We start from the raw sequence: 134,816 nt of genomic DNA, 5'->3' as shown, positions 1-134,816 counted from the left end.
GGTCAATTTTAACATTGAGCTCATTTTTTTGTACATTTGGAGTGCTGTCAATACAGAGAACAACGACAAAAATCGGTGTTTACATCCTGTTTTCGGGTGAAGTCCAAAGTAGTCGATTGCCGAGTTCACGCGCATAGGTTTAGTACCTATGATCACGCGCGTGAACTCGGCAATCGACTACTTTGGACTTCAACCGAAAAACAGGATGTAAACAAAGGTATTTGCGCTGGCTTAAATAACATCATTTTTATACATTTCTTTCACATCTACTGCAGTCAGATCCACTCGTGTTCACTCAGAAGGAATCACTCACATTTTCTGTGCACTTGTAATGACACATCAAGGATGTTAAGAGGCTAAAAGCAGGTTTAGTACTTGCCCTATTGAAGTCAACAGGGTGCAGATTTTAAAAATAGAATAACTCGGTGTAGGCAACACCGATTTTTGTCGTTGTTCTCTGTATTGACAGCACTCCAAATGTACAAAAAAATGAGCTGAATGTTAAAATTGACCGGAGTTCTCCTTTAAGACTTGATCTGCCTGTCGAACATGTTGTACACCTCTTTGACATTAGCCAACAAACCGCATCCAATCTGTTCATTGAGACCATCAGTGTACTGCATGCACACCTCAGCCCTTTGGTGTATTGGCCAAAGCGACATTGTATACAGGCAAGCATGCCACATCAGTATGTAGAGATGTTTGGGAATCGTGTTACTGTTATTATTGACTGCTTTGAGCTTTTCATTGAAAGGGCACAAAATCTATGTGCAAAGGTACAGACATATTCAAACTACAAAAGCAGGTACACAATGAAATATCTCATTGGCATAACACCACAAGGTACTATCTCTTTCATTTCCAAAGGGTGGGGGGTGGAGGGGGGGCATGCCAGTGATAAGCAGTGATAAGCAGATATGTTAACGGACCGTGGATTTGATATTAAAGAAAGTGTTGCCCTTGTGGGTGCTACACTGAAAATACCTGCCTTCACCAGGGGCCACAGCCAACTTAATGCAAAAGATGTGGAAGAGACCAGGAGGTTAGTCATGTCAGGATCCATGTGGAGCGAGTGATAGGGTTTAACATATTAAATGACACAACACGCCTAGGATTTGTGGTGCCTTGTGAGGGGGAGGATAAGACTTTGCTAGATAAAATTGTGGTTGTGTGCTGTGCTTTGACCAATATGTGTCCAAGTATTGTTGTGAAGCCTTCGGGTTAGAATTATACACCATGCTCACAACTAATATGTAAATATGTTTTTTTGTTTTCCAAAAGATTTTGTAATGTCACTTCTCACATGTGATGATTTTTAGCCATCTCTGTAAATAAAATACACAAAGACTGAATGAAATTCTGCCTCCTTTATCTGTATTAAGGAAGAATTGTGCAAAATCAGTGTTCTTTGGTTGCAAACACAATTACATAACTTAAATAGTAGTAACAACCAACTTAATTTCAGTTTCTTTACATATTTAACATGTAAATACATTTAGATGAAGGCATTTATAAAGAGTCCATAGAAAAGATAACTGTAAATGTATGAGGTAGGTTGTGGGTGATAAGTCACAGACATGTGCAAGCATCGCATTGCCATGCCTCTTCTCTGGCTGGTGCGCTGCTGAGTCCCACGCAACCTAAATGGAACCACTGTATAGGACAGTTCTAATTATCGCAAGCAACCATGTTATCAAGCTCTTCAGGCTGTCTGCAAAAGCACCACAACACAGCCTTTTCACATGCCCTTCTTTTGGGCTTGGGGGTGTTAACTGGCTGCAGTGTGGCCAATGGTGTTTTGATTGTGTTTTTTCGTGCTCGTTTTTTGTTTTTGTCTGTGGGCTGTGAATCAAATAATGGCACAGGTACTGTAGCTCAGCTGGAGGCACAGGTAGGTCAGCTGAAGGGGGGGTGCTGGTAGGGGCTGGTGGGACAGCCTTGTGCTTGGGTGTTTTTCCTGGCTGTAATGTGGCCAATGTTTTTCTGACTGTGTTCTGTGCTCGTTTTTTGGGTTTGTCTGTGGGCTGGGAATCGGCTGATGGCACAGGTAGCTCAGCTGAAGGCACAGGGGGTGGGGGCACTACTGAGTGTAGTGACGGGCTACAAGCTCAGGTAGGACAACCTTGTAAAAAAAAAATTGTGCGGTTGGCAAAATTGTCTCCCAAAGTTCTACGTCAGGCATGACACGCACAGAACTGTGACTCAGTGACAAAGATCTGAGTTTGTACCTGTTTGTAGTACTTGTGGGTCTGCCTTAACTCCATCCTTCCTTCTGTGAACTGCAGACAAAACTCCTTGTCAGTACATGCTTGCAGAATGTTATGGTCCTGGTGCTTAAAAGGGCATTTAATCTCCACACATCCTTTCCCGCAACATGCACAATGCACAAGTGCATCAGGAGTCGGGCCTATTTCAGGAAAATAAGGGTTGATTATGAATCCACAGTGTTCCACTTTCATGTCCCTGTGCCACAGCTCCATCTGTGTGAAGTAGGAGACCCTTGCCGTATCCTCTTTTTCTCTCCCCCATTTAATGGCCTCTGGGCCATTGTCAGTCTGTCTCAGTGAAGGTTTCTGTGGATAGCACACCTTCTCCACAGTTGACTTTGTTGGTCTGGTTATGGAGGTGGAGACAACAGCGTGTATGATGGATGGTTATCCTTCCAGCCCGTGTGCTGTGACTTTTGCTGCTGTCTTGTGTTCTTTTCAAGTGCAGCTGCCTCTGTGGCTGTCACTGCCACAAGGTGTGTCAGGCCCTCACTGTGTTGAAGCAGGACCGACAAGTCACAGCCATCCATTCGTGGGTCGCGAAGACGCAGCAGTGACTTGGGCAGGACACATGGCTGAATGGGGTCAGCATAGAGGTGGAAGAATTTCTCCATTACAGAGCACGGTCCGGACCTGTGTGCATGCATGAGTTCTGTGAGGGGTTTTAAATCAGCAAGTGTCTTCTGTGGTAAACATGTGCCACCTGAGCGGGTCCGGATCTTGGGTGCTGTGCTGGTGTCTCCACAGACTGACCGATCAAGTGCCTTTTTTCGGGCTGAGCTTGTTGTAAAGTAAAATAGTATGGCCAGGCACTCCCTGCACTTTGGTTATATTGGAGGGCATCACCCAGTACGCTTCAACATCTGTTGGAGTCACATTTCCCCACAGACGCACACCTGTATCGATCTTGTACAGGAGGGCTGCCACATGTGCGCACTTCTCTGCCACGCCAGCCATACAAGTGCAGTGAGCGCTCTCCACTTCCCCACATGCTGTAAATATGACCCATGGCTGTAGGGGCTTCTGGCTGAGTCGCATGGAGTGATTCACCTAAGACAATAAAAGCATTATTAATAGCTTGTAGAGAAATACAAAACAGTACTAGAAAGACACATTGAGCTATTTGATGCATGCAGCCAATCAGGGGTACAATGTGGTTGGAAGTGGGCTGGGGATGGATGGGCTTACCTGCATACTACACTGATTGTCCACAACACCAGTAAACTCACTCCCTTCATACATACGACACACTGCCCCCAGCCCCCACATGTAAACCATTCATCACCTTTACATCATTCATCCCTCCCCTCTATCTTAATGCAACCCTTAGCCACCCCCGACCCTTCCTGCCCCCCCCATGCTAACTATCTTTTATTTAACAGTTGCCCATACAGTCAGACACCCACCAAAAGGCTCATGCACCAGTAGCTCCAACAACAGTGTTTTACTAGAAAGCGCATTTAGTAAGAGCAGTAAACGAGTCAAATTTTTCACTATTTACCATTTAACATATGCATGATGTGTTTGTCTTACTAAGTTACGTTGGCTTGTTGAATTCTGACTGCATGCAGATAGATGAGAGAGAGCGAGGAGTGTGGTGCTTAAAACATAAGCATACCTTTGAACGGACGACAGTTTTCTGCCCCACTTTTACAATCTCCAGGTCCTGGACCCATCTATCTGTAAAAAAGACCTGGGCCTGCTGCAGCGACTTGAAGTTACTGAAAACTTTGTGTGTGTATGTACTAACACTTAATATCATGTAGTTGTATATATATGGGTGCTGGAAGTTGGGCAACAGGTTGACGTCCCCTGACCAGTCGCTATGCTCGTAAGGATCCAGTCCTTTGATTCCCTTTATTTTCTCGTCATATCTCGTCTTTGCATTAGGATTTAGTTTTAGGCGGTATGGTCCGGCAATGTTTTCTTTAGCCCGCTGCATTTTGTAGGATTATATTCTGTTTTTCACGTTAATTTTTCATTATTTTCATGCCAGAACACTAGCCTGCTATGCCAGCCCATGTAAACGGGCCAAACATACCCATAATTCTTTGCGTTCTGATGACGTTGCCGCCCAGTTGGTCACATGTCTTAGCAATCTCTATAGTGACGTGCCTCTAGGCCCGTACTACTATAGCGGGTTGTGGGGGGGACTTTGAGGTAATCATAATGTGAAACACCTGCAGAGAATTATAAAAGGTGATGGTTCTTTTATCAATTAATTATTTTATCAATTGTCAGGCTTTAACAATCAAAATAGTTTTTTTTCTATGAATGGCTCAGCAAAACAGGCCAATAAGGCCATTAACTACCATAATTCATTTTAATTATACTAATGTCTAATTAAAATGTCTACAAATGTATAAAACTGTCAGGAAACAGAAAGGTCCAGAGACGAAAAGCAGGTACAGTCTTTTAATAGAAATTAGGCAACGCCGTTCAGGCTGATAAACAGAAAGTCACTTCTCAAACAAACAACCAAGGTATCTTTCGCTGCTTTCTCAATATATATAGAAACTGAAGAGATAGCCGTAGATCTGGACGACTCTTGAGCAGTGAGGACTGGGAAGCAGGTGAGCAGTGGAACCCTCTGCTACTCTCCACGGAGAATACTGGATACAGCACAGAAGAGGTAAATCACAGCAGTAGATAACTGTAGCACATTAATCAGACAAAATAAGACAAGATACTACTTCAGAGAAGTAACAGCCGACGTGCATCACGGTCAAACAATAATCCGACAACACAGACACGAAAGAGAGAGCTAGATATAGCGTAGACAAAAGAGAAAGATAGAGAACAGGTGTGATGATGGGATGTGAATGAGAACCAGCTGATGGTGATGAGGTGAAGCGTTAATGGGTGTGTGCGTAAGAGTGTGAGAAAAGAGGTGGTAAGGCATAAAACAACCAGCAGAGGGAAAAAAAGGAAAGAAAAAGAGAAGGAAAGAGCCAGGATCATGACAGTACCCCCTCCTCAAAGTGCGCCCCCTGGCGCACATTAGGATGAGGACTGACGGGAGCGGAAAAAATCGTCGATGAGCGAGCGGTCCAGGACGTCCCGGGAGGGGATCCAGCATCTCTCCTCCGGCCCATAACCCTCCCAATCGACGAGAAATTGATGACCCCTCCCCCTGGGGCGCAAATCAAGTAATTTGCGAACTCGGTAGACGGGCGAACCCTCAACACGGACCGGGGACAAGACAGGACGAGGTGGTGCGCTAATAACGGGCTTCAAACCAGAAACATGAAAAACAGGGTGAACTCGACAGAGATTGGCTGGCAATCGGAGTCTGACTGAGACCGGACTAAGGACCTTAATGACGCGGAATGGTCCAATGAATTTGGGGGCCAGCTTACGCGAAGGATACTGAAGGGGAAGGTTAGCAGTAGAGAGCCAGACCTTCTGTCCGCGGACATAGCGGGGACTCTTGATACGACGCTTATTAGCGGATTGACGCGTAACAGAATGAGACTTACAAAGGGCGGACCTGACCGTTCTCCAAGTTCGTTTGCAACGTTGGATAAACGCCTTTACCGAAGGGACCTTAGACTCGGTGTCAGAAGCGGGGAAGAGGGAAGGTTGGTACCCTAAACAGCCCTGAAACGGCAACAGACCGGTGGCCGAGGCGGGAGCGGAATTATAGGCATATTCTGCCCACGGAAGCTGTTCAACCCAGGACGCGGGATTACGAAAAGCAAGGCTGCGTAACAAACAACCGATAGTTTGGTTAGCGCGTTCGGCCTGACCATTCGTCTGGGGATGAAACCCGGAGGAGAGGCTGACAGAGGCACCAATGAGGCGACAAAACTCCTTCCAAAAGAGGGAGGAGAACTGTGGACCTCAATCCGAGACAACATTCTCAGGAAGACCATGGATCTTAAACACGTGATCAACGACAGTCTGAGCGGTCTCTCTGGCAGACGTAAGTTTTGGCAACGGAATAAAATGGGCGGCTTTAGAAAAGCGATCTACGACCGTGAGAATTACGTGGTTACCCCTAGAAGAAGGGAGTCCTGTAATGAAATCAAGGGCAATCTGTGCCCACGGACGAGACGGAACGTGTAAGGGTCTTAGATACCCTGCCGGGGGTCTGTTACTGATCTTGGTCTGAGCGCAGATAGAACATGAAGCGATGAAGCGACGTATGTCTCGCTCACGGGAGGGCCACCAAAATCGTTGTCGAACGGCGGAAATAGTACCTCTTACCCCCGGGTGAGCGAATAATTTAGACGAGTGACCCCACTGAAGAACGGCGCGGCGGGCGGAGGGTGGCACAAACAAAAGCCCCTTAGGGCAGAGCCGCGGCGGCTGAGTACGAGAAAGAGCGCGCTTGACTAAATGTTCGATTCCCCAGATGGCCGCGCCAACTATCACCCCGTGAGGAAGAATCCCCTCATTAGTAGGCACGGTCTCTGAAGAAGGAAACTGGCGTGAGAGAGCGTCAGGCTTTAAATTCTTGGACCCCGGCTGATAAGAGATAGTAAAATCAAAACACGTAAAGAAAAGAGACCAGCGAGCCTGACGGGCGTTAAGTCTCTTGGCAGAACGGATGTATTCGAGATTCTTATGATCCGTCCAAACCACGAACGGAACCGCAGCCCCCTCTAGCCAGTGACGCCACTCCCCTAAAGCGAGACGAATGGCCAAAAGCTCTCGATTACCTACATCATAATTCGGCTCGGCAGGGGTAAGACGATGCGAAAAAAAAGCGCAGGGGTGAATCCGCTCATCAGCTGAAGCGCGCTGAGAGAGGATGGCCCCTACCCCGACCTCCGAGGCATCGACCTCGACAATAAACTGCTTCTCTAAATCAGGCGTGATAAGAATAGGAGCGGAAGAAAAACGCGACTTGAGAAGTTCAAAAGCTGCCTGGGCAGCTTCAGTCCAGGAGAATCGAATCTTAACAGACGTGAGCGCAGTGAGAGGGGCTGCAATCTGACAAAAATTCTGAATAAAGCGTCGATAAAAATTTGCAAACCCCAGAAAACGTTGGAAGACAACGCGGGATTCTGGTCTGGGCCAGTCAGTAACAGCACGAACTTTGGCAGGGACCATACTGATTCCCTGAGCGGAGATAAAAGAACCGAGAAACAAGACTGACTGGGAGTGAAACATGCATTTCTCGGCTTTGACAAAAAGACGGTTCTCTAGAAGTCTTTGAAGGACCTGTCTTACGTTTTGCACATGAACTTGGAGATTAGGAGAGAAAATCAAGATATCGTCAAGGTAAACGAACACGAAAAGATTTAACATGTCTCTGAGAACATCATTGAAAAGAGCTTGAAACACGGCGGGAGCGTTGACCAGCCCGAACGGGAGAACGCGATATTCAAAGTGCCCTAGGGGTGTGTTAAACACCGTTTTCCACTCATCACCTTCCTTGATGCGGACATGATGATAGGCATTGCGAAGTTCCAGTTTTGTGAAGTATTGAGTCCCTTGCAGGATTTCAAAGGCTGAAGACATGAGCGGCAGAGGATAACGGTTCTTAACAGTTATGTCATTCAGGCCTCTGTAATCAATGCAGGGGCGCAGCGAACCGTCTTTCTTCTTCACAAAAAAGAAACCAGCCCCCGCCGGAGAGGTGGAGGGAACAATCGTACCTGCGTCTAAAGAATCGGAAAGATACTTTTCAAGAGCCTTGCGCTCAGGAACCGAAAGGGAATAAAGCCTTCCGCGAGGAGGCGTGGTACCCGGGAGAAGCTCTATGCTGCAATCGTATGGCCGGTGAGGAGGGAGAGATGCGGCCCGGGAACGACTGAAGACCGCCCGCAAATCGAAGTACTCCTCAGGAACCCCGGACAAATCCCCTGGCTCCTCCTGAAAAACAGACACAGTAGACACGGGAGAAACAGCGGACACAAGACACTCTACATGACATGAAAGACCCCAGGAGAGTATGGAATTCTTAGCCCAATAAATATGAGGGTTATGTTGGGCCAACCATGGATGACCCAAAACTACAGGGGTATTAGGGGAATCCATCCATCCATCCATCCATCTTCCTCCGCTTATCCGGGGCCGGGTCGCGGGGGCAGCAGTCTAAGCAGAGATGCCCAGACTTCCCTCTCCCCGGACACTTTTACCAGCTCTTCCGGGGGGACACCGAGGCGTTCCAAGGCCAGCCGGGAGACATAGTCTCTCCAGCGTGACCTAGGTCTTCCCCGGGGTCTCCTCCCAGTGGGACGCGCCCGGAACACCTTCCCGGAAGGGCGTCCAGGAGGCATCCGAAACAGATGCCCGAGCCACCTCAGCTGACCCCTCTCGATGTGGAGGAGCAGCGGCTCTACTCTGAGCTCCTCCCGAGTGACCGAGCTTCTCACCCTATCTCTAAGGGATCGCCCAGCCACCCTGCGGAGAAAGCTCATTTCGGCCGCCTGTATCCGGGATCTTGTCCTTTCGGTAGTGACCCAAAGCTCATGACCATAGGTGAGAGTAGGAACGTGGATTGACCGGTAAATCGAGAGCTTCGCCTTGCGGCTCAGCTCTTTCTTCACCACGACAGACCGGTACATCGACCGCATTACTGCAGAAGCTGCACCGATCCGTCTGTCAATCTCCCGTTCCATCCTTCCCTCACTCGTGAACAAAACCCCAAGATACTTAAACTCCTCCACTTGAGGCAGGAACTCTCCACCAACCTGAAGTGAGCAAGCCACCCTTTTCCGACTGAGGACCATGGCCTCGGATTTGGAGGTGCTGATTCTCATCCCAGCCGCTTCACACTCAGCTGCAAACCGTCCCAGTGCATGCTGAAGGTCCTGATTTGATGAGGCCAACACGACAACATCATCTGCAAAGAGCAGAGATGAAATCGTGTTGTCACCAAACCTGACACCCTCCGGCCCCTGGCTGCGCCTAGAAATTCTGTCCATAAAAATTATGAACAGAACCGGCGACAAAGGGCAGCCCTGCCGGAGTCCAACATGCACCGGGAAGAAGTCTGACTTACTGCCGGCAATGCGAACCAAGCTCCTGCTTCGGTCGTACAGGGACCGGACAGCCCTTAGCAAAGGACCCCGGACCCCATACTCCCGGAGCACCCTCCACAGGCCGACGCGAGGGACACAGTCGAATGCCTTCTCCAAATCCACAAAACACATGTGGACTGGTTGGGCAAACTCCCATGAACCCTCCAGCACCCTGTAGAGGGTATAAAGCTGCTCCAGTGTTCCACGGCCCGGACGAAAACCACACTGTTCCTCCTGAATCCGAGGTTCTACTATCGGCCGTATTCTCCTCTCCAGTACCCTGGCATAGACTTTCCCAGGGAGGCTGAGAAGTGTGATCCCCCTATAGTTGGAACACACCCTCCGGTCCCCCTTCTTAAAAAGAGGGACCACCACCCCGGTCTGCCATCCCAGAGGCACTGTCCCCGACCGCCACGCGATGCTGCAGAGACGTGTAAGCCAAGACATCCCCACAACATCCAGAGACTTGAGGTACTCAGGGCGGATCTCATCCACCCCCGGTGCCTTGCCACCGAGGAGTTTCTTGACTACCTCGGTGACTTCAGCCGGGTGATGGACGAGTCCACCTCTGAGCCCTCAGCCTCTGCTTCCTCAATGGAAGACGTGACGGCGGGATTGAGGAGATCCTCGAAGTATTCCTTCCACCGTCCAAGGACATCCCCAGTTGAAGTCAACAGCTCCCCATCTCTACTGTAAACAGCGTTGGTAGGGCACTGCTTCCCTCTCCTGAGGCGCCGGACGGTTTGCCAGAATCTCTTCAAGGCCAGCCGATAGTCTTTCTCCATGGCCTCACCGAACTCCTCCCAGGCCCGAGTTTTTGCCTCCACAACCACCCGGGCTGCAGTTCGCTTGGCCTGCCGGTACCCGTCAGCTGCCTCAGGAGTCCCGCAAGCCAACCAGGCCCGATAGGACTCCTTCTTTAGCTTGACGGCATCCCTTACTTCCGGTGTCCACCACCGGGTTCGAGGATTGCCGCCTCGACAGGCACCAGAGACCTTACGGCCACAGCTCCGAGCGGCCGCTTCGACAATGGAGGTGGAGAACATGGTCCACTCGGACTCAATATCTCCAGCCTCCCTCGGGATCTGGTCGAAGCTCTGCCGGAGGTGGGAGTTGAAGATCTCTCTGACAGGAGACTCGGCCAAACGTTCCCAGCAGACCCTCACAGTACGCTTGGGTCTATCGAGTCTGTCCAGCTTCCTCCCCCGCCATCGGATCCAACTCACCACCAGGTGGTGATCAGTTGACAGCTCCGCCCCTCTCTTTACCCGAATGTCCAAGACATACGGCCGCAGGTCAGATGAAACGACCACAAAGTCGATCATCGACCTACGGCCTAGGGTGTCCTGGTGCCACGTGTACTGATGGACACCCTTATGCTTGAACATGGTGTTCGTTATGGACAAACTGTAACTAGCACAGAAGTCCAATAACTGAACACCACTCGGGTTCAGATCGGGGGGGGGCGTTCCTCCCAATCACGCCCCTCCAGGTGTCACTGTCATTGCCCACGTGTGCATTGAAGTCCCCAAGTAGAACGACGGAGTCCCCAGTTGGAGCACTTTCCAGCACCCCTCCCAGAGACCCCAAGAAGGCCGGGTACTCTGCGCTGCCGTTTGGCCCGTAGGCACACACGACAGTGAGAGACCTATCCCCGACCCGTAGGCGCAGGGAAACGACCGTCTCGTTCACTGGGGTGAACTCCAAGACATGGCGGCTGAGCTGGGGGGCTATAAGCAAACCCACACCAGCCCGCCGCCTCTCACCATGAGCAACTCCAGAGTAGTGAAGAGTCCATCCTCTCTCGAGGAGTGTGGTTCCAGTGCCCAAGCCGTGCGTAGAGGTGATCCCAACTATCTCTAGTCGGAACCTCTCAACCTCACGCACAATCTCAGGCTCCTTCCCCGCCAGCGAGGTGACGTTCCATGTCCCTAGAGCTAGCTTCCGTGTCCAGGGATCAGGTTGCCGAGGTCCCTGCCTTCGACTGCCGCCCGATCCTCTCAGCACCGGCCCCTTACGGTCCCTCCTGCAGGTGGTGAGCCCACGGAAAGGCGGCCCCACGTCGCTCCTTCGGGCTGAGCCCGGCCGGACCCCGTGGGGGGAGGCCTGGCCACCAGGCGCTCGCATACGAGCCCCAACCCCAGGCCTGGCTCCAGGGTGGGGCCCCGGCTGCGCCATACCGGGCGACGTCACGGTCCTCGATATAATTTTTCTCATAAAGGGCTTTTGAACCGCTCTTAGTCTGACACGTCACCTAGGACCTGTTTGCCTTGGGAGACCCTACCAGGGGCATATAGCCCCGGACAACATAGCTCCTAGGGTCATTCGGGTACTCAAACCCCTCCACCACGTTAAGGTGGCAGTTTAAGGAGGAGTACCGGTGCTGTGGAGCAGCTAACCTGGGCGAGAACGCGACCATCCAGGGCGAAGATGGAAGTGGGGTCTTGAAGATCTACGAGAGAAATACCCTGTTTAAGAGCCCAGTTCTTGTCCATAAAATTTCCCTCAGCTCCAGAGTCTATCAGAGCTGGACAGGTGGCAGATGAGTTGGCCCAGCGGAGGAGAACAGGAAAGGTGGTCGGGGAGCGCAGTAGAGGGTCCAGAGAAGATGCGCTCAAGATCCTCATAAGAGGGAGACTGGTGAGCTCTGGCTTTTACCGGGCACAGTGTAGCGAAGTGCTTATCCGAGCTGCAGTAAAGACAAAGACGGTTGAAGATCCGATGTTGGCGCTCAGCAGCCGAGATCCGTATCCCTCCCAACTGCATGGGTTTGTGGTTGGTAGAAGTAGCGGGTGAAGAGCTAGCAGTAGAAGAAAGAGTGGGCGTGGTCATCACACGGCGAGTCCGTTGGCGCAGCTCAAAGCGTTTCTCAATGCGCAAAGCAGAGTCTATCAGGAGGTCAAGACAAGTGGGGACTTCTCGGGCCAACACCTCGTCCTTAATCTCAGCATTGAGACCTTCAATAAAACGAGCCACCAGGGCAGGCTCATTCCAACCACAAGAGGTGACTAGAGTCCCGAACTCCACAGAAAAGTCGGAGACAGTGCGGCGTCCCTTCCGTAAACACGACAGCGTGCGAGAAGCCTCAGGACCATGGACAGAGCGGTCGAAAACTCGCAGCATCTCCTCTTTAAACAGTGAATATCGGATCAGACAATCAGCTTCAGCATTCCAGACAGCCGTTCCCCACTCGCGGGCTCTTCCCTTGAGAAGAGAGATTACGTAGGCTATAGAGCTGGTAAGTCCTGCCCATCCGTAAAACCCCAAGTGGACCTCTAGGTTGAAAAATCGTCAATGCAAGTGAATGGGAGAAAATAATTATTTTCTGATCCCGTTTGAATTGTTCCATGAATGTGAACATATGTTGTCTGTGAATTTTTTATATAACTTTTTGTGTAAAGAATGCTACAATTTAGCGGGTAGAAATTTGATATGGTTAGACTTTGTGTGAGAGCACTTTGTGGACTACAACTCTTCGCTGCTTTTGACGCGTTTGAAACGTCAACACCACTAGCACACGGACACTAGCTCACAGATTCCGCTAAACATGGCTGTGTCTTTGGTGCACTTCACCGCCTTCTTTCAGGGAGAGGACAAAATCGTTGAGGTTGGCGAAAACCACGGGTAAGTCAACTTTATGGGGTGACGTCACATAGGCGACATGTAGTCTTTCTCGTTATGTCTTTTCCACAATTGCTAGCCGAAGAATCATACCATATACTGTCAAACTCGTAACATGAAAAGTTATCTAAAAAAATTCACAGACAACATATGTTCACATTCATGGCACAATTCAAACGGGACCAGAAAATAATTATTTTCTCCCATTCACTTGCATTGACGATTTTTCAACCTAGAGGTCTGGGTTTTACGGATGGGCGGGACTTACCATCTTTATACGGGAACGCTCTCTTGTGTAGATAGATGGCTGGAGCGAGAAAACGACCTCACATTGGGTCAGGAAAGGCAGGCATTCCGTCGGTTCTCCAGAGTAACATGGGGGGTTGTTAACTCGCGGCTCAGGTGTATCCGGTGAGACAGGCTGGGAGGCGTCCATGCGAAGCAAGTGGAGCTGCTGAGAAAGATCGGCCACTTGAGCGGACAACGAGTCCACAACACGGCGGGCGGCGGAGAGTTCTTCATCGTGGCGACCCAGCAAAGCGCCCTGCATCTCCACAGCGGCCTGGATGGGGTGTTCACCAGCCTGCTCCATTTAGTGGTCGGATTATTCTGTCAGAAAACAGAAAGGTCCAGAGACGAAAAGCAGGTACAGTCTTTTAATAGAAATTAGACAACGCCGTTCAGGCTGATAAACAGAAAGTCACTTCTCAAACAAACAACCAAGGTATCTTTCGCTGCTTTCTCAATATATATAGAAACTGAAGAGATAGCCATAGATCTGGACGACTCTTGAGCAGTGAGGACTGGGAAGCAGGTGAGCAGTGGAACCCTCTGCTACTCTCCACGGAGAATACTGGATACAGCACAGAAGAGGTAAATCACAGCAGTAGATAACTGTAGCACATTAATCAGCAGGACCATACAGGACAGGATAAGACAAGATACTACTTCAGAGAAGTTACAGCCGGCATGCATCACAGTCAAACAATAATCCGACAAAACAGACACAAAAGAGAGAGCTAGATATAGCGTAGACAAAAGAGAAAGATAGAGAACAGGTGTGATGATGGGATGTGAATGAGAACCAGCTGATGGTGATGAGGTGAAGCGTTAATGGGTGTGTGCGTAAGAGTGTGAGAAAAGAGGTGGTAAGGCGTAAAACAACCAGCAGAGGGAGACAAAGGAAAGAAAAAGATAAGGAAAGAGCCAGGATCATGACAAAAACTTCTACAAAGGTAAAACCCACAGACACTTGTTCATTGGTTCTCAGTGACTCCTCATGATTTATGGGTTGACAGAGATCATCAAGTGTTTCATAACAGTTATGACGTAATGAAGCCTCGTTTACTGAAATCACGTGACTCTGGCAGTTTGATACACGCTCTGAACCATTGGTTAGGAACAAAAGATTTGTAAAGGCTTCAAAGCTTTTTGTTTTGAAATTGACATCACTAGGAATAAGGACATTTCACCTGTCTAATAAAGTACATGCAAGAGCGTCTTCTCTGTGAAGTCGAAGTAAGTAATCTCGAAAACGCCATGCCAATACTGATCCTCGTTTTATTTTTCCTTTTGTCCCAAAGTCTGCTAGCCATGATCCATAATGTTGGAATTAAACAACAACAGCGTGAGCGTGTCGCTAGACGTTATGCAGTTGTCCACGTCTGTTGCCATAGTTACTATGGCAGTACAAGCGGAAACCAGGGATAACGCGGATATTACGTCATTGACAGGCGACAAGTGACCAGGGACAGCCATTATTTAAAATTGGAATTTCTCTGAAATTAAAAATCTTTGGGAACTTTTGGGATATTGTGAGTACACAACTGCAGGAAATAAATTACACTGTGCAAGTGATTTTCGGATATTTTATTACAAAAATCTTACATATTGTACCTTTAACGGTCTTGATAGAGTTAGCCACGTTAACCCTTACGAAAATTAACCATGGTTTAACTACAAAGAAAAAAACACAACAAAAACATGGAAGGCCTATAATAAAACTGTGGTTATTAAAATGGTAATAAATCCGCCAAAAACGTGGTTACTACAATTTTACTATAATAAAACCAAGGATATTTTTTAAGAGAAGAGTTTTCAGCTTCCAGACAGTGTTTCAAAATGTCCTGCCATTTTAGAGATTGATTTACTGAGGGATACTATGTATTAACAAAGATTTTATACACAATTGAACGGACTTTGATATGAATAACAAGTCTACTAAAGCTTTTTTTTTTTTATGGAGGACCAAACCTGCAGAAATTAAAAATGAATAAATGAATGAATAAATAAATAAATAAATAAATAAATAAATAAATAGATAAATAAATAAATAGATAAATAGATAAATAGATAAATAGATAAATAAATGTGATAATAAGTTTGGAATGCCAAACCAGACTTAATAATAAATAAATAAATAAATAAATAAATACATAAATAAATATGCGAAGAAATGTAAAAAAAAAAAAAGACTATTTATACTTTTATTTCCTTATTTATGTATAATTATATTTTTTTTCCACATTTATTTTTATATTGACCAAGTTCAGAGGCTGTCATATGTGGATCAAATTACTTTGTGTATTTTTAACAGTTTCAATATGAAAAACACATTTTTACTCAAATTAATCAAAATGGATTTGTCATGTTTTCTTTTTCAGCTGTGAAAGATAACTTAAGACATAATCACTTGAGTTTCCTTGAATATTCTCCTGAAATACATTTTTGTGTATGCATGTTTATGCGAAAACGCGCACACTGAAATGCACTTTTTAATGTGTTTTTAATGCGCTTTTTAATGTGCTTTTAATAACACTGTTTAATATCAAACATATACCGCAGTTTAGTAAGATTAGACTACATTTTACAACACACACTTATTTGCCTAATTCGGATGTTAAGTTTGGGCTTTTAGAGAGAAACGCAAGTGCACCACAGTGAAGGATTTGGACTAGTTTAAATACAATCGGATTATTAGGGTCCATGTAAACGCAGCTTCTGTCTCCACCTTAAAAGGGATGATTATCAGCCCATGACCTAGACACACATGAAAGACAATATTCAATTCAATTCAGTTTATTTGCCTCATGTCCAAAAGCCACGCAAGACAGGACAGATAAAAAACAAACAAAACAAACAAACAACAACAATACTTATTAAAAATAAATAATAAAAAATACTTTTTACACTCAAGAGAACCGCCAAAGAGAAAGTCAACAAAACTACTACCATCCCTTGTATTTGCTCATAAATACTTTCCGTATACACAGTTACTCAACATTAAACTTCAGGTTAAATGATGAAACCTGGGGGTGTAAAAATAAATAACCTACAGTATATGTGGCACACATACTGTACGTGGGAAACAGCTGATAACACATTAAAGCAGAACACATACATTTTTTATTAGGTTAAAGGGAATACTATGGGTTAAAGCAGTCCAAAAGGACCATGTGTGTTTCACTGGCTGGAATAGAAATGGGATTTTCCAGCATCTAAACTCATGTTTCCATTTAAGAAAGTCCTAATAGAAAATAACTAAAAAGATATAAATACCAGATATAAATCTTAAGATGTGGAAAAGCATATTGAGGAGGCTGAAATTACAGCTTGGTTAACTGAAAGGTCAGGCTAAGGGGAATGACTCTGAGTATACTTGCATGAGGTAATCTTTCCAGCAGGATCAGGGGAAGGTATCTGTTGGTATAGAGTGTTATGAGTGTTATTTTTTTTATGTAAAAAAAAAAAAAAAAAAAAAAAAAGATAAATCTTGCATCACAATAAGTGTTGATCGTCAAAACATTGTAGTATCTAAAATGAATTTTATTATGTTTAGTGACAACATGTTACAATGTTTACCTGGTACAATTTCTGGAAAGCTCAGTTTTTATTATTATTGCTTGACACAAATTTCACAATTTCAATTCAATTCAATTCTTGTGATTTGATTTAATATCGACTCATTTGGATAAATATTAGGTAGGCTGTACAAGATAGGCGTTAATTTTTCTCAAGAAAAAAAAAAAAGAACTCACCTAATGCTGTAGTCATACAGAGAGCCCTATCAGCTAGTATTATTCAAGGTTAAAAATAATTATGACCGCCGCTAGCATAGCTAGCGAAAGCGGCCATATAGGGATTGTCAAAGTTTTTTTTTCTTTTTTTTTCGTGACCTTACTGAGTTTTTCGTCAACGATACCAGGGACACCGAAGCACCGGGGAACATGAAATTTGGTGGGCATGTAGCCCCACTAGACTTCTAAGGAAAAATTTTGTTTGGTCCCCGGGGGCCACTCCCCCCCCCCCCCCCCCCCCCCCGCGCTGGGCCCCCCCAAACCCAAAAAAATGCAGTTTTTCCTAAATAACTACCTGAACCGTGGCACCGAGGATAAAGAAATTTTTATGGTATGTTGGTCTACTAGACTTTTACGAAAAAATCTTGTTTGGTCCCCGGGGGCCACTCCCCCCCCCCCCCCCGCGCTGGGGCCCCCGTAAATTTTTCGTCAACGATACCAGGGACACCGAAGCACCGGGGAACATGAAATTTGGTGGGCATGTAGCCCCACTAGACTTCTAAGGAAAAATTTCGTTTGGTCCCCGGGGGCCACTCCCCCCCCGCGCTGGGCCCCCCCAAACCCAAAAAAATTCAGTTTTTCCTAAATAACTACCTGAACCGTGGCACCGAGGATGAAGACATTTTTATGGTATGTTGGTCTACAAGACTTTTACGGAAAAATTTTGTTTGGTCCCCGGGGGCCACTTCCCCCCCCCCCCGCGCTGGGGCCCCCGTAAATTTTTCGTCAACGATACCAGGGACACCGAAGCACCGGGGAACATGAAATTTGGTGGGCATGTAGCCCCACTAGACTTCTAAGGAAAAATTCCGTTTGGTCCCCGGGGGCCACTCCCCCCCCCCCGCGCTGGGCCCCCCCAAACCCCAAAAAATGCAGTTTTTCCTAAATAACTACCTGAACCGTGGCACCGAGGATGAAGACATTTTTATGGTATGTTGGTCTACAAGACTTTTACGGAAAAATTTTGTTTGGTCCCCGGGGGCCACTTCCCCCCCCCCCCCCCGCGCTGGGGCCCCCGTAAATTTTTCGTCAACGATACCAGGGACACCGAAGCACCGGGGAACATGAAATTTGGTGGGCATGTATCCCCACTACACTTCTACGGAAAAATTTCGTTTGGTCCCCGGGGGCCACTCCCCCCCCGCGCTGGGCCCCCCCCAAACCCAAAAAAAATCAGTTTTTCCTAAATAACTACCTGAACCATGGCACCGAGGATGAAGAAATTTTTATGGTATGTTGGTCTACTAGACTTTTACGGAAAAAATTCGTTTGGTCCCCGGGGGCCACTCCCCCCCCCCCTGCGCTGGGGCCCCCGTAAATTTTTCGTCAACGATACCAGGGACACCGAAACACCGGGGAACATGAAATTTGGTGGGCATGTAGCCCCACTAGACTTCTACGGAAAAATTTCGTTTGGTCCCCGGGGGCCACTCCCCCCCCCCCCCCCCCCCCGCGCTGGGCCCCCCCAAACCCAAAAAAATGCAGTTTTTCCTAAATAACTACCTGAACCGTGGCACCGAGGATAAAGACATTTTTATGGTATGTTGCTCTTAAGGGCCCACATCAACCTAGCCCATAATCACTCATTTGTGATTTACGCCCCTCCCATAAAAAATGAAAATGCAATATTATTCTGTTTTAATCGCCCCTATCTTCAGTGGAGATGTTCAGAACTGCACCATATTTCATGTGTATGATTAACTTGACATCCTCTGGGGGTATCCTCTGCTAGGTTTTGTAGAATTTCATCCATGGGGGGGTATAAAATAAATTCATTTATGTGCACATTTAGTGACTGTACACTCATCGGCCTGTAGATGGTGCTGTTGAGCGAAGGGTTGCTGGTTTAGGATGATACTGTCACACACACACATGCAGGAATACAAACAAACGCAAGCATGCACAAACACTGACATCCACACGCACAGAGACACACCCATACACACACATACAAATCCACATGCACAGACACACACACACAAACACACACGCGCACACATGTACGCACACATACATACACGCACAGACACACACACACACACACACACAGACACACACATACACAAACACACACACATACACACACACACACACACACACACACACACACACACACACACACACACACACACACACAGACAGACATGTACTTACTATTACTTTTTTTAGGTATATACATAAACACGCAATACAGCCAAATTACTCCACGTCATTTATTTTTGTGGAAAGCCAGTGCAGGCCTGAGCGGCGGTCATATTTTGTACCGCGATGCGGTACATCTAGTTAAAATTAAATATAATGCGTTTTTTATTATAATAACATTAACAACTTTATTTAATGATATAGGCTAAGTAAAAATATAATAAATAGGCCTATGTAATATAGTAGAATACACATATTTAGCTAAATACTCTCAGTAGTTATTTTTTTCTAGCCAACTAAGGTATATATATATATAGCTAGCCTATATTATGGTCATTAAATGGCTTTCCTGAAGTAAATGTTGTGACATAATTGTTCTCCAGCTGTATTATTGATCCCTTCCGTGGTTGAAAAACACTGATTGATCGATATTATGTATGAGGAATATACATTTCGGTAAGTTGTAGGCTACTGTATCTTTCAACATTGTTTATTTGTTTATTTAGTAGCTAGAGATGATCGGTTCACGTGCCGCTAGGGATCTGTCACGTCACATTTAACGTTACAAGCGCCAAAACGGTATTTATTGTTTGAATTTCGTAATAAAATTGACAGAGTCTGAGAGCTGAGATAGACCAAAGTCCTTTTAGGCAAGTCGTGCCACTCGGCCGCCATCTTGGCAACGCCTCCGGGCAGCTATTTCGGACTAACAAGACCAGGCTCCTATCTAAATGAATGGGCAGAGAGTCAGAACTGCACTTTGCACTGGTCACCGTGACATAAAAACTGCATGTATAGAAACAGCAGTAAAATATGATAAAAATCGCTGAAAAAGTTTGATGACTTTGCCACAAAATAAGGTTTAAAACGCTTTTTTCCCCACAGGTTATACTTTTACTACGCATGCGCAAGGGTTCACGTTCACGACACCAACTTAATTTACGTCTCTATCCAGAATGCCGGTGTTGTGCCAGCACTTAAACAATTACATGTATTTAAATGTCTGAAACCTAAAATAAACATTATGTGGTTAAAACACTGAACAGTTGTGATAGAGATGACAAGCGCTGAGCGCGTCCGTCTTTGGCTCAGCGCCAGCCACAGCACGAAAGCACAGGTTGAATATGGCAGTTATGTCACGTCACTCTACATTCGCTCCTTAGTGGTCAGCTGCTGACTGTTAAAAGCAGATGATTGGCTTTCCAGCGGGAGGGGCGGGACATGTGCATACAGCCGCCATCTTTGCCGTTACGGGTTTTCCTTATATAGTTGTATTGAGGATTGAGGAAGTGGCATGTCTCATATAAATTGTCTCTGGATAGACTTAGATTTTTTTTTCTATCATAAGTAACCTGCTCTGTCTAGTCTGTCGGTCTCCGTGTCCTCTTTGCTTCGCGATTTTTGAGTTTTGCAGTGAGATGGCAACGTTAGTTAGCATTATTGTTCACTTTAGCTAGGCTACTGTAGCCTTCATATGGTATGAGTCATATTAAGCATTTTATGATGCCACAGTCAAAACAATATTTAGCTTAGGCATACCTCTTCATGCATTTACTGAAAATTTGAGTAATAATTCATGGAAAGTTAATAAACTGAATATGATGCACTTTCTGGTTTGCTGACCATCACTTTTTTAATTTCCACTTGTTGTTATTAAGAAAATACTTCATTTTAGGAAAACCGAAAGTCCAATTGGTTAGAAAAGATATAGCAACCCAAGTCAGGGGTGCGTTTCCCGAAAGCATCGTTGGCCAACTATGGTCGCAAGTTCCGTCGTTACCAATAGAGTTCAATTGACATTGCGATGAACTTGCGACCATAGTTGGCCAACGATGCTTTCGGGAAACGCACCCCAGAACAGTCTGAAGGTCTGAGCCGAGTTTGGTGGATAGCCTATAGCTTTATACCTCTAGAAGGAAGCATTAAGGCCACGTACATACTGCAGCTAAATTTAGCTGTCAGTTCACCTTTTAGTGCTTAATCCTGTTCTGTACACACACAGTTTAGTAATTTAAGGTAGTGACAACTGTATTTACAAAAATTGTATAAAAACTGAACATCTAGTGACGTACAACGAGAGATATGAGAGAAGGCAGACGAGATATTCAGTTTACAGCATTGTAATTAGCATTGTTTGCTGGCTTTGACCACTCAAGGGTGAACATGTGGTTTTGAATCATTTTAGTCTCCATGTGGCTGAGGCTTAGACTGTAGCTGTTGAAGACCAAGAAATGTCTACAATCTTTGAATATTTGCAGAAATTATAACAAAGGGATTTTTGCAGGATGGGAATGTGCCATTTTATCACTACTGGCTTTCTTCTACAAAGAAAAACTGACACTTGTTGTGTGTTTTCAGTTTATTAGACATATTTAACAGTGGTTTTCTATATTCTTGAACAATATATCTTGTCAGATCTGTAACATATTTTATTGTTTATTGTGTCCCAATTGCTGCCATATTAGCCTTCAACAAGAACTTCCATGGGTGAAAAGGTGAAATGTTTTCCGATTCAAAAAAGGGGGAGGGGTAGGGGTGGCTGAATGTACCCCTCATCCCAAAAAAGGATTTATTTACTCCAGTGTGTGTCATATGTCAAAGTAAGATATTAATAGTCTAAAAATAAATAATTTTAATACACATGCACTTTGAGATGGAAGCTGTGACCTATATATTTTGAAGCAATAAAAGTTTCAAGAAAGCGCATCATATATCAAAATATATGAGGTTGCCCATGTATAGATTCTGCTTAGTGTGCATGATCAACTTCTATAAAAGCCAAGAGGGTAGACCAGAAGAGATGCAGAGAAGACCTCAGAAGTTCCATCAAGTGGTAAGAGCCTGTGCTGACTGTGACTGAAAGGAATTTAACATCATCACTTATGCGTCTGTACTCAAAGTAATTGTGTTTTTATTTATATTAATACATTTTAATATTTTTTTTTTTAATCCAAGGGTAGTGAACATTTCATCTGGTCTCAAGGACAAAAGACAAGTGAGTTTATGATTCAGTGTGTGGATTAGGGTAGAGGAAAACAGTTGTTATAGTCTGTATTATAGATGAAAACTGGTGAAGCATGCTGTTTTTAAAAACCTGTAATTTATTTACAAAGAAATGTGTTTAAAATGTATTAGTAAGATGAATTTAAGGAAGGGGTCCCATTGACCCTTCATTTTTGTGCCAAATATACCACCTATTGTATTCGCTTTTATTGTGTTGTATTGTATTCTGTTTTTCTTCCACTTTTGAGTCTATGAGAGCCCATAGAACCTCTTGTGGGAAAATTATATAAATTTGGCCCAAATGCAGAGGACATTTGACACATTTCTGTGCAGACTCAGTCTGAGGAAACAGAAAAAGAAGCGGGAAAGGGTCAATTGATGATGCTATAATAGAGCAAAACATGAAATTGGTTCAAACTACAGAACTGATTGTCTGGTTATATTCAAACTTGGGATGCAGTGTTGCTATCATAATCCATCATGAGATTTGCATAAATATAAATCATTAGAAAAGTTAATATAATGAAACCAAATCTGTCACAGAAATTTCTTAATATTTGTCAGGAAATATTTGTCTGTTTCATACATACTCGTAGCAGGAGGATGCACTCAGGCAGAGAGACCACAAGTGAGACTCATAGTCGGCAGTGAAAATCTCTGTATTGTCCTGAAACTTCATATATGCCACAATTCATATTGTACTGTATGTGCCATCCCCTAACACCAGCATTTCAATTTCATCACCAGAAAGACATATTCAATCGACATTTTTGCCATTAATGGGCCCCTTACGCTTCTTGCTTTCTATCTAAATGTTTATCTAGTATTGTTTTATGTGTCTGTATTCATGTGTAAGCCTACACTTAGAAATATGCCTCTCTCCTAACACAATTCATGTGTTTATACTTTGTGTCTTGCCTTTGTTGAATATTTATGAAATTTGTAATGGATAAGTCTCTCTTTAGTAAGCCGCCACCATGAGTACAGACGCGGAGATGGCCGCTTATGGCAAAGCTGCCATTTACCTTCGTAAGCCTGAGAGGGAGAGAATGGAGGCTCAGGCCAAACCGTTTGATGCCAAGGCTGCCTGCTATGTGGCTGATGTCAAAGAGTTGTACCTCAAGGGAACAATCAAGAGCAGAGACGGTGACAAAGTCACAGTTGTTTTGCTTGACACTCAGGAGGTAAATTTGAATTTCCATTTCATGTAGATACTCATTAAATTACTCATTACATTGTTTTCTTTTATATCTAATATCTAATTTATCAAATTTATAGGAGAGAGTTGCTAAGGAAGCAGATGTCTACCCAATGAATCCTCCCAAGTATGACAAGATTGAGGACATGGCCATGATGACCCATCTCAATGAAGCCTCTGTGCTGTATAACCTCAAAGAGCGTTATGCTGCATGGATGATCTACGTAAGTTCTGACATATAAAGCATTTAAGTTCATTTTTTCTGTGTTGTTGCAATCTGACCACGTCTCTGCTCATTTCAGACCTACTCTGGACTCTTCTGCGCAACTGTGAACCCCTACAAGTGGCTCCCAGTGTATGATGCAGAAGTGGTGTCTGCCTACAGAGGCAAAAAGCGTATGGAGGCCCCACCCCACATCTTCTCTGTCTCTGACAACGCATATCAGTTCATGCAGTGTGGTAAGATATTATGGAATTGTATGTTATAGAATTCAATAAGATGAATTAGATGTTGATGTTAATATAATAAATATTTACCAGATATTTTACAAATTTCAATCAACAGATAGAGAAAACCAGTCTGTCCTGATTACGTAAGTATTTTAATTTAATTTCAGACCATGACAAAAAAGAAAAGTATAACATAGATGGAAAATTTATGGAGATATTTACAAAATAGAATTTAAGACTGAACAAAGATTGAATATACATTGAAAAGTCTAAATGTCTTTCAATCTTCTGTCTTCTAATCTCTTACAAACCAGTGGAGAATCTGGTGCTGGAAAGACTGTGAACACCAAACGTGTCATCCAGTACTTTGCCACAGTTGCAGTGTCAGGTGTCAAGAAAGAGGCCAGTAAAATAAAGGTACGAGATACAAAACTATGTCATATATATTATTTTAAAAGATGATGATTTACACTCATCTCACAAACTATACGATATGTGAATTTGTGAAATGCCTATAAATTGTGTTTAGTCATGAAATAGAAAAACAATTGAAAATAAATGAAAACCCTTCAAACATCACAGGGCTCTCTTGAGGACCAGATCATTGCTGCCAACCCTCTGCTTGAGTCTTATGGTAATGCCAAGACTGTGAGAAATGACAACTCCTCTCGTTTTGTAAGTTAACCACCCACTGTTTATTTACAGTACAGATGGTCAGTTGTGTTAAATTTTACTGAACACAGTTTTCTATAAAGAGATTATAATAATTATTATTTATGTTTATTATTTATTATTTATATTTATGGTTTAAACAGGGTAAATTCATCAGAATTCACTTCGGCACCACTGGAAAACTGGCTAGTGCTGACATTGAGACATGTAGGTGGACATGATTTCATTGATCCATCCTGAACAGTTGTCTTTGTCTGTCACTCTTCAGATGATTGTGACTCAAGTACATTCTCTCAACAGATCTGCTGGAGAAGTCTAGAGTGTCATTCCAGCTTCCAGATGAGAGAGGCTACCACATCTTCTTCCAGATGATGACCAACCATAAGCCTGAGATTGTTGGTAGGTGCACATACAGTATTTCATTCATTCAATGTTTCAGATAATATTGTAAGATGCTCTTTCATTAATGCTGTGTATTTTACAGAAATGTGTCTCATCACCACCAACCCCTATGACTTCCCCATGTGCAGTCAAGGTCAGATCACAGTGGCCAGCATTGATGATAAAGCTGAGCTGGATGCTACTGATGTGAGTCATTGCTATTTGAATATTGACATATTCTATTTAAATATGGCAAATCATATATTTTATTATTCTCTGTAATTTACAGGAAGCTATTGACATTCTTGGTTTCACAAATGAGGAGAAAATGGGCATCTACAAGTTCACTGGAGCAGTAATTCATCATGGTAACATGAAGTTCAAGCAGAAGCAGCGTGAGGAGCAGGCTGAGCCTGATGGCAATGAGGGTGAGACTTGTGTTATCCTGGGCTTTAAAATAGTAACCATTGCACTGACTTTGCTGATAACAGAAACTGTGTATAAAATGTTTAGTGTAAATATAAACTAGAAGTTGCGTGCAAATCAATAAATCTAAAAATAAAAGGGAAAGTACCTAGTGCCTGATTTATTATAATTTTACACAAAAGACTTTAGAGCAAAGATAATTTATTTTAAAATGTATTTAACAGAGGCTGACAAAATCGCCTATCTTCTGGGTTTGAACTCTGCTGAAATGCTGAAGGGTTTGTGCTACCCCAGAGTCAAGGTCGGAAATGAGTATGTGACCAAAGGTCAGACCGTGCAACAGGTATAGTAACATTTCCAGCATGCCATGTGTTTAACCTCAAATTCTGGCTAATTATTGCAGAAGCAGAATGAAATATCCACTCTATTCTACTTACAGGTGTACAACTCTGTTAGCGCCTTGGCCAAATCTATCTATGAGAGGATGTTCTTGTGGATGGTCATTCGTATCAACCAGATGTTGGACACAAAACAACAAAGAAATTTCTACATTGGCGTGCTGGATATTGCTGGCTTTGAGATCTTTGATGTAAGAATGATTCTTTTATCTCTTTTTATGTCAAAATGAATGATATTCAGAAGGTAGTAAATGTTTCTGTCATTTTTTGTCCTCCAGTACAACAGCATGGAGCAGCTGTGTATCAACTTCACCAATGAGAAACTGCAACAGTTTTTCAACCACACCATGTTTGTGCTGGAGCAAGAGGAGTACAAGAAGGAGGGCATTGTTTGGGATTTCATTGACTTCGGCATGGACTTGGCTTCTTGCATTGAGCTCATTGAGAAGGTTATCAATGGTTTATGAATTTATTAATTTCCATTTATCCTATTCTCAAAATCTCCAATTTTTGACAATAAACAACATTCTTTTATAAACAGCCCATGGGTATCTTCTCCATCCTTGAAGAGGAGTGCATGTTCCCCAAGGCTTCAGACACTTCATTCAAGAACAAGCTATATGATCAGCATCTTGGCAAGAACAAAGCTTTCGAGAAACCAAAGCCTGCCAAAGGCAAGGCTGAAGCCCACTTCTCCCTGGTTCACTACGCTGGAACTGTGGACTACAATGTCACTGGCTGGCTGGACAAGAACAAGGATCCACTGAATGATTCTGTTCTGCTGCTGTACCAGAAGTCTTCTGTCAAACTGCTGGCTACTCTCTACCCACCTGTTGTTGAGGGTAAAGAAAAAATCTATTTAACAAAACTTGGATTCAGTTTTGAACTAACTTTCTTGTTTTTGCATTTATACATGTTCCTTTGTATTTTTATCTCAATAGATAATACTAAAAAGGGAGGCAAGAAGAAGGGTGGCTCCATGCAGACTGTGTCCTCCCAGTTCAGGGTATGTATAGAGATGACATAACAGCAATATTGCATTATTTTAGAAAAAAAAAAAGAAAATAAAGAAATACAAAGCATGCCAAACTTTTTCTATTCTCCACAGGAGAACTTGGGCAAACTCATGACCAACTTGAGGGCCACTCACCCTCACTTTGTGCGTTGCCTGATTCCCAATGAGTCCAAGACTCCAGGTAAAGTATATATATATAAAAAAAAAAAAAAACGTACAGATATTTTGGTTCTCAATATATATGATGAAGTTAATTTACCAAGTTCATGGTGTAAACTGTTCGTTTTAGGTCTCATGCAGAACTTTCTGGTTATCCACCAGCTGAGGTGTAACGGTGTTCTGGAGGGTATCAGAATCTGCACAAAGGGCTTCCCCAGCAGAATCCAATATGGTGACTTTAAGCAGAGGTAAATGGGACCACATGAAAACAACATTTCCTAGGAGGCTCCTAATTAAAAGATATGAAGTATTTTGATAAATTTTCCACAGATACAAGGTGCTGAATGCCGCTGTTATCCCAGAAGGACAGTTTATGGATAACAAGAAGGCCTGTGAGAAACTCCTGGGATCCATCGACATTAATCATGACGACTACAGATTTGGACATACAAAGGTTCTTTACAAATTTCAAAGATTCAGTGATCATGGTCATTTAGCTTATACAGTTTAAATCAATATATTTTGATTTACTGTTTTACATAAATTCAGGTGTTCTTCAAAGCTGGTCTTCTGGGTGTTCTTGAGGAGATGCGTGATGAGAAACTGGCTGCTCTGGTCACAATGACTCAGGCTCTCTGTCGTGGCTACGTGATGAGGAGGGAGTATGTGAAAATGACAGAGAGGAGGTGATTATTGTCATGAGTAAATATGACATCAATGATAACTGCAAACTTAATAATGATTATGCCATTTAATGATGAATTATTCACAGGGAGTCGATTTACACCATCCAATACAACATCCGTTCATTCATGAATGTCAAACACTGGCCATGGATGAAGGTTTACTACAAGATTAAGCCTCTGCTTCAGAGTGCCGAAACTGAGAAGGAGCTGGCAAACATGAAAGAGGACTATACAAAATGCAAAGAGGCTTTGGTTAAGGCTGAAGCCAAAAAGAAGGAGCTTGAAGAGAAGATGGTATCACTGTTGCAAGAGAAAAATGATCTGCAGCTGCAAGTAGCATCTGTGAGTATATTTTATGATTAACTGAATTTTGGCTACATTAAAAATGAGCAAGGTTGTTTCCAATGAAATAGCAATCTATTTTACTAACAGGAATCTGAGGGTCTCTCAGATGCTGAGGAGAGGTGTGAGGGTCTGATTAAAAGCAAAATCCAACTTGAAGCTAAACTCAAGGAGACAACTGAGAGACTGGAGGATGAGGAAGAAATCAATGCTGAACTGACGGCCAAGAAGAGGAAACTGGAGGATGAGTGCTCTGAGCTGAAGAAAGACATTGATGACCTGGAGCTCACCTTGGCTAAAGTGGAGAAGGAGAAACATGCCACTGAGAATAAGGTTAGAGATTGAGTTGGTTTAAGATTAGATTTAATCTCTATTTTATATATTGATTTAGAATATGAATTGTAATATTTAAGTTTACTTGGAACAAAAAATCCTACAGGTCAAGAACTTGACTGAGGAAATGGCAGCTCAGGATGAGAGCATTGCCAAGCTTACGAAGGAGAAGAAAGCCCTCCAAGAGTCACATCAGCAGACACTGGATGATCTTCAGGCCGAGGAGGACAAAGTCAACACCCTGACCAAAGCCAAGACAAAGCTTGAGCAGCAAGTTGATGATGTAAGTTGATTATGTAAATTAATTATATTAATTCATCAAATCAACTGTTTTCTGCTGTGAACATATTTTATATATCATTGTCCTGTAGCTTGAGGGTTCCCTTGAACAAGAGAAGAAGCTCCGCATGGACCTGGAGAGAACCAAGAGAAAGCTTGAAGGAGACCTGAAATTATCCCAAGAGTCTGTCATGGACCTGGAGAATGACAAGCAGCAATCTGATGAAAAAATTAAAAAGTAATTAAAGCAGGAAATCTTTGAAAACATTGAAAATTTTTATTGTTGTGTTATGTTTTTTTTTTTTTACAAGTACTTATTGTTGAACAGGAAAGACTTTGAAACAAGCCAGCTGCTCAGCAAGATTGAAGATGAACAATCTCTAGGTGCTCAACTCCAGAAGAAAATCAAGGAGCTTCAGGTATTTTGAGATTTTTTTCAAACATTACATCATTATGATCAAATACAGATAACCAAAAATCGAATGAACTACTTACCACCATAGGCCCGCATTGAGGAACTGGAGGAAGAGATCGAGGCTGAGCGCGCTGCTCGTGCCAAGATTGAGAAGCAGAGAGCTGATCTCTCCAGGGAACTTGAGGAGATCAGTGAGAGGCTTGAGGAGGCTGGAGGAGCCACTGCTGCTCAGATCGAGATGAATAAGAAGCGTGAAGCTGAATTCCAGAAGCTGCGTCGTGATCTTGAAGAGTCCACCCTCCAGCATGAAGCTACTGCTGGTGCCCTCCGCAAGAAGCAGGCAGACAGTGTGGCCGAGCTGGGAGAGCAAATCGACAACCTGCAGCGTGTCAAGCAGAAGCTTGAGAAAGAGAAGAGCGAATTCAAAATGGAGATTGATGATCTTTCCAGCAACATGGAAGCTGTTGCCAAAGCAAAGGTTGGGAAATATTCTAAAGAATATATGTGACCCATGCTGGCAAAATGTGTCGGAATACGCATGTTCTAATTACGAGCTACAGGAAAATGTAAATTTTGTTCGAATTTCATTTTCATTCACAAAAATTGGTTCATTAAGCCCTCTTCTAGCGATCCCAATGCTCCAAATAGCAATTAAACATCTAAAATGATCTTTATTTTTACTTTTTCTGAGAGGTGTACCTTCCTAAATCTTTCCTTTGTTCTAATAATCCATGACAAAATTTTCTTTACTCTCTTCTCAACGACTGGTGCTTCCCCTCAGCACAAGTTTTAATATTCATAGCGAATTCTCGATGGCTTAAGTCTGAACCAATGAAATATGATTTTTAAACTCATGCTGATATAAACAAAATGATCTTACTTGCACTGACTGACAGATCAACACAAAGCACAAAGACGCCTCTCAGACAGCACGCAATCCCAATATACACATGTCCACAGAATTGCAGTATTTCAAAATATCTGTCTTGGCGAATACTCACGTAAACCTTATCTGTTATGCCTTAAGTGAACGTTTGGTTAACTGTAGGGGAAAAACATCTGCTATGTAACATTATATTAGATACGTGCACTAAAGTAGGTCTCAATATACAGGCTGCTGTCTCATTAATGTTAATCAAACAATTGTGGTATCATGGAAAGATACCTATAGACATTTGGTTTTGATTTGGTGTGTGCCACATTTGGTGGTATTACCATGGATTTTAAGGTATGGTTGCTGGGTGATTTTGTTTTGGATCCTTCAGAAAACTTTAACTAGATTTTTCTCAAAATATACTTTGCTGACTCTATTGACTTCAAATAGGTGTAGCACAGTCCTTTTTTGTCTGATTCCAACTATTCATACATCTTCATACATGAAGGCTTTTTGATAAGAATAAAAGTAAATAACAATAACTCATTTTTTTAAAATGTGCTCATTGTGACTCATTTTGCCAGCACGGGTCACATACAACAAGTCTTGAAATTCTTTCAAATATCTAATGACTTTTGTATTTGCAGGGCAATCTTGAGAAGATGTGCCGCACACTTGAGGACCAACTTAGTGAAATTAAGTCCAAGAATGATGAGAACGTTCGTCAGTTAAATGATCTCAGTACTCAAAGTGCAAGATTTCAAACTGAAAATGGTAACTCATGAACAAATTCATATTATATCAAAAGTAATTAATGTCAATAATTAACAATAATTATCAACAATACTTAATCAAAAATTATAGTGTATTAAGATTGTTCAGCTGTAAATTTCTGACTGTAACACTGATACAATCTTACATCCATTTGTTTTTAAATAAACTGATAGAGACATAGAAAAGTCTGACACAGTGAATCTAAATCTATACAGGTGAGTTTGGCCGTCAGCTGGAGGAGAAGGAGGCTCTGGTTTCTCAGCTCACCAGAGGCAAACAAGCTTCCACTCAGCAAATCGAGGAGCTTAAGAGGCATATTGAAGAGGAGGTTAAGGTAATACAGCATAATCAATTCATGCACATACTTGTCAATTACTTTACTGTAGAGACAATAATACAATAATATTATGCGACTTTGTCCCTTAGGCTAAGAACGCACTGGCCCATGCTGTGCAATCTGCCCGTCATGACTGCGACCTGCTCCGTGAGCAGTTTGAGGAAGAGCAGGAGGCAAAGGCTGAGCTGCAGCGGGGAATGTCAAAGGCCAACAGTGAGGTTGCTCAGTGGAGAACCAAATATGAAACTGATGCCATCCAGCGCACTGAGGAGCTTGAAGAGTCCAAGTATGTATATCGCTGTATAATATTCCTAACTCTCACAGCTATTTTATAGATTAGAATTAAAAATAATGTGTATTACTTAACAGGAAGAAGCTTGCTCAGCGTCTCCAAGAGGCAGAGGAACAAGTTGAGGCCGTAAACTCCAAATGTGCATCTCTGGAGAAGACCAAACAGAGACTCCAGGGTGAGGTGGAGGACCTCATGATTGATGTGGAGAGAGCAAATGGTTTGGCTGCCAACCTTGACAAGAAGCAGAAGAACTTCGACAAGGTAAACAGTTGTAGTCATATTATATTCTCTTTGTAAAGTATTGCTGGAATTGGCTTTGTTCAACATTTTTTAAACAAACTCTATCCTAAAATATCTCCACCAAAGGTCCTGGCAGAATGGAAGCAGAAATATGAGGAAGGTCAGGCCGAGCTGGAAGGTGCCCAGAAAGAGGCTCGTTCACTCAGCACTGAACTGTTCAAGATGAAGAACTCCTATGAGGAGAGTCTGGATCATCTGGAGACCCTCAAGAGAGAGAACAAGAATCTGCAGCGTAAGAATGAAACCGTTAAATTCGAAAAAAAAAAATTAAAGGGATTGTTCATCCAAAATGAAAATTATTTTACTAATTACTGACCCTTATGTTGTTCCAAACTCGTGAGACTTTTGTTCATCTTCAGAACACAAATTAAGATCTTTTTGATTAAATCTGAGAGCTCAATTCATATGGATTAGTTTTATGATCTCTTTATAACCTTTTTGAAGTGTCAAAGAATCAATTATGTAGCGGTCTATGGAGGGACAGAAAACTTTCAAATTTCATCAAAAAGATCTTCATTTGCGTTCCAAAGATGAACGAAAATCTTACGGGTTTGTAATGACACGAGGGTGAGTAATTAATTAATGATAACATTTTCATTTTTGGGTGAACTATCCCTTTACATGTTCTAATTCTCAGTGAACATTAAAAAATAAGCACAAATGATTAATGCATGTGGATTATGATACATATTATATGTTTTTCTCTCTATAGAGGAAATTTCAGATCTGACAGAGCAGTTAGGTGAGACTGGTAAGAGCATCCATGAGCTGGAAAAGGCCAAGAAGACAGTGGAGACTGAGAAGTCAGAGATTCAGACGGCCCTGGAAGAGGCTGAAGTGAGTATCTGGAGATCAATATGGAATTCTTGCTAGAACCATCATACTGTGTTGTTGTATTCATCAACACACTGTGTATTTTCATTCTTATATTTAAATGTTGTTTTATTTTTCATAGGGTACACTGGAGCATGAGGAGTCCAAGATTCTTCGTGTCCAGCTTGAGCTAAACCAGATCAAGGGAGAGATTGACAGGAAGATTGCAGAGAAGGATGAGGAGATGGAGCAGATCAAGAGGAACAGCCAGAGAGTCATTGAATCCATGCAGGGCACTCTGGACTCTGAAGTCAGGAGCAGGAATGATGCCCTGAGAATCAAGAAGAAGATGGAGGGAGACCTTAATGAGATGGAGATTCAGCTGAGCCACTCCAATCGCCAGGCTGCTGAGGCCCAGAAACAGCTCAGGAACGTTCAGGGACAACTCAAGGTATGCATAGGAATTCTTCTTTTTGACTTTGGGATGCATTCATATTTTTTTTTTAAAATAATCTAACATATGGTAAGGACAGCCTAGCAGAAATCACATCGAAAGCTCATTCTAAAGCTATTGTTGTGTTCAGGATGCCCAACTGCACCTTGATGATGCCCAGAGAGGACAGGAAGACATGAAGGAGCAGGTGGCCATGGTGGAGCGCAGAAACACTCTGATGCAGTCTGAGATTGAGGAGCTTAGAGCTGCTCTGGAGCAGACAGAGAGAGGCCGCAAAGTGGCTGAACAAGAGCTGGTGGATATCAGTGAGCGTGTTGGGCTGCTGCACTCTCAGGTAAGGGCATATTGTTTCCCTGAAATTAAGGAAATTGAGAGCATCATTCAAAATGTTCAAACTGTTGCTTTCCATTTTGTAGAACACAAGTCTCATAAACACCAAAAAGAAGCTTGAGGCTGACCTTGTTCATGTCCAAAGTGAAGTTGATGACACTGTACAGGAAGCCAGAAATGCAGAGGAGAAGGCCAAGAAGGCCATTACTGATGTGAGAAACAGTAGCTGCCATAAGACGCTTACATACATTTTGCATAAAAAATGTGGATCTAATGACTTTCTGTATTAATGCAAAAGGCTGCAATGATGGCAGAAGAGCTGAAGAAGGAGCAGGACACCAGTTCTCACCTTGAGAGGATGAAGAAGAATCTGGAGGTCACAGTGAAGGACCTGCAGCACCGTCTGGATGAGGCTGAGAATCTGGCCATGAAAGGAGGAAAGAAACAACTCCAGAAGTTGGAGTCCAGAGTAAGCCTCTTTATAGTTATGATATGGGCAAGGTGAACTATGTTATATTATGATTTGTTTGAAAAAAAAAAAATGTTCTTTAGGTCCGTGAGCTTGAGGCTGAAGTTGAAGCTGAGCAGAGACGTGGAGCTGATGCTATTAAAGGTGTCCGCAAATATGAGAGGAGAGTGAAAGAGCTCTCTTATCAGGTATGACCATATTCCTCACAAGTTTGTTCAGACAAAAGAGTCTGTATAATAGTGTATGCACTGACAATGCCTATTTTTAGTAAAGGATCAATGCTTAATTTTGTAAATGTGTCTTTTTTGAAGACTGACGAGGACAAGAAGAACATCACCAGACTCCAGGATTTGGTTGACAAACTGCAGCTGAAGGTCAAAGTCTACAAGAGGCAGTCTGAAGAGGCGGTATGTAAAATCGAATTGAACATTTTGACACTGTAATTATTTATATTGGAATGCTAATTTGATGAAACGTGAAACGTGAACCATATTTAAAAAAAAAAACCTTTAGGAGGAGCAAGGCAATGTTCACCTGTCCAAGTTGAGGAAGGTGCAGCATGAGCTTGAGGAGGCTGAGGAGCGTGCTGACATTTCTGAGTCTCAGGTCAACAAGCTCAAAGTAAAGAGCCGTGATGCTGGAAAGGTTAGACTAAGTAGATTATGTATTCAACTTGTTTATCCAAATATATGAACTACCTCTTAGACGTAGTAGTGGAACTATAATAATTTTATTTTGCTGATGTTACATATCCTGTAAGACATTTGCACATCTGTATTCTCTTCATTATGTAAAGTGAAGAAAATTTTTGTTAATAAGACTAATGTTTAACTCTTCCTTCTTTCCCAGGTCAAAGAAGAATGAATCTTTCACACTTGAAAGGAGCATTAAAGTCATATAATATGAATGTTTAATGTAAAAGTACCTTTCTTAATAAAACTGTTTATTTCAGCAAATAATTAGCCTTTGTGTGATTTTTCAACAAGATACACTAGTACAACACTAATATCGGATCTATATGATTATTAAACCTTATTATTCACATTACAAGTTTGCTGAGTATCAAGAGTGTCTTGAAACCAAATTTGAACTAACAAATTTAGTTCAAAACCCCTTTAAAGGTTCCATAAAAGTTCAAAAGGTTTCATAAAATTTAATTCTCATGTTTACTGAATGCATTCGCTCAAACGTTTTCGCTATAAAGTTTCCACCCTGGACTGATGTTATTGACTATTGCAATATTCTGTGAACTAGCCTTCCAGTTAGCACAATTAATCCTCTACAGATGATCCAGAGATCTAAAAAGTAAATATAATACCTGGAAAAAGCTATCTGTAATCTATCACATTTATCATTTTCATTAAATTATATTATATTATAATATATATTTTATATATATATATATATATATATATATATATATATATATATATTATAATTATTATATTTCATATAATATAATTTAATTCATTTATAATATAATGCATGCATTTAAAATATAATAACCTATAATGAGCAAGCAACAAGGTGTTTTTCTGAAATACAAAAATATGAGTGAATGACACGTGTGGAGTACTATGATGTATCACACAACGCTCCCACACCAAGCACTGAATGAGCCAGAGATGGCTCAGTCACATCCAGTCTATAATATCTCTCAAATGTTTGCGGTGATGCCCAGCTCCAAATGTCCTAAATAGACACCCCTGAACAGTGCCCAAGAGGTAACCATTCCTGGAGTGAGCTCGAAGCCCTGATAAATATTGTAATTTTTTGCGTCTTTGTAACACATTACAATCGCGTTTACCATTCAGTGAGAGAGTGGTAAAACGAAATGGGTCCCCCCTTATAATTGTCAGCACAAGAGACGAAGACTGCTTTTTCGTAACAAACTCATCCTCTGCACGTATGTGCGGGCACAGATAGTTTAACCGCTCTTCTTCTGATGTAGAAAAAGGTGTGCTTCTGATGTCTCATTGACTTTAGGAATAAACTCTGGATTAGTTTTCAGTGTAACTTTCGATCCACCCACTGAAAACCGCATACAGTGAGAATGTACAGACAAAGCGTGTAATTCACTCACCCGCTTTGATGTAGTGAGAGCAAACAGTAAAGCTGACTTTAAAGAAAGACACTGTAAATCAGTGACCCGGAAGTAACCGTCGCACACCCTCATAAATCGTTATACTGTATTAAGGGGTGCTAGCTTATTGTTTCTGAATCCAGCCCCAAATGACAAGCTGAGATGAACTTTTACTGTTGAAAAGGCTCTACCTTTATCTAATAGTTCCTGCAGAAAGCAGAGAACATCTGATACAGCGCATGAGAACGAAAGGATTCATCTCTCTGCGCACAATCGTTCAAAAATGTCTCGGGTTATGACTGTAACTCTTGTTCCCTGAGAACAGGGAACGAGACACTATGTCCTGAGACACTTTGGGGAACGCCTCAGCATGACTAATGACTGAAGTTCAGTATAATCACTGCAATCGTATTGGCCGGCGACAACAATGACGTCACTACTAGTGTGACCAGGAATGTCATCCATTTCTTCGTCTGAAGGGACTGTGCAGGCAGCCTGGAGGCATGGCGATGAGATGCACTGTGTTTTCAGATCATCCCCGCTTCATCAGCTGTCTAGAGAGAGTGCGCGCGCATGGTTGCCAGATACTATTGAAAAGACCGGGTAAAAACGTGTTCTTTTAACAGAAAAGCTCTGACTGGGGGTTTAAATGATTGAAATCTGGCAACCGTAAGCATGAAGCTCGTAAAAACAGTCAATGGGCCCTATATTGAACCCAGCGCAATTGACTTTGTACACCGACGCATGTATCATTCCTATTTTGCAACCGCGCAAAGCGCGTTTTTCCCTCCACAGAAGCACGTCGATAAACTAGGGAATGAACTTGCGCTCCCTGGGCGGTTCAGCACAAAAAAGGAGGCGTGTTCCAGCGCAAACGTTCCTTCGTGCTATTTTGCAGGTTTAGAAAACAATTGCGCTACTAACCAGGAAAAAATAGTTTAAAGTCAGTGGCGCGTTGCGCATGTTATTCATATGCTATTTTAAGGGCGCATGCTTGGCCATAATAAATGTAGCGTGTGCACAACGCGCACTTTGATTCTCTCATCTACACAGAAGCAGCAGTTTTCATTTTTGCAAATCATTATTACGATAGATAGATAGATAGATAGATAGATAGATAGATAGATAGATAGATAGATAGATAGATAGATAGATAGATAGATAGATAGATAGATAGATAGATAGACAATTTATTATAAAAGCATACATCTAGCTTACACATTTACCCAAATTATCATACGCCTTTTTAACCGAAGTTAATTTGGGTGTGTTTCTCCATCCCCAACGTCCCTGACGAGAGCGTTGCTCTCCTTGGCTGTGAACCGCTCCTGGCGCGCGCCTGGCAAATCTGCCGTTATAATAGGAATCCGCTTTAGAACAAACGCGCCTGCTCTTAAAGGGAATGTGAGATGACGCTCTGATTGGTTTATTTCACATTACGCCCAAACCACACCTATGAGTAATGAAGCTACTTCAGACCAACCCATTTTAGATTTGCGCCTGGCGCAAGAGTCATTTACCCCGCCGGGAAAATAGCAATAGCGCCAAGACCCGCCCACAAAGTTACTTGCGCTTTGCGCTTTGACACTTGCGTTTCAGATCGTTAAAATAGGGCCCAATGTGTTGTCGTCTCCTTTATATGACAAAAACAAGTAGTTTTGGTCAAGTTTTTATTTTTTAAACACATTTCAGTCTCGTCTTTTTTCGTCATCGATATTGCATGTGTTGATATAGTCACAATTATCGTTTAATGACGTGGGTGTCGTCTCTCATCGTCTTGTCTTAGTCAAGGAAAAACAGGTCGTCAACGAACATTTTCCGTCATAGTTTTCGTTAACTATGCTCTCAGTGATATGTGTTGGGTCCCTGCTATGATAACACTAACTTTCTCAAATGTTTACAGAACAAGTGGGAACCCAGTGTGCCTGTATCTTTCTATATTGCTGTTCTATTACAAGATAGAAAGTCTAAGGCCTTCAATAGCCGTACAGCAAACCCAACTAATCTTGTGCCTATTACACGTCAAACTAATATTGATGTGGGGACAAAAAGTAAGACTGTTAAGTTAGCACTTTTAAACATCCGCTCACTTAATCTGCTCAATAAATCACTTCAAGTCAACAACTTAACCACAAACAACCTGGATTTTATGCTAAAGGAAACCTGGCTAGAAGACAGCTGCAGTGCAACAGTCCTCAATGAAATATCCCCTCCTAACTTTACTTTTATGAGTGTCTGCAGAGCGGGTAGGAGAGGTGGGGGTCTAGCTGCTCTTTTTAATTGATTGTTATTAAGGATGTAGCACTGTCCGGTCATTTCTGTATTTTCTTTGATATATTGATCTCTCCTGCCATTGAAGCTAGATCTGTGTCTGTCAAGAAGAGATGCTTAAATGAGAACACAAGTGTACTATTTATGAAGGCTATATCTTTAACACCAAGCATATCTGCTGACTCTGTTGATTTTCTCCTTGATTCTTTTAACTCAAAAGTCACTTTGAATTGCCTTTGTGTATGAAATGTGCTATATAAATAAACTTGCCTTGCCTTGCCTTAACAAAATTAACACTGCAGCTTAGCAATGAAAAAGTACATGCAGCACCTTGGGAAGAAAAACACCTTGGCAAGAATTCTAAAATTGTAAAATTAAAAAAATTCTGAGAACGCCAACTGTAGCTGCACAGTAAAAGGGAGAGAAGCTTAAAAGGCTGCTGGATCAACGATGGACTGGACACCTTGAGACGGTGTCTGTGGTGCTGAAATCGCACGACACACTTGTGGATTATCTGAATGAAATCACAACACAAGAAAAGGTGCTGGCGTAAAAATTGAACCTGTTGGACTTCACAAGGCCATCACAGAACCGACTTTCAAATTTCTTGCCTGTGTGATGTACAAAGTTTTGGGCCTGATGGATCCACCGAATAGGATGCATCAAGCTGAACAAATGGATATATTGACGGCAATTCGGCTCATTGGCAGCACTTCTTGCATTGAAAGTCTATGATCAGATGCAGAGTTTGCGAAACTGTAGGCTAAAAGTATAGCTGCAGATGATGTGGTTCCTGCCCCTCCGAAATGGCAGATACAGCCCAGTAAGACTCTGCAAGACTACATTGTGGATGAAAGGGTTGGTCAGTGTGAAGTGAACATTGAACAGGAGTGCAAGCGGCAGTTTTTTAGCATTATTGACTCCGTTTTGGGAGAAATGTCCGTGCGTTTCAGCGAATGTAATAGCAACTACATGACAGCTTTGGATGCACTGGACCCTGGTAGTGAGAACTTTTTGAATGCGGGGGAAAAAGTGCAACTACTACTGGATTTAACGAACACCAAAATGGTGGAGTCTCAGTTCACCGTTGCACGTCAGTGTTGGCAAACACTGTGCACAGGCCAGGACGAGAAAGTGACGTTGTTCAAACTTCTTTCAAATAACTCCAGCGTTTTCCAAGCCATGCCAGTGGTGCTGACTGCCTTAAAACGCACTAACATTTGGGGCCTCGACTGCTATGTGCGAGAACTCTCTCAACGTTGAAGAATGTATTTTCTGAGCGCAGACGCAGCATGTTGCATAGACGAAAAGCACATTTGATCCAGCTGGCATTTGAAAATGACCTAAGTAGAAAATTCAGAGACGAATTGAAAGAGTTACTGCTGAGGAGGTTTCACTCATCGAAGAGAAGATTGCAGCTCTACTGAGGCTAAAGGTACGATTAAATATTTTGCTTGTGATTTAAAATGTTTGATAATTAGTCACAGTTGTCAGCGTTATATTGTCTTTGTAGCGGTTCAGGTTGTTTTAATCATAATATTCCGTTAAACGGGTCGCAGTGAGCTGAGCATGTGGGTTAAGCAGGCATACATTGATTTTGGTGGTGTTGTCGTACCATGGTAACGTGATTGTGTAGGCCTTATATACACTGCATATCTGGTGATCGCCCCCTCATGGTATTTCACATACATTTTTGTATGTGATATAATCACTGTCTGTCTGCCTATTCATGTTATTATCCTGATTGTATATTTGTCACTGTCAATATTATGTAAAGCTCTGGGCCCCTTGTACTCATTCCCAACTTCCCCCTACAAGCAATGCCTCCGGCTGTGATGCTGGAAATGTAAGATTGAATAGATTAATTCAGTGTTTTTAATCAAATACAAGTGAGTCTTTAAAACCTTAAAATGAGCAATGATTTAAAAAAAAATCCTTTAGGTCCTTTTATTCATACACGACAATATCTTTGGCATTTGAGGTTAGACGTTCTTTACTGTTGTGATGACTAATTGCAACAATACTTTGTCATTTGTTCCCTGTTAACTTAAAATTCATGTAAAAGTATAAACTTTGAATGAGTCCAAATTATTGTACCACTTCTAATTAAGTTTAAAGATGTCTAACATTAAAATATGGAAACATTGCAATAAACAGAAATAAAAATGGAAACACAGCAGTGTTCACGACAAAGCAAATGGAAAAATCACTGAATCTTTCCCCTCATTGAGCAATATAGTCTACCCATCCCAATCATAAAAAACATTAGGTATAAATAGACACTAGACTCATACACTGGGAGGGAGCTTTTATGGTATTATTTAATGAGCCAGCTTGGATGGCGATCTTCCATGCAGTCAATCACTTATATGGCCATTTCTGTTATACGTGCTTGACTTTGTGAAAAATATTAGATATCAAATGTGTCTATATATGTTTGTTTTAATATTATTCCAATTTAAAATATATAATTCGCCACAAATTAAAATCAATATTTTTTTTCTTGTCAATCAATTAAAAATGAAATATTTATGAAGTATAAATGTAAAAAGATATTTAAAAATATGTAAATTAAAAAAATATATATGACTATGACTATGACTATCATGTAATTTATTTAAATTACGGACACATTATCAAACTATTGCATTGTCAAAGTTATGTGATACCTATAACTGATGTGTAAAATGATGTCATATCTGTTGACGACTGAGAATAGGTGTACCTTCTTACCATAAATTAGGACTCTAAAGCTTATCCATTTATAGCCTCTGCTTAGTGTGCAAATTGACCTCAATATAAGTTTTGAGGAGAGCACAGCCAGTCTCATAGGAGCCTAGAGGAGTTGCTGCTTGTGGTAAGAAGCTGAAATACTTTGCATTTGATGTTGTTATTAGTATGAGATTATACTGTGAATTGATATGACAGAAAAAGACTTTAAAAAGATATTATTTCTATATATGCCTAAATGTAGTTTTTTTTAAATGAATTCCTTTACAGGGTGTTAAAATTTCATCTGGTCTTCAAAAGGAGGAAGGTAGGTGGTAGCAACACATTGCATTACTGCATTAAAAAGACGTGGTTGAATATTAGCATGTTTTCAGATGCATGTAGACTCTAGTTTATCGTAGATGTGCTGGTTTTTTTTATTGATAAATTACTTAAGAATTTTATACTTGTCTATTGGCAGATTTTAAGTGGGACTCTTGACACTTTTTATAAATATGGACACTGTGGTATATAACTGATATAACATGTGGTACATAACTGAAACAAAAAAACAAGTGTTTAAAAAGTTTAGTTTCATTTGTTAATGCAGTTTTTTTTATGTATTATAATGTATCAACAAAATGCATATTGTGACAGATGATTTAATTAGAGACGCCATAAATTAAGGACTATTGTGTTCACACTTTTTACATTTGAATAGGCCTTTTCACTTTAATATTCTATAAAGACCTTAACTGCATGAGACCCTCTATAAATACTGTTTGTGGACAGTATGTTTGATTATCAATACTTATTTTTTTGATTCAAAAAGCATGTCAATGTTTCTTATCCAAATTTTAGTAAGCCGCCACCATGAGTACGGACGCTGAGATGGCCGTTTATGGCAAGGCTGCCGTTTACCTTCGTAAGCCTGAGAGGGAGAGAATTGAGGCTCAGAGCAAACCGTTTGATGCCAAGACTGCCTGCTATGTGGCTGATGCCAAAGAGTTGTACCTCAAGGGAACAATCAAGAGCAAAGACGGTGGCAAAGCCACAGTTATTTTGCTTGACACTAAGGAGGCGAGATATAATTTCTACTTAATGTAGAGGCTCATTAAATTACTTATTACATTGCTTTCTTTTATAACTAATATCTAATTTATCAAATTTAAAGGAGAGAACAGTAAAAGAAGATGACGTCTACCCAATGAATCCTCCCAAGTATGACAAGATTGAGGACATGGCCATGATGACCCATCTCAATGAAGCCTCTGTGCTGTATAACCTCAAAGAGCGTTATGCTGCATGGATGATCTACGTAAGTTATGAAACGACATATAAAGCATTTAAGTTCATTTTTTCTGTGTTGTTGCAATCTGACCATGTCTCTGCTCATTTCAGACCTACTCTGGACTCTTCTGTGCAACTGTGAACCCCTACAAGTGGCTCCCAGTGTATGATGCAGAAGTGGTGGCTGCCTACAGAGGCAAAAAGCGTATGGAGGCCCCACCCCACATCTTCTCTGTCTCTGACAACGCATATCAGTTCATGCTGACTGGTAAGACATTATGGAATTGAATGCTATAGAATTCATTAAGGTGAATTTGATGATGTTAATATAAGAAATATTTATCGGATATTTTACACATTACAATCAACAGATAGAGAAAACCAGTCTGTCCTGATTACGTAAGTATTTTCATTTAATCTCAGACCATGACAAAAATTAAAGTATAATGTAAATGGCAAATCTATGTACAAACCAGAATTTAAGAATGAACTTCTGAATATACTTTGAAAAGTCTACATGTCTTTTAAACTTCTGTTTTCTATCATCTCTCATAAACCAGTGGAGAATCTGGTGCTGGAAAGACTGTGAACACTAAACGTGTCATCCAGTACTTTGCCACAGTTGCAGTGGCAGGTGGTGAAAAGAAGAAAGATACTCCTGGCAAAATGCAGGTATGATATATAAAACTACATACATTTTATTTTGAATGATGGTGATTTACACTCATCTCACATGATATGTGAATTTGTGAAGTGCCTATAAATAGTGTTTAGTCATTACATAGAAAATAAATGAAAATAACTGAAAACCCTTCAAACATCACAGGGCTCTCTTGAGGACCAGATCATTGCTGCCAACCCTCTGCTTGAGGCTTATGGTAATGCCAAGACTGTGAGAAATGACAACTCCTCTCGTTTTGTAAGTAAACCACTCTTTATTTACAATAAAGTTAGTCAATTGTGTTGGATTTTTCTATACAGAGTTTTATATGAAGAGATTATTTATGTATTGTGCCATTTTGTTTCAAACAGGGTAAATTTATCAGAATTCACTTCGGCACCACTGGAAAACTGGCTAGTGCTGACATTGAGACATGTAGGTGGACATGATTTCATTGATCCATCCTGAACAGTTGTCTTTGTCCGTCACTCTTCAGATGATTATGACTCAAGTACATTCTCTCAACAGATCTGCTGGAGAAGTCTAGAGTGACATTCCAGCTTCCAGATGAGAGAGGCTACCACATCTTCTACCAGATGATGACCAACCATAAGCCTGAGCTGCTTGGTAGGTGCACACATTTCATTCAGTGTTAAATGCCAGATAATATTGTAAGACACTGTTTCTAAAAATCTGTGTGTTTTACAGAAATGACGCTAATCACCACCAACCCCTATGACTACCCTATGTGCAGTATGGGTCAGATCACAGTGGCCAGCATTGATGATAAAGAGGAGCTGGTTGCTACTGATGTGAGTCATTTGAATATTGACATACTGTATGTTTATATGGCAGAAATGATCCTAGAGTGCATTCTTCTCTGTAATTTTCAGACTGCTATTGACATTCTGGGCTTTACTAATGAGGAGAAAATGGGCATCTACAAGTTCACTGGAGCTGTGCTTCATCATGGCAACATGAAGTTCAAGCAGAAGCAGCGTGAGGAGCAGGCTGAGCCTGATGGCACAGAGGGTGAGACTAAATTGTACTAATATGTGTCATAACATGCAATGCTTTGAATGGAGAGATCCTTATTTCTATTTTCACAAAGAAAAGGGTGGTTTTCATTTAGTGTTCATGGCAAGAAAAGGGATGGATTTTTGTGCAACTTTTTTATTTGCAGAGGCTGACAAAGTTGCCTATCTTCTGGGTTTGAACTCTGCTGATATGCTGAAGGCTTTGTGCTACCCCAGAGTCAAGGTCGGAAATGAGTTTGTGACCAAAGGCCAGACCGTGCAACAGGTATAGTAACATTTCCAGCATGCCATGTGTTTAACCTCAAATTCTGGCTAATTATTGCAGAAGCAGAATGAAATATCCACTCTATTCTACTTACAGGTGTACAACTCTGTTAGCGCCTTGGCCAAATCTATCTATGAGAGGATGTTCTTGTGGATGGTCATTCGTATCAACCAGATGTTGGACACAAAACAACAAAGAAACTTCTTCATTGGTGTGCTGGATATTGCTGGCTTTGAGATCTTTGATGTAAGAATGATTCTTTTATCTCTTTTTTAATGGAACATTGAGTGATAGTCAGTAAATGGTTCTGTTTCTTCATCCAGTTCAACAGCATGGAGCAGCTGTGTATCAACTTCACCAATGAGAAACTGCAACAGTTTTTCAACCACCACATGTTTGTGCTGGAGCAAGAGGAGTACAAGAAGGAGGGCATTGTTTGGGAGTTCATTGACTTCGGCATGGACTTGGCTGCTTGCATTGAGCTCATTGAGAAGGTTTTTACTGGTTTATGAACTTATTCATTTCCCATTTCTATGCTTGAAATCTTAAAATTGTAATACTTAAACAACATTCTTTTATAAACAGCCCATGGGTATCTTCTCCATCCTTGAAGAGGAGTGCATGTTCCCCAAGGCTTCAGACACTTCCTTCAAGAACAAGTTATATGATCAGCATCTTGGCAAGAGCAATGCTTTCCAGAAACCAAAGCCTGTCAAAGGCAAGGCTGAAGCCCACTTCTCCCTGGTTCACTACGCTGGAACTGTCGACTACAACATTTCTGGCTGGCTGGACAAGAACAAGGATCCACTGAATGAGTCTGCTGTGCAGCTGTACCAGAAGTCTTCTGTCAAACTGCTGGCTACTCTCTACCCACCTGTTGTTGAGGGTAAAGAAAAAATCTATTTAACCAAACTTTGATTTAGCTTTGCACTTTCTTTCTTGTTTTTGCATTTATACATGTTCCTTTGTATTTGATCTCAATAGAGACTGGTAAAAAGGGAGGCAAGAAGAAGGGTGGCTCCATGCAGACTGTTTCCTCCCAGTTCAGGGTATGTATAGAGATGACATCACAGCAATATTTCTGTATTTGAAGAAAAAGAGAAATACAAAGCATGGCAACCTTTTTCTATTCTTCACAGGAGAACTTGGGCAAACTCATGACCAACTTGAGGAGCACTCACCCTCACTTTGTGCGTTGCCTGATTCCCAATGAGTCCAAGACTCCAGGTAAAGTATTAAAAAGTTTACAGATATTCTGCCACTCAATTTATATGATGGAATTAATTTACCAAGTTAATGGTGTAAACTTTGTTATAGGTCTCATGGAGAACTTCCTGGTTATCCACCAGCTGAGGTGTAACGGTGTTCTGGAGGGTATCAGAATCTGCAGAAAGGGCTTCCCCAGCAGAATCCTCTATGGTGACTTCAAACAGAGGTATAAATGACACCACATGAAAATACAATTTCCTGTTGGAGACTCTTTATTAGAAGATATAAATCATTTTGATAAATCGTCCCATCTTCCATAGATACAAGGTGCTGAATGCCAGTGTTATCCCAGAGGGACAGTTTATTGATAACAAGAAGGCCAGTGAGAAACTCCTGGGATCCATCGATGTTAATCATGATGAGTACAGATTTGGAACCACAAAGGTTCATATTTAGCTTTGCAAATTTCAAAGATTCGGTGACCATGGTCATTTAGCTTATACAGGTTAAATCAATATTTTTTGATTTACTGTTTTACATAAATTCAGGTGTTCTTCAAAGCTGGTCTTCTGGGTGTTCTTGAGGAGATGCGTGATGAGAAATTGGCTACTCTGGTCACAATGACTCAGGCTCTCTGCCGTGGCTACGTGATGAGGAGGGAATTTGTGAAGATGATGGAAAGGAGGTGAGTACTGTCATTAGTAAAGATGACATCAACAATAACTGTGGAAACAAATTATAATTTATATAATTATAATGATTATGGCATTTAATGATGAATTTTTCTCAGGGAGTCCATTTACACCATCCAATACAACATCCGTTCATTCATGAATGTCAAACACTGGCCATGGATGAAGGTTTACTACAAGGTTAAGCCTCTACTGAAGAGTGCCGAAACTGAGAAAGAGCTGGCAAACATGAAAGAGGACTATGTAAAATGCAAAGAAGATCTTGCCAAGGCTGAAGCCAAAAAGAAGGAACTTGAAGAGAAGATGGTAGCACTGCTGCAAGAGAAAAATGATCTACAGCTACAAGTAGCATCTGTGAGTATTTTTTGAGATGCACCGATAATAAATTTCTCTGCTGATACGATAGCTGATTAATCAGAATGATATTGGCCGATGCCAGTACTGGTACCAATAATTTGATTTTTCTTAAGGAAAAAAAATCTCTCCCAAATAATGCTGCAAACAGTACAGAGAATCTTCTCATTTGGTACACTATAATATTATAATTTTAAATTAACAACAGAGCTATTATATTCAACTGCTATTTATAAAATAGCACTTATATTGGCGAATTTTTCCAAACATACATATATAATTAACAGTAAATAAGCTCTTCTCTACTGTTTTTATAGCTAACTAACAAACTGTGAGTGACAACTTGATAACTTTCCTGAGGTAAATGTAACATTAAGTGATATTGTTCACAAGCTGTTTTATTGACATCTTTCTGCGGTTGAAACATTGAGTGATTATGAGTCATGATACGGATTTCAGTAAGTTGTATACTGTATCTTTTATACATATATGAAATCAGAATACCTTCTGAGATTCATGCATGTTTTTTGAGATATATTAAAGTGAAAGAATATACTTATTTTGTCTATTATTGGACGGGAGGAGCTACAAATAATGTTTGATGTAGGGAAAAAACGTAGATCTGGCAACCCTGGCTTGACGTACGGGTGATTCATAGCGTCAAATAAAGCCTACAGTACATTAACGTCACTATTTTTTTTTTGAACTGTTAAAGCATTATTGTCGCGTTAACTTGCCCTAAATTTAACGCAAGAGAGATTTTCTTCACACACAGTATGAGTTGCAGTCTGACACGTTAAAATGAGCAATGTGGTTTCCAATGATATAGCAACCAATTTTCTTAACAGGAATCTGAGAATCTCTCAGATGCTGAGGAGAGGTGTGAGGGTCTGATCAAAAGCAAAATCCAGCTTGAAGCTAAACTCAAAGAGACAACTGAGAGACTGGAGGATGAGGAAGAAATCAATGCTGAACTGACGGCCAAGAAGAGGAAACTGGAGGATGAGTGCTCTGAGCTGAAGAAAGACATTGATGACCTGGAGCTCACCTTGGCTAAAGTGGAGAAGGAGAAACATGCCACTGAGAATAAGGTTAGAGATTGAGTTGGTTTAAGATTAGATTTAATCTCTGTTTTATGTGTTGATATAGAAAATGAAGTGTAAAATATAAGCTTATTTGGAACAAAACTCACACAGGTGAAGAACTTGACAGAGGAAATGGCAGCTCAGGATGAGAGCATTGCCAAGCTTACGAAGGAGAAGAAAGCCCTCCAAGAGTCACATCAGCAGACACTGGATGATCTTCAGGCTGAGGAGGACAAAGTTAACACCCTGACCAAAGCCAAGACAAAGCTTGAGCAGCAAGTTGATGATGTGAGTTGATAATGTAAACATGTTATTAATACATCAAATTAGCTTTGTTTTGTTTTTTGCTGTGAACATATTTCATATATCATTGTCCTGTAGCTTGAGGGTTCCCTTGAACAAGAGAAGAAGCTCCGCATGGACCTGGAGAGAGCCAAGAGAAAGCTTGAAGGAGACCTGAAATTAGCCCAAGAGTCCATCATGGACCTGGAGAATGACAAGCAGCAATCAGAGGAGAAAATAAAAAAGTGATTAAAGCATAAAATCTTTGAAAACATCATTAAGTTTTGCTTTTGTTTTGCAAACCACTTATTGTTGAACACCCACAGGAAAGACTTTGAAACAAGCCAGCTGCTTAGCAAGATAGAAGATGAACAGTCTCTGGGTGCTCAACTCCAAAAGAAGATCAAGGAGCTTCAGGTATTTTGAGATTTTTTCCCACATTACGATCAATATAATTAAATGCTGAACAATAAAAATCAACTTAACTACTTTCCACCATAGGCCCGCATTGAGGAACTTGAGGAAGAGATCGAGGCTGAGCGCGCTGCTCGTGCCAAGGTTGAGAAGCAGAGAGCTGATCTCTCCAGGGAACTTGAGGAGATCAGTGAGAGGCTTGAGGAGGCTGGAGGAGCCACTGCTGCTCAGATCGAGATGAATAAGAAGCGTGAAGCTGAATTCCAGAAGCTGCGTCGTGATCTTGAAGAGTCCACCCTCCAGCATGAAGCTACTGCCGGTGCCCTCCGCAAGAAGCAGGCAGACAGTGTGGCCGAGCTGGGAGAGCAAATCGACAACCTGCAGCGTGTCAAGCAGAAGCTTGAGAAAGAGAAGAGTGAATTCAAAATGGAGATTGATGATCTTTCCAGCAACATGGAAGCTGTTGCCAAAGGAAAAGTAGGACATTTTATGTTTAAAGAATACATAACATGTTGAAGTTTTTCAATAATCTAATGACTTTTGTATTTGCAGGGCAATCTTGAGAAGATGTGCCGCACACTTGAGGACCAACTTAGTGAAATAAAATCCAAGAATGATGAGAATATTCGCCAGTTAAATGACCTCAGTGCTCATAGAGCAAGACTTCAAACTGAAAATGGTAACTAATGACAATCGTGAATAAATTAATAGTATTCCAACAGTAACTGAGTGTGGTGTATTAAGATTATATATAGCACTGAATTTCTGACAGTCTTATCAGAAGAAAACACACTTATTTACATTTTGCTTTCAAACAGTTTGTTTTGATAGTAACTGAGAGACAGCACAATCTGACACAGTGAATTTAAATCTACACAGGTGAGTTTGGCCGTCAGCTGGAGGAGAAGGAGGCTCTGGTTTCTCAGCTCACCAGAGGCAAACAAGCTTTCACTCAGCAAATCGAGGAGCTTAAGAGGCATATTGAAGAGGAGGTTAAGGTAATATAGCATAATGAAAACAAACACATAATTTCCACTTACTACACAACAAAGCTAATATAATGCAAAAAAATTGACACAACACTATACAACAAAGCTAATGTAATACAATAAAGCTATCACATTTTGTATTGCTAATTAGTAAGTCGCTTTGGATAAAAGTGTCTGCTAAATGAATTAATGTAAATATTATGTGACTTTGTCCTTTAGGCTAAGAACGCACTGGCCCATGCTGTGCAATCTGCCCGTCATGACTGCGACCTGCTCCGTGAGCAGTTTGAGGAAGAGCAGGAGGCAAAGGCTGAGCTGCAGCGGGGAATGTCAAAGGCCAACAGTGAGGTTGCTCAGTGGAGAACCAAATATGAAACTGATGCCATCCAGCGCACTGAGGAGCTTGAAGAGTCCAAGTATGAACATCAAAAGAAGTGATATGTGTTAATAATTTGTGCAATTGCATGCATCTTCTGACTAAATGTTACAAAAAATATAACAGAAAGAAGCTGGCTCAGCGTCTGCAAGAGGCAGAGGAACAAGTTGAGGCAGTAAACTCCAAATGTGCATCTCTGGAGAAGACCAAACAGAGACTCCAGGGTGAGGTGGAGGACCTCATGATTGATGTGGAGAGAGCCAATGGTTTGGCTGCCAACCTTGACAAGAAGCAGAGAAACTTTGACAAGGTAAAATCAATTTCTCTTTTAAAAGCATGGCCAGAATGGGCTTTGTTCAACATGTTACATATGAACCCTGACCCTGAAATATCTCCACCAAAGGTCCTGGCAGAATGGAAGCAGAAATATGAGGAAGGTCAGGCAGAGCTGGAAGGTGCACAGAAAGAGGCTCGTTCACTCAGCACTGAACTGTTCAAGATGAAGAACTCCTATGAGGAGAGTCTGGATCATCTGGAGACCCTCAAGAGAGAGAACAAGAATCTGCAGCGTAAGATTTGAGATATCCAAAGCGACTTACTAATTAAATGTAGTGATTCACAATTCAAATATATTTATGTTGATAATATTTTCTTTATAACTTGTAGAGGAGATTTCAGATCTGACAGAGCAGTTAGGTGAGACTGGTAAGAGCATCCATGAACTGGAAAAGGCCAAGAAGACAGTGGAGACTGAGAAGTCAGAGATTCAGACTGCCCTGGAAGAGGCCGAAGTGAGTATCTGGAGATTAATATGTCATTCTTGCTCAAACCATTTTACTGTGTTGTTAAATATTATTTTAATTCTGAAATTACATGTTGTTTTTATATTTCATAGGGCACCCTGGAACATGAGGAGTCCAAGATTCTTCGTGTCCAGCTTGAGCTAAATCAGGTCAAAAGTGAGATTGACAGGAAGATTGCAGAGAAGGATGAGGAGATGGAGCAGATCAAGAGGAACAGCCAGAGAGTCATTGAATCCATGCAGGGCACTCTGGACTCTGAAGTCAGGAGCAGGAATGATGCCCTGAGAATCAAGAAGAAGATGGAGGGAGACCTTAATGAGATGGAGATTCAGCTGAGCCACGCCAATCGCCAGGCTGCTGAGGCCCAGAAACAGCTCAGGAACGTTCAGGGACAACTCAAGGTATTTGACTTCTGTTCGACTTGTGATGTAGTGTGATGTAGTTGTGATGTGGGATGTAGTAATATGTTTGTATAATCTAACTTTTGTTAGGTTAAGGTCACCAGAAAGCACACTGAAAGCTCATTCTAAAGCTATTGTTATGTTCAGGATGCCCAACTGCACCTTGATGATGCCCAGAGAGGACAGGAAGACATGAAGGAGCAGGTGGCCATGGTGGAGCGCAGAAACACTCTGATGCAGTCTGAGATTGAGGAGCTGAGATCTGCTCTGGAGCAGACAGAGAGAGGCCGCAAAGTGGCTGAACAAGAGCTGGTGGACGCCAGTGAGCGTGTTGGGCTGCTGCACTCTCAGGTAAGGGCATTTTGTTTTTAGGGATGCATTGATCGGGTTGCATTAGGGATGCATTGATCGATCAGCCGCAAATTGGTATCGGTTGATAGTCTATCGGTAGCCAATTTCACAAACCGATCGCAATTTATTGACATAATACCATAAAAATGGTAAACAGTAATGTTGTAAACATGTAAACAGTATACAGATGAGGCTTTTGTGCCACGTTTTGTTTTGCAACTTCGCGAAACATCAGTAAAGCATAGTAAATCACACATCTTTATTGAGAGGCTGTCTCGATTCAAATGAGCCCACACAACATAACATGATGCGTAGCTCTTAAGAAAATCCTTATGGAGTAACATGATATGCTGCTTGGCTAAAGCTATAGGACTTCCAGGATCTGATCGTGTCGCGATAATGACGCAGTTTTTCCATTGTCATTTGAAAGTTAAAAAAATGGAAACTGGATCTTGGGTATGGTGGGTAGAGATGATGTGGAGCGCACTTTGATTGGTTTGATCGCTCAGATTGACAGGAGATTTACTGTGTGCCATAGAATTGGAGCACACAGCTGAAACAGCGCTGGAAAATCATCAATCATCATTCGGGATCTTATTGCTGGTTACTTATTCTATGTTATTATAAATATTTTTATGCTTTGTGGCATTTACACATGTAAGTAGTTCTTATGTTCAGTAAAACAACACTCAGATCACTTGTTTGGAGAGATTTTTGGACTTTTGATAAAAGGCTACCATGGTTCTAAATGCCATAACTTTTGATTGCTTTGAGATTTCAACACAGAATTTGGATCAGATGCAGTTGACATGACATTGTGAACAAGCTCAAACTTAATTTTATGACATGTCATGTATACTTTCTAATAATCATCATGTCAAGCATGAAAAAGTATGCCACTTAGATGTGAAATCATTAAAAATGCCTTTCAGGGTGAAAGGAGTCAACAGAGAGCTTACATTTTATGTAAAGCCTGAATGATCAGGATCTGCTGCAAAAATACTGATCGGAGAATCCCTACTTACAATGAAGGAAATTGAGAGCATCTTTCAAAATGTTTAAACTATTGCTTTTAATTTTGTAGAACACAAGTCTCATTAACACCAAGAAGAAGCTTGAGGCTGACCTTGTTCAGGTCCAGAGTGAAGTTGATGACACTGTACAGGAAGCCAGAAATGCAGAGGAGAAAGCCAAGAAGGCCATCACTGATGTGAGCAACAGTAGCTGCCAAATGTTTCAAAAGATGTTTCCGTACTTGAAAAATGTGGATCTAATGACTTTCTGTATAAATGCAAAAGGCTGCAATGATGGCAGAAGAGCTGAAGAAGGAGCAGGACACCAGTTCTCACCTTGAGAGGATGAAGAAGAATCTGGAGGTCACAGTGAAGGACCTGCAGCACCGTCTGGATGAGGCTGAGAGTCTGGCCATGAAAGGAGGAAAGAAACAACTCCAGAAGTTGGAGAGCAGGGTGAGAACTTTTAAGGGATCACAACAAACATTATTTTAAAATTAAAGCATTATTTCAGGTTCCCAATGACTACACTTGTACTTGTCTGAGAATTTGTATGTGCTATCAAAGGTCCGTGAGCTTGAGGCTGAAGTTGAAGCTGAGCAGAGACGTGGAGCTGATGCTGTTAAGGGTGTCCGCAAATATGAGAGGAGAGTGAAAGAGCTCTCTTATCAGGTATGACCATGTCTGACTAAATCCATTGAGTCATTCATACATGCATTTATAGTCAAATATTTAGAGTAAATCTATGCAATTGTTTTTAGACTGAGGAGGACAAGAAGAACATCAACAGACTTCAGGATCTGGTTGATAAGCTGCAGCTGAAGGTCAAAGTCTACAAGAGGCAGTCTGAGGAGGCGGTATGTATATATTTTTTTTTACACATTGATTATTCATTAATTAGTCATTTATTTACTGGTGAGATATCACTGCTGCTCCATAGCTTAGTTAACAAGCATGGTCAAATTTTTACTCTTTAGGAGGAACAAGCCAACACTCACCTGTCCAAGTTGAGGAAGGTGCAGCATGAGCTTGAGGAGGCTGAGGAGCGTGCTGACATTTCTGAGTCTCAGGTCAACAAGCTCAGAGCCAAGAGCCGTGATGCTGGAAAGGTCAGTTGCATAATTTCAGAGTCTGTAGGCCTACTCAGTAGATGCGTTCTCACATTTACAGAGTAGAAACATATGTAGTATTCAGCTTATTCTTGAAAATGTACTGATTACTTACATGACTTATGAATGTGCTTCATTTTGTTTTAGGCCAAAGAAGAGTGAAACCCCCAAACCCAAAGGGAGCCTCTACTGAAGTCATATAATATGATTGTTCTGTAGAATTACTTCTAAAATTCTTTTTGAAATAAATCTGTCCTTACCATGTGCAAACATTTGTTTTGGAGTGATTGATCAAAATAATGACATTATCACTTAAGTACTGAAATATTTCGAAAGTTATAAAAGTACATAATAGCTTTGTCAGGAATAACACGATATCTTCCGAACATTCACTTTTTTACTTAATATTGAAAGAAATATAGAACACTGCGCCTTTTTCATTTATCATAAAAAAAAAAGATTTTGGCTTGATATTTTACGTTCTGGGGTTGAAAACAATCAGCTTGAATATTCATCTCTACATTTGAGCGGGAATGAAACGTCCATTTTTCCGCTGATTGGTCAACCAGACATCAAACCGTGCCGTCAGTTGTTCATCAGTTCCTCTCTATGGTTCCTCTCAACAGAATAATAGTCCTCCTCCTCTGCAACAGCTGTTCGGATTCCTAACGCGTTTATTTCAACTACATTTTATCTCTTTCTCATCAAACAACCAGACTTGCGATTGCGATGGCTTAACACAAACTGTACTGGGGCAGGGGCTTCAGAGAAGTGTAGACATAAATTCACCTACATGTGGAGTCGGCGCTCCACCCACAACTACCCCCAGCTTACAACTTTGGCACACCACCTGTTTTATTTTCATTTTCATTTTTTTTCTCCCAGGTTTTTTTATTGATTATAAACACAAATAAGAGTGTAAACACGGACAAAAAGTATAGATAAACACAGTATGTACCAATATTAAAGGGTTAGTTCACCCAAAAATGAAAATTTTGTCAGTAATTACTCACCCTCATGTTGTTCCAACCGCGTAAGACCTTCGTTCATCTTCGGAACACAAATTAAGATATTTTTGATTGAGTTGTCTCACTCCTCCATAGGCTTTCAGAGGGACCGAAACTTGCTAGCCCAGAGAAGTTATTAAAGAGATCGTTAATATAGTCCAAGTGACTACAGTGGCTTAATCCTAAGTATATCAAGCGATGATAATACTTTTTGTGCGCAAAAACAAACAAAAATAACGACTTTATTCCACTATTCATTTCCTTCTCTCTGGGCCTCGTAGTGTTTTTGCGCTGCACGTCTGTGTTGCACGTCATCACGCATCACACACATGACCCGCTTCGGCCAATTGTGAGCCTACGTGGTGACGTGTAACACAGACGCGCTACGCAAAAACACTATGTGAACCAACTAGAGGTCCAGAGAGAAGGAATTGAATAGTGGAATAAAGTCGTTATTTTTGTTTGTTTTTGCGCACAAAAAGTATTCTCGTCGCTTGATAAACTTAAGATTGAGCTGTAGTCAATTGGACTATATTAACGATCTCTTTAATAACTTTTCTGGGCCAGCAAGTTTCGGTCCCTCTGAAAGCCTATGGAGGAGTGAGACAACTCTCAGATTTAATTAAAAATATCTTAATTTATGTTCCGAAGATGAACGAATGTCTTACGCGGTTGGAACAACATGAGGGTGAGTAATTACTGACAGAATTTTTGGGTGAACTAACCCTTTAATAAACAAAACAAAAACAGAAAAAAACAAAAACCACAGTCAGAATAAAAAGTCAGTTGTTCAAGCTGTTTCTGATGTAATGCAACCATTAGAAACCAAATCTTACTCCTTACCCATCAGGCCCAAATGTCTTAATTAGGACTGGTTAAGAAATTAGACTTTTTTAGATTAGACTTTTTCATGAATCACCAGCACGCCAAACTTTGACGCTCGTTTTCATTTATAGCGCTTTTAACAATGTAGATTGTTTCAAAGCAGCTTTACAGAGATAAACGTATAATATGGTAACAGAGATTGTTTTGGCTTTATAGCGGTTCTTTAATAAAGTTATTTTCCAGCTAAAGTTAGTTTTGATTGATTTGCTTCCGTCGCAACAATCATTTGTTATTAAATTAGGGGCCGCTAAGACGACACCATTCTCTCTACACAGACTTTAAACGCGAACCTGTGAGAAACGCTGATGGCAGTCACATGCTCATTAAGAATTGGTTCTATAGATATGTGCGTTTGAATATATGTGCGCAGGTTTGGAATTCCCTACAAACCAAGCCTAAACAAAGTACTGGTGTTTCCTTATAATTTTTTATACAGAATTTTATTTTATTTTATCAATTCGGGGGAAGATACGCGAATTGAGTTTCCCGACGACGCTTTATCTGTAGAGTGGTAAAGGGATCCTCCATAGGGAGAGACTAGATGGCACTTCAGCACTGCGTTGTCTTCGGGTCCAGGCGCAGGTCCTTCATCAGATCTGGATACGGCCTGGATCCGGCAGGCTGCGGGAAAACCTCGGGATAAACAAAAGACACTAAAATTAGCGTAGATGCCATTCTTCTCATGATGTAACGAGTACATCAGGATTTATGGGAAGTGTTCCCGGTTCCAGCTGACCTAATCTATGCAGCCTAACACTGAATTATAGAAGTATATAATGTATTATGTAAATGCTAGGTCAAAGAGATGTGTCTTTAATCTAGCTTTGAACTGACAGAGTGTGTCTGCTTCCCGGACAATGTTAGGAAGACTCTTCCAAAGTGTTGGTGCTAAATAGGAAAGTCACATCTCTAAGCACATCTCTAAGTTTAGAGATGTGCTTCAGAAAAAAAGTTCACGAGACCGAGAGGCAGAAAGCATACCCTGTTTATTCTCTTTATTTTACAAAAACACAATGTTTTGTTTCGATTGTAAGTGGACACATACAAAAGTAGACATTTTACAGTTTATTTTTTCATATTTCTTAAGTCTGTATGACCACAAATGACGGAGTAGGCCTATTCTAAGTCTATTTTGCTGCTATGTGAAAAAAAAATCCAGCAAAACGCGCTGACGCGTATGTCGACCCCATTTGGTTAAGCTGATAAAAAATATTTATGTAATGTTATCCGTGTTATTTCATCTGCAACAACAACGTGAACTTTTATAAAGATCCGTTATTTGGCCATTAACTTTTAAATGCATTGTTATGCATATGACTATGAGGAGAGTCTCCGCATGAAAGACCCACGACTGCAGATCAACGTGCTATTGCATTTCTCTCTGATACAGAAGGAAAATGTGGAGGATTTTATCTTTGACAATATGATTGACAGGTCAGTCTACGTGACAGGATGCGTGTAACTAAGTGACAGAGAGCAACTGTTAAAGACGCTATTTTATGACGTGATAGTCCCAAGCTTGTCTACTCTTCTGCTACACACTCAAAAGTAAGTACTTTTTTTTTAAACAAAATTAAAAATGAATAAATAAATGAATAAATTAATAAATAAATGAATAAATGAATAAATGAATAAATAAATGTGATAAGTATGGAATGCAAAAACTGACTTAATAATAAATAAATACATACATAAATAAATATGCGAAGAAATGTAAAAAAAATAAAAAATTAATGACTATTTATACTTTTATTTCCTTATTTATGTATAATTATATTTTTTTCCACATTTATTTATTTTTTCATTTATTTATTTAAGCATTTATTTATTTCCACGTTTATGTATTTTCACATTTATTTATGTAGGCTATAATATGTATTAATGTCTACATTTATTCATTGAATGAATGACCAAAGAGTTTCGATAATTTTCCCGTAATAATCAAGAAACTTTGCTGCCGTACCATGGGTCCAGCAGGCGTAATGATATGACGCAGCGCCTGAAAATAGTCCCCAGCTCAGTCGACTATTCATAGACAGTATATAAACTGGACACAGCGACCCCGTATAGGTTTCAACGGAGAAAAGTGAAAGGGTTACTTCAGGATTTAGCATTAAGCTTTGTATTAGTAGAAAACCTGTAGTATTTTCGAATTACCATGCTTTCCACCCTCATATGACCCTGAGACAAGAGATTTATGTATTTTTTGTCTGGAAAAAATCGTCATTTTGCGTCATCGGAGGATTTTCTGGACAGAGGCTAAAGACTACAGCCAGTAGAAGGCGTTGTTCCGCATGTTTTCAACCCGCCCATAGAGGGTGGGATCTCACTCACAGAATGTACACAGTGTCAGCCGTCTTTCTTTGGAAGCTAAGCTAACAGGCTCTTGTTCTGTGGAGAAAGCTGAATAGTAGGAGAAAGCTGAGTAAGTAACCATCCTCCTTTTCCCGGACTTGTCCGGCGGGCTAGATCGTTCAAAATGTACGGGATTCAGCTTTTGCTTTCTGCGGTCGCCATTCATTGTTTACATGCACACCTTTCAATCTAACTGAATTCATTCCGATTGGTGAATTTGAATGTAGTGTTTACATGAACGCTAAACAAGAGATCGGTTGATGTGCGTTTTACCATTGCTAAGAAAAATTCCCGCTCCTCCGTGAGAGATGCGAGACCCGGCGCGTCTCAGTAATCACGCCACCGGCCTCGCGCTGTTCTCCCGCGGCCGTCAGCCTCGTCCTGCTCAGTGTTGCCAACTAATTTTCAGGGGAAGTTGCTAAAGGTAGATCAATTTGTTGCTAAAAGTTGCTAAATGACGTTGTGACGTCATTGTGCTATGACGTCATTACGTAATCGCAACGCAACACTACGCCATTATGTAATACGTAGATATTATTTGAAATACTAATTAAGATTTGTTTGTAAAAAAATAAATAAATATATATATGTATACATATTACATACATACATACATACATACATAGGCTACAGTATTTGTAAAAGTAATACAAACAACACTTTTTCATGATCAGTTTTTTTTTTTACTTTTAAATACAACATTGAGATTGTACAGTTAAACACTTTACAATTACATTTAACGTAGGCTATTTTCTTATCAACCAGTGAAACATGAAATGTGTTTAAATTATTTTGCCAAAAATGTGAAATGCGTGCTACTGCTGCTGCTGCCGCCCGCAGCCTCTGTGCCTGGCTATAAGACCTGTAGCCCCGCCCCTGCGCTCGTTGTCTTTTGTTTTCCGGTTTTCACAGCGATTTCCACATTTCCGCAGCGATCTTCAGGAATTATGAATGAACCGCTCTGTCTATTTAGCTAGCTTGTACGTGTGTTGTTTGGATTAGAATCACTTTCCAAAAGTTGCTAAAAGTTGCCAAATAAATTAAAAAAATAGCTAAATTTGTTGCTAGGTGCTTTTTGAATAAAAAGTTGCTAGGGTAGTCTGAAAAGTTGCTAAATCTAGCAACAAAATTGCTAAGTTGGCAACACTGGTCCTGCTCGCCACAGTAAACATGATGAATGGCGACTGTAGAACGCAAAAGCTGAATCCCGGACATTTTGGACGATCTCTAAATCCCTCGCAAACTCATCACGTAGGCTAGCTTTGTTGTTTTCAACAACTGCGCACTCTTACCGATAGGCGTGGCCTCCTAAGGCAGCGAAACAAGTGCATTCTGGGAGTTGTTGTCTTTCATCCACATAAGCCAAAAATACATTTTCTGGCTTTTCTCAGTCTAGAAAGCTCCAAATTCAAAAATTTCTTCACATTTCATCTACTTAAATGACCTATTTTAAATACACATTCATCTTCCCAGAGGTGAAGTATCCCTTGAAGCAAATTAGGAGCACTCACTTCCTGATGGCTGACCGTACTGCACAGACTCAAACTGAGCTTGATGACGTGGATGTGATGTGAGCAACCTGTCTGACAGTTGTAAGCCTTCTAGTAGTTGTGCCAAGAGAAATCTGAATCATTCCCTTCCAAATCTTGCAGAGACGGAGAGTGTGAGTAGGAGCTGTCCATGAGCTAGGAGCAGGAACAACTTTATGACTCTCTATGGGCTTCTCCCTTGACTTTATCGGACTTTATGCCTCCACGTCCCCCCGATTGACTGCGAGCTTCTCCTCCTGTCTATACGGTAATTTCCAGAGAGTTACGTGGTTATGGCACAATCGTTAGCCTACTTTTACAAAAACTGCTTCTACGGGGCCATAACGTAAGATACAAGGCAATGGAGCCTTTTATACATTGTCGTGTTTCTTTAGAAATAAACAATGGACAAATGGAGTCCTTAAACGCCTCAGATGTAAAGTTATTCGCTGTCAAAGTGACGCCAAAATGAATGGGAGTCAATGGAATGCTAACAGCAGGTGATGGCTTGTTAGCCAATGGTGGCCCCTGGGGGTGGTACGCTATTCGAGAGCTCGATTATCCCCCTCTGACTATTTTCATGCGCTGCGTCATATCATTACGCCTGCTGGACCCATGGTACGGCAGCAAAGTTTCTTGATTATTACCAGAGCCCGTCTACGGAGAGCCTTGGCACTTCCTATTAGCCCCATTGTATCGATCTTGGTTGCAGTTCCATTAGAATTCCACTGGAGGTGATCGCGGGCGAGTGCAGACTGAATGGGAGTCTTTGGAGCTAGACGGCTAAATGTGTCTCTTTCACCTGATTGCCGTTGAGAAATCTCAGATTTTATTGTAGTTTTTGCAAGTTCAACATGGGTTATAGGTCGAAAGTTGAATGAACGAGTACTTATTTCTTTTCGATTTCTTACAGGTTGAGTTGTTGTTGCCCATAACACGCTAGCATTCTGACATCATTGACATTTTAAAAGACTTTTTAAACCAAATAAGTGACTCTAAAAAATCTAACACCCAGCAATGTGTAATTTCTTTGCATCTCCTTTCGAATACAACATTCAAATTACTAGACAAAAAATTATATCCTGAGAAAAGTGGATTTTGAGGGTTTTTCGCCATAGACCTCCATTCATTTTGCACTCGCCTGCGAGCGCCCCCGCATGGACAGAGACGTGTTACTGCAGCCAGTCCAGAAACCGGAAGTAAGCAGAGAGTGCCAATTATCTTCCTATTAGACATTCTCTGTTATTACGCAGGAATGAGAGTATAGTTCCTAGCCATATCAGACTAGAAAATCGCAACTTTTCATTTTCCGTCGGTCTTAGTACACGATGTAACTACAGAAGAGTCAAGTTTTAAATAGGAAAAATATCGAAACTCTTTGGTCATTTTTTTTGAGAGAGATGCTAATGGTCTTGTCCAATTCAATGATCTATGCTAAGCTATGCTAAAAGGGGTACCGTCAGATCCAGAGATTGGCTGAATGGATTCGAAACGGTAAAACTCAACTGTTTAACTCTGGGGGAGTTGTAAAATATATTTCCAAAAAAAGTGGAGTATCCCTTTAACATACAGAGCAATAAATGTATAAATAAATAACTATATAAATAAATAAATGTATAAATAAATAAATGTGGAAATGAATAAATGTAGACATAGATACATATATTATAGCCTACATAAATAAATGTGAAAATACATAAACGTGGAAATAAATAAATGCATAAATAAATAAATGGAAAAATAAATAAATGTGGAAAAAATATAATTATACATAAATAAGGAAATAAAAGTATAAATAGTCATTTAATTTTTTTTTTTTACATTTCTTCGCATATTTATTTATGTATGTATTTATTTATTATTAAGTCAGGTTTTGCATTCCATACTTATCACATTTATTTATCTATTTATTTATTCATTTATTTATTCATTTATTCGTTTTTAATTTCTGTAGGTTTGGTCTGCACTAAATCCACACTAATGCTGCGTCTCAATTCGCCTACTTTTACTACACCCTAAAAGTATGTACTCTTTTTGTTTAAAAAAAGTACATACTTTTGAGTGTGTAGCAGAAGAGTAGACAAGCTTGGGACTATCACGTCATAAAATAGTGTCTTTAACAGTTGCTCTCTGTCACTTAGTTACACGCATCCTGTCACGTAGACTGACCTGTCAATCATATTGTCAAAGATAAAATCCTCCACATTTTCCTTCTGTATCAGAGAGAAATGCAATAGCACGTTGATCTGCAGTCGTGGGTCTTTCATGCGGAGATTCTCCTCATAGTCATATGCATAACAATGCATTTAAAAGTTAATGGCCAAATAACGGATCTTTATAAAAGTTCACGTTGTTGTTGCAGATGAAATAACACGGATAACATTACATAAATATTTTTTATCAGCTTAACCAAATGGGGTCGACATACGCGTCAGCGCGTTTTGCTGGATTTTTTTTTCACATAGCAGCAAAATAGACTTAGAATAGGCCTACTCCGTCATTTGTGGTCATACAGACTTAAGAAATATGAAAAAATAAACTGTAAAATGTCTACTTTTGTAAGTGTCCACTTACAATCGAAAACAAAACATTTAATTGTGTTTTTGTAAAATAAAGAGAATAAACAAGGTATGCTTTCTGCCTCTCGGTCTCGTGAACTTTTATCTGGAGCACATCTCTAAACTTAAACAAAACTCAGCGAATACTAGTGACACTAGTCACACAGACATGAGCAGTATATCTTTGTGAGCATTTAAGTTTCTGCTATTACATGATTTATTTCAAAATGAATGAAATCTGTATGAAAAGAGAGAGATGTCAGTCATTCTGATGGCAACTCATTATCTGCTAATGTGAACACGCCTACGGAGAGCGCACGCTATTGAAACGCAAATGATCTGAGGCAATCCATGCAAACCTGTCAACGCCCACATCAGCTCGATAAAACACATCAAGTTTTATCAGATTAATGTACGTTGTCTTGCGACACTGTAAGGAATAATAATAGCACAATAGTAATATAATCCTGGAAAAAAATTACTGGTTTCGGTTTCATTTCGAGGAGCAACGGATCCAGCTGAGGATTGTGAATAGTTAGTTATTTATTCTTAAGTGCTTTGATCTAATCGCAAAAAGACAGCCGCCAGACTAAAAGACCCCCCAAAAACGAGCGTCAAAGTTTGGCGTGCTGGTGATTCGTGAAAAAGTCTAATCTAAAAAAGTCTAATTTCTTAACTAGTCCTAATTAAAGGCACAATATGTTTTTTTTTTTTTGCTTTAAAAATATAAAAAATCACTATATCTATGTTATATATTTTTTAAAGTTGTGTATTTACATTATCCCGACAGTTCCAATTAACTTCTAAATCCAGAGAAATTAATATTTTAATTCGAAGACATGGACCGTGTCTTTATTTCCGTTATGTCGCAGTCAATGGCGTCATATCCGCGTTGTCCCTGGTTTCCGCCTATGGTGCCATGGTAACCAGAGCTATGAGCAGAGCCCTCTGATTAACCAAAGCGACAGACGCAGACTGTGGAGTTCGCAATGTCTATTTGCACGCTGTTGTTGTTTTGTTCAAACATTATGGACCATGGCAAGCAGACTTTGGATAAAAAAGGAGAACTAAAAAGAGAATCAATATCAGCGCGGTGTTTTCGAGATGCCTAGAGCTCCCATACACCGTATATAAACGAGAGCTCCACGTCCGAGACTTCGACCGCTCCTACATGTACTTTATTAAACAGGTGAGCACATTTACATAAAACTAATCAATGTTATATAACGTTAGTTCAACAATGATAAAATGTTAGAATATGATCTGTATGTTATTCTAATGTTGATCTAGCTTACTGATAAGTTAGTCTCATACAGACAGACTAACACATAATTTCAGCACATTCAAATGCAGTTTAGTGTGCTAGTGTAATGTTAGACCAGGTGAAACAACGCTGCGTTACCTCACAAGTTTAATTTGTGTAATAAACTGACCTGTGAGTAGTAATTCTGCGTGTAGTTCGGTAGAATGAAATGTCCATATTCCTTTTATATCCGCGGGAGCTCGCGTCGCATGTGGAGCTGATAGCTGTCTCTTAGCAATCCCGAACTGCTTCATATCACAGTCATGATAAAAGCATCGATGTATTCAGTCATCCATAAACATTATTAGATCGGTCGGCTTGACGTTGACGACAAGATCTATAATTCTTAGCATGTGTTGCGTCATCAAACTACGCCTTTGTTATTGTAAAGAGGTTAGCGACCCCTAGTGGCGAAAAAATCCCATACTGTACGTTTAAGACATTTGGGCCTGATGGGTAAGGAGTAAGATTTGGTTTTTGATGGTTGCATTACATCAGAAACAGCTTGAACAACTGACTTTTTATTCTGACTGTGGTTTTTGTTTTTTTCTGTTTTTGTTTTGTTTATTAATATTGGTACACACTGTGTTTATCTATACTTTTTGTCAGTGTTTACACTCTTATTTGTGTTTATAATAAATAAAAAAACCTGGGAGAAAAAAAATGAAAATGAAAATAAAACAGGTGGTGTGCCAAAGTTGTAAGCTGGGGGTAGTTGTGGGTGGAGCGCCGACTCCACATGTAGGTGAATTTATGTCTACACTTCTGTGAAGCCCCTGCCCCAGTACAGTTTGTGTTAAGCCATCGCAATCGCAAGTCTGGTTGTTTGATGAGAAAGAGATGAAATGTAGTTGAAATAAATGCATTAGGAATCCGAACAGCTGTTGCAGAGGAGGAGGACTATTATTCTGTTGAGAGGAACCATAGAGAGGAACTGATGAACAACTGACGGCACGGTTTGATGTCTGGTTGACCAATCAGCGGAAAAATGGACGTTTCATTCCCGCTCAAATGTAGAGATGAATATTCAAGCTGATTGTTTTCAACCCCAGAACGTAAAATATCAAGCCAAAATATTTTTTTTAAATGATAAATGAAAAAGGCGCAGTGTTCTATATTTCTTTCAATATTAAGTAAAAAAGTGAATGTTCGGAAGATATCGTGTTATTCCTGACAAAGCTATTATGTACTTTTATAACTTTAGAAATATTTCAGTAGTTAAGTGATAATGTCATTATTTTGATCAATCACTCCAAAACAAATGTTTGCACATGGTAAGGACAGATTTATTTCAAAAAGAATTTTAAAAGTAATTCTACAGAATAATCATATTATATGACTTCAGTAGAGGCTCCCTTTGGGTTTGGGGTTTCACTCTTCTTTGGCCTAAAACAAAATGAAGCACATTCATAAATCATGTAAGTAATCAGTACATTTTCAAGAATAAGCTGAATACTACATATGTTTCTACTCTGTAAATGTGAGAACGCATCTACTGAGTACAGACTCTGAAATTATGCAACTGACCTTTCCAGCATCACGGCTCTTGGCTCTGAGCTTGTTGACCTGAGACTCAGAAATGTCAGCACGCTCCTCAGCCTCCTCAAGCTCATGCTGCACCTTCCTCAACTTGGACAGGTGAGTGTTGGCTTGTTCCTCCTAAAGAGTAAAAAAATTACCATGCTTGTTAACTAAGCTATGGAGCAGCAGTGATATCTCACCAGTAAATAAATGACTAATTAATTAATAATCAATGTGTAAAAAAAATATATACATACCGCCTCCTCAGACTGCCTCTTGTAGACTTTGACCTTCAGCTGCAGCTTATCAACCAGATCCTGAAGTCTGTTGATGTTCTTCTTGTCCTCCTCAGTCTAAAACAATTGCATAGATTTATTCTAAATATTTGACTATAAATGCATGTATGAATGACTCAATGGATTTAGTCAGACATGGTCATACCTGATAAGAGAGCTCTTTCACTCTCCTCTCATATTTGCGGACACCCTTAACAGCATCAGCTCCACGTCTCTGCTCAGCTTCAACTTCAGCCTCAAGCTCACGGACCTTTGATAGCACATAAAAATTCTCAGACAAGTACAAGTGTAGTCATTGGGAACCTGAAACAATGCTTTAATTTTAAAATAATGTTTGTTGTGATCCCTTAAAAGTTCTCACCCTGCTCTCCAACTTCTGGAGTTGTTTCTTTCCTCCTTTCATGGCCAGACTCTCAGCCTCATCCAGACGGTGCTGCAGGTCCTTCACTGTGACCTCCAGATTCTTCTTCATCCTCTCAAGGTGAGAACTGGTGTCCTGCTCCTTCTTCAGCTCTTCTGCCATCATTGCAGCCTTTTGCATTAATACAGAAAGTCATTAGATCCACATTTTTCAAGTACGAGGATGTACAAACATTTGGCAGCTACTGTTGCTCACATCAGTGATGGCCTTCTTGGCTTTCTCCTCTGCATTTCTGGCTTCCTGTACAGTGTCATCAACTTCACTCTGGACCTGAACAAGGTCAGCCTCAAGCTTCTTCTTGGTGTTAATGAGACTTGTGTTCTACAAAATTAAAAGCAATAGTTTAAACATTTTGAAAGATGCTCTCAATTTCCTTCATTGTAAGTAGGGATTCTCCGATCAGTATTTTTGCAGCCGAACCTGATCATTCAGGCTTTACATAAAATGTAAGCTCTCTGTTGACTCCTTTCACCCTGAAAGGCATTTTTAATGATTTCACATCTAAGTGGCATACTTTTTCATGCTTGACATGATGATTATTAGAAAGTATACATGACATGTCATAAAATCAAGTTTGAGCTTGTTCACAATGTCATGTCAACTGCATCTGATCCAAATTCTGTGTTGAAATCTCAAAGCAATCAAAAGTTATGGCATTTAGAACCATGGTAGCCTTTTATCAAAAGTCCAAAAACCTCTCCAAACAAGTGATCTGAGTGTTGTTTTACTGAACATAAGAACTACTTACATGTGTAAATGCCACAAAGCATAAAAATATTTATAATAACATAGAATAAGTAACAAGCAATAAGATCCCGAATGATGATTGATGATTTTCCAGCGCTGTTTCAGCTGTGTGCTCCAATTCTATGGCACACAGTAAATCTCCTGTCAATCTGAGCGATCAAACCAATCAAAGTGCGCTCCACATCATCTCTACCCACCATACCCAAGATCCAGTTTCCATTTTTTGAACTTTCAAATGACAATGGAAAAACTGTGTCATTATCGCGACACGATCAGATCCTGGAAGTCCTATAGCTTTAGCCAAGCAGCATGTCATGTTGCTCCATAAGGATTTTCTTAAGAGCTACGCATCATGTTATGTTGTGTGGGCTCATTTGAATCGAGACAGCCTGTTCTCAATAAAGATGTGTGATTTACTATGTTTTACTGATGTTTCGCGAAGTTGCAAAACAAAACGTGGCACAAAAGCCTCATCTGTATACTGTTTACATGTTTACAACATTACTGTTTACCATTTTTATGGTATTATGTCAATAAATTGCGATCGGTTTGTGAAATTGGCCAAATTTAGTGACTACCGATAGACTATCGGCCGATACCAATCTGCGGCTGATCGATCAATGCATCCCTAATGCATCCCGATCAATGCATCCCTAAAAACAAAATGCCCTTACCTGAGAGTGCAGCAGCCCAACACGCTCACTGGCGTCCACCAGCTCTTGTTCAGCCACTTTGCGGCCTCTCTCTGTCTGCTCCAGAGCAGCTCTAAGCTCCTCAATCTCAGACTGCATCAGAGTGTTTCTGCGCTCCACCATGGCCACCTGCTCCTTCATGTCTTCCTGTCCTCTCTGGGCATCATCAAGGTGCAGTTGGGCATCCTGAACATAACAATAGCTTTAGAATGAGCTTTCAGTGTGCTTTCTGGTGACCTCAACCTAACAAAAGTTAGATTATAGAAACATATTACCACATCCCAAAGTCAAACAGAAGTCAAATACCTTGAGTTGTCCCTGAACATTCCTGAGCTGTTTCTGGGCCTCAGCAGCCTGGCGATTGGCGTGGCTCAGCTGAATCTCCATCTCATTAAGGTCTCCCTCCATCTTCTTCTTGATTCTCAGGGCATCATTCCTGCTCCTGACTTCAGAGTCCAGAGTGCCCTGCATGGATTCAATGACTCTCTGGCTGTTCCTCTTGATCTGCTCAATCTCCTCATCCTTCTCTGCAATCTTCCTGTCAATCTCACTTTTGACCTGATTTAGCTCAAGCTGGACATGAAGAATCTTGGACTCCTCATGCTCCAGGGTGCCCTATGAAATATAAAAACAGCATGTAATTTCAGAATTAAAATAATATTTAACAACACAGTCAAATGGTTTGAGCAAGAATGACATATTAATCTCCAGATACTCACTTCGGCCTCTTCCAGGGCCGTCTGAATCTCTGACTTCTCAGTCTCCACTGTCTTCTTGGCCTTTTCCAGTTCATGGATGCTCTTACCAGTCTCACCTAACTGCTCTGTCAGATCTGAAATCTCCTCTACAAGTTATAAAGAAAATATTATCAACATAAATATATTGTGAATCACTACATCTAATTAGTAAGTCGCTTTGGATATCTCGAATCTTACGCTGCAGATTCTTGTTCTCTCTCTTGAGGGTCTCCAGATGATCCAGACTCTCCTCATAGGAGTTCTTCATCTTGAATTGTTCAGTACTGAGTGAACGAGCCTCTTTCTGTGCACCTTCCAGCTCTGCCTGACCTTCCTCATATTTCTGCTTCCATTCTGCCAGGACCTTTGGTGGAGATATTTCAGGGTCAGGGTTCATATGTAACATGTTGAACAAAGCCCATTCTGGCCATGCTTTTAAAAGAGAAATTGATTTTACCTTGTCAAAGTTTCTCTGCTTCTTGTCAAGGTTGGCAGCCAAACCATTGGCTCTCTCCACATCAATCATGAGGTCCTCCACCTCACCCTGGAGTCTCTGTTTGGTCTTCTCCAGAGATGCACATTTGGAGTTTACGGCCTCAACTTGTTCCTCTGCCTCTTGCAGACGCTGAGCCAGCTTCTTTCTGTTATATTTTTTGTAACATTTAGTCAGAAGATGCATGCAATTGCACAAATTATTAACACATATCACTTCTTTTGATGTTCATACTTGGACTCTTCAAGCTCCTCAGTGCGCTGGATGGCATCAGTTTCATATTTGGTTCTCCACTGAGCAACCTCACTGTTGGCCTTTGACATTCCCCGCTGCAGCTCAGCCTTTGCCTCCTGCTCTTCCTCAAACTGCTCACGGAGCAGGTCGCAGTCATGACGGGCAGATTGCACAGCATGGGCCAGTGCGTTCTTAGCCTAAGGGACAAAGTCACCGAATATTTACATTAATTCATTTAGCAGACACTTTTATCCAAAGCGACTTACTAATTAGCAATACAAAATGTGATAGCTTTATTGTATTACATTAGCTTTGTTGTATAGTGTTGTGTTAATTTTTTTGCATTATATTAGCTTTGTGGTGTAGTAAGTGGAAATTATGTGTTTGTTTTCATTATGCTATATTACCTTAACCTCCTCTTCAATATGCCTCTTAAGCTCCTCGATTTGCTGAGTGAAAGCTTGTTTGCCTCTGGTGAGCTGAGAAACCAGAGCCTCCTTCTCCTCCAGCTGACGGCCAAACTCACCTGTGTAGATTTAAATTCACTGTGTCAGATTGTGCTGTCTCTCAGTTACTATCAAAACAAACTCTTTGAAAGCAAAATGTAAATAAGTGTGTTTTCTTCTGATAAGACTGTCAGAAATTCAGTGCTATATATAATCTTAATACACCACACTCAGTTACTGTTGGAATACTATTAATTTATTCATGATTGTCATTAGTTACCATTTTCAGTTTGAAGTCTTGCTCTATGAGCACTGAGGTCATTTAACTGGCGGATATTCTCATCATTCTTGGATTTTATTTCACTAAGTTGGTCCTCAAGTGTGCGGCACATCTTCTCAAGATTGCCCTGCAAATACAAAAGTCATTAGATTATTGAAAAACTTCAACATGTTATGTATTCTTTAAACATAAAATGTCCTACTTTTCCTTTGGCAACAGCTTCCATGTTGCTGGAAAGATCATCAATCTCCATTTTGAATTCACTCTTCTCTTTCTCAAGCTTCTGCTTGACACGCTGCAGGTTGTCAATTTGCTCTCCCAGCTCGGCCACACTGTCTGCCTGCTTCTTGCGGAGGGCAGCAGCAGTAGCTTCATGCTGGAGGGTGGACTCTTCAAGATCACGACGCAGCTTCTGGAATTCAGCTTCACGCTTCTTATTCATCTCGATCTGAGCAGCAGTGGCTCCTCCAGCCTCCTCAAGCCTCTCACTGATCTCCTCAAGTTCCCTGGAGAGATCAGCTCTCTGCTTCTCAACCTTGGCACGAGCAGCGCGCTCAGCCTCGATCTCTTCCTCCAGTTCCTCAATGCGGGCCTATGGTGGAAAGTAGTTCATTTGATTTTTATTGTTCAGCATTTAATTATATTGATCCTGATGTGGAAAAAATCTCAAAATACCTGAAGCTCCTTGATCTTCTTTTGGAGTTGAGCACCCAGAGACTGTTCATCTTCTATCTTGCTAAGCAGCTGGCTTGTTTCAAAGTCTTTCCTGTGGGTGTTCAACAATAAGTGGTTTGCAAAACAAAAGCAAAACTTAATGATTTTCTCAAAGATTTTATGCTTTAATCACTTTTTTATTTTCTCTTCTGATTGCTGCTTGTCATTCTCCAGGTCCATGATGGACTCTTGGGCTAATTTCAGGTCTCCTTCAAGCTTTCTCTTGGCTCTCTCCAGGTCCATGCGGAGCTTCTTCTCTTGTTCAAGGGAACCCTCAAGCTACAGGACAATGATAAATAAAATATGTTCACAGCAAAAAACAAAACAAAGCTAATTTGATGAATTAATAACATGTTTACATTATCAACTCACATCATCAACTTGCTGCTCAAGCTTTGTCTTGGATTTGGTCAGGGTGTTGACTTTGTCCTCCTCGGCCTGAAGATCATCCAGTGTCTGCTGATGTGACTCTTGGAGGGCTTTCTTCTCCTTCGTAAGCTTGGCAATGCTCTCATCCTGAGCTGCCATTTCCTCTGTCAAGTTCTTCACCTGTGTGAGTTTTGTTCCAAATAAGCTTATATTTTACACTTCATTTTCTATATCAACACATAAAACAGAGATTAAATCTAATCTTAAACCAACTCAATCTCTAACCTTATTCTCAGTGGCATGTTTCTCCTTCTCCACTTTAGCCAAGGTGAGCTCCAGGTCATCAATGTCTTTCTTCAGCTCAGAGCACTCATCCTCCAGTTTCCTCTTCTTGGCCGTCAGTTCAGCACTGATTTCTTCCTCATCCTCCAGTCTCTCAGTTGTCTCTTTGAGTTTAGCTTCAAGCTGGATTTTGCTTTTGATCAGACCCTCACACCTCTCCTCAGCATCTGAGAGATTCTCAGATTCCTGTTAAGAAAATTGGTTGCTATATCGTTGGAAACCACATTGCTCATTTTAACGTGTCAGACTGCAACTCATACTGTGTGTGAAGAAAATCTCTCTTGCGTTAAATTTAGGGCAAGTTAACGCGACAATAACGCTTTAACAGTTAAAAAAAAAAATAGTGACGTTAATGTACTGTAGGCTTTATTTGAAGCTATGAATCACCCGTATGTCAAGCCAGGGTTGCCAGATCTACGTTTTTTCCCTACATCAAACATTATTTGTAGCTCCTCCCGTCCAATAATAGACAAAATAAGTATATTCTTTCACTTTAATATATCTCAAAAAATACTCACAGATGCTACTTGTAGCTGTAGATCATTTTTCTCTTGCAGCAGTGCTACCATCTTCTCTTCAAGTTCCTTCTTTTTGGCTTCAGCCTTGGCAAGATCTTCTTTGCATTTTACATAGTCCTCTTTCATGTTTGCCAGCTCTTTCTCAGTTTCGGCACTCTTCAGCAGAGGCTTAACCTTGTAGTAAACCTTCATCCATGGCCAGTGTTTGACATTCATGAATGAACGGATGTTGTATTGGATGGTGTAAATGGACTCCCTGAGAAAAATTCATCATTAAATGCCATAATCATTATAATTATATAAATTATAATTTGTTTCCACAGTTATTGTTGATGTCATCTTTACTAATGACAGTACTCACCTCCTTTCCATCATCTTCACAAATTCCCTCCTCATCACGTAGCCACGGCAGAGAGCCTGAGTCATTGTGACCAGAGTAGCCAATTTCTCATCACGCATCTCCTCAAGAACACCCAGAAGACCAGCTTTGAAGAACACCTGAATTTATGTAAAACAGTAAATCAAAAAATATTGATTTAACCTGTATAAGCTAAATGACCATGATCACCGAATCTTTGAAATTTGTAAAGCTAAATATGAACCTTTGTGGTTCCAAATCTGTACTCGTCATGATTAACATCGATGGATCCCAGGAGTTTCTCACTGGCCTTCTTGTTATCAATAAACTGTCCCTCTGGGATAACACTGGCATTCAGCACCTTGTATCTATGGAAGATGGGACGATTTATCAAAATGATTTATATCTTCTAATAAAGAGTCTCCAACACGAAATTGTATTTTCATGTGGTGTCATTTATACCTCTGTTTGAAGTCACCATAGAGGATTCTGCTGGGGAAGCCCTTTCTGCAGATTCTGATACCCTCCAGAACACCGTTACACCTCAGCTGGTGGATAACCAGGAAGTTCTCCATGAGACCTATAACAAAGTTTACACCATTAACTTGGTAAATTAATTTCATCATATAAATTGAGTGGTATAATATCTGTAGACTTTTTAATACTTTACCTGGAGTCTTGGACTCATTGGGAATCAGGCAACGCACAAAGTGAGGGTGAGTGCTCCTCAAGTTGGTCATGAGTTTGCCCAAGTTCTCCTGTGAAGAATAGAAAAAGGTTACCATGCTTTGTATTTCTCTTTTTCTTCAAATACAGAAATATTGCTGTGATGTCATCTCTATACATACCCTGAACTGGGAGGAAACAGTCTGCATGGAGCCACCCTTCTTCTTGCCTCCCTTTTTACCAGCCTCTATTGAGATAAAATACAAAGGAACATGTATAAATGCAAAAACAAGAAAGAAAGTGCAAAGCTAAATCAAAGTTTGGTTAAATAGATTTTTTCTTCACCCTCAACAACAGGTGGGTAGAGAGTAGCCAGCAGTTTGACAGAAGACTTCTGGTACAGCTGCACAGCAGACTCATTCAGTGGATCCTTGTTCTTGTCCAGCCAGCCAGAAATGTTGTAGTCGACAGTTCCAGCGTAGTGAACCAGGGAGAAGTGGGCTTCAGCCTTGCCTTTGGCAGGCTTTGGTTTCTGGAAAGCATTGCTCTTGCCAAGATGCTGATCATATAACTTGTTCTTGAAGGAAGTGTCTGAAGCCTTGGGGAACATGCACTCCTCTTCAAGGATGGAGAAGATACCCATGGGCTGTTTATAAAAGAATGTTGTTTAAGTATTACAATTTTAAGATTTCAAGCATAGAAATGGGAAATGAATAAGTTCATAAACCAGTAAAAACCTTCTCAATGAGCTCAATGCAAGCAGCCAAGTCCATGCCGAAGTCAATGAACTCCCAAACAATGCCCTCCTTCTTGTACTCCTCTTGCTCCAGCACAAACATGTGGTGGTTGAAAAACTGTTGCAGTTTCTCATTGGTGAAGTTGATACACAGTTGCTCCATGCTGTTGAACTGGATGAAGAAACAGAACCATTTACTGACTATCACTCAATGTTCCATTAAAAAAGAGATAAAAGAATCATTCTTACATCAAAGATCTCAAAGCCAGCAATATCCAGCACACCAATGAAGAAGTTTCTTTGTTGTTTTGTGTCCAACATCTGGTTGATACGAATGACCATCCACAAGAACATCCTCTCATAGATAGATTTGGCCAAGGCGCTAACAGAGTTGTACACCTGTAAGTAGAATAGAGTGGATATTTCATTCTGCTTCTGCAATAATTAGCCAGAATTTGAGGTTAAACACATGGCATGCTGGAAATGTTACTATACCTGTTGCACGGTCTGACCTTTGGTCACAAACTCATTTCCGACCTTGACTCTGGGGTAGCACAAAGCCTTCAGCATATCAGCAGAGTTCAAACCCAGAAGATAGGCAACTTTGTCAGCCTCTGCAAATAAAAAAGTTGCACAAAAATCCATCCCCTTTCTTGCCATGAAAACTAAATGAAAACCACCCTTTTCTTTGTGAAAATAGAAATAAGGATCTCTCCATTCAAAGCATTGCATGTTATGACACATATTAGTACAATTTAGTCTCACCCTCTGTGCCATCAGGCTCAGCCTGCTCCTCACGCTGCTTCTGCTTGAACTTCATGTTGCCATGATGAAGCACAGCTCCAGTGAACTTGTAGATGCACATTTTCTCCTCATTAGTAAAGCCCAGAATGTCAATAGCAGTCTGAAAATTACAGAGAAGAATGCACTCTAGGATCATTTCTGCCATATAAACATACAGTATGTCAATATTCAAATGACTCACATCAGTAGCAACCAGCTCCTCTTTATCATCAATGCTGGCCACTGTGATCTGACCCATACTGCACATAGGGTAGTCATAGGGGTTGGTGGTGATTAGCGTCATTTCTGTAAAACACACAGATTTTTAGAAACAGTGTCTTACAATATTATCTGGCATTTAACACTGAATGAAATGTGTGCACCTACCAAGCAGCTCAGGCTTATGGTTGGTCATCATCTGGTAGAAGATGTGGTAGCCTCTCTCATCTGGAAGCTGGAATGTCACTCTAGACTTCTCCAGCAGATCTGTTGAGAGAATGTACTTGAGTCATAATCATCTGAAGAGTGACGGACAAAGACAACTGTTCAGGATGGATCAATGAAATCATGTCCACCTACATGTCTCAATGTCAGCACTAGCCAGTTTTCCAGTGGTGCCGAAGTGAATTCTGATAAATTTACCCTGTTTGAAACAAAATGGCACAATACATAAATAATCTCTTCATATAAAACTCTGTATAGAAAAATCCAACACAATTGACTAAATTTATTTGTAAATAAAGAGTGGTTTACTTACAAAACGAGAGGAGTTGTCATTTCTCACAGTCTTGGCATTACCATAAGCCTCAAGCAGAGGGTTGGCAGCAATGATCTGGTCCTCAAGAGAGCCCTGTGATGTTTGAAGGGTTTTCAGTTATTTTCATTTATATTCTATGTAATGACTAAACACTATTTATAGGCACTTCACAAATTCACATATCATGTGAGATGAGTGTAAATCACCATCATTCAAAATAAAATGTATGTAGTTGTATATATCATACCTGCATTTTGCCAGGAGTATCTTTCTTCTTTTCACCACCTGCCACTGCAACTGTGGCAAAGTACTGGATGACACGTTTAGTGTTCACAGTCTTTCCAGCACCAGATTCTCCACTGGTTTATGAGAGATGATAGAAAACAGAAGTTTAAAAGACATGTAGACTTTTCAAAGTATATTCAGAAGTTCATTCTTAAATTCTGTTTTGTAAATATCTCCACATAGATTTGCCATTTACATTATACTTTAATTTTTGTCATGGTCTGAGATTAAATGAAAATACTTACGTAATCAGGACAGACTGGTTTTCTCTATCTGTTGATTGCAATGTGTAAAATATCCGATAAATATTTCTTATATTAACATCGTCAAATTCACCTTAATGAATTCTATAGCATTCAATTCCATAATGTCTTACCAGTCAGCATGAACTGATATGCGTTGTCAGAGACAGAGAAGATGTGGGGTGGGGCCTCCATACGCTTTTTGCCTCTGTAGGCAGCCACCACTTCTGCATCATACACTGGGAGCCACTTGTAGGGGTTCACAGTTGCACAGAAGAGTCCAGAGTAGGTCTGAAATGAGCAGAGACATGGTCAGATTGCAACAACACAGAAAAAATGAACTTAAATGCTTTATATGTCGTTTCAGAACTTACGTAGATCATCCATGCAGCATAACGCTCTTTGAGGTTATACAGCACAGAGGCTTCATTGAGATGGGTCATCATGGCCATGTCCTCAATCTTGTCATACTTGGGAGGATTCATTGGGTAGACGTCATCTTCCTTTACTGTTCTCTCCTTTAAATTTGATAAATTAGATATTAGTTATAAAAGAAAGCAATGTAATAAGTAATTTAATGAGCCTCTACATTAAGTAGAAATTAAAACTCGCCTCCTGAGTGTCAAGCAAAACAACTGTGGCTTTGCCACCGTCTTTGCTCTTGATTGTTCCCTTGAGGTACAACTCTTTGGCATCAGCCACATAGCAGGCAGTCTTGGCATCAAACGGTTTGCTCTGAGCCTCAATTCTCTCCCTCTCAGGCTTACGAAGGTAAACGGCAGCCTTGCCATAAACGGCCATCTCAGCGTCCGTACTCATGGTGGCGGCTTACTAAAATTTGGATAAGAAACATTGACATGCTTTTTGAATCAATAAAATAAGTATTGATAATCAAACATACTGTCCACAAACAGTATTTATAGAGGGTCTCATGCAGTTAAGGTCTTTATAGAATATTAAAGTGAAAAGGCCTATTCAAATGTAAAAAGTGTGAACACAATAGTCCTTAATTTATGGCGTCTCTAATTAAATCATCTGTCACAATATGCATTTTGTTGATACATTATAATACATAAAAAAACTTTTTCAACACGTTTTTTTGTTTCAGTTATGTACCACATGTTATATCAGTTATATACCACAGTGTCCATATTTATAAAAAGTGTCAAGAGTCCCACTTAAAATCTGCCAATAGACAAGTATAAAATTCTTAAGTAATTTATCAATAAAAAAAACCCAGCACATCTACGATAAACTAGAGTCTACATGCATCTGAAAACATGCTAATATTCAACCACGTCTTTTTAATGCAGTAATGCAATGTGTTGCTACCACCTACCTTCCTCCTTTTGAAGACCAGATGAAATTTTAACACCCTGTAAAGGAATTGAGTTAAAAAAAACTACATTTAGGCATATATAAATAATATCTTTTTAAAGACTTTTTCTGTCATATCAATTCACTTACAATACAATTTTTACAATTCACAGTATAATCTCATACTAATAACAACATCAAATGCAAAGTATTTCAGCTTCTTACCACAAGCAGCAACTCCTCTAGGCTCCTATGAGACTGGCTGTGCTCTCCTCAAAACTTATATTGAGGTCAATTTGCACACTAAGCAGAGGCTATAAATGGATAAGCTTTAGAGTCCTAATTTATGGTAAGAAGGTACACCTATTCTCAGTCATCAACAGATATGACATCATTTTACACATCAGTTATAGGTATCACATAACTTTGACAATGCAATAGTTTGATAATGTGTCCGTAATTTAAATAAATTACATGATAGTCATAGTCATAATCATATATTTTTTTAATTTACATATTTTTAAATATTTTTTTACATTTATACTTCATAAATATTTAATTTTGAATTGATTGACAAGAAAACAAAATCTATTGATTTTAATTTGTGGGGAATTATTTTCAGTTGCAGATTAAATTGGAATAATATTAAAACAAACATATATAGACACATTTGATATCTAATATTTTTCACAAAGTCAAGCAAGTATAACAGAAATGGCCATATAAGTGATTGACTGCATGGAAGATCGCCATCCAAGCTGGCTCATTAAATAATACCATAAAAGCTCCCTCCCAGTGTATGAGTCTAGTGTCTATTTATACCTAATGTTTTTTATGATTGGGATGGGTAGACTATATTGCTCAATGAGGGGAAAGATTCAGTGATTTTTCCATTTGCTTTGTCGTGAACACTGCTGTGTTTCCATTTTTATTTCTGTTTATTGCAATGTTTCCATATTTTAATGTTAGACATCTTTAAACTTAATTAGAAGTGGTACAATAATTTGGACTCATTCAAAGTTTATACTTTTACATGAATTTTAAGTTAACATGGAACAAATGACAAAGTATTGTTGCAATTAGTCATCACAACAGTAAAGAACGTCTAACCTCAAATGCCAAAGATATTGTCGTGTATGAATAAAAGGGCCTAAAGGATTTTTTAAAAATTAAGGTTTTAAAGACTCACTTGTATTTGATTAAAAACACTGAATTAATCTATTCAATCTCACATTTCCAGCATCACAGCCGGAGGCATTGCTTGTAGGGGGAAAGTTGGGAATGAGTACAAGGGGCCCAGAGCTTTACAAAATATTGACAGTAACAAATATACAATCAGGATAATGACATGAACAGGCAGACAGACAGTGATTATATCACATAAAAAAAAAAAAAAAAAGTAAGGCATGGCTTGATGGGGGGGGGGGCATCTGAAATACTGAGAGGGGGCGATCCCCAGATATGCAGTGTATATAAGGCCTACACAATCACGTTACCATGGTACGACAACACCACCAAAATCAATGTATGCCTGCTTAACCCACATGCTCAGCTCATTGCGACCCGTTTAACGGAATATTACGATTAAAACAACCTGAACTGCTACAAAGACAATATAACGCTGACAACTCCTCAGCAGTAACTCTTTCAATTTGTCTCTGAATTTTCTACTTAGGTCATTTTCAAATGCCAGCTGGATCAAATGTGCTTTTCATCTATGCAACATGCTGCGTCTGCGCTCAGAAAATACATTCTTCAACGTTGAGAGAGTTCTCGCACATAGCAGTCGAGGCCCCAAATGTTAGTGCGTTTTAAGGCAGTCAGCACCACTGGCATGGCTTGGAAAACGCTGGAGTTATTTGAAAGAAGTTTGAACAACGTCACTTTCTCGTCCTGGCCTGTGCACAGTGTTTGCCAACACTGACGTGCAACGGTGAACTGAGACTCCACCATTTTGGTGTTCGTTAAATCCAGTAGTAGTTGCACTTTTTCCCCCGCATTCAAAAAGTTCTCACTACCAGGGTCCAGTGCATCCAAAGCTGTCATGTAGTTGCTATTACCTTCGCTGAAACGCACAGACATTTCTCCCAAAACGGAGTCAATAATGCTAAAAAACTGCCGCTTGCACTCCTGTTCAATGTTCACTTCACACTGACCAAACCTTTCATCCACAATGTAGTCTTGCAGAGTCTTACTGGGCTGTATCTGCCATTTCGGAGGGGCAGGAACCACATCATCTGCAGCTATACTTTTAGCCTACAGTTTCGCAAACTCTGCATCTGATCATAGACTTTCAATGCAAGAAGCGCTGCCAATGAGCCGAATTGCCGTCAATATATATATATTGCCGTTTGTTCAGCTTGCTGCATCCTATTCGGTGGATCCATCAGGCCCAAAACTTTGTACATCACACAGGCAAGAAATTTGAAAGTCGGTTCTGTGATGGCCTTGTGAAGTCCAACAGGTTAAATTTTTACGCCAGCACCTTTTCTTGTGTTGTGATTTCATTCAGATAATCCACAAGTGTGTCGTGCGATTTCAGCACCACAGACACCGTCTCAAGGTGTCCAGTCCATCGTTGATCCAGCAGCCTTTTAAGCTTCTCTCCCTTTTACTGTGCAGCTACAGTTGGCTTTCTCAGAATTTTTGTAATTTTACAATTTTAGAATTCTTGCCAAGGTGTTTTTCTTCCCAAGGTGCTGCATGTACTTTTTCATTGCTAAGCTGCAGTGTTAATTTCATTAAGGCAAGGCAAGGCAAGTTTATTTATATAGCACATTTCATACACAATGGCAAGTCAAAGAGTCAGCAGATATGCTTGGTTTTAAAGATATAGCCTTCATAAATAGTACACTTGTGTTCTCATTTAAGCATCACTTCTTAACAGACACTGATCTAGCTTCAATGGCAGGAGAGATCAATATATCAAAGAAAATACAGAAATGACCAGTGCTACATCCTTAATAACAATCAATTAAATGTTTAGACCCTTACTGATAAGTAAATCTAGAGTGTGTCCATGATTGTGTGTGGGTCCATGTACATGCTGAGTCAGATCAAAAGTTTTTAAAACAGTTTTGATTTCTTTTGCCAGATTGGTTTCTGCATTATCTATGCGAATGTTAAAATCTCCAGCAATGGCAAAACAGTCAAACTCTGAGGTAATTGTTGATAACAGTTCTGTAAAATCCTCAGCAAAGGCTGGAGAGTATTTTGGAGGCCTGTAAATAATGATAAGTAAAATGCGTGGAGCACCTTTTAACACAATACCCAGATATTCGAAAGACGGGTAATTCCCAAATGATATTTGCTTACATTGATAGATATCTTTAAAAAGAGCAGCTAGACCCCCACCTCTCCTACCCGCTCTGCAGACACTCATAAAAGTAAAGTTAGGAGGGGATATTTCATTGAGGACTGTTGCACTGCAGCTGTCTTCTAGCCAGGTTTCCTTTAGCATAAAATCCAGGTTGTTTGTGGTTATTAAAGGGGGGGTGAAATGCTATTTCATGCATACTGAGTTTTTTACACTGGTAAAGAGTTGGATTCCCATGCTAAACATGGACAAAGTTTCAAAAACTAAGTTGTACGTTTGAAGGAGTATTTTTGGAACAAAAATAAAAAGACGGTTTGTCACAAGTTTCGGAAAGTTTTTTTCGAGTATGGCTCTGTCTTACGTAAGATAGAGCAGAATTTCCTTATATGGGTCCTAAGGGCACTTCTCCGGTAAGATCGCGGGCGCGCGCGCACTCGTAAAACAGAGCAAGAGAGTGAAAGCAGTTCGCCCATCAAAGCGCCCTGCCCGGCTTTTGGGAAGTCAGTGTCACCAAAGAAGTGTGTTTTTGGTTGCCAGGGCAAGACAACCCTGCACAGATTCCCAAAGAACCCAGCGTTAAGGAACCCGTGGATGGAGTTTGTTTTCCTGAGCATAAACGGAGTTGTGTAGACTGTTGTTCCCTGCATTTCGACGATGATTGTTTTATAAACAAAGCCCAGATCGAAGAATTTGCAGATCGTCTAATGCTTAAGGATCGAGCAGTCACAATGATAAAGGTTCGCGGTCGTGCGTTGGAACGGTGAGTAAAACTGTTGAACAAATGTCTCTGTGTGTTGTTAGCTCGGCGCGTAAGCACAGCTAAGCTTCGCCCACACGGCCCGCCCCCAGCCGCTCGTTTTTTTCCGGAAAGACTCGGTACAGCATATTTTTATCTTTCAAATAAAAATATAATAAAACAAAAGACTTTTTGGAGATATGAAGGATGCAATATTACTCTATAGGTACTCAAGATTAACAGGAGATTGAGTGAAAATGAGCATTTCACCCCCCCTTTAAGTTGTTGACTAAAAGTGATTTATTGAACAGATTAAGTGAGTGGATGTTTAAAAGTGCTAACTTAACAGTTAGTTTGACGTGTAATAGGCACAAGATTAGTTGGGTTTGCTGTACGCTATTGAAGGCCTTAGACTTTCTATCTTGTAATAGAACAGCAATATAGAAAGATACAGGCACACTGGGTTCCCGCTTGTTCTGTAAACATTTGAGAAAGTTAATGTTATTATAGCGGGGACCCAACACATATCACTGAGAGCATAGTTAACGAAAACTATGACGGAAAATGTTCGTTGACGACCTGTTTTTCCCTGACTAAGACAAGACGATGAGAGACGACACCCACGTCATTAAACGATAATTGTGACTATATCAACACATGCAATATCGATGACGAAAAAAGACGAGACTGAAATGTGTTTAAAAAATAAAAACTTGACCAAAACTACTTGTTTTTGTCATATAAAGGAGACGACAACACATTGACTGTTTTTACGAGCTTCATGCTTACGGTTGCCAGATTTCAATCATTTAAACCCCCAGTCAGAGCTTTTCTGTTAAAAGAACACGTTTTTACCCGGTCTTTTCAATAGTATCTGGCAACCATGCGCGCGCACTCTCTCTACACTGCTGAAGAAGCACGGATGATCTGAAAACACAGTGAATCTCATCGCCATGCCTCCAGGCTGCCTGCACATTCCCTTCAGACGAAGAAATGGATAACTAGTATGTTCTCTAGGCACCCTTTTAAACTTCCTGGTCACACTAGTAGTGACGTCATGGCTATCGCCGGCCAATACGATTTCAGTGATTATACTGAACTTCAGTCATTAGTCATGCTGAGGCGTTCCCCAAAGTGTCTCAGGACACAGTGTCTCGTTCCCTGTTCTCAGGGAACAGGAGTTACAGTCATAACCCGAGACATTTTTGAACGATTGTGCGCAGAGAGATGAATCCTTTCTTTCTTATCCTCTGTATCAGATGTTCTCTGCTTTCTGCAGGAACTATTAGATAAAGGTAGAGCCTTTTCAACAGTAAAAGTTCATCTCAGCTTGTCAGTTGGGGCTGGATTCAGAAACAATAAGCTAGCACCCCTTAATACAGCATAACGATTTATGAGGGTGTGAGACGGTTACTTCCGGTCACTAAGTCTCTGATCCCATCCTGGGATTTATCTGTGGTTCTGGACGTGTTCTTCCAACCCCCTATTGAACAGTTAAAGAGTATTGATTTACAGTGTCTTTCTTTAAAGTCAGCTTTACTGTTTGCTCTCACTACATCAAAGCGGGTGAGTGAATTACACGCTTTGTCTGTACATTCTCACTGTATGCGGTTTTCAGTGGGTGGATCGAAAGTTACACTGAAAACTAATCCGGAGTTTGTTCCTAAAGTCAATGAGACATCAGAAGCACACCTTTTTCTACATCAGAAGAAGAGCGGTTAAACTATCTGTGCCCGCCCTTACGTGCAGAGGATGAGTTTGTTACGAAAGAGCAGTCCGCTCTTCGTCTCTTGTGCTGACAATTATAAGGGGGGACCCATTTCGTTTTACCACTCTCTCACTGAATGGTAAACGCGATTGTAATGTGTTACAAAGACGCAAAAATTTACAATATTTATCAGGGCTTCGAGCTCACTCCAGGAATGGTTACCTCTTGGGCACTGTTCAGGGGTGTCTATTTAGGACATTTGGAGCTGGGCATCATACATTTACATTTTACATTTAGTCATTTAGCAGACGCTTTTATCCAAAGCGACTTACAAAGTAGGACTAGATTAAGCGAGTCATCATGAAGAGGCAAAAAACAAAAAGCAGCGCAAGAAGTGCTCAAGATACAAAGTTCAGGCATTATTCAGAGTAGCATAAGCCCGATAAGTGAGGTTTAGAGTTTTTTTTTTTTATGAGGTTAAGTGCTCCCGGAAGAGATGGGTTTTCAGATGTTTTTTGAAGGTTGTCAGGGATTCTGCATTCCGGATGAGGGTGGGGAGAGCGTTCCACCAGCATGGAACTGTGAATGAGAATGTTCTGGAAAGTGATTTTGTGGCTTTCTGGGATGGATCCACGAGACGTCGCTCGTTGGCCGATCGTAGGCTTCTGGCAGGGATGTAGACTCGTAGGAGTGAGTGAAAGTAGGAGGGAGCTGAGCCTGTGATAGATCTGTAAGCAAGCGTCAATGCCTTGAACTTGATGCGAGCAGCGAGAGGTAGCCAGTGCAGTGAGCTGAACAGAGGAGTGACGTGGGCCCTCTTTGGCTCGTTGAAGACAAGACGGGCTGCAGCATTTTGGATCATCTGTAGGGGTTTAGTTGCACATGCTGGAAGTCCGGCCAGAAGAGCATTACAGTAGTCAAGCCTAGAAATGACCAGGGCCTGGACGAGAAGTTGTGTTGCATGCTCAGTTAGGAAAGGCCTGATCTTCCTGATGTTGTGCAGTGCAAACCTGCATGATCGAGCTGTCTTTGAAATGTGATCTGTGAAGGTCAGCTGGTCATCAAACGTTATTCCAAGATTTCTCACCGACTTTGATGGGGTGATTGATGATGACTCTAGCTGGATAGTGAAGTTGTGCTGTAGAGACGGATTGGCAGGGAGGACGAGAAGCTCAGTCTTTGCCAAGTTGAGCTGCAGGTGATGTTCCTTCATCCACGTCGAGATGTCTGCCAGGCAGCTTGAGATCCGTGCAGCTACTGTGGGATCATCTGGTTGAAACGAGAGGAAGAGCTGTGTGTCATCAGCATAGCAGTGGTAGGAGAAGCCGTGTGCTTGTATGATGTGTCCCAGTGATGTGGTGTAGATGGAGAAGAGGAGGGGACCAAGAACTGAACCCTGGGGAACCCCTGTGGTCAGTTGATGTGCTCTGGATACCTCGCCTCTCCATGCGACCTTGAAGGACCTACCTGTGAGATAGGACTCAAACCAGTGGAGTGAAGTTCCTGTGATGCCCAGTGCTGAGAGGCTGAACAGAAGGATTTGATGATTCACAGTGTCGAAGGCAGCAGACAGATCCAGGAGGATGAGGACTGAGGATTTGGAAGCAGCTTTTGCGATCCGTAGGGCTTCTGTGACAGACAGTAATGCAGTCTCAGTAGAATGCCCTTTCTTGAAGCCGGATTGGTTGACATCCAGCTGGTTGTTGGGAGACAGAAAGGATGTTACTTGGTTGAAAACAGCTCTTTCAAGTGTCTTCGCAATGAATGGTAGGAGAGAGATAGGTCTGTAATGTTCTACAAATGATGTGTTTAGCGTTGGTTTTTTAAGCAGTGGAGTAACCCGAGCCTGCTTGAATGCTGTAGGGAAAATGCCAGTATGGAGGGATGAGTTGATGATGTGTGTGAGTGCTGGTAGAAGTGTGGGAGAGATGGCTTGTAGAAGGTGTGAGGGGATGGGGTCTAGAGGGCAGGTGGTAGGGTGACTGGAGAGGAGAAGTGTAGATACTTCTTCCTCGGTTAGTGGAGAAAAGGAGGGCAGAGGGATGTTGGCTGTGGAAGGGTTCGGTCTGGGTTCCTGTGTGTGTGGAGCTGAGAACTGACTGCTGATAGATGTTGTTTTGTTGGTGAAGAAGATTGCAAAATCGTCAGCAGTTAAGGAGGCGGCGGGTGGTGGTGGAGGTGGACAGAGGAGAGAGTTGAATGTCTTGAAGAGTAATCGTGTGTTGGAGGAGTTGTTGATCTTGTTGTGGAAGTATGAAGATTTTGCAGCATGAACATCAACAGAAAAGGAAGAGAGGAGAGATTGATAGATACTCAGGTCAGATGCGTCTTTTGATTTGTGCCATTTCCTCTCCGCTGCCCTGAGTTCGGTCCAGTGTTCCCTAAGAACCTCAGAAAACCAGGGGTTAGAGGGAGTGGCGCGTGCTGGCCTGGAGGAGAGAGGGCAGATAATGTGTAGAGAAGAGGTTAGAGTGGAGCATAGGGTATCCGTTGCGGTATTCACATCCAGAGATGAGAATTGTGAGGGTGGGGGAAGAGAAGATGAGACGGCAGAGGAAAGATGGGAGGGGGAAAGTGAGCGCAGGTTTCGCCTGAAAGTGACTGGTGGTGGGGTTGGTGGTGCAGGGGTAGAGAGTTGTAGACTGAAGGTAATGAGGAAATGATCTGAGACATGGAGAGGTCTCACCAAGATGTTGTCTGTGGTGCAGTTGCGTGTGTAAACCAGGTCCAGTTGGTTGCCTGATTTGTGAGTACCTGTGGTGATGAGTTGTGTGAGATCGAAAGAGGCTAGGAGAGAGATGAAGTCTGCTGCATACGGCTTGTCGAGATGGATGTTGAAGTCACCAAAGACTAGAAGTGGGGTGCCGTCCTCAGGGAAGGAGGACAGCAGTACATCCAGCTCATCCACAAAATTACCCAGCTGACCTGGGGGACGATAAATGACTACAATATGGATCTTAATGGGAGTTGTAAGTGTAATAGCATGATATTCAAATGAGTTGTTGTTGCATATAGAAGAGAGCGCAGAGTATTTGTAATTGTTAGAAACGAGGAGCCCTGTACCCCCGCCTCTCCCAGACTGGCGAGGGGAGTGAGAGAAGGAGAAATTGCTAGAGAGAGCAGCGGGGGTTGCTGAGTCTTCTGGACGAATCCAGGTCTCAGTCAGGCCCAAGATATTTAGAGTAGAATGAGATGCAAAGGCTGGAATGAAGTCAGCTTTATTGACTGCTGACTGGCAATTCCATAGACCCACGGAAAGAGAGAGAGGAGTGTGTGCGGATGAGAGAATGGGACGCAGATTGGCAGTATTGCGCTGCCTTTTGAGCGTGATGAAAGGGCGTTGCCGAGTGATAACAGTAATGTGTTGAAAGCACATGTTGTTTAAGGTGAACAATAAGATAAAAAGAGTGAAGGAAAAGGGAAAAGGAGATACTTAAGTGAGCCTCAAACATCACCGCAAACATTTGAGAGATATTATAGACTGGATGTGACTGAGCCATCTCTGGCTCATTCAGTGCTTGGTGTGGGAGCGTTGTGTGATACATCATAGTACTCCACACGTGTCATTCACTCATATTTTTGTATTTCAGAAAAACACCTTGTTGCTTGCTCATTATAGGTTATTATATTTTAAATGCATGCATTATATTATAAATGAATTAAATTATATTATATGAAATATAATAATTATAATAAATATATATATATATATAAAATATATATTATAATATAATATAATTTAATGAAAATGATAAATGTGATAGATTACAGATAGCTTTTTCCAGGTATTATATTTACTTTTTAGATCTCTGGATCATCTGTAGAGGCTTAATTGTGCTAACTGGAAGGCTAGTTCACAGAATATTGCAATAGTCAATAACATCAGTCCAGGGTGGAAACTTTATAGCGAAAATGTTTGAGCGAATGCATTCAGTAAACATGAGAATTAAATTTTATGAAACCTTTTGAACTTTTATGGAACCTTTAAAAGTTCAAATTTGGTTTCAAGACACTCTTGATACTCAGCAAACTTGTAATGTGAATAATAAGGTTTAATAATCATATAGATCCGATATTAGTGTTGTACTAGTGTATCTTGTTGAAAAATCACACAAAGGCTAATTATTTGCTGAAATAAACAGTTTTATTAAGAAAGGTACTTTTACATTAAACATTCATATTATATGACTTTAATGCTCCTTTCAAGTGTTCAAGATTCATTCTTCTTTGACCTGGGAAAGAAGGAAGAGTTAAACATTAGTCTTATTAACAAAAATTTTCTTCACTTTACATAATGAAGAGAATAAAGATGTGCAAATGTCTTACAGGATATGTAACATCAGCAAAATAAAATTATTATAGTTCCACTACTACGTCTAAGAGGTAGTTCATATATTTGGATAAACAAGTTGAATACATAATCTACTTAGTCTAACCTTTCCAGCATCACGGCTCTTTACTTTGAGCTTGTTGACCTGAGACTCAGAAATGTCAGCACGCTCCTCAGCCTCCTCAAGCTCATGCTGCACCTTCCTCAACTTGGACAGGTGTACATTGCCTTGCTCCTCCTAAAGGGTTTTTTTTTTTTAAATATGGTTCATGTTTCACGTTTCATCAAATTAGCATTCCAATATAAATAATTACAGTGTCAAAATGTTCAATTCGATTTTACATACCGCCTCTTCAGACTGCCTCTTGTAGACTTTGACCTTCAGCTGCAGTTTGTCAACCAAATCCTGGAGTCTGGTGATGTTCTTCTTGTCCTCGTCAGTCTTCAAAAAAGACACATTTACAAAATTAAGCATTGATCCTTTACTAAAAATAGGCATTGTCAGTGCATACACTATTATACAGACTCTTTTGTCTGAACAAACTTGTGAGGAATATGGTCATACCTGATAAGAGAGCTCTTTCACTCTCCTCTCATATTTGCGGACACCTTTAATAGCATCAGCTCCACGTCTCTGCTCAGCTTCAACTTCAGCCTCAAGCTCACGGACCTAAAGAACATTTTTTTTTTTTCAAACAAATCATAATATAACATAGTTCACCTTGCCCATATCATAACTATAAAGAGGCTTACTCTGGACTCCAACTTCTGGAGTTGTTTCTTTCCTCCTTTCATGGCCAGATTCTCAGCCTCATCCAGACGGTGCTGCAGGTCCTTCACTGTGACCTCCAGATTCTTCTTCATCCTCTCAAGGTGAGAACTGGTGTCCTGCTCCTTCTTCAGCTCTTCTGCCATCATTGCAGCCTTTTGCATTAATACAGAAAGTCATTAGATCCACATTTTTTATGCAAAATGTATGTAAGCGTCTTATGGCAGCTACTGTTTCTCACATCAGTAATGGCCTTCTTGGCCTTCTCCTCTGCATTTCTGGCTTCCTGTACAGTGTCATCAACTTCACTTTGGACATGAACAAGGTCAGCCTCAAGCTTCTTTTTGGTGTTTATGAGACTTGTGTTCTACAAAATGGAAAGCAACAGTTTGAACATTTTGAATGATGCTCTCAATTTCCTTAATTTCAGGGAAACAATATGCCCTTACCTGAGAGTGCAGCAGCCCAACACGCTCACTGATATCCACCAGCTCTTGTTCAGCCACTTTGCGGCCTCTCTCTGTCTGCTCCAGAGCAGCTCTAAGCTCCTCAATCTCAGACTGCATCAGAGTGTTTCTGCGCTCCACCATGGCCACCTGCTCCTTCATGTCTTCCTGTCCTCTCTGGGCATCATCAAGGTGCAGTTGGGCATCCTGAACACAACAATAGCTTTAGAATGAGCTTTCGATGTGATTTCTGCTAGGCTGTCCTTACCATATGTTAGATTATTTAAAAAAAAAATATGAATGCATCCCAAAGTCAAAAAGAAGAATTCCTATGCATACCTTGAGTTGTCCCTGAACGTTCCTGAGCTGTTTCTGGGCCTCAGCAGCCTGGCGATTGGAGTGGCTCAGCTGAATCTCCATCTCATTAAGGTCTCCCTCCATCTTCTTCTTGATTCTCAGGGCATCATTCCTGCTCCTGACTTCAGAGTCCAGAGTGCCCTGCATGGATTCAATGACTCTCTGGCTGTTCCTCTTGATCTGCTCCATCTCCTCATCCTTCTCTGCAATCTTCCTGTCAATCTCTCCCTTGATCTGGTTTAGCTCAAGCTGGACACGAAGAATCTTGGACTCCTCATGCTCCAGTGTACCCTATGAAAAATAAAACAACATTTAAATATAAGAATGAAAATACACAGTGTGTTGATGAATACAACAACACAGTATGATGGTTCTAGCAAGAATTCCATATTGATCTCCAGATACTCACTTCAGCCTCTTCCAGGGCCGTCTGAATCTCTGACTTCTCAGTCTCCACTGTCTTCTTGGCCTTTTCCAGCTCATGGATGCTCTTACCAGTCTCACCTAACTGCTCTGTCAGATCTGAAATTTCCTCTATAGAGAGAAAAACATATAATATGTATCATAATCCACATGCATTAATCATTTGTGCTTATTTTTTAATGTTCACTGAGAATTAGAACATGTAAAGGGATAGTTCACCCAAAAATGAAAATGTTATCATTAATTAATTACTCACCCTCGTGTCATTACAAACCCGTAAGATTTTCGTTCATCTTTGGAACGCAAATGAAGATCTTTTTGATGAAATTTGAAAGTTTTCTGTCCCTCCATAGACCGCTACATAATTGATTCTTTGACACTTCAAAAAGGTTATAAAGAGATCATAAAACTAATCCATATGAATTGAGCTCTCAGATTTAATCAAAAAGATCTTAATTTGTGTTCTGAAGATGAACAAAAGTCTCACGAGTTTGGAACAACATAAGGGTCAGTAATTAGTAAAATAATTTTCATTTTGGATGAACAATCCCTTTAATTTTTTTTTTCGAATTTAACGGTTTCATTCTTACGCTGCAGATTCTTGTTCTCTCTCTTGAGGGTCTCCAGATGATCCAGACTCTCCTCATAGGAGTTCTTCATCTTGAACAGTTCAGTGCTGAGTGAACGAGCCTCTTTCTGGGCACCTTCCAGCTCGGCCTGACCTTCCTCATATTTCTGCTTCCATTCTGCCAGGACCTTTGGTGGAGATATTTTAGGATAGAGTTTGTTTAAAAAATGTTGAACAAAGCCAATTCCAGCAATACTTTACAAAGAGAATATAATATGACTACAACTGTTTACCTTGTCGAAGTTCTTCTGCTTCTTGTCAAGGTTGGCAGCCAAACCATTTGCTCTCTCCACATCAATCATGAGGTCCTCCACCTCACCCTGGAGTCTCTGTTTGGTCTTCTCCAGAGATGCACATTTGGAGTTTACGGCCTCAACTTGTTCCTCTGCCTCTTGGAGACGCTGAGCAAGCTTCTTCCTGTTAAGTAATACACATTATTTTTAATTCTAATCTATAAAATAGCTGTGAGAGTTAGGAATATTATACAGCGATATACATACTTGGACTCTTCAAGCTCCTCAGTGCGCTGGATGGCATCAGTTTCATATTTGGTTCTCCACTGAGCAACCTCACTGTTGGCCTTTGACATTCCCCGCTGCAGCTCAGCCTTTGCCTCCTGCTCTTCCTCAAACTGCTCACGGAGCAGGTCGCAGTCATGACGGGCAGATTGCACAGCATGGGCCAGTGCGTTCTTAGCCTAAGGGACAAAGTCGCATAATATTATTGTATTATTGTCTCTACAGTAAAGTAATTGACAAGTATGTGCATGAATTGATTATGCTGTATTACCTTAACCTCCTCTTCAATATGCCTCTTAAGCTCCTCGATTTGCTGAGTGGAAGCTTGTTTGCCTCTGGTGAGCTGAGAAACCAGAGCCTCCTTCTCCTCCAGCTGACGGCCAAACTCACCTGTATAGATTTAGATTCACTGTGTCAGACTTTTCTATGTCTCTATCAGTTTATTTAAAAACAAATGGATGTAAGATTGTATCAGTGTTACAGTCAGAAATTTACAGCTGAACAATCTTAATACACTATAATTTTTGATTAAGTATTGTTGATAATTATTGTTAATTATTGACATTAATTACTTTTGATATAATATGAATTTGTTCATGAGTTACCATTTTCAGTTTGAAATCTTGCACTTTGAGTACTGAGATCATTTAACTGACGAACGTTCTCATCATTCTTGGACTTAATTTCACTAAGTTGGTCCTCAAGTGTGCGGCACATCTTCTCAAGATTGCCCTGCAAATACAAAAGTCATTAGATATTTGAAAGAACTTCAAGACTTGTTGTATGTGACCCGTGCTGGCAAAATGAGTCACAATGAGCACATTTTAAAAAATGAGTTATTGTTATTTACTTTTATTCTTATCAAAAAGCCTTCATGTATGAAGATGTATGAATAGTTGGAATCAGACAAAAAAGGACTGTGCTACACCTATTTGAAGTCAATAGAGTCAGCAAAGTATATTTTGAGAAAAATCTAGTTAAAGTTTTCTGAAGGATCCAAAACAAAATCACCCAGCAACCATACCTTAAAATCCATGGTAATACCACCAAATGTGGCACACACCAAATCAAAACCAAATGTCTATAGGTATCTTTCCATGATACCACAATTGTTTGATTAACATTAATGAGACAGCAGCCTGTATATTGAGACCTACTTTAGTGCACGTATCTAATATAATGTTACATAGCAGATGTTTTTCCCCTACAGTTAACCAAACGTTCACTTAAGGCATAACAGATAAGGTTTACGTGAGTATTCGCCAAGACAGATATTTTGAAATACTGCAATTCTGTGGACATGTGTATATTGGGATTGCGTGCTGTCTGAGAGGCGTCTTTGTGCTTTGTGTTGATCTGTCAGTCAGTGCAAGTAAGATCATTTTGTTTATATCAGCATGAGTTTAAAAATCATATTTCATTGGTTCAGACTTAAGCCATCGAGAATTCGCTATGAATATTAAAACTTGTGCTGAGGGGAAGCACCAGTCGTTGAGAAGAGAGTAAAGAAAATTTTGTCATGGATTATTAGAACAAAGGAAAGATTTAGGAAGGTACACCTCTCAGAAAAAGTAAAAATAAAGATCATTTTAGATGTTTAATTGCTATTTGGAGCATTGGGATCGCTAGAAGAGGGCTTAATGAACCAATTTTTGTGAATGAAAATGAAATTCGAACAAAATTTACATTTTCCTGTAGCTCGTAATTAGAACATGCGTATTCCGACACATTTTGCCAGCATGGGTCACATATATTCTTTAGAATATTTCCCAACCTTTGCTTTGGCAACAGCTTCCATGTTGCTGGAAAGATCATCAATCTCCATTTTGAATTCGCTCTTCTCTTTCTCAAGCTTCTGCTTGACACGCTGCAGGTTGTCGATTTGCTCTCCCAGCTCGGCCACACTGTCTGCCTGCTTCTTGCGGAGGGCACCAGCAGTAGCTTCATGCTGGAGGGTGGACTCTTCAAGATCACGACGCAGCTTCTGGAATTCAGCTTCACGCTTCTTATTCATCTCGATCTGAGCAGCAGTGGCTCCTCCAGCCTCCTCAAGCCTCTCACTGATCTCCTCAAGTTCCCTGGAGAGATCAGCTCTCTGCTTCTCAATCTTGGCACGAGCAGCGCGCTCAGCCTCGATCTCTTCCTCCAGTTCCTCAATGCGGGCCTATGGTGGTAAGTAGTTCATTCGATTTTTGGTTATCTGTATTTGATCATAATGATGTAATGTTTGAAAAAAATCTCAAAATACCTGAAGCTCCTTGATTTTCTTCTGGAGTTGAGCACCTAGAGATTGTTCATCTTCAATCTTGCTGAGCAGCTGGCTTGTTTCAAAGTCTTTCCTGTTCAACAATAAGTACTTGTAAAAAAAAAAAACATAACACAACAATAAAAATTTTCAATGTTTTCAAAGATTTCCTGCTTTAATTACTTTTTTATTTTTTCATCAGATTGCTGCTTGTCATTCTCCAGGTCCATGACAGACTCTTGGGATAATTTCAGGTCTCCTTCAAGCTTTCTCTTGGTTCTCTCCAGGTCCATGCGGAGCTTCTTCTCTTGTTCAAGGGAACCCTCAAGCTACAGGACAATGATATATAAAATATGTTCACAGCAGAAAACAGTTGATTTGATGAATTAATATAATTAATTTACATAATCAACTTACATCATCAACTTGCTGCTCAAGCTTTGTCTTGGCTTTGGTCAGGGTGTTGACTTTGTCCTCCTCGGCCTGAAGATCATCCAGTGTCTGCTGATGTGACTCTTGGAGGGCTTTCTTCTCCTTCGTAAGCTTGGCAATGCTCTCATCCTGAGCTGCCATTTCCTCAGTCAAGTTCTTGACCTGTAGGATTTTTTGTTCCAAGTAAACTTAAATTTTACAATTCATATTCTAAATCAATATATAAAATAGAGATTAAATCTAATCTTAAACCAACTCAATCTCTAACCTTATTCTCAGTGGCATGTTTCTCCTTCTCCACTTTAGCCAAGGTGAGCTCCAGGTCATCAATGTCTTTCTTCAGCTCAGAGCACTCATCCTCCAGTTTCCTCTTCTTGGCCGTCAGTTCAGCATTGATTTCTTCCTCATCCTCCAGTCTCTCAGTTGTCTCCTTGAGTTTAGCTTCAAGTTGGATTTTGCTTTTAATCAGACCCTCACACCTCTCCTCAGCATCTGAGAGACCCTCAGATTCCTGTTAGTAAAATAGATTGCTATTTCATTGGAAACAACCTTGCTCATTTTTAATGTAGCCAAAATTCAGTTAATCATAAAATATACTCACAGATGCTACTTGCAGCTGCAGATCATTTTTCTCTTGCAACAGTGATACCATCTTCTCTTCAAGCTCCTTCTTTTTGGCTTCAGCCTTAACCAAAGCCTCTTTGCATTTTGTATAGTCCTCTTTCATGTTTGCCAGCTCCTTCTCAGTTTCGGCACTCTGAAGCAGAGGCTTAATCTTGTAGTAAACCTTCATCCATGGCCAGTGTTTGACATTCATGAATGAACGGATGTTGTATTGGATGGTGTAAATCGACTCCCTGTGAATAATTCATCATTAAATGGCATAATCATTATTAAGTTTGCAGTTATCATTGATGTCATATTTACTCATGACAATAATCACCTCCTCTCTGTCATTTTCACATACTCCCTCCTCATCACGTAGCCACGGCAGAGAGCCTGAGTCATTGTGACCAGAGCAGCCAGTTTCTCATCACGCATCTCCTCAAGAACACCCAGAAGACCAGCTTTGAAGAACACCTGAATTTATGTAAAACAGTAAATCAAAATATATTGATTTAAACTGTATAAGCTAAATGACCATGATCACTGAATCTTTGAAATTTGTAAAGAACCTTTGTATGTCCAAATCTGTAGTCGTCATGATTAATGTCGATGGATCCCAGGAGTTTCTCACAGGCCTTCTTGTTATCCATAAACTGTCCCTCTGGGATAACAGCGGCATTCAGCACCTTGTATCTGTGGAAAATTTATCAAAATACTTCATATCTTTTAATTAGGAGCCTCCTAGGAAATGTTGTTTTCATGTGGTCCCATTTACCTCTGCTTAAAGTCACCATATTGGATTCTGCTGGGGAAGCCCTTTGTGCAGATTCTGATACCCTCCAGAACACCGTTACACCTCAGCTGGTGGATAACCAGGAAGTTCTGCATAAGACCTAAAACGAACAGTTTACACCATGAACTTGGTAAATTAACTTCATCATATATATTGAGAACCAAAATATCTGTACGTTTTTTTTTTTTTTATATATATACTTTACCTGGAGTCTTGGTCTCATTGGGAATCAGGCAACGCACAAAGTGAGGGTGAGTGGCCCTCAAGTTGGTCATGAGTTTGCCCAAGTTCTCCTGTGGAGAATAGAAAAAGTTTGGCATGCTTTGTATTTCTTTATTTTCTTTTTTTTTTCTAAAATAATGCAATATTGCTGTGATGTCATCTCTAAACATACCCTGAACTGGGAGGACACAGTCTGCATGGAGCCACCCTTCTTCTTGCCTCCCTTTTTAGTATTATCTATTGAGATAAAAATACAAAGGAACATGTATAAATGCAAAAACAAGAAAGTTAGTTCAAAACTGAATCCAAGTTTGGTTAAATAGATTTTTTCTTTACCCTCAACAACAGGTGGGTAGAGAGTAGCCAGCAGTTTGACAGAAGACTTCTGGTACAGCAGCAGAACAGAATCATTCAGTGGATCCTTGTTCTTGTCCAGCCAGCCAGTGACATTGTAGTCCACAGTTCCAGCGTAGTGAACCAGGGAGAAGTGGGCTTCAGCCTTGCCTTTGGCAGGCTTTGGTTTCTCGAAAGCTTTGTTCTTGCCAAGATGCTGATCATATAGCTTGTTCTTGAAGGAAGCGTCTGAAGCCTTGGGGAACATGCACTCCTCTTCAAGGATGGAGAAGATACCCATGGGCTGTTTATGAAAGAATGTTGTTTATTGTCAAAAATTGGAGATTTTGAGAATAGGATAAATGGAAATTAATAAATTCATAAACCATTGATAACCTTCTCAATGAGCTCAATGCAAGAAGCCAAGTCCATGCCGAAGTCAATGAAATCCCAAACAATGCCCTCCTTCTTGTACTCCTCTTGCTCCAGCACAAACATGGTGTGGTTGAAAAACTGTTGCAGTTTCTCATTGGTGAAGTTGATACACAGCTGCTCCATGCTGTTGTACTGGAGGACAAAAAATGACAGAAACATTTACTACCTTCTGAATATCATTCATTTTGACATAAAAAGAGATAAAAGAATCATTCTTACATCAAAGATCTCAAAGCCAGCAATATCCAGCACGCCAATGTAGAAATTTCTTTGTTGTTTTGTGTCCAACATCTGGTTGATACGAATGACCATCCACAAGAACATCCTCTCATAGATAGATTTGGCCAAGGCGCTAACAGAGTTGTACACCTGTAAGTAGAATAGAGTGGATATTTCATTCTGCTTCTGCAATAATTAGACAGAATTTGAGGTTAAACACATGGCATGCTGGAAATGTTACTATACCTGTTGCACGGTCTGACCTTTGGTCACATACTCATTTCCGACCTTGACTCTGGGGTAGCACAAACCCTTCAGCATTTCAGCAGAGTTCAAACCCAGAAGATAGGCGATTTTGTCAGCCTCTGTTAAATACATTTTAAAATAAATTATCTTTGCTCTATAGAGTCTGTAGTGTAAAATTATAATAAATCAGGCACTAGGTACTTTCCCTTTTATTTTTAGATTTATTGATATGCACGCAACTTCTAGTTTATATTTACACTAAACATTTTATACACAGTTTCTGTTATCAGCAAAGTCAGTGCAATGGTTACTATTTTAAAGCCCAGGATAACACAAGTCTCACCCTCATTGCCATCAGGCTCAGCCTGCTCCTCACGCTGCTTCTGCTTGAACTTCATGTTACCATGATGAATTACTGCTCCAGTGAACTTGTAGATGCCCATTTTCTCCTCATTTGTGAAACCAAGAATGTCAATAGCTTCCTGTAAATTACAGAGAATAATAAAATATATGATTTGCCATATTTAAATAGAATATGTCAATATTCAAATAGCAATGACTCACATCAGTAGCATCCAGCTCAGCTTTATCATCAATGCTGGCCACTGTGATCTGACCTTGACTGCACATGGGGAAGTCATAGGGGTTGGTGGTGATGAGACACATTTCTGTAAAATACACAGCATTAATGAAAGAGCATCTTACAATATTATCTGAAACATTGAATGAATGAAATACTGTATGTGCACCTACCAACAATCTCAGGCTTATGGTTGGTCATCATCTGGAAGAAGATGTGGTAGCCTCTCTCATCTGGAAGCTGGAATGACACTCTAGACTTCTCCAGCAGATCTGTTGAGAGAATGTACTTGAGTCACATTCATCTGAAGAGTGACAGACAAAGACAACTGTTCAGGATGGATCAATGAAATCATGTCCACCTACATGTCTCAATGTCAGCACTAGCCAGTTTTCCAGTGGTGCCGAAGTGAATTCTGATGAATTTACCCTGTTTAAATCATAATAGCATTATACATAAATAATAATTATTATAATCTCTTTATAGAAAACTGTGTACTGTAAAATTGAACACAACTGACCATCTGTACTGTAAATAAACAGTGGTTAACTTACAAAACGAGAGGAGTTGTCATTTCTCACAGTCTTGGCATTACCATAAGACTCAAGCAGAGGGTTGGCAGCAATGATCTGGTCCTCAAGAGAGCCCTGTGATGTTTGAAGGGTTTTCATTTATTTTCAATTGTTTTTCTATTTCATGACTAAACACAATTTATAGGCATTTCACAAATTCACATATCGTATAGTTTGTGAGATGAGTGTAAATCATCATCTTTTAAAATAATATATATGACATAGTTTTGTATCTCGTACCTTTATTTTACTGGCCTCTTTCTTGACACCTGACACTGCAACTGTGGCGAAGTACTGGATGACACGTTTGGTGTTCACAGTCTTTCCAGCACCAGATTCTCCACTGGTTTGTAAGAGATTAGAAGACAGAAGATTGAAAGACATGTAGACTTTTCAACGTATATTCAATCTTTGTTCAGTCTTAAATTCTATTTTGTAAATATCTCCATAAATTTTCCATCTATGTTATACTTTTCATTTTTGTCATGGTCTGAAATTAAATTAAAATACTTACGTAATCAGGACAGACTGGTTTTCTCTATCTGTTGATTGAAATTTGTAAAATATCTGGTAAATATTTATTATATTAACAGCAACATCTAATTCATCTTATTGAATTCTATAACATTCAATTCCATAATGTCTTACCACACTGCATGAACTGATATGCGTTGTCAGAGACAGAGAAGATGTGGGGTGGGGCCTCCATACGCTTTTTGCCTCTGTAGGCAGACACCACTTCTGCATCATACACTGGGAGCCACTTGTAGGGGTTCACAGTTGCGCAGAAGAGTCCAGAGTAGGTCTGAAATGAGCAGAGACGTGGTCAGATTGCAACAACACAGAAAAAATGAACTTAAATGCTTTATATGTCGTTTCAGAACTTACGTAGATCATCCATGCAGCATAACGCTCTTTGAGGTTATACAGCACAGAGGCTTCATTGAGATGGGTCATCATGGCCATGTCCTCAATCTTGTCATACTTGGGAGGATTCATTGGGTAGACATCTGCTTCCTTAGCAACTCTCTCCTATAAATTTGATAAATTAGATATTAGATATAAAAGAAAACAATGTAATAAGTAATTTAATGAGTATCTACATGAAATGGAAATTCAAATTTACCTCCTGAGTGTCAAGCAAAACAACTGTGACTTTGTCACCGTCTCTGCTCTTGATTGTTCCCTTGAGGTACAACTCTTTGACATCAGCCACATAGCAGGCAGCCTTGGCATCAAACGGTTTGGCCTGAGCCTCCATTCTCTCCCTCTCAGGCTTACGAAGGTAAATGGCAGCCTTGCCATAAGCGGCCATCTCCGCGTCTGTACTCATGGTGGCGGCTTACTAAAGAGAGACTTATCCATTACAAATTTCATAAATATTCAACAAAGGCAAGACACATAAAATATAAAACACATGAATTGTGTTAGGAAAGAGGCATATTCCTAAGTGTAGGCTTACACATGAATACAGACACATAAAACAATACTAGATAAACATTTAGATAGAAAGCAAGAAGCATAAGGGGCCCATTAATGGCAAAAATGTCGATTGAATATGTCTTTCTGGTGATGAAATTGAAATGCTGGTGTCAGGGGATGGCACATACAGTACAATATGAATTGTGGCATATATGAAGTTTCAGGACAATACAGAGATTTTCACTGCCGACTATGAGTCTCACTTGTGGTCTCTCTGCCTGAGTGCATCCTCCTGCTACGAGTATGTATGAAACAGACAAATATTTCCTGACAAATATTACGAAATTTCTGTGACAGATTTGGTTTCATTATATTAACTTTTCTAATGATTTATATTTATGCAAATCTCATGATGATTATGATAGCAACACCGCATCCCAAGTTTGAATATAATCAGACCATCGGTTCTGTAGTTTGAACCAATTTCATGTTTTGCTCTATTATAGCATCATCAATTGACCCTTTCCCGCTTCTTTTTCTGTTTCCTCAGACTGAGTCTGCACAGAAATGTGTCAAATGTCCTCTGCATTTGGGCCAAATTTATATAACTTTCCCACAAGAGGTTCTATGGGCTCTCATAGACTCAAAAGTGGAAGAAAAACAGAATACAATACAACACAATAAAAGCGAATACAATAGGTGGTATATTTGGGTCAAAAATAAAGGGTCAATGAGACCCCTTCCTTAAATTCATCTTACTAATACATTTTAAACACATTTCTTTGTAAATAAATTACAGGTTTTTAAAAACAGCATGCTTCACCAGTTTTCATCTATAATACAGACTATAACAACTGTTTTCCTCTACCCTAATCCACACACTGAATCATAAACTCACTTGTCTTTTGTCCTTGAGACCAGATGAAATGTTCACTACCCTTGGATTAAAAAAAAAATCAATTTATTAAAATGTATTAATATAAATAAAAACACAAATACTTTGAGTACAGGCGCATAAGTGATGATGTTAAATTCCTTTCAGTCACAGTCAGCACAGGCTCTTACCACTTGATGGAACTTCTGAGGTCTTCTCTGCATCTCTGGTCTACCCTCTTGGCTTTTATAGAAGTTGATCATGCACACTAAGCAGAATCTATACATGGGCAACCTCATATATTTTGATATATGATGCGCTTTCTTGAAACTTGTATTGCTTCAAAATATATAGGTCACAGCTTCCATCTCAAAGTGCATGTGTATTAAAATTATTTATTTTTAGACTATTAATATCTTACTTTGACATATGACACACACTGGAGTAAATAAATCCTTTTTTGGGATGAGGGGTACATTCAGCCACCCCCCCCCCCCAACCCCCCACCCACCCCCTCCCCCTTTTTTGAATCAGAAAACATTTCACCTTTTCACCCATGGAAGTTCTTGTTGAAGGCTAATATGGCAGCAATTGGGCTAAACAATAAACTATGTTACAGATCTGACAAGATATATTGTTCAAGAATATAGAAAAACACTGTAAAATATGTCTAATACAGTGAAAACACACAACAAGTGTCAGTTTTTCTTTGTAGAAGAAAGCCAGTAGTGATAAAAATGGCACATTCCCATCCTGTAAAAATCCCTTTGTTATAATTTCTGAAAATATTCAAAGATTGTAGACATTTCTTGGTCTTCAACAGCTACAGTCTAAGCCTCAGCCACATGGAGACTAAAATGATTCAAAACCACATGTTCACCCTTGAGTGGTCAAAGCCAGCAAACAATGCTAATTACCATGCTGTAAACTGAATATCTCATCTGCCGTCTCTCATATCTCTCGTTGTACGTCACTAGATGTTTGTAAAATTTTTGTAAATGCAGTTGTCACTACCTTAAATTACTAAACTGTGTGTGTACAGAACAGGATTAAGCACTAAAAGGTGAACTGACAGCTGAATTTAGCTGCAGTATGTATACGTGGCCTTAAAACTTCCTTCTAGAGGTATAAAGCTATATCCACCAAACTCGGCTCAGACCTTCAGACTGTTCTGACTTGGGTTGCTATATCTTTTCTAACTAATTGGGACTTTCGGTTTTCCTAAAATGATAATCAATACTCAGAAAAATCCCATAGACTAACATTGATGGAATGTTCAAGTGAGCCATGGCTGATAAAATTCTAATTTAAAAACCCAGAAGCCCACTAGACTCAATTAAAAGTACCAAGGGTCAGACGGTGACCACAACCACCCTCTCACTGGCAACACTCTTTGCCTTCCTCTGTGACTACTAATTACGTAGTTCTGGCATGAAAGTCTGAATGGTACAGGCTGATAGGTCTTTAACTTATTGGTAGCAATCAGAGCCATAGAGAGAAATGGAAATAGAGAAAGAAATTTCTCTCTATGGCTCTGGTAGCAATCATGTTGTTATTTACATAGCACAGCTGATTGGTTGCTGTTGCATCAGCGGCCAATGAGCTTGCTGCTCAAATATTCAAATAGTTGGCATTGTTTGCTGTTACAGTCTGCAGTGCACTTTCAGAAACCTCCCCCCTCCCCAGCTTTGCCTGTATAAATCATAGACTGTAAAAAATATGGACAAAGCGTCTGTGACGTCACCCATTGACTTTCTGAAGAACGGTTTTGAGGCCGTTTATGGGGGGTATGGGCGGCGCCATCTTGGAAAATCTTGGGAAATCCTAACCCCGCCCACCTTCTGGCCAATCCATATATGGGTAAATGAGTCCGGTTATTCTGCAAATGGAACAGCGCGCGTCACTCAGCTCGCTCTGCTACTCCGGTTATCTCTGTATGTATGTTTTAGGCAACAATAAAATGAAATATGTTATAAAACACCACACTAACTCTTTTCGTTTTCATTTAAAGAAATCTTAAACATTATAGCCACACAAATGTGGTTCAGGCAACGCGTATTGATTATATTCACTGCATATAACGTTAGCCTATTTATAACAAAACGAAATATAAAACACAACCCTGCCTCTTTTCGTTTAAATATAATATAAAAATATTAAACATTTTAATATGGTCCAGGCAATATGTGCATTTGTACTAAACAACAGATGTTGCAATAAACAACATTACAGATCATCTTTGTTGTATTAAAATGTAAAATAACAAAACTCAACCCAGTCTCTTTTTGTTAAATTTCAGTTTTATCAATATTAGCCATTATAAAAGTATAAGTAAAAGGTACAAGAAGCTATACAAATAAAGCAAACAATTCAGTCAAACATACAAAGTCAGCGCTCTAGTCTAACTATACAACGGTAAAGTTAAATAGCTTATAAAGTTATGAAACTTCACTTAGCCCTCAGCCAAAACGATTGGCCAGGGAACAAATTATAGATTCACGAAACCAAAAATAGCCCGTTAGATATACACAAGACGAATTATATCTAATGTTTAACCACTACAGAGACGCCAGAGCCAGCGGCAAACGTCAGAACGACTAGCCGAGGAAAGGCTGTTCCAGGCGGGGTACTGAGCGCTGAGCGCCCGGTGATCGTCTGGATCTCACAACCTGGATAAAATTTTCATAAATCTTCATAAATAAACCACAGATTTGAGCTTTAACAACTACATTCTCGCCTGAAAAACTCTTAAAACTACATTTCATGATACAAAAACAGTAATATTATATTTCAACTGTATATTCAAAAATGGCGCTTCTTATGTTGTCATTCTCCTTGGCGCAGCCTATGCTCGTTATCATCTGTCAATCAAGCTGTCAATCAAAGTTAACCACGCCCTTATTTGTCATACATTTTATGTCTAAATACGATCTAAACTAACGAGTTAGAAAAAAATGCAGCCCCCTCACAGTTGTCAGGCACTCGGAACCTATCGAAAAATACAATAAAAGTCCATGAGACCAACCTGTAAAAACATGAATTTATGCTGTGAAAACGGACATTTTAACATGGGGTCTATGGACATTTGCTCACTTTTGGGACCTGCCCCTAGCGGATTTTCGATGTATTGCAGTTTTTCGCACTTCCGGGTAGGCTTCATTTTTCAGATTAGAATGTTGCCGCTTAGTATAAATCTACTACGGGGTTAATTCATGTATTTTACGTGTGCAGCAACAGAAGCATGTCTTACATGCTCATAAACATCTGTGAAGGTGGGCTCGGTAGGCTACTTGTTCAGCAGCAGCAGCAGCAGCAGTCAGAGCTGCCAACTCTCACGCATTCACCGTGAAACTCACGCAATTTACACTTTTCAGTTTTCACACGCTCTCACGCCACACATTCATTTTCTCATGCACAGAAAAATCGCGAAGCAAAGAGGACACGGAGACCGACAGACTAAACAGAGCCAGAGCAGGCTACTTATGAAAAAAAAAAAAATCTAAGTCCATCTCAGCTCTCAGATTCTGTCAATTTTATTACGAAATTCAAACAATAAATACCGTTTTGGCGCTTGTAAATGTGACGTGGCAGATCCCTAGCTTACCGAACCGATCATCTCTCTAATAAACACTAATGAACAATGTTGAAAGATGTACAACTTACCGAAATGTATATTCATCATACATAAATCGACCAATCAGTGTTTTTCAACCGTGGAAGGGATCAATAAAACAGCTGGAGAACAATTATGTCACGACATTTGCCTCAGGAAAGCCATTTAATGACCATAATATAGCTATAGCGCCTTAGTTGGCTAGAAAAAAAAAAAACTATTGAGATCGAGTATTCTACTATATTACATATTTATTATATTTTTACTTATATCATTAAATAAAGTTGTTATTATAATAAAAAACGCATTATATTTAATTTGAGTTATTTTTAACCTTAAATAATACTGCCAGCTGAAAGGGCTCTCTGTATGATTACAGCATTAGGTGAGGTTTTTTTTTTTTTTTTTTCTTGAGAAAAATTAACGCCTATCTTGTACAGCCTACCTAATATTTATCCAAATGAGTCGATATTAAATCAAATCACAAGAATTGAATTGAATTGAAATTGTGAAATTTGTGTCAAGCAATAATAATAAAAACTTAGCTTACCAGAAATTGTACCATGTAAACATTGTAACATGTTGTCACTAAACATAATAAAATTCAAGATTTTATTTATTATGCAAGATTTGTCTTTTTCTTTTTCTTTTTACATAAAAAAAATAACACTCTATACCAACAGATACCTTCCCCTGATCCTGCTGGAAAGATTACCTCATGCAAGTATCAGAGTCATTTCCCTTAGCCTGACCTTTCAGTTAACCAAGCTGTAATTTCAGCCTCCTCAATATGCTTTTCCACATCTTAAGATTCATATCTGGTATTTATATCTTTTAATTTATTTTCTATTAGGACTTTCTTAAATGGAAACATGAGTTTAGATGCTGGAAAATCCCATTTCTATTCCAGCCAGTGAAACACACATGGTCCTTTTGGACTGCTTTAACCCATAGTATTCCCTTTAACCTAATAAAAAAATGATGTGTTCTGCTTTAATGTGTTATCAGGTGTTTCCCACGTACAGTATGTGTGCCACATATATACTGTAGGTTATTTATTTTTACACCCCCAAGTTTCATCATTTAACCTGAAGTTTAATGTTGAGTAACTGTTGAGTAAATGTGTTTTCTTTACCAAGAAAGTGGCAAGATGAAAACCATTATTTCTGTTTCAAACTTTCACAAAGCATCTTTAGATTATAATAACATAAAAAAATATTAAAATCCAGATTTGGATTTTCAAAGATTTATTATAAAAACTGATTATTTTTCCCCCAAAATGCAATAAATCCATGACACTTTTTTTTTTTTTTTTAAATGCAATTAATCCATTGAATCAATATAAAAGTTATTTTTCATATTGAAACTGTTAAAAATACACAAAGTTGATCCACATATGACAGCCTCTGAACTTGGTCAATATAAAAATAAATGTGGAAAAAAATATAATTATACATAAATAAGGAAATAAAAGTACAAATATTTATTTATTTATTAAGTCTGGTTTGGCATTCCAAACTTATTATCACATTTATTTATCTATTTATCTCTATTTATTTATTTATTCATTTTTAATTTCTGCAGGTTTGGTCCTCCATAAAAACAAGCTTTAGTAGACTTGTTATTCATATCAAAGTCCGTTCAATTGAGTATAAAATCTTCGTTAATACATAGTATCCCTCAGTAAATCAATCTCTAAAATGGCATGACATTTTGAAACACTGTCTGGCAGCTGAAAACTCTTCTCTTAAAAAATATCCTTAGTTTTATTATAGTAAAATTGTAGTAACCACGCTTTTGCATGTACTTTATTAGACAGGTGAAATGTCCTTATTCCTAGTGATGGCAATTTCAAAACAAAAAGCTTTGAAGCCTTTACAAATCTTTTGTTCCTAACCAATGGTTCAGAGCGTGTATCAAACTGCCAGAGTCACGTGATTTCAGTAAACGAGGCTTCATTACGTCATAACTGTTTCGAAACACTTGATGATCCCTATCAACCCATAAATCATGAGGAGTTGCTGAGAACCAATGAACAAGTGTCTGTGGGTTTTACCTTTGTAGACGTTTTATCCATTTGTAGACGTTTTAATTAGACATTAGTATAATTAAAATGAATAATGGTAGTTAATAGTCTTATTGGCCTGTTTTGCTGAGCCATTCATAGAAATAAAACTATTTTGATTGTTAAACCCTGACAATTGATAAAATAATTAATTGATAAAAGAACCATCACCTTTTATAATTCTCTGCAGGTGTTTCACATTATGATTACCTCAAAGTCCCCCCCACAACCCGCTATAGTAGTACGGGCCTAGAGGCACGTCACTATAGAGATCGCTAAGACATGTGACCAACTGGGTGGCAACGTCATCAGAACGCAAAGAATTATGGGTATGTTTGGCCCGTTTACATGGGCTGGCATAGCAGGCTAGTGTTCTGGCATGAAAATAATTAAAAATTAGCATGAAAAACAGAATATAATCCTACAAAATGCAGTGGGCTAAAGAAAACATTGTCTAAAACGACATACCGCCAGAATAAAACTAAATCCTAATGCAAAGACGAGATATGATGAGAAAATAAAGGGAGATCAAAGGACTGGATCCTTACGAGCATAGCGACTGGTCAGGGGACGTCAACCTGTTGCCCAACTTCCAGCACCCATATATATACAACTACATGATATTAAATGTTAGTACATACACACACACACAAAGTTTTCAGTAACTTCAAGTCACTGCAGCAGGCCCAGGTCTTTTTTACAGATGGATGGGTCCAGGACCTGGAGATTGTAAAAGTGGGGAAGGAAGGGTCGGGGTGGCTAAGGGTTGCATTAAGATAGAGTATTTCTCTACAAGCTATTAATAATGCTTTTATTGTCTTAGGTGAATCACTCCATGCGACTCAGCCAGAAGCCCCTACAGCCATTGGTCATATTTACAGCATGTGGGGAAGTGGAGAGCGCTCACTGCACTTGTATGGCTGGCGTGGCAGAGAAGTGCGCACATGTGGCAGCCCTCCTGTACAAGATCGATACTGCTGTGCGTCTGCAGGGAAATGTGACTCCAACAGATGTTGAAGCGTACTGGGTGATGCCCTCCAATATAACCAAAGTGCAGGGAGTGCCTGGCCATACTGTTGACTTTACAGCAAGCTCAGCCCGAAAAAAGGCACTTGATCGGTCAGTCTGTGGAGACACCAGCACAGCACCCAAGATCCGGACCCGCTCAGGTGGCACATGTTTACCGCAGAAGACACTTGCTGATTTAAAACCCCTCACAGAACTCATGCATGCACACAGGTCCGGACTGTGCTCTGTAATGGAGGAATTCTGCCACCTCTATGCTGACCCCATTCAGCCATGTGTCCTGCCCAAGTCACTGCTGCGTCTTCGCGAGCCACGAATGGATGGCTGTGACTTGTCGGTCCTGCTTCAACACTGTGAGGGCCTGACACACCTTTTGGCAGAGGCAGCTGCACTTGAAAAGAACACAAGACAGCAGCACAAGTCTGACATATGGCACAGCACACGGGCTGGAAGGATAACCGCCTCCATCATATATGCTGTTGTCTCCACCTCCATAACCAGACCAGCAAAGTCAACTGTGGAGAAGGTGTGCTATCCACAGAAACCTTCACTGAGACAGACTGACAATGGCCCAGAGGCCATTAAATGGGGGAGAGAAAAAGAGGATACGGCAAGGGTCTCCTACTTCACACAGACGGAGCTGCGGCACAGGGACATGAAAGTGGAACACTGTGGATTCATAATCAACCCTTCTTTCTCTGAAATAGGCGCGACTCCTGATGCACTTCTGCATTGTGCATGTTGCGGGAAAGGATGTGTGGAGATTAAATGCCCTTTTAAGCACCAGGACCATAACATTCTGCAGGCATGTACTGACAAGGAGTTTTGTCTGCAGTTCACAGAAGGAAGGATGGAGTTGAAGCAGACCCACAAGTACTACAAACAGGTACAAACTCAGATCTTTGTCACCGAGTCACAGTTCTGTGACTTTGTTTTTTGGACAACCAAAAGCCTTGCAACTGTGCGTGTCATGCCTGACGTAGAACTTTGGGAGACACTTTTGCCAACCGCACACATTTTTTTTTACAAGGTTGTCCTACCTGAGCTTGTAGCTCGTCACTACACTCAACCCCCACCCCCTGTGCTTTCAGCTGAGCTACCTGTGCCATCAGCCGATTCCCAGCCCACAGACAAACCCAAAAAACGAGCACAGAACACAGTCAGAAAAACATTGGCCACATTACAGCCAGGAAAAACACCCAAGCACAAGGTTGTCCCACCAGCCCCTACCAGCACACCCCCCACCCCTTCAGCTGACCTACCTGTGCCTCCAGCTGAGCTACCTGTGCCATTATTTGATTCACAGCCCACAGACAAAAACAAAAAACGAGCACGAAAAAACACAATCAAAACACCATTGGCCACACTGCAGCCAGTTAACACCCCCAAGCCCAAAAGAAGGGCATGTGAAAAGGCTGTGTTGTGGTGCTTTTGCAGACAGCCTGAAGAGCTTGATAACATGGTTGCTTGCGATAATTAGAACTGTCCTATACAGTGGTTCCATTTAGGTTGCGTGGGACTCAGCAGCGCACCAGCCAGAGAAGAGGCATGGCAATGCGATGCTTGCACATGTCTGTGACTTATCACCCACAACCTACCTCATACATTTCCAGTTATCTTTTCTATGGACTCTTTATAATGTAAATGTCTTCATCTAAATGTATTTACATGTTAAATATGTAAAGAAACTGAAATTAAGTTGGTTGTTACTACTATTTAAGTTATGTAATTGTGTTTGCAACCAAAGAACACTGATTTTGCACAATTCTTCCTTAATACAGATAAAGGAGGCAGAATTTCATTCAGTCTTTGTGTATTTTATTTACAGAGATGGCTAAAAATCATCACATGTGAGAAGTGACATTACAAAATCTTTTGGAAAACAAAAAAACATATTTGCATATTAGATGTGAGCATGGTGTATAATTCTAACACGAAGGCTTCACAACAATACTTGGACACATATTGGTCAAAGCACAGCACACAACCACAATTTTATCTAGCAAAGTCTTATCCTCCCCCTCACAAGGCACCACAAATCCCAGGCGTGTTGTGTCATTTAATATGTTAAACTTAGAGCGCATACACCCTATCACTCGCTCCACGTGGATCCTGACATGACTAACTTCCTGGTCTCTTCCACATCTTTTGCATTAAGTTGGCTGTGGCCCCTGGTGAAGGCAGGTATTTTCAGTGTAGCACCCACAAGGGCAACACTTTCTTTAATATCAAATCCACGGTCCGCTAACACTAGGTCTCCAGGCGAGAGCTTCTGAAGAAAGCCACAGTTCTCGGTGATCTGCTTATCACTGGCATATTATTGTTGATTCCACAAGTTCAATAGAGATTATAGTCCAAAAGTCGAATGAATGAGTACTTATGTGCTTTCGATTTCTTACAGGTTGGGCCGTTGTTGGCCGGAACACGCTAGCATTCTGCTAATGAATGCTGATTGGTCAGTGACGGACTTGCGACTGATTATGACCAGAGACCCCGTTTGGTGGCACCTGAAGCTAAAGCAGAATCAGAAACATTATCTTAAGGAGGACTTTCTGTCGAAGTTAATTTTTGTGTACTGTATTTATATATTCCTGCGGGCACTTTTATTTTCATATCGTTATATATGTATTGTAAAAAGTGCATGGAATTTGAGTGTTTTTTCTATTCTTGTGTTCAATGTTCAATGTGTTTATATACATGGTATGGTATGACAACCTTAAATAATCCAGTCAATATCCCGCTCAATAACATTTCATTGATCATAGCATAAATTAGAAATAAAGATTGAAAATGCCTCGTAGGTGTGCAGCAATACATTGTTCCAACAGTGGGAATGGATTGTCCTTCTTTTTATTCCCGAAGGACAAAAAAAGGTAATGTTCTTTCTTGCTCCTGTTTAAATGGTCATAGGCTACCGGAGGGCTGCACCTGGGAGGGAATGTTGACAAATTACTTGACAAAAAATCACATCCTGAGAAAAGTGGATTCTGGGGGTGAAACCCCATAGACTCCCATCCATTCTGCACTCGCCTGCGAGCGCCCCCGCATGGACAGAGACGTGTTACTGCAGCCAGTCCAGAAACCGGAAGTAACCAGAGAGTGCCAATTCTCTTCCTATTAGACATTCTCTGCTCTCTCGTAATCCTGAAGAGCTTAATTAGCTGGTTCAGGTGTGTTTGATGCAGGAAAGTGGCCCTCGAGGACTAGGATTGAGAACCCCTGATTCATTTGATCCTTGTGAGGCCACTGTGGCTGCACAAAGTTTGGTTTTGCTACAGTAAGACCATGATTGTGTTAGATTACACCCATCTATTGTTTTTTGTTTTTTTTACTAGGCTCTGTCATTTAGAAACATGGCTTTTCCTATCACTACTATCCTAATGACACATCTCTACCTTTCATTCCAGCCAGATGATCTGACGGTAGCTGCTCGCATCTCAGCCTACCTGATGAAAAATTCTTGCTGGATGAATGACTTTCACCTTCAACTCAACCTTGCCAAGACAGAACTGATTATGGTTTCAGCCAAACCATCCTTGCTGTGTGATCCTGCTGATTTGCCTTATACAACATCAGAAAGATCCGTCCCTTCCTATCGGAGCTACACAACTCCTTGTCTAAGCTCTTGTTCTATCCAGACTAGACTATTGTAATGCTCTCTTGGCCTTCCAGCATCAGTCAAACCTCTGCAACTGATTCAGATACTGCAGCAAAAGTGGTCTTTAAAGGTAGCCCTATACCTAAACTCACTACTTCAGATCTATGTGTCCTCCAGAAGCTGGTGTTCTGCAAGTGGACGGTGGCTTGTGGTGCCATCATCCCAAAGAGACACAAATTCACATTCACTGACCTTTACCTTGACTGTTTCCTGCATTTTCAAGAAACTGCTAAAGATCCATCTTTTTCGTAAACACTTGATCCAATGATACTAAATCTTAGTTTTAATAAAAAAAAAAACTTTAAAAAAAACTTGCTATGTGTAGGGTACTGTGCTAGACTAACTGGGACTTGTCACTGCACTTGTTGTTGCTATTGTTCTCTTAATTGGTAAGTCACTTTGGAATCCATCTGGAAACTCTGCTGCCAGACTCTTTCCGGGTTTTTTTTACGGGATTTTTGAATGTGACATGGAATAGGCATGGTGTAAATAACTCTGCACACAGACCCTTAGTGAGTTTGCACTGAACTGCAAGGCTAAAGGTCCTTGCACACTGAGTATTTGTGATTCGGTGGCTCTGAATTGTCAAAACACCATTCAAAATGCTTGCTACGGATGCGAAAAACGCAGAAAATCGAACCTGATCCGAATTTTTTTATGACGGATGAAAGTTTTGGAGGCAGTGTGTAAATGTGATTGACACAGCGTGAGGTCGTATTTATTTTTTATGTGCGAAAATTTCGGACTCAGTGTGCAATGACCTTAATGCAACTAACAATATAATGGGACCCACACAAAAAAGTATTTTAATATCAATTCTAAGTTATTGTTCGTAATTACAATATCAAGGGTATATCAATATCATATTCAAGGGGTCTTTTAATAGCTAAATCAACAATGTGAAAGAAATGTAATCAGTAGGACTTAAGGGGACATTGGACTTGCATGATGATGGACTTGCATGATGGTAAAAATGACCTGATGTTACTTGAGGTCAGGGTAAATGGTAAAGGGGGGTAAAGTGTTTTTAGCTCACCTACCACTCTAGCAAAAACATGTGCTTGGAAAACACTTCTTTAGACATACAGGAAGATACTCATGTTGGTGTTTCGTTTTCTTATACATTGTTTTAATTCATTCATTGTTTTCAAAGGCAAAAGAATGGTTTAGGATTGTATGTACATTGTTGAAAAAACTTCAGCTTATACAACCAATTGATATACACACTGTGAACATGATCAGGGAAATGAATTAGCTTGCCTAAATTAAAAGTTTAGTTATGATTTGGATGGAATGACACAATGATAGTTTGTGATCTGTTTATTATGTTGTGTATTTTTGTGAACATTTCAATAAAATGCAACAGAATCCTCAGACTGGTTAAAACAGATATTCTTGATCTGACTGGGTACTGCAGTGACTAGGAACTCTCCAGTGGACTTTCTGTCTGTCTACCAGGTACCGTATATAAATACAGCTTGAATATATCTACTTGTGTTATAATGGTGGAGTTACAAATAATGAAAACCATTAACGCACACTTTCATTGGAAGTGTAAGTGAGTAGGGTTCGCCTTTATTCATTTCTGTGGGTGGGAAAATTACAATGTTGTAGCAGCAAAACTTCACAAAAAGAAGACATCAAAAATGTTTTGCATGCAAGCCTGGAAAATGTACACTTGACCAGAAATATATGGACATCCTCTTATAAATAATGGGTTTGGCTTTTATAGAAATAAAAAAATGCAGATCTACATACTACAGCATTACATTCCAGAGAATTTCGGGTTTCAACATTGAGGCAACTGTTTGGGATATTTCAGCATGAAGGGTTCACATACTGTCATATTACAATTGCTTCTTATGGCTATCATAACAATAACTGCTCAATGGAAGAGATGCAAAGACTAAAAAAAAACAGGTGTATTTCTACCCAGAGAGATGACCAACAACCTTATCATCAGCACTCAATTATACCAAAATACACACATAATGAAGGATGTAAAGACAAAGATATCAAAACATTATCAATAAATAATATCAATAAATGATAAAGTATTATTCAAAAGGTTCTTTTCAAAATGGATAGTTCCAGTCTTTGATTAATATAATTGGCTGAGCCATGTAATCTACAAACATACCTGTGGCCTCATGACATCAGTGTTACTGCACCACTGTCTTGTGTTGTGTTGCAGCGTCTGTCCGTTGTTTGGCAGCCATTCCACTTCTGAAGAACTACATTGCATGGCGGAAGAATATTTTGTTTATCAATAGCTTTACATTTTTGTGTCTGCGTGTTTATTTTATGAAACCTTGCCAGGTCTGCAAAATAACCATTTTATAAAGGCAATAAGCCCAGTGAAGCTGTGATTTACAGTGAATTTAGAACAGAGTGTTTTAGTTGATTTAACAACGACCCTTACCTGTTCTAAATTCACTGTAAACCATGGCTTTTGGGGCTTATTGCTTATAACAATGTATTGCTTATTACACCATTACCATTAATGTCCTTTATAGCACAGTTCAAAACATAATTCTTTATGGGGGAAAAAAGAGTTCTGCTATTGTTACAAGCCAAGGGACCCTAATCGGGTACTGTTTAAAACCATTTTTCTTAAGAATGAACATACTTATGGCTACTAGTGGAGCACTTACCCTCTATAAAAAAAAAAAAAAAATCCTTTCCTTTTCCCTTAATCCTCCCTTGTCTGGCTTATACTATTCTGAGCAATGCCTGCACTTTGTATTTTGAGCACTTCTTGCATTGTTTTTGCCTCTTCACGATGACTCACTTAATTTAGTCCTAATTTGTAAGTCGCTTTGGATAAAAGCGTCTGCTAAATGACTAAATGTAAAATGTAAATGTAAATGTAGTGGATGCATGTGTGTGTATTCCTATGGCAGAGGTTAGTTGTCACAGAGGCTATGCACCTTTTTCCTAACAAGCCTACTACTTTTTAGATTATGGGAGGCACTCAAAAACACTGAAACAAATCATTTCAGATCATAAGGTTGTGCTACAAATAATCTTTATCTGTCAGTTGAGGATGATATGGTACATCAAGAATATCTATATGGCAAGAGCTCTTTTATCTTTTTTTCTTTTGTATTCCACTGTAACAGTATGAATAAAGACAACATATACTGCACATTTGTGGTCTGCTGCCCTGATTTATTAAATAACCATGAATAATTCACTGAAATGCACTAAGAATCTCTTGTTTTTCTCCACAAATCCTCACATCTCCTTCCAGGTTTGTTTTCACAGATGCATTAAAATGTAATTGTATTGATAATATAATTATAATAATAGAAAAAAATAATACAGATTTTTATGAGAAGTGTTTACTGGAATGCTTCTAAAGCAGAAAATCACAATATTTATTAACTGTCAAAATTACGGAAATCACTGAAATATTGGCACTTAATGTTCCAGTTAATGAACATTTTTGATTAAGGCAACATATGTTACACAATACAGATATATATTACTACAGTGAAATATTTTAAACTTATTTTTAATGTTCGATGATTGAAGGGTCAGTAGAATAATATCTTATTGTACCCAGTTTTTGAAAATGGATATTATTGCATTCACAGAGCAAACCTTTTGCTGATTGTTACAGTTTAACAGAAGTTACTCCCATAATTTGAGCAGAGTCATGGGACAGAGGACAAGCCCTACTGCATAAACGCTTTTTGTCTAGCAATGTTATCTATGTTGGTCTCAAACACCTTTTTGCCACATTTAAACATCTCTTTATTCATTTTTTTGTATCATTCATTGAGTAAACTTGCCTAAAGGCCAGGCAACTTAAGACAATGCTTAACTATATCACTGACCTGAAAAGTTTAACATAAAATTTGTTCTTACATGTCACATTGATTTCTCACACTCACACATAAACACACAGACAAACTTTTCTCATTTGTTTCTGTTGTACTGTACATGTTGTAATTTTTACAAATCAATAACTACAATTAAGTCCAGTACTTAATCACATAGCAATCACCCAGCACACTCTAGAAACAGCATAGCAATATGCTAACAACCACTGAAGACACCTTAGCAACTGGATAGTAACACTATTGCAAGCATCCAGAACAAGTTTGCATGGGCATGCACCACTGACATTTCCTTTGTAGATTTTCCCAAAATTCTAGTTGTATGTTACTTTTGCATTTTTGAGCTTTTACTAAACGTATTTCCACAATAGACGTACTTGCTTAAAATATTGCTAAAACCTTTGGTACATAAAAAACATTGATAAAAGTTTGCTGTGTCAACATTCCCCATACACCACTTAAAGGCATTCATCATAAATGGTATATTTTTTCCTGCATGGGCAATAATGATGTTTGTATTCAATAAATGTCATGTTTCTATAAAGAAATTGAAAAAAACTATATATATATATATATATATATATATATATATTAGTACAGTTAGATAAATGTTCAATATTTACTGCCAATTAGTAGTCGAAAAAAAATATTATTTTGTAATATTTTTTTCCATCATGCATTCAATACTAATTGGCTTTGAGTAATAAATTACATTTGTAATTCCATGCAAAAGTCGGATGTTATTGAAGAAATCAAATCTGCTATGCTTTAAGGTCTTTACCGCATTCAGAGCCATTTCCTTAATGTTTCAAAACTTGCTTGGCATCCTATTTGCACGTTCCTGCAAATGTTGCCAAATGCCAACCGTGACGACTTGTGCCCTGCAGCTCAGTCTTGTCCGAGCCAAACAGTCTTCAGAAACATGTACTATATATACTTGCTCTCTTGGTTATCTTACAGGACGTGTTACATATGCCTGTGTGATGTTCAAAAGGAATTCAGAGGGTGGGGTCAAAACTTGCTCAATTATGGTAAATAATCCTATAAAAGAATATAAGGGAAAACATACATTTAAAAATTAAACGCTATTCTGAATGTTGTCAATGTCAGTAATGTTTACAACCCTGCCTAAAACTAAATACAAATATAGTCACTTTTTTTCTTTATCTCATGAGACAAAAAGTGGAGAATTATGTGAGACATTTTCAAGGTATGGTAGTGGCAAAATGTTTGTTAGGGACTGTAGTGGGAATGACCTGTACATAGTTGTGTATGTAAAGTATATTCAGGCCTACATTGCAATGCCCTCAGAGTGAATGAACTGTATGAAAGTACTGTCAGTAATGTGCCAAAACATATTACGGGAGTATGCAGTAAGGCAGCTTGGCTTCATAGACTCTTTAACATTTAAATCACATTAAGATGAGAGGTTGACAACTTCACACCTGCTGTGTTGGAATAGCTCTCATTGTGAAACTGTAAATAGCCTGAGTTCAGCAGCTCATCGAGGCTTCTCTACAGCAATAATTGATAGCCACAAACAGCCAACAACTAAGCTTCTCATCACTCACAGCCCTAAATACCTTCAGGGGATATAGTGTTTAGCTCAGAAATAAACAGATAAAGCAGAACATGATTTACACACAGCATATATTGTGTTTTGAGTTCTAAAAAATACATTTTACAAATTAAAGAAAAGTGCATTAAATGTTTTAACACGTGAAATGTCAAAACTCATTGATCTGCCCTCATTTAGAGTTGATACATATAAATAATTTTGCTTTGTTATAATTTCTAACTTTTTAAATCAAAGGTAATATTTTAAATGATCCACAAACTGAATAATTCAGCTGCATAAGGTTGCAATAGAAAGAACAATCTTTTCAATCTACATTTTCTTTAAGCCATAAATGTTTGATTACTTTGTTTATCATGTTTGAAGGAAAAATGTTTTATTCTTTTTTTTATCAAGACAGTCATCAAGACATCCAAAGTTTTATTTTATTGGTCGTGACTCGTGTTCCATACAAGGTCCTGAATTATGATACTTGGGTGCAGTGACCCCAATCAAACGACTCCTGTCCTGACACGTGAAAAGCGTCTAAACCGGACACCCACATTCCTCTATCTGGTTTCCGCTGTCAAAGCTACATTTATTTCTGACCGTGTCAACTGCTAACACGGACCATAAGGAGAGTTTGAACAAACAGCTGCATGCTTAGATCAGCACCAACTAATTACCTGGCATAATTTAGTTAACTGCAGTCTTGAGCTTTGTATATTTGTATATTAAATCATTTATTTCAAATAAATTATTTATAGCAAGACGTGTTATATGACAAATTAGGTCTGAGGCCCTTCACAAATTCACTTTCTTGATAACCAAACTAAAGGCAACGTATAGTTTAATTTAATGGTAGCTTCTTTTTTGTGTATTGAATTAATCAGTTTAAAGATTACTCTTCTTTTCATAGTTTCTAAACTGCTGCAGTTTAAACTTTTTATGACTCATGGGTCATTTAATTTTTTAAATAACAAGGGTGTATGAATTCCGAACAACTGTCTATATTTTAGAATGCATTTTATTTGTTCACTTTAACATGAAAATGTTAAAGAAAGTTTAAGGTAGACCCAAAGGGGAAACAAAGGCCAGTCATCCTGTTGACTGATACATTTAGATGACATTTTAGAAAAATAGTGAAGACAAAAAAAATTGAAGTATGGCTATTATGCAGTGGATTAAAATCACAAAACTAGATTCTTTTAAGTATTGGGTCCTTAATGGGTGCTTTTTCTTCACTCTTGTCCAATTAATTATTAAATTATTTATTAAATTAATTTTATATTTGTAATAAGTCTAAATTTCAAGCACTTAAGTATAAATCTTTAGATCAAAGGGTCATATTAAACATGCAGTGTATCAGAACTTTTGGCTGGAACTGTAAAAGAGAATCAAATACAATCTTTCTTTATTTAGAAATCTTAGCGTGATCCCTCGTGTGGTCAACAGGTGTAACTGGATGGCGAATGTTAGGCTACTCGCCAGCAACCATTTCTAATGGGAAGACAGAGGCCCTGTCCCAAATGGCACCCTAAGCACTCGTGGTCTTCCTACTAGTCTGCACTTTCATGACCTAATGCCGCTTTGACTGTCGGGAAGAAGTCTGCCGCATTAGTGCGGGCTCGGTCAGGGGGGTAATCTTTCATAAAAAACTGAAGCTTCCCTGGGCGCCGCCATTCATTAGCAGACCCCCACCGGCTGTTGCGCCCCATTGACTCCCATTCATTTTGGCGTCACTTTGACAGCGAATAACTTTACATCTGAGGCGTTTAAAGACTCCATTTGTCCATTATTTATTTCTAAAGAAACACGAAAATGTATAAAAGGGTCCATTACCTTGTATCTTACGTTATGGCCCCGTAGAAGCAGTTTTTGTAAGAATAGGCTAACGATTGCGTCATAACCACGCGACTCTCTGTCGCACAGAAGAGAAATTACCGAATGGACAGGAGGAGAAGCTCGCGGGCAAACGGGGGGACGTGGAGGCAAAATGACAAAATAATTCATCAGAATACTTAGCAAAAGTTGTTCCTGCTCCTAGCTCATGGACACCTCCTACTCACGCTCTCCGTCTCTGCAAGTTTCTGAAGGGAATGATTCAGATTTCTCTTGGCACAGCTACTAGAAGACAGACGGGTTGCTCACGTCACAACTACGTCGTCAAGCTCAGTTTGAGTCTGCGCAGTACGCTCAGCCATCAGGAAGTGAGTGCTTCTAATTGACTTCACTTTTCTCCGTTGAATCCAATGGGGTCGCTGTGTCCATTTCTTTTACTGTCTATGGCAAAAGTGCGCATCGAGGGTGCATATCAACCGCAAAGGGGGCGCTGGCAAGCACCCTTCTGAGGCCTAAAATGACAAATGCGACACCCTACGGTCTCACGGACTTAACGGACACGCGCACGCAACAGCCATTGTAAGTCCACAAGACCAAAAGTGCATATGAAGTGTGCCATTTGGGACAGGGCCAGAATAGTCCCCTGCCGGGGTCAGCCCTATGTTCCCACGGCCCTATGTTCCCACATTTCTAAGAATTTTTTTTTACTGAAAATTTTGAAAATTAGGTCCTATGTTCCCACAGCCCTATGTTCCCACAACCATATGTTCCCACAGTCTTATGTTCCCACAGTCCTATGTTCTCTCCCCTATGAAGGGTAGGTTTTAATGCTTGTGCTGGTACAGGGATAGCCCAATTACATCCCAGACAAGTCTCCCTCCTGTGAGGGGTAGGTTTAGGTATGTTAACTAATTAAGCCCTAGTCCCCTATGAAGGGTAAGTTTTAGTACCTGTGCTGGTGGGATAGCCCAATTACATCCCAGACAAGTCTCCCTCCTGTGAGGGGTAGGTTTTAGGTATGTCAAACAATCAAGCCTAATTCCCCCACGAAGGGTAGGTTTTAGTGCTTGTACTGGTACAGGGATAGCCCAATAACATCCCAGACAAGTCTCAGGGCTGTGGGAACATAAGGCTGTGGGAACATAGGGCTGTGGGAACATAGACATGCTCCCCTTCTGCCAAGGGGCGTAATGGGAGCTTAAATAGCAACATTCTCGATCCAAATATGAGGAGGTTGTTTGTCTCATTGGAAACATTACTACACGGAATTGTAATACCTTTAATCCTATAATAAGAATATAACACCCCTCCCTCCCATTTTAACCCATCGTACCTGATTTATGTGTAAAAACATCCAGACCGCTAAACTTCTGAGTTAAGCCTAGCTCTCCTTGAGCTAAACACTGCCATTCGCAATTGCGTCCCCCAGTGGGAAAACAGACTTTCTCCAGATGGAGTTGTCCCAAATGTTCAAGTTAACATCATGATATTGATTTGGATTTGAGTAGTGAAAAGGAAATATACAATACACTTCTAATTACATGTATTTGTTAATAATACATTTCAGTTATATTTTCTTTGAAAAAGGTTTGAATAGTTCTTAGTAGAATATTACCAAGTAGAGCGTTCTGATCTCCTTGTCGGTGTTTCTGTAAGAAATGTCACCATCTTGTGGTCAATGGAGGGACTGCAAATTAGAATTTATTGTTTTATATTGTGTGAATATGCGAAGGAATTGTTTAAAGTCCCCATGAAATCACAATTGACCCTATTTACTTTGTTAGCGCATATTACTAGTCTTGTGGTGAACAATTAATCCGTGCAAGAAAATATTTTTTAAAAAAAAAATTTACCATGGTAATCTTTAATCAAAATCTGAAAATGCCCCTCCCCTCTGCATTGGAGGACCTTCTCCGATGACGTAGGTTTGAGGAATTGGTTTGGGCAACGCGTAACCACTCCCCTCAAACCGTTAGTCTGCTATGAGCAGAGATGGAGAGGAGGAGCGCTAGAGTAAAACCCTGCCCTCTGTTCAACATTCCGTTTCACTGGGAAATACGTCATAACACTGGAGAAAAGTCGTTTGCAACTTCCGGTTCACGGGGACTTTAATGTTGAATGAATTTGCTATCTGCTTTATTAGGGGCCAAGCACCAAAGATGCGTAGGCACTTATTGTATCCGTTCCCGTTCCTATTATTATTATTATTATTATTATTATTATTATTCTGCTCTGGAAGTCCCATAGACCCGTTTGCAGGAAACTTATGAAACTTGGCACACTGATAGAGGACAGTCTGATCTGTCAACATAGCAAATTTGGAGTTTCCAAATCAATCACTCTAGCGCCATCAACTGTCCAAATTTGCACTCATGTTTATGCTAATAACTTATGCTAAAAAATTATTCCTTTCCTCAAGACGATTCGATTGCACCTTTGACGTCATTCTCCGTCATGAAAATTTGTCCGCCATTTTGAATTTTCTGAAAAACATACTTTTTCAAACTCCTCCTAGGCCATTGCTCCAATTGTCACGAAAATTGAATGCCGACAAACATTTATGGAATTCATGTTGATTCGTTTTAACCTTTCTTGAATACCGCACAAACTAATTTTACGTAGCGCTTGTGAAAACAGACGTAAGCCTGTATGTCCACAACACTTTATCGTATATTCAGACCAAACTTGGTATGTCATCACAACCATGACCTGAGGCAACATGGTGCGTTTTGGTGCAGCGCCACCTACTCATCTCCTTAGGTTCCTGAATCCTTGCCAAGTCCAACGTTACCAGATATGCTAGGTTTCACCTTACGGTTTGTGTAGCGTTGTGATTTAGCGCTTAAAACATTTGCCAATATCTTCGAAACCATTAGACCGATCGAGACGAAACCACCATAGGAAGTTTGGAAATTGAGTGAAATGTACACTGGCTTTTTGGCTGTGCTTGCACCAATGACATTGCCAAAACCACATTAGGTTTATAATTTTGTGATAAAAAATAAATAAATCTTCAGCATTTCCCATATATATATTGAGATTATTATTCATATATATATATATATAATATTAAACAATATAAATTAAAATTATATTCTTACCCATCTTTAAAGAAGTACAGTTCTCCACGAACGCTGGTTGCTGCATCAAATACTAAGTCACGCTTGCACCGTTCTGGTGGGCTTGGTTCAGGATTGGGTTTTGGTTTTGGTTTTGGTTTTGGTTCTGGTTTTGGTTTTGGTTCAGGTTTATCTTTTGACGTTAGAACACCTGAAACATTATAGAAAATTGGTGGAAAATACATATTTATTGATTGTTTTATCCATAACAATAATAATAAGTATTGAATTTAATTTATTGCTATTACAGTATAGTTCTCTGTATCACAAAAACAAAAACAAAAAACATTTACCATACAGGGCCTGGACCCCAAGTCGGTCATCATGGGGAAGTGTATAGCCATTAGTGGTGACGTATCGGTAAGTTGGACACATGAGAACTGAAGGTTGTCTGGAGTGATCTAGTCCCAGTGCATGTCCGAATTCATGAGCAGCCACCAAATATATCTAAAGCAATTATTGATTTTTTTTAAATAAACTTGTAATAATTTACATACACATAAACATGTGATTCTATGTGATTTGTCTCATCATCATCAAAGTGTGTGTCTCCTCCCTGCTCTGGACCGGGTGAGTTGGCATGAGCCAGAACCCCATTAGGCCCGTCAAATGGGTAAAAATCTCCATGATCTAAAAGGAAGAAAAGAAAGAAAAAAAATGTTATATATTTGGAAATGAAGGATGTGTTTAGAACCTACATCCAGCTTTGAAGAGAATCATGATATCAGCTGTGCCACTGTAGATCTGTTTGAAATCGAGTGGAATAACATCACTGTAGAGCTGGAAAGCTTTGGCAATAATGGCATCCACATCTCTCTGGCAAGAGACAAAGAAGCAAATCATGTTTAGTATCCTTAAAAGTCACCATGACACCAATTGACAATTCATATTTTTATGGAATACTGCAGTATTTATTTATTTATTATAAATGATTTATCCATGCACATTATCATTTCCATGCGCACTCATAGTGTTTAATCAAAATAACTTCCTCTCCTTCTTGCAGCGACATAGGGCCCTATCATACACCCGGCGCAAGGCGCGACGCAAGTGTTTTTGGCTAGTTTCAGCCCGATGCAGTTTTCATTTTCACGTCCTACGCCACGTTGTTTAAATATCAAATGCATTTGCGCCCATTTGTTCGCCAATGGGCGTGCCGGTCTGAAAACGAGGTGTGTTCAGGCGTTGGTGCGTTGCTATTTTGAGGCAACTGAAATAGACTGTGCCATTGACCAACTGAAACCTGGTCTAAAGTCAATGGCGCAGTATTTTTGTTTGTTATTTAAAGAGCACTTTAGTAATATGAGCCTATAGGCGGGTGCACAACGCGCGTACACTCTGCTTATTACACACACAGGGACACACAGCAGCACACAAACATGCCAAATATAAAATGTAAATTTTATACATTTTAATGTATACAATGTAAAAGACTATTATTGTGTATGTATGTTATTGTGTAGATATGGTGGAATCCGGCTTGTCCCGTAGATGGTCTACTTGCGCACTTTAACCTTGTGCATGAGCAGATTAGATTCCTCTCTGGACTCAGTCTTTCCACTTGCAAATTCCACCTTATAAATAGCGAATCCACCATGGCACAAGCGCAACTGGCTTTTAAAGGTAATGGGAGATGAGACTCTGATTGGTTTATTGCATGTTACGGCCAAAACACACCCATTACACATTAAGAGAATAGGGACAACCCTTTAAGACCAGGCACTGGGTGTGCCGACCATTTTTCCCGTCGTCAAACTAGCAAAAGTGGATTCCGACACGCCCTAAGTACACTTGCACCGTGCGCTTTAGACCATGCACTTAGACCGTTAAAATAAGGCCCCTAGTCTCTTCTCTGATGACATGTTTAGTGATGTGAGGGCGGGGCTACATGTCACTCATATGAGATCGACCAATAGCAAACCACAACAATCCAAACCCGCCCCACACTTTTTCTTGTTCAAGAAGCAGTTTCACTCAGATATACGTCACAATAGAGAAGAACTGCAAACCCCTTCATTGACAGTCTCATGCATTTTGCACAGAAAACTGGAAAGCATTTCTATATCTGGCAAGGTCTAATCTGATTGGTTGAATTTCTGGGAGCAAACTTGTCTGATTTGTTATTTCATATATTTTCGTTATTTCATATTCTCTGCTTCCAACTGGGTCTCCCCTGGAAGTGGCTGAATTTGGCCACATCAGTGACTCCACAGCGTGGCAGCTTCATCGTCTCAAGAGTGTTCGAGTCCAGCTTGCCCGTGACCTCCAGTCCAAAAAACGCCTGCATGACCTTCAGTTCATTTTCTAGATCTGGGAGGATCATTGTTCTGCTGCGGGATTTAGTTGCGTTATTGTCCCTGTAGAACTGTGACAGATAAGCCTGGGGAGAACGAGGAAGGAACATTTTATAACATTAATGTATAGATTAGATAAGAAACATAGTACATATAAAGCATTTGGGTTCTGACCTCTGCTATTTGATGGTCTTCTGATGATGCAGTCGTAGGTGCGCCATCACAAAGAGACAAATACACCACAAGTGTCAGAACAAGAGCTGTCAAGTGCCCCATACTGCAGTCCTCTTCCTCTGCAGGGAAAGAAAAGTGTCTTCCAGAGTCTCTGTTTCTGTCTTTTATAAGTCTAGATCGTCTAAAAAGGGGCTTGTCCCGTGTTTTATCATTTCCAATCAGCAGTGGTATTAGCGGGGATGGGAGTGGGAAACTCTCAGAGCTTCAGGGGGTTTTAAGCTCCTGTCTAAACATGTCAGACAAAAGTTTGTATTGACGATGACTTCACCTATGACTCAACTGAATAGGAAGATTGTGGGTTTTGTATTCACTGACTCTGCTTTTGATATCCCCCCCTTCTGGTCATTTTCATCCCCAGAGGAAATTTATTTTATCCGCGTTTCTGGTTAGACGGGATGCATTTCCAATTTCTTACTGGCATTTTTGTTTCTGAGTGGAAAGGTATGATTAATATTATGTTATACCTTTAGATCTAATTTATTTATTTTAGATCTCTTTTTTTTTAATCTTCACTAACAGATTTTCTTTTCAACATTGCAAGCAGCAGTAAAACACTATGACTTGCAATGATGGAATGAAGATACTACTTTTTTTAAGGAGAGATGGTTGAAATGTGTTCAAAATGTTTGACAGCTTATATTAATGCAAAGTCAGCACACTGTTGCTCACACACACACACACAAAAAGTTAAAAAGTAAAATCACCAGAATACTATAATATGATGTTTTGAGCAAATCAGCTCTTGTTCAGACCGTGAAAGCAACAATGTACTGACTTTGTTTTGCATTTCTATGTACTTTTTTGTCATGCACCTGGATTTGAGACATTTTTGGATACGCTGGCTTTTCATGTTCCTTTGACAGCTTGTCTTAATCCCTCATTGGGCCTGTAAATTATTTTAATACATTTATTGTGAAAAAGTTAATTGTTAAATTTAGTAAGTAAACTCAACTTAAACTGTTTTTTTGTGTGTGTGTGTGTGTGTGTGTGTGTGTGTGTGTGTGTGTGTGTGTGTGTGTGTGTGTGTGTGTGTGTGTGTGTGTGTGTGTGTGTGTGTGTGTGTGTGTGTGTGTGTGTGTGTGTGTGTGTAGACATTACACTATGTTTCAACATTGTCTAAATGTCTACATTAAAATTTCAAAAATGTCATGAAATGTGTCTTAGCAATTGAGAAAACACATTAATTCATAAAAAAATAAATCTGCAGGGTATTCAGTATTCAGCAGTTTCCATTAAAAGTTGCACATAAAAAAAAATGCGAATAAAGCAGGGTTTCCATCACATGTTCAAGAGAACAAAATCGTCACTTCCTGGAAAAAATGTAAAAATATCTGTAATAAAAAAAGGAAGTCTACATTATAATTGACTTGCATCAGACGAAACGAAATAAACGCTGTCATCTTGCATCTGGTGTTTAGGAATGCAATCATGTGAGACAGTTCTGAGAGGTAATTATACCTAATCATTGTGATGACAGACTTTGGCTCAGGCCAAAATATGTGTGTGTGTGTGTGTGTGTGTGTGTGTGTGTGTGTGTGTGTGTGTGTGTGTGTGTGTGTGTGTGTGTGTGTGTGTGTGTGTGTGTGTGTGTGTGTGTGTGTGTGTGTGTGTGTGTGTGTGTGTGTGTGTGTGTGTATATATACACTCACCTAAAGGATTATTAGGAACACCTGTTCAATTTCTCATTAATGCAATTATCTAATCAACCAATAACATGGCAGTTGCTTCAATGCATTTAGGGGTGTGGTCCTGGTCAAAACAATCTCCTGAACTCCAAACTGAATGTCAGAATGGGAAAGAAAGGTGGTTTAAGCAATTTTGAGCGTGGCATGGTTGTTGGTGCCAGACGGGCCGGTCTGAGTATTTCACAATCTGCTCAGTTACTGGGATTTTCACGCACAACCATTTCTAGGGTTTACAAAGAATGGTGTGAAAAGGGAAAAACATCCAGTATGCGGCAGTCCTGTGGCCGAAAATGGGCCGACTGATTCAAGCTGATAGAAGAGCAACTTTGATTGAAATAACCACTCGTTACAACCGAGGTATGCAGCAAAGCATTTGTGAAGCCACAACACGCACAACCTTGAGGCGGATGGGCTACAACAGCAGAAGACCCCACCGGGTACCACTCATCTCCACTACAAATAGGAAAAAGAGGCTACAATTTGCACGAGCTCACCAAAATTGGACAGTTGAAGACTGGAAAAATGTTGCCTGGTCTGATGAGTCTCGATTTCTGTTGAGACATTCAGATGGTAGAGTCAGAATTTGGCGTAAACAGAATGAGAACATGGATCCATCATGCCTTGTTCCCACTGTGCAGGCTGGTGGTGGTGGTGTAATGGTGTGGGGGATGTTTTCTTGGCACACTTTAGGCCCCTTAGTGCCAATTGGGCATCGTTTAAATGCCACGGCCTACCTGAGCATTGTTTCTGACCATGTCCATCCCTTTATGACCACCATGTACCCATCCTCTGATGGCTACTTCCAGCAGGATAATGCACCATGTCACAAAGCTCGAATCATTTCACATTGGTTTATTGAACATGACAATGAGTTCACTGTACTAAAATGGCCCCCACAGTCACCAGATCTCAACCCAATAGAGCATCTTTGGGATGTGGTGGAACAGGAGCTTAATGCCCTGGATGTGCATCCAACAAATCTCCATCAACTGCAAGATGCTATCCTATCAATATGGGCCAACATTTCTAAAGAATGCTTTCAGCACCTTGTTGAATCAATGCAACGTAGAATTAAGGCAGTTCTGAAGGCGAAAGGGGGTCAAACACAGTATTAGTATGGTGTTCCTAATAATCCTTTAGGTGAGTGTATATATATATATATATAATGCAGGTAAAGTGAATGCAGATAAAGTGGGCTGCTTTTTGCATGTCATTTAGATACCTAGATGTTTTTTTTTTCTTTATTACTTTTCTTAACTTAAAGGTCCAGCTATAATATTTAAATTTGAATATAGTTCATATAATGTGTTATTTGCAAGGTATATACCAATCATTATTTTTACATCATGCACTTCAGACAAATTTCTTTTCAAAGTGGGCAGAGCTTGTGGCCTGTAAATGTTTAATTTAATAAGCATTACATTTTTATAGACAATGGCAGGACAGAAGCGATGTTCTTTTTTTTCTAGACTTTGATTGAAGTTTTACATAACCACTGGAATTCCCTTCAGGGCACATCCAGTGCCTATACGAGTTTTCTAAATCCTGACATGAATGACGAATGAAAGACGCAAATGCAAAAACACAACCCTGAGGCTGTTTAACAGAGGTATCCAAAACACCCTTACTTATCCCCTAAAATGAAGTTTGTCCATATATGTCCCAGTGATCCTTTAACAGAAATTCTACTTGTTTTTATTGAACTACAAACACAGTGATGATGAGACTAATCTATCCCTGATAGCTCTATACTCAGAAACGCCTAATAATATATCAACTTCAACAAGCATCAACATGCCTTGACAAAAAGTATGACTTTTTATAAAGCTTTAGAGATTTATTTATTATTGGGAGTTAAGATGGTTTGATATTCAAGATTTTACAAAGCCGATCACTGATATTGGATTTACAATCTGAGTCTGCTCAGTAAGTCGTCTCTGAGTCTCTTTAACATTAAATTCAAAAGTATTTAACCTGGCAAAAACAATTATTGCTTCCAATCTGAACATGCTCACATACTCTTCTTGAGGTGAATTAGGCACTTTAGTTTATTTGAAAATAACATTAAACAGATTCTGTAAATATACATTCTTTTAAAATGAGTTAACAGCTATATTAGAGTCCAATAACAAATTTGAACAACAGACCGATTCAATGAACAATGGATTATGCACATGCATTTCTTTTTTTAAAAAGTGGTATAAAACGTTAAAAAAATATATGATCAATAAGTTATGACAATAACATATGTTTTTACATTGCTTTAACTAATAAAAATAAGTAATACAAGATTCAACTAACTTTTTAAGTCAGTTTGATGTGATTTAACTTGAAATGACCAAGTTGATTGTACTTTTTTTACAGTGTAGTTTTAAAATAAACTTCTGCATTCCATTTTTAATTAAATCTTGACTAACAGGACAGGAAGTAATTGCTCCTACATATACATCTTTGTCCCGCTGTAGAGATAAATGTAACCTGGAAGAAAAAAATCATTATCTTTATGAGGTCTAATCATTGTACTTAAATGCTTGTAGAAAATTGGTTAAAAACACTTACTTTTGGACTGGTGGGCTGCTGTAACCTCTCCGGTCATCCCTGGAAATCCATCTGCCAGTCGTTTGGGATACCCTGTGTCCATCTTCTTCGTCCTCTCATCATAGCTACCCCAAAAAAGAGAAATGTAATATTCCAACAGTTTCTTTCCAATAGTTTTTTCAGAGCAAAATCCAAGGGTTTTTGTTTATGCTTTGGCACTTGACCAACCTGTAGTACATCTTGTCAACGAAGAGAAGTGTTTTTCCTGAGTTTTTGTCGTGGACGGCAGCATTAACTTTTCTTACAGATAATGGCAGACCAAAGCGGCTGAGAAGCTTGGGATAGCCCGGCTCAACGTTGTTTCCATTAAAAGCCCAGACTTGTCTACCTGTAAACAAAGACCAGCTATGCTAAGAGGTTTTCTGGATACAGAGATTGTAAATGTGATTGTGGTTTAAGCATTCCCAGATTGTTTGAGAAAATACCTTTGAAAAAGATAACTTTTCCTTGCACTGGATTTTCGTAAGCAGCATCTATATTGTCCGGAGAGTTGGGCCAGAAACTCTTGATCAGTTGCGCCACACCTCTGCTTCGAGAACTACGCCAGAAAAAGCTGTAGGAAGACACATGAAGTCATTTCATTTAAACATTTTAGGTCTATATAAAAATCTATATAAAAATCCACAATTTTTTATTTGTTTTTGTGCATTACCTGTCCTTGAAGAACATTGTTTCTCCCCTAATAGTTGTAACAGCATCAAAGATCAGGTTAGGGTCACAAGCATTAGGAGCCATTGGTAATTTTGGATCTGGTTGGATGGGGGTTCTGTCTCTGTTTGGGCCTGAAGGAAATACCACATAGTAAACAAACGACTGAATATGTTTGACACAAACATTATAGATGTACTCTTGAAGATCTTATTACCATAGAGCGACTGAATCCCTCTGATGTCATCAGAGGGCAGAGAGAAACGACCCGGATCCCTGAAGCTGTATGTGGGAAACATCAGAGCGCCAGGAACGTTGGAATGTCCAAGACCCAGAGAGTGACCAAATTCATGGGCAGCCACCAAGAACAGGACAAAACCTGCAGAGAAATTAAGTAGAACAGATTAGGTACAAGTTAAACACATTTAAACAAATCTAAGGGGTGCCAAGGTAATGAAGTCATTGCACTTTTTCAATCACTAAAATCAAAGAAAAAAAAAAATCTGAAAACTAGCAAAACTTACCTCTTGATGAGCGGAAGCTGAAAAACTCATCATCATCGAAATGTGCATCTCCACCAAGTCCAGACGAGGGAGCGAAAGCATGAGCCAAAACGCCTTGTGGTCCATCAAATGGGAAAGCATCGCCATGATCTGTAGGAAAGATGTTTTACATTTAATGTTTAATAAAGAATTTAGGTTTTATTTTTTAATACACAATTTTCTTTTATAAAAAATGTTTATAAATCAAAGAACCTGGGCTTCAGATAAGACATACTTCAAAGAAATATTGATGCGATTAATAATCCTGCTGATGCATCTATCTTCATATATGGCTGTTAAATCATGAATTTTAAGCTATTTAACCATTTGAAATGACAAATTCAAGTGAATTGGGATTCTTCAGTTTGGTGTACAGTAATTCAAACAGACATATATTCAATAAATGATTTTACAAGTGCAATTTAATGGTGCCATTGGTTGGCGCAGTGTCGCACTTGCAGTACCCGTTTTTTAGTTCCACCTTTACGTTATCGCTCCCGCTTCCAAGTGGTGCTCAATACAGAGCTAACTGACATCCATCAACCTCTCATGTAATAGGTGGATCATCCTCTTACCTCCTCTTACCTCTTTGTAATAGGTGGATCTTGACCTAATTTAGGTTTAGGAATAGGGTTATAGGTAGGGTTAGGGTGTGGCGTGACCTTCAAACTTCACCCATTACATCCAGAGAGGGGTTGGACGTCAAGTTCCACCCATTGGCTTTACAGTGAGCAGCCTCTACACACACTCAATCAAAGTCCCTATAAGGCAAGTCATTTCTCTTGGCAGCAATGTTTTCAGTCACGCAAGTACTAACAGCTCTTATCTCTTTGAATGGGGAAACATCAAATTCTCCAAAGCTGTTCGCCAAGCAAGCTTACGATTAAATTGGACTAATTGGCCTGCACTAAATATCATCAGTTAAAATGACTTACACTGAAGATAGATAGATGATAGATGGATGGACATAAAAGTAAAAAGGAGGAGTAAAACTTACATTTTGTTCCAAAGGAGATCATGATGTCAGCTGTGCCTCTGTAGATACGGGTGAATCTCAGAGGAGTGACGTCTGCCCACACTTGCAGGGCTCTTCTGATGGAATCATCCACCTCTGCTTCTGACATGTCAGGGGTGTAGTTCACAATCCTGAGGAAAAGGACCACAGTCAGTTTCTGCTTCTCTTTTTTCTGTGACACCAAGAGAACTGATATTATACACACCTGTATGTGAGCTTGTTGGTCTGCCATTTGGGTCTGCCTTCAAACGTGGAGAACGCAGCAACATCTGGAACTCCACAGCGGGGCTTCTTCATCACCTCCAGTGTTTCTTGGTCCAGCGTTCCAGTGACCTTGATTCCAAAAAACCTTTGCATCTCTTTCATCTTCTCAGTCAGTGGACTGGCACTTCGTTGGAAGACAGTTTTTACATCTGTTAGATTGTAAAAACTCTTCAGGTAATGCTAAAGAGAAAAAAAAGAAAAAAAACATGGAATTATAGGAGGAATTGTAATGTAAGAGTAATGACCAACAAAATTATCAGTCCTATATATTAAAAAAATCATACCTCTGCAGTGGTTTCATCTTTGTCAGCCGGCTCTGTAATCGGTCCTGCATGAATAACAAGCACCAGGCTTACAAGAAAACCCAGCTGGCGGTGAATCCTCCTCATGTTGTGAGTTGCGATCTTGAGCTTCTCTTCTGATTGGAAGCGTCTGATGGAGGCTTATATACTCATAAAGTTGTGTGGTGTTGAGCAATGTGGGAAATGATCAGCCACAAACTTCTGTGACTGTGAGTAACTCATTAACTGACAGACTGACAATAATTACAAGATTTTAAGCTTATTTTAATCTTTAATCTCTTTCTTCTTGAGAATTATAAAATTATAATTTATTATAAACACAAGGGCAATACAACGCTTTTAAAGTAATAAACTCGAAGATTTCCTGGAAGAATTTTCCTGTTAAAAAATATTGTTATGATGTTAGAAGCATTATGTTATTATTCTATTATTTTGTTTTACATTTACATACACTTTTTTATGCCCAAAAAAAAATTCTAATAAATTAAATGTTATAAAATGTAATGGTTCATGGAGGGAATACTGGGAATGACCATTCATATTTTTAAGTCACAAAAATGTATAAAGTATGTACATTGCCTTGATAAATTATATATAATATATAATAAATTAACAATATAATATAATAATATAGACTTTTTTTATTATATTCGAAAGTAAAAGTATATGTAGTTTTAGTTTTTTTGTTTTACCATATATGGTAAATTAATTTTCAGACAACCAAATAAATGTTTTAATAAATAAATAATATTTTAACATAAAGTATACATATTGCCTTTGTTAAATACTCAAATGATAATTTCACAATAATTTCACAATAAATTGTAATGTAATTCATGATTACATATGAATGTGTATATATACTTTATAATTTTATATATATACTCACCGGCCATTTTATTAGGTACACCTAATTAAAAATATATATATATATTTTTTTTTATTCAACAAGGATGCATTAAATTGATTCAAGTGACACTAAAGATATTTATAATGTTACAAAACATTTCTGTTTCAAATAAATGCTGTTCCTCTGAACTGACTATTCATCAAATAATATATATATATATATATATATATATATATATATATATATATATATATATATATATATATATATATATATATATATATTATATTCTTTGATGAGACTTACCAATAAAATTTTGCATATATATATATATATATATATATATATATATATATATATATATATATATATATATATATATATATATATATGCAAAATTGTATTGGTAAGTCTGACGACTTATAAATACTGATGATTTGCAATAAAAACTCAAAAGCAGAAGTGAAACATGCTGTTAATATTTATTCTCATTCCACTTAAATAATGCAACCTTTGTTCCTTTATCAGAATGACAGCAGCAAGAAATCTATAGACATACAAGGACATGTCAGACATGGTTGGTCTAAGAGGAAGTTCCTCATTCATCCTCCTCTTTGGTTTTGATTCACTGTCTGCTGTGACCTCAGTCATCCAATAATAGCTGCCAGGGTAATAATAGCTCCATTGTGTTTGTGTGTGCGTGCAGTTTAGTGCTTATGGAGGATTGAAAAGCAGACACACATCCAACAAAAAAAAAAACTAAAACACATTGTTATTTTTAGCATTAGGGTTTTGGTTAAAGTGTTGGTCTGTACTAAATGTAATTTGTACAATTTTAGTCAAAGTGAAATCCCCAGTTTATTAAGCAAGGCTGTATGTACAGTATGTCTCTATAATGCATCTTTGTGTGAGGTGTGCTTAAGGTGTTATTGAAGACATACAGGTAAAGGAACCAAACTATCATGAAAGTGGTCCATACTCATGCAGTATATTTAAATGTATATATATATATCACCTTTAGCACATTTTACACTGTTTTATTATTATTATTTGTTGAGTATCACCATTGTTGTGTTTTGTATGTCGAGTATTGAAGTCTGTTCATCATTAGGGGATGGAAAAAAATACTAGTGTTGCAAGATGATGTCACACCTATGATAAATCAGCAGCTGCTTGACTATTGTGAAGTATTCATAGACAAACAATTGATAAAATGAATTTGTAATAAGATATTGGTAAATCTTTATGCTGAAATAATGTTAATAATAGTATATGACTTAAAATCAGCCCATTAGCTTATTTTCTATTCTAGCTAGTCATTGTTTTAACAAGTGTTTTCATTTGTCACACTTCTGACTTGGCTGGAACAGAAATTTGATTATGAATATATAAGGTCCAAGATCCCAAACAATTGGAACACTTATCAACATTATGGGGACTTCAAAACAATTTCAGTACTAGGCAATATCATTTCTTACAGGTTAAATGCATGGTTAAAGACAACTGTAAAATGTGAATTCACAGTAAAATAAGAGCAGTAAATTACTGTGATGTCAGCATCATTTTGCTGTTGATTAACAGTAATTCGTAAGAAAATGACCCAGCATGCATTAATTCACTATAAATTTCTGACTACAATAATTTATTGTAAAATAATATGTGTATGTATATGTATATATATATATATATATATATATATATATATATATATATATATATATATATACACTCACCTAAAGGATTATTAGGAACACCATACTAATACTGTGTTTGACCCCCTTTCCCGGTGGGGTCTTCTGCTGTTGTAGCCCATCCGCCTCAAGGTTGTGCATGTTGTGGCTTCACAAATGCTTTGCTGCATACCTCGGTTGTAACGAGTGGTTATTTCAGTCAAAGTTGCTCTTCTATCAGCTTGAATCAGTCGGCCCATTCTCCTCTGACCTCTAGCATCAACAAGGCATTTTCGGCCACAGGACTGCCGCATACTGGATGTTTTTCCCTTTTCACACCATTCTTTGTAAACCCTAGAAATGGTTGTGCGTGAAAATCCCAGTAACTGAGCAGATTGTGAAATACTCAGACCGGCCCGTCTGGCACCAACAACCATGCCACGCTCAAAATTGCTTAAATCACCTTTCTTTCCCATTCTGACATTCAGTTTGGAGTTCAGGACATTGTCTGGTTGATTAGATAATTCCATTAATGAGAAATTGAACAGGTGTTCCTAATAATCCTTTAGGTGAGTGTATATATACATACACACACACACACACACACACACACACACACACACATATATATATATATATATATACATATAATATACGTACATATTCCACAAAAAAGGATCAAGAAAATGTTTTCTTTTTTTTCTTTTTGTTACATTTTTTAATAAACATGACAAGTCAAATGTTTAAAGTCTATAGCCAGAGGCAAGTTTTTTTTTAAAGGCTTTGATTGTAGTTTTACACTTCTACCTAACTACTGGGCACATTTACCGTATTTTCCAAACACATGGTAGTGACGAAACGTAGTCATCCTTTTCTCAGATGCTCATTCACTTTATCAATCGCAAAAAGTGCTGTGATTTGCTGATCTAGCCTTTTACTAAATGGTGTATTTATTGTTGGGTGTTTAGATGGTTTGATCTGACAGCTTTTACCAAGTTTAATCATATACATTATAATACATTGGTTTTACTCTATTATCTGAATCGGAAAGGCTCTGAGTTAATGTTAAAAGTATATCCCTGCCAAAAATAATTCTTGCTTCTAAAATGAACATGCTCTTCAATTTAATTAGTCACTTTAGCTTATTTGAAAATAATCAACAACCATAAACATTATTATATAAATACACATTCTTTTAAAAGGTTAACAAGAGTAAAATAGACGTCCAGTGACAATTTTGACCAGCAGATTGCAGAAATACAATGAACAATTCATTAATTTGAACTGTTTCCTATGCAAATGCATTTAAGTAAGTACTGTAGTTACGCTCCATTCATTTCTTGTTTCTGGGGCGACTCGACTCACAGGAGAGGAAGTTACTGTTCTTCAGCACACGGAGGAGCTTCCTGCTGCTGCTGTTGAACTCATACACCTTTGTCCCACTGAAGAGATACATGTAATCTGGAAGAAAATAAGTCAGTGAGTCTTTTATTGTTACAGATCTGTAGAAAAGGAAGTTAGAAACACCTACCGTCGATCAGATGGGCTCCTGTAACTTGTCCAGTCAGTGCTGGAAATCCATCAGCCAGTCGTTTGGGATTTCCTTTGTCCATCTTCTTCATCATCTCATTATAGCTACCAAAAAAAGGGAAAGTCTTATGTCTTTTCGGAGCAAATCTTAAGGGCTTTTGTTTATGATTCTGCACTTGACCCACCTATAGTAATATATGTCAAAGAAGAGCAGTGTTTTTCCTGAGTTTTTGTCATGGACGGCAGCACTAACTTTTGTCACAGATGGTGGCAGACCAAAGCTGCTGAGAGGCTTGGGATAGTCCGGCTCAACAGTGCTGCTTTTAAAAGCCCAGACTTGTTTACCTATAAATAAATACAGGCCATAAGGATTTTACAGGGATTGTAAATTGGAAAAAAGTGCAACACTCACTCTTGAAGCAATCTAACTTAATTGAGTAAAACCGTGTGATATTTCGGCCATTGTCAAGCACTTCAATAGACATGATTTAACAGAGATTGTAAGTGTGACTGTGGTTTCAGCATTCCCAGATTGATTGAGAAAATACCTTTGAATAGGAAAAGTATTTTTTCCTCTGGGTCCTCGTAAGCAGCTTCAATGTTATCCGGGGCGTTGGGCCACAAATTACTGATTAGATGTTGCGTCACACTTCCGCTCGGAGAACTACGCCAGACAAAGCTGCACAGAGGCACATGAAGTCATTTCATTTATGTATATATATATACTGTACAGTGCCCTCCACTAATTACGGCACTCTTGGTAAATATGAGCAAAGGCGCCTGTGAAACTAAATCTGCATTGTTTCTCCTTTTGATCTTTCATTAAAAAGAATTACTAAATTCTAACCTTTCATTGAAGTAAAACAGTTGAAAGTGGGGGGAAACTTACATTATGAAATAAATGTTTTTCTCCAATTCATGTTGGCCACAAGTATTGGCACCCCTAGAAATTCTTATGAGTAAAATATCTGGTCAGATGAAACTAAAAAAACAGCTTTTCAGCAGCAAACCCCCAGATGGGTTTAGTGCAAACAGGGATAAAAGGTTCCCCATGCCGATGGTTAAATATACTGCTGGATCTTTAATGTTGTGGGCCTATTTTTCTGGAGGTACTGGACATCTTGTTCAGATTTATGGTATCATGGATTCTAGCAAATACCAACAGACAAAAAAATAAAACCTGACAGCATCTGCTCAAATTTTTATAATGGACCATAGTTGGATCTTCCATCAGGACAACGATCCAAAACAAACATCAAAATCATGTCAAAAATGTGTCGCTGAGCACAAAATGAAGCTTCTGCCATGACCGTCCCAGTCCCCTGACCTGAACCCTTTAGAAAATGAGTGGAGTGAACTGAAGAGAAGAAGCGCCAACATAAATCTGGGAATCTGAAGGATCTGGAGAGATTCTATATGGAGGAATGATCTCTGATCTCTTGTCAGGTGTTTTCCAAACTCATCAGGCATTATAAGATAAGACTCATAGCTGCTATGATCATGGCAAAATTATGTTGCAATAATCGGCTGGCAATAATTGTGGTAAACGTGAACTAGAGAAAAACATTTATTTCATAATGTGAGTTTCCCCCCACATTCAACTGTTTTACTTCAATGAAAGGTTAGAATTTTATTTTATTTTTTTTATAAAAGATCAAAAGGATAAACATTGCAGATATATTTTCATAGCCGCCTTTGCTCATATTTACCAAGGGTGCCGATATTAGTGGAGGGCACTATATAAACAGGATTTTTATTTGTTTTTGTGCATTACCTGTCCTTGAAGAACATTGTTTCTCCCCTAAAAGTTGTAACAGCATCAAAGATCAGGTTAGGGTCACAAGCATTAGGAGCCATTGGTAATTTTAGATCTGGTTGGTTGGGGGTTCTGTCTCTGTTTGGGCCTGAAGGAAATACCACATAGTAAACAAACGACTAAATATGTTTGACACAAACATTATAGATGTACTCTTGAAGATCTTATTACCATAGAGCGACTGAATCCCTAAGATGTCATCAGAGGGCAGAGAGAAACGACCCGGATCCCTGAAAATGTATGTGGGAAACATCAGAGCGCCAGGAACGTTGGAATGTGCAAGACCCAGAGAGTGACCAAATTCATGGGCAGCCACCAAGAACAGGACAAAACCTGCAGAGAAATTAAGTAGAACAGATTAGGTACAAGTTAAAAGTGCCAAGGTAATGAAGTCATTGCACTTTTTCAATCACTAAAATCAAAGAAAGAAAAAAATCTAAAAACTAGCAAAACTTACCTCTTGATGAGCGGAAGCTGAAAAACTCATCATCATCGAAATGTGCATCTCCACCAAGTCCAGACGAGGGAGCGAAAGCATGAGCCAAAACGCCTTGTGGTCCATCAAATGGGAAATCATCACCATGATCTGTAGGAAAGATGTTTGGCTTTAAATTGAATTTTTAATATAATTAGATTTTAGAAATCAAAGGAATCTGGGCTTTATTTTGAAAAATGATTCATTCGTTTTCTTATGACTTTTAAAATCTTGAATCGTTCATGTTGGCCAATAATCTATCACGTTTTTTTGTTTCACATTTGTTTCATTGAAACATTTTCCAGATTTTCGAAATAAAAATGAAAATACCTTAATTAAATGGAAACTTCACCATTATTTAGTCTAAGATAAAACTGTGTTATTTTGTTAGTATCAATGGTGAGCACAAGGTATGATTTTGGTTTTCTATATTTGCATACATGGCCTTCAGGTAAAATAAAAGGTTATATAAATCAGGTTATATTAGTTTTGATA

General features: G+C 39.8%; 5 protein-coding genes and 1 pseudogene across 8 annotated transcripts in view; 2 read left to right on the top strand and 4 right to left on the bottom strand.

Moving 5' to 3' along the window:
• The first annotated feature begins 21,831 nt into the window (after positions 1–21,831).
• Positions 21,832–53,144, top strand: LOC308683454 (uncharacterized protein). The gene is given in 81 exon segments (XM_081353924.1): positions 21,832–21,913; positions 22,036–22,075; positions 23,049–23,267; positions 23,362–23,505; positions 23,584–23,740; positions 23,847–23,874; positions 24,046–24,148; positions 24,314–24,406; positions 24,547–24,610; positions 24,704–24,834; positions 24,836–24,991; positions 25,074–25,212; positions 25,435–25,553; positions 25,650–25,799; positions 25,887–26,057; positions 26,150–26,450; positions 26,550–26,614; positions 26,717–26,804; positions 26,913–27,030; positions 27,113–27,236; positions 27,332–27,468; positions 27,555–27,810; positions 27,901–28,143; positions 28,250–28,426; positions 28,515–28,660; positions 28,751–28,841; positions 28,926–29,315; positions 30,359–30,485; positions 30,701–30,819; positions 30,912–31,108; positions 31,192–31,375; positions 31,481–31,646; positions 32,127–32,251; positions 32,370–32,678; positions 32,812–33,015; positions 33,098–33,223; positions 33,310–33,480; positions 33,564–33,671; positions 33,675–33,887; positions 33,994–34,125; positions 34,330–34,341; positions 38,648–38,927; positions 41,409–41,623; positions 41,718–41,861; positions 41,945–42,101; positions 42,205–42,232; positions 42,394–42,505; positions 42,660–42,752; positions 42,866–42,929; positions 43,023–43,121; positions 43,203–43,306; positions 43,388–43,526; positions 43,678–43,796; positions 43,893–44,042; positions 44,120–44,290; positions 44,382–44,682; positions 44,781–44,845; positions 44,936–45,023; positions 45,114–45,231; positions 45,326–45,449; positions 45,554–45,690; positions 45,796–46,051; positions 46,900–47,142; positions 47,248–47,424; positions 47,518–47,663; positions 47,745–47,835; positions 47,920–48,309; positions 48,385–48,511; positions 48,712–48,830; positions 49,041–49,237; positions 49,324–49,507; positions 49,601–49,766; positions 49,864–49,988; positions 50,093–50,401; positions 50,549–50,752; positions 51,837–51,962; positions 52,051–52,221; positions 52,333–52,437; positions 52,527–52,622; positions 52,743–52,874; positions 53,022–53,144. Coding segments are annotated over 79 exon segments (12,078 nt in total). The 5' UTR covers positions 21,832–21,913; positions 22,036–22,075; positions 23,049–23,060; the 3' UTR covers positions 53,037–53,144.
• Positions 53,145–56,858: 3,714 nt separating this feature from the next.
• LOC308683915 (uncharacterized protein) lies at positions 56,859–109,410 on the top strand. 3 transcript variants are annotated; one of them, XM_081354787.1, is made up of 4 exons: positions 56,859–57,191; positions 58,595–58,691; positions 58,774–58,918; positions 104,177–106,180. In XM_081354787.1, exon 4 carries the CDS (start codon positions 104,189–104,191, stop codon positions 105,857–105,859), a length of 1,671 nt encoding a protein of 556 aa, XP_081210913.1. In that variant the 5' UTR covers positions 56,859–57,191; positions 58,595–58,691; positions 58,774–58,918; positions 104,177–104,188; the 3' UTR covers positions 105,860–106,180. The 3 variants fall into 3 exon arrangements, with proteins under 3 accessions (XP_081210913.1, XP_081210915.1, XP_081210914.1); XM_081354789.1 differs by adding an exon at positions 106,781–109,410 and having other exon boundaries at positions 56,859–58,918; positions 104,177–105,265; XM_081354788.1 differs by lacking the exons at positions 58,595–58,691; positions 58,774–58,918.
• LOC308683453 (uncharacterized protein) lies at positions 63,776–97,949 on the bottom strand. The gene is given in 83 exon segments (XM_081353923.1): positions 63,776–63,897; positions 64,039–64,170; positions 64,290–64,385; positions 64,474–64,578; positions 64,690–64,860; positions 64,945–65,070; positions 66,171–66,374; positions 66,495–66,803; positions 66,908–67,032; positions 67,124–67,289; positions 67,383–67,566; positions 67,653–67,849; positions 68,060–68,178; positions 68,379–68,505; positions 68,581–68,970; positions 69,054–69,144; positions 69,226–69,371; positions 69,465–69,641; positions 69,747–69,989; positions 70,322–70,577; positions 70,683–70,819; positions 70,924–71,047; positions 71,142–71,259; positions 71,350–71,437; positions 71,528–71,605; positions 71,607–71,663; positions 71,665–71,991; positions 72,083–72,253; positions 72,331–72,480; positions 72,577–72,695; positions 72,847–72,985; positions 73,067–73,170; positions 73,252–73,350; positions 73,444–73,507; positions 73,622–73,714; positions 73,869–73,980; positions 74,152–74,179; positions 74,283–74,439; positions 74,523–74,666; positions 74,761–74,976; positions 83,655–83,867; positions 83,912–84,150; positions 85,445–85,457; positions 85,662–85,793; positions 85,902–86,114; positions 86,118–86,225; positions 86,309–86,479; positions 86,566–86,691; positions 86,774–86,977; positions 87,110–87,418; positions 87,537–87,661; positions 88,141–88,306; positions 88,412–88,595; positions 88,679–88,875; positions 88,968–89,086; positions 89,302–89,428; positions 90,471–90,860; positions 90,945–91,035; positions 91,125–91,270; positions 91,359–91,535; positions 91,642–91,884; positions 91,975–92,230; positions 92,317–92,453; positions 92,549–92,672; positions 92,755–92,872; positions 92,978–93,065; positions 93,167–93,231; positions 93,331–93,631; positions 93,724–93,894; positions 93,982–94,131; positions 94,228–94,346; positions 94,571–94,709; positions 94,792–94,947; positions 94,949–95,079; positions 95,173–95,236; positions 95,362–95,454; positions 95,620–95,722; positions 95,894–95,921; positions 96,028–96,184; positions 96,268–96,411; positions 96,506–96,724; positions 97,700–97,739; positions 97,867–97,949. Coding segments are annotated over 81 exon segments (12,348 nt in total). The 5' UTR covers positions 96,713–96,724; positions 97,700–97,739; positions 97,867–97,949; the 3' UTR covers positions 63,776–63,882.
• Positions 109,411–118,376: 8,966 nt separating the features above from the next.
• LOC308683452 (collagenase 3-like) lies at positions 118,377–120,968 on the bottom strand (annotated as a pseudogene). The gene is made up of 6 exons: positions 120,867–120,968; positions 120,493–120,778; positions 119,097–119,214; positions 118,898–119,028; positions 118,692–118,845; positions 118,377–118,549 (listed from the first exon to the last, which is right to left on the bottom strand). The product of its transcript is annotated as a collagenase 3-like (transcript).
• Positions 120,969–124,432: 3,464 nt separating this feature from the next.
• LOC308683451 (stromelysin-2) overlaps positions 124,433–134,816 on the bottom strand; it is a gene marked incomplete at its 5' end in the record, with an annotated part of 37,311 nt that continues 26,927 nt past the window's right edge. Inside the window, 10 exons of the mRNA XM_081353922.1 lie at positions 124,433–125,089; positions 125,171–125,274; positions 125,378–125,537; positions 125,635–125,762; positions 125,862–125,991; positions 126,075–126,236; positions 126,382–126,510; positions 127,397–127,545; positions 127,620–127,858; positions 127,963–128,006. Coding sequence (XP_081210048.1) covers positions 125,049–125,089; positions 125,171–125,274; positions 125,378–125,537; positions 125,635–125,762; positions 125,862–125,991; positions 126,075–126,236; positions 126,382–126,510; positions 127,397–127,545; positions 127,620–127,858; positions 127,963–128,006 — 1,286 coding nt within the window. The 3' untranslated portion in view covers positions 124,433–125,048. The remainder of the gene's footprint in view (positions 125,090–125,170; positions 125,275–125,377; positions 125,538–125,634; positions 125,763–125,861; positions 125,992–126,074; positions 126,237–126,381; positions 126,511–127,396; positions 127,546–127,619; positions 127,859–127,962; positions 128,007–134,816) is intronic.
• LOC308683312 (collagenase 3-like) overlaps positions 131,221–134,816 on the bottom strand; it is a 5,429-nt gene continuing 1,833 nt past the window's right edge. Inside the window, exons 4-10 of the mRNA XM_081353735.1 lie at positions 134,304–134,432; positions 134,018–134,179; positions 133,805–133,934; positions 132,579–132,709; positions 132,216–132,375; positions 132,032–132,135; positions 131,221–131,961 (exon numbers count right to left, since the gene is read on the bottom strand). Coding sequence (XP_081209861.1) covers positions 131,834–131,961; positions 132,032–132,135; positions 132,216–132,375; positions 132,579–132,709; positions 133,805–133,934; positions 134,018–134,179; positions 134,304–134,432 — 944 coding nt within the window. The 3' untranslated portion in view covers positions 131,221–131,833. The remainder of the gene's footprint in view (positions 131,962–132,031; positions 132,136–132,215; positions 132,376–132,578; positions 132,710–133,804; positions 133,935–134,017; positions 134,180–134,303; positions 134,433–134,816) is intronic.

The sequence above is a fragment of the Scardinius erythrophthalmus genome (assembly GCF_964197995.2).
Source record: "Scardinius erythrophthalmus genome assembly, chromosome: 23".
In the NCBI taxonomy this organism is placed as follows: Eukaryota; Metazoa; Chordata; class Actinopteri; order Cypriniformes; family Leuciscidae; genus Scardinius; species Scardinius erythrophthalmus.
This window is presented reverse-complemented; position numbering and strand designations above follow the sequence as displayed.

Coding starts and splice junctions, on each gene's coding strand:
- LOC308683915 (XM_081354788.1), top strand. CDS start 104,189: ATGCGACTCAGCCAGAAGCCCCTACAGCCATTGGTCATATTTACAGCA.